A 144,179-nucleotide genomic window follows, 5' to 3' on the forward strand; every position below is an offset into this window, starting at 1 on the left:
CTAACATTGTGCCCATATTTTACACGCTTCTGGTCAATAAAGAAAAAAGTACATATTATGAGATGATGTTCAAAAAAATTAAGGAATCTGTGCCAGACTTGAAACCCTTGAAATTCACATTGGATTTTGAAATATCAACAATAGTCGCAATAACTAACGAATTTCCGAGTGCTAAAATCCATGGATGTTTCATTCACTTCCAAAGAGCCATTTATAAGAAGGCAAGATTTCACGGATTATTAGACCATGAGGAGACCACACAGCATGTAAAACTGTGTATCTGCTTAGCTTTTCTTCCTAAAGAAGAAATCGAAAACGGGTGGTCCTATATTATAACCGAATACTATAACTATCCCGAAATTGTGTCATTACTTAACTATTTTCAAAATCAATGGATCAGGAATGACTAAATACACATCTGGTGTGCATGGATGGGGAGAGCGACACCACACCACAAATTTCCTTGAAGGCTGTCATTTTAAGTTAAATAACTCCGTACGTAAAAACAACAATATAATAAATACATGTATTAAATGCGCTCCAAAAGAAACAAAAACATTCAAACTCTCCACAAATTAACAATCGCCTTCAGATTGCTCAAAGTTGAGATAGCTTTATTAGAGAATGTCAAATGGCGCTGCTGGATGGTCAATTGAATATTGTTACGTCATGCTCCCCAGCAACCCTGCTATAACATTTTTTTTTTGCGACAGCAAAGGAAATAATAACTAATGTAATTATTGTCGCATTAAACAGATTTGATAGAAATACGAGCGATGGTAAACTAGATGCGAAATAGCGAAACTTAGATTACTTGATGTATGTAAAGAAATTCAAAACTCAATCCCCAAAGAATTTGAAAGCTTCAAGAAACTCGTGGGCAGATTGCCCTTTTGGACAAGTCTTATGTTGCCATTTTTTAAAAACACCAATGATAGTGATAATAGCAGCAACGTGGAGAGTCATTTTAAGAACATCAAACAGTTGTTACTCAATACAAGAAGTGGATTATTGCGAGTAGACAGTTTTATTAGGATCCATACCGACTATATATCTTGAGAACTGAAGTCATCTCAATGCTCATATACAGATACTTTTCAGAAAAAAAAGTCTTCAAAAATCTTTGGCTGATGAAACGAAACAAAAATATCAAAATCAAAAAACAAAATAATATAGATAAATCCTTCAGGGATAATTCTGTATTCATAACTAGACCAAAGTATGAAGAAAACTGGCGTTACAAAAACAATGACGACAAATCAAAATCCCTATTTGAAACGACAAAACCTAAGGATAACCCTAAATATGTACATTTAATGCCAAATGGGAACAAGACATCAAAATTTTGTCTCTGATAAATATTTAATAACTAGCTGACCCGGCGAACTTCGTACCGCCTTAGCGTAGAGATTTTCTTAATATTTTTTTCCGTAAGAACCATCCTTGGACTTCCACAAACATTTAAAAAAAAGAATTATCGAAATCGGTTCAGCCGTTCACACGTGATGCCGTGACAACGCGAAACGGGTTTCATTTTTATATATATAGATAAATGTTATTTAGTCGTTTTGCGCTACAAAGTTCTTAACTTTGCTTGCCCAAAGTTCTGTGCATCGTTCACAAGTAAAGACAAAGCGTGTCTGTGTGTCTCTGTGATATAAATATGTAAATATGTCAAGCACAGCTGAGATATTTTGACTGCTGCTAAGGACGCCATAGCAGCTGTTGGACGACCACTTCAATCTTCGGTCGTTGCTAGGCGCCCACCATTGTGTGTCCAATGGGATGCTATATTTGCGAGTTCGCGCATGACGTGCTAGACTTTTGCTGTCACCTCTTTTTGATTAATTTTATGTCTTTATAAAATTGGTCTTGAATACGTAAAATGTCAATCAAAAAGGACCATTTTGATGGAGAGATATGACATAAAATTACAAAGATACAAGTTTTTGAAGCGTAGGTATAAAGGAAAACCGCGAAGTGGAAGAACATAATACATCCAATTGGATGTAATTTATTTAGATGAGACTTACATTAATGGTTCATGTTCTGTGAACAAGTGCTGGCAAAGCAAAGATATTGCAGGTCCATCTAAAATTATTTCACTTGGAGCGAGGTGGAAAAAATGGCTTTGTATCAATAAATTGTTGTCTGGTGTACAGGTCAACAAATGTATCTGCTGATTATCACCACGATATGATTAATGACAATTTTACAAAATGGGTGACAGAGAAGCTCATTCCAAAAGACAATGCTGGAAATTGGCGCATTTTTTTTTTCGCGCGGCCATCGACCAAACCTTGTTTTTTTTTTATTTCAAAATAGTGTAATAAAACAAACTTACTATGACATGTATACCTCTACAAGTTTGAAGATTTTACATATTAGATTTGCTTTTCGCGCGCAAATTTTGTAAGAAATTGCAACAAAATAGTGACATTGTATGTGTAAACAAACAATACCATCCATTATAGGCTCCAGTCATCAGTGTGGAGCAGAATCAGCGCAATAAAAAAAAGAGTGGGAGATCGTGCGGAGAGGTGTGTCTGCCTCTGCAACCCATGTGAACAACGCCTCAACGTGACCACGAACGCTCTGCCAAGAAAACGCGAAACCAAGAAGAAGAAGTAACCGTCAAGGGAATAATTTGGACGATGTAATTTAAAAAAAAATTAAAAATACATTTCCTTTCATTTTTTTATTATTGCAATAATTAAAGTTCTTCAAAATAATAGATTTTTTTTTACCTGGAATTTTCAAAAGTGCATTTCTCTCTGGGCCACCCTGTATTTCCACACGTTGAGATTTCAGGCTGAAATTTTCATTTTGTTAAAGCTATTTGGAAACGTGTCGGAAAATTAAGCATATCGCTTTACAGGGAAGGCTGCTAAATGTAAAGAAATGCCTAGCTATAGCTCACCTTCTGCAGCTTGAGCCCTTATCCTGGCAGTTCCCAGACATTCACTAGATCGTCGGTAAAGGATGCCAAGATTGCGTCTTCCGGTCAGATGTGATCAGCATTTTCTTCATCCTTGACTGCATCTCACTTAACAACAGATGCGAATGCGGTCAAATACCTGTCTTGTGCATAACAAAGCATTTTTATGCATAATAAAAAAAATGTATACAATATTTACTGATATCAGTGCGAGCTTTCTAGCACGTTCCAAGCATTTGAAATACGTGTTTAATTAAGTTACGTGAGACGTAACGTAGTCTACATTTCGCATCTGCCTACAAAACTAACAACATGGATTGGAAAATCCTATCCATGAAGCTGGTTTTCAGTGGGAACCACTGTTACTAGTCAATAGTATTTTATGGTCCTAAATACCTACAAATAGGACCTTTCAAAAATTTGAAATGAAAACTGATTTTTCGTGTCATACTCAATATTACCAAAATATTTACCGCAGACCTTAAAGTAAGGAAAAAAAATCTGGACACCGCGATGTAGAAAAGGACAGCGACATCTAACGGACTCCGACGGAAATGACTGCTACTGAAATAATTTGGTTTACCTATTGTAAAGGGACGCGTACCTACTACTAATACTGTCCTTGTTACTGATTCATTGTAAGTAAATCTAAATTTTTAAGTTTTTTGAAAATCCTGATCTCAATTTCCCCGGAAACTATACTTTCTCTGTCTTTTACACGGACACAATGTTACTCGATGAGTTTTGGGGCATTATTAAAACGTGACAAAGAAACGACTAGAACTTTATACACAACACATTCGGAATTTGCATCTCTGTGAACTTAAATAAAATAAAGTACTAGGTAATCATTTCATATTAAATTATAAATGCTAACTAGTAGACTAAGAGCTAGTGAACGCCAGACCTACGTTATTTTATAAAGGCTGAAAGTTTGTCAGCGCATGCTCCCAACAAAGCTAAGAACCATGGCCAAACATGAAGACTTGGGTCATGGTGGCTTTGGCAGACAGACGGTACTAAAGGTGTGTAAAATACCAACTTAATTACGTCAAAGTATAAAGGCTGATTTTTTGATATTTCCTTCAAAATGTTATTATTTTTTTTTTTTTTAAATAAATGACAATAGCCTTTATAAAATAACGTAGGTCTGGCGTTCACTAGCTCTTAGTCTATAGTGCATTGCCAAAAAAACATTCGACTTTCAAGCTAGCACTTGAGATGACAGCTGAACCTAAAACGTCATAAACACAGTTACATGCCGGTCACAGACATTATAAAACTCATCCAAGCCTATTTAATTTGTCTTCAATGACTTTGTTGTTTTTGCAGTACTAAACAAGTAAAAAAAGAAAACAATTAAAATCTACTATATCCTGGAAATTATCATGTTTTTCAAATACCATATGTGTACAAATATTATTATGTACACAAACAATATGTGTACAAATATGTTCAGAACACATTAAATATTTGGAAGCAGTGAATAATTGATCTATTCAGAGAAAATACTACTGTGTTTTATTGCTTTTAAAAACAATATAAAATATCTTGTTAAAAGATGGATATTTTCCTATGGTTTACCGGCAACCCAATATAATAATAAATGACCAATGGCAACACTATCTCAACTGCCAATGACATCGCCAATTTCAAGTTTCCCTCGCTTAACATGCGCAGTAAGCCATTCAAAGGCTTTCGCCAAAATGGCATGTGTCTGTCATATCAATATGACGTTTAAAATATTGATTAAAATTTTACATGCGTAAAAGATAGGTTCTTTTTAAACTAAATGATTTATGATTATATTTAGACGAGACCGTCATTTTCCTTGAAAGCCTTTTCAGGCATTCGCAATGATAGCTTATGATTGCCAATCTTCAACGATTGCGCAAATGCCACTTGTAAACAAACCTGTTTTAGATGCTACTCGAACAAAAATTGGCAAACTTTAACATTTTTCAAACGAATCTCTAAATCGAAAAATGGTCCTAGAAACCCCAAAGCTATTTTAAAAGACCTATCCCATGATACCCCACATGATGGGGTAGAAGATGAAAAAAAAACATCCCCACTTTTAATTAACATGTATGGGAGCAACCCTAAAAAAATTTTTTTGCCAAATTTTATTCTACCATTTTGTCGGCGTGATTATTATACATACCTTTACAAAATTACAGCTCTCAATGCCAATAGTTTAGTTTTCAAGCAAAACCTTGGACGGAAAGACAGACAGACAGACGGACATAGCGAAACTATAAGGGGTGTTGTCAGGATTACGGAACCCTAAAAATGATAGACTTACCTACATGCGATATTGCCCCCTTCACAGACACTTATAAACGAACGAATATTAGTCAACTGCATTCACGTTTAATAAAATTCATCCATAAACATACATGAGTTACTCAATGGAAATATCCACACCAAATCATGAACCCAATAATATTCTAATGTGACTGATGTATAATTTTAATATGAAGTCTATATGGAAACCTTACTTTTTCACTTCTGTCATCAAAACTACATTTAATTGAAGATAGATAAATGATTTTTTATTCAATTTAGGTAAGGAGAAACTATCTTTGATGAAAACTAATTTCCTTAGTAGGGTAAAGNTACCTATTATATGAAGCTATTAAATGCCAGCATCCATAACTTTGGTGATAGTTATGTCAAACAATCAAATGAAAGATTGTTGTTTGTTATGAAATCATTTTCTACCCTTTTCATTTTCCACTTCTATAATTCAGCACTGATTGAACAAAAATTTAAATTTACGAACAGACTTTATTGCATTTTGTTTGCTGACAAAACATTAAGCTGAAATCAGCTTAGTTTATCACATAATATTATGTTATAATAGTAGTTACTTGATAGAGGTGTATTAATTTCAATATTTTATAAGAGCTTGTATCAGAAAGCTCAATTAAAAATGTGACAATATTGCATTTCATATTATGAAATAGATGAATTGCTTGTTACAAGTAAATCACAAGTAAATCTATGCCTCTAGATGCAACTATAAAAACTATCTTCAAAGCTAAATAAATACAATATGTTCTTTGTATGAAATTCAATCATACAATTTCTTTTTTAGTGGTAGAATCTAGTAGTTCTTTATAAGGAAGACACATATTTTTTTTATTTTACATTATTACATTGTTCTTATTTTATTAAATATTTCAACGTGGTTTAGCTAGATCCTAATCTAAAACACTATGATATTAATTAATTTAATCCTTTACTGATTTAGGTAGGTACTTTAAACCTTGCCTTTTGTATTGTTTTGCTTCCACCATACCAAAGATTTCTTAATATTTATAGAAATAAACTGCAGAGCTTGAAATAATTACTATATCTCACTAATAATAGAAAACCAGTTAATTGTATCTTTCTAGGCTGGTTGGTTAGTGATAATTACAGTATAAAAGGGTTCATTGGTGACAAATATCCCAAATGCAGCTGCTGCTCAAAATAAGATTGAATGAAATCACAATCAAAGTGAAAAATGTTCAAAAGCTCTAGATAATTTTAAAGAAATTGGCTTAGAAAAACTACCAGTGTTTCAGTTTTCAGGCTGAAACATAATGAGCATACCAAAAAATGCCAGGCCATTGGAAAGCATCATTGGCTAACTGGAAAAGCTACCTAATTCTTAGGTACTAATTATAATGATTTGAACCAAGACTGTTCGCAAAGAACTTGTTTTTTAAAAGCTGTTTGTAATTTTGCGACAAATACACTAAAAATTGACTTTATTACTGACTGTGTTGTTATTTTTACCCTGAATTGATTGACTATTATTTTAAACTCATCTTTTGATTGCCAATATTATCATTCCAGTTGGTGATCACACTTCTTGTTAAAATATTTCAATTTTAACCTTTTATATTGACCTAGATTTTAGATTTTCAATAGTTTCTCTTATTCTAACCTTAAAGCTGTTAAATTTATTTTTAGTCACTTATTTCAAAAATTATTGCACTTCATGATCAAAACTTACACCAGGTATACAGGGTGTTTCTTGTAAGGTGTCAAGCCGAAGGCAGGTGATAGGTGAGGACTAGACCTATCGATTTCACCCCCATGTATGTTCTACGATTTTTCGTAGTTTAGAAGTTATCGTTAATTTTGTGATTTTTTCAAATTTCATGACCTAGTGGCTTAATTTTTTTATATCTTTTTTTTGGGTTGACTTTTCTCAGATTTCTTTTTTTTGACAGATTCCCAATTAGTTGGAGATATTTGAAAAAAATAATCACCTTCCTATCTTTGATGCAAGATACAAAATTTTTGCTAGAAACATAAAAAATATGCTTTTAGCAGAACATTCTAAAATTTTCAACTTTAGTGGAGCGATTACAGAAAATAATGGCCTATTAAGTGTATGTTTTTTTGTGTTATTATGAAAGTTCAGAAAACTGCGCAGTTTTTAAAATTATTTTAGACCTACGGAAATTCTTTTTTTTTCTCATACATTTCAATTGAAAATTTTAGAATGTTCTGCTAAAAGCATATTTTTTATGTTTCTAGCAAAAATTTTGTATCTTGCATCAAAGAGAGGAAGGTGATTATTTTTTTCAAATATCTCCAACTAATTGGGAATCTGTCAAAAAAAAGAAATCTGAGAAAAGTCAACCCAAAAAAAAGATATAAAAAAATTAAGCCACTAGGTCATGAAATTTGAAAAAATCACAAAATTAACGATAACTTCTAAACTACGAAAAATCGTAGAACATACATGGGGGTGAAATCGATAGGTCTAGTCCTCACCTATCACCTGCCTTCGGCTTGACACCTTACAAGAAACACCCTGTATAACGGGTAATTATTTAGCTTAAAATCATGTTTAATTGTTGAAATATCCACAAAATAAATAAAAGGAACGATTATGGGAAAATCGCCTTCATTTGACAGCTAATCGCCTTCAGATGACAGCTAATTGCTATTGAATAGCTTTCCTCTCATGTAATACAACACTGTAAAGCACTCGATTCTATCATATATTACTGAAGATATTAATAAACACTGTTTTCCAAAAGGGGAAAACCGGAATTTACAATTAAAATACTTTGTAGCATAAATAATTATTTTTAGTGTTTTAACATTAAAATAAGAGAATTGACCACTAAAAACCTGTGCTGAGAAACGAAACGCAAATTTTGACATTTCCAGTAATACCCTCTTTCAAAGTGTTCCCTAAACTTAAGGGCATTTCAGTCTTTAGTGTAACAAAACTTCATTACTTACATTCATCATCATCATCATCATTTCAGCCATAGGACGTCCACTGCTGAACATAGGCCTCCCCCAATGCTTTCCATGTTGATCGATTACTTACATTAATAATATCATAAGTCGTGTGACAGTGATAACAATGCATAAAAGACTGTTGTTATGGATTTTTATTAATTCTTATTAGTGTTTATTTGGTATTTTTTACAAATAAAATATCAAATTCATTATTTTTGCATAATATTCATAATTGAATCTTTAGATTAACATAGTATATAATTCCACTCGTACTTTTATTGGCATGACTTTTGTTAATACTATGTGAGCCTTTATGGGGTGAATCTCCCTCAAACGCAATAGGGAAATGGGATAAAAATATCTGTGAACATTACCTGGGTCTAGTTTGACCTAGTGAACCTAGTATTGATTTTATCTCCAGTTAGCGCTTGCGCGATGTTAGTCTTTAAGTTTGAACCCTGGGATTGATTCTGGATGAGTCTCATTTACCTGGGAGGAGCCGGCTAACCGAGACGTGTCCTGGGAAGTCTAGATAGAGTCCGGGTCTAAGTTTTTTTTTCAAAATGAGCTCATCAAGCTCAAGTGATTCCGATAGTAGTGAGAAGAGCGAGGAACGAGATTTGTCGCGACTTTTGGTGATAGAACCGTTGTATGGGGGCGGCCACAAGAAGATGATCGATAGTTTGCTGAAAAGTAAGTTCTATTTTCAATACTAACTCTGCTGCCTTCTCCCACTGGCTCCAGAATCACTACCAGCTTTTCTTCGTCCCGTTGAAGCCGAAAACGACAAAACCTAAGGTAGGTGACCACACCCACTAACTTTTGTAGCTGGATGGTCCCTGGAGAAGAATATTCGACCAACGCAGAACCAAACGAGGATAATGCGGTGTGGGTGCATCTGCATTTTTTGGTGAAAATCTTATTTTGAATGTATTTTTTAAATGTTTTAATAAAATCGCTAGGATTTGAGTGGTGGTGTAGGGCATATTATTTCATGCACCATGGGCTATGCACCAATCGATTGATCGGGTACTCAAAATGGCGGCTTGCGTGGGGAGGAAGGGCTTGCGCGATCGATTAGATTCGGACATGCGCGAACTGACCGATGCGATGCCATCTTTGTCCACTATTTATTAATAAAGGCTTGAATAACTATAATCAATTAAACATTATAAACAGATTTCTTTGCTTACTTATTTGAATAAATTTGTATTTTTGGGTAAATTACGCAATTGGATTAAATATTTAAAACGGAGATGCGCGCACAGTACATTGGTTTGATTAAAAGATGCGCAAACTGAGTGACGCCATCTTGTTTAAACTAGGTATATTAGCTACAAATAAATATTGCATTAATACAAATTATAACAATTTTATAGAATCTGGCAAATAGAATGTGGCTAATAAAATGTACACCCTTGATGCGCGCCCAGTTTTAACAACCAGCGCATTTTAACAAATTAAACGACGCCGCCATCTTCATTAAAAAAAATCAAGAGACTGAGAAAAGCTAACTCATAAGGAATTCAGACATTCACTATGCATTTTGCTTAAAATTTCGCCACCTTTTACAAAAATTTTACTAGATTGTGAAGTATCCCTGGTACTCAGTATAATTTTGCAGTATCTAAAACTATGGCCGCCATCTTAGGATGAGCATAAACCAATCGATCGTATTGAGTTGAGAGGGCTGAAGATGCAGCGCGTCAACATCATCAAAATGACATGCGCAGTGTGATTGTGGCACTAGCTCTAAGACGCCATTTTGCGAAAGTTGGTTAGTTTTGACAAATTAATGATAGTATCTCGTTGATTTAACATTGCCATAATATGAAAATTTTACAGATTTTTTTTTAAAATGATATTTCCTACTGTATAGGAAATTTGTTTGATGTTTAAAGTTATTTTGTTTAGTTATTTTAAATTTTAACAAAAACAAGGCAGCCATCTTTGACAAAAGATTATTTGCACATGCGCGAATCAGTTGGCGCATTCGCGCATGGTCAGCTATTTTGATTAACAAGTAACCATTTTTTGATGGAAAATATATTTGTGCCTGTGTTTTCTCAGGTTTTTGTGCAAAATTATTACACTGAATTAGTATTAGCTCATAAAATATTGCAAATACGATGCCACTCCCTGTCTCGCCGGACATGCGCAGTGAGTAATGCATTCAAATGACGTACGTCAAATTGATATCTGTCATGTCTTTGACGTTTAAATATTGACTGAAGTTACACATGCGCACAAGAATAAGTCTGTAAATGACATGCGCGAAGTGATTTTCACATATCGCGGCGCCATTTTCCTCGAAGCCGCATCGGGCAAGCGCTAAGGTTAATGATGGCCGTCAGTCTTCAATATCTTAGGTAGGTAATTGGTTATCACAAGAATATTGTAAGTTAGCGATTTCAATACTTGGTATGCCTTTAAACAATGCCAGGGATGAACTTTGTCCAAAAAAAAATGATAATTTTGACAGCTCCCATTACGGGTGAAGAAAAGTTTAACCGTTTGTGAACCCATTCAACTTTATCGTTTGTCAGTCTTTAAACTTGTAATCGAGATGTTTGGTTTTAAAGTTATTTCGTCTATTATTTCTAGTAATTTTCTTTACAAATAAAGTGATTTGATTTGATTTGATTTGATTTAAATATTTACAATTATGGCATACAAGACGGCCATGTTTGACAAAAGCATATTGGCACATGCGTAAACCAGTTTGCGCCATCGCGCATGCTCAGCCATTTCGATTAATAAGTCACCATTGAATGCATTCTGATGCAAGTCTTTGCGATTTCTTGTGAAGTTTATAAAGAAAAGAATACCTGATTATTTTTATATAGTAGATTAATATTTACCATGAACGTATTGCAATCACGACACCATTTTCTCTGTCTCGCCAGACATGCGCAGTGAGTAATGCATTCAAATGACATGCGTTAGACTTTGACGTTTGCAATATTGCTTAAAGTTGCACATGCGCACAACAAAGGGTCTATGAATGACATGCGCGAAGTTATTTTCACATACCGCGGCGCCATTTTTCTCGAAGCCGTATCGGGCAAGCGCTAAGGATAATGACGACCGTCAGTCACCTTCAATATCTAAGGTTTACACAAGAATATTCCAGATTTGTGATGCCGACACTATTTATGCCTTTGAAGAAAATGCCAGGGATTTACTTTGTTCAAAATAGACGTCAATTATTTTAACCCATCAGGGGGCGATGCGAAGTTTAACCGCTTGTAAACCTATTCAATTTTATTGATTGTCAGTCTTATAACCTGGATTTGAGATGTGTTTAACAAAAGCATATTGGCACATGCGCAAACTAGTTTGCGCCATCGCGCATGCTCAGCTATTTCGAAGTCACCATTGAATTCATTTTGATGAAGAAAGTCTTTGTTCCTATGTGTTATCTCAGGTTTTTGTGCAAGAAATAGTACACTTGAATTAGTATTTACCATTAACGCATAAAATATTCCAAATACGACGCCATTTTCTCTGTTTCGTCAGACATGCGCAGTGAGTAAAGTATTCAAATGACGTACGTCAGATTGACATCTGTCACGACTTTGACGTTTGCAACGTTGATTAGGGTTGCACATGCGCACAAGAATGGGTCTGTGAATGACATGCGCGAAGTGATTTTCATATACCGCGGCGCCATTTTCTTCGAAGTTGCATCGGGCCAGCGCAAAGGCTAATGAGGGTCACCAATCACTCAGTTACTTTTTATCTTAGGTAATTGATTAACACAATAATAGGATAAGAAAGAACCTTTGAGGAAAATTAACTTTGTCCAAATACGAGTAGGATGATAATTTTGACAGCTCCGATTAGGAGGCTAAATTCATTATTATAGTTCCAAAATATTGGACTGTCCTATCGATGACATTGACAGTGGGGCGCCACCGTCAATACCGGATCGCTGGTTCCGATTTTTGCCATGTTGGAAACCTTATAGTTGAACGATGGTAGCGCCCCCCTGTCATTGAGTTTGGTGGGACAGTTCAGCGTGGGTCATCTATAACTGAGTACAATATACTTAGTTATTTCGATTTATAATACAAAAACACAGATATCAGTTCGTTTCGCAATCACAAAGAGCAGAACTGTAGGTATGTAGTTGTCATATGTCATATTAAAAACTTTTGAAAATTATTCCATCGTAACGATGTTTCAAAACTTAGTAATATTACTAAAAGTCAGTTGTATGGTAAAAAGAAATAGTAATACACAATGAGCTTTCACAATTTACTATATCAAGTTTACCGTTAATACACCTACGATTATATTTGCACTTTGATAGGAGAACATTCGTAATGGAAAGTATACTTGCGCAGCTGTACACCATGTATAGGTGACACTGATATTTACAGAAACCGCGGGGACCGACCGTGAGCAGTGTCAGAATGACTGGTGTGGCGGGTAAAATCGGCGGAATCACAACCCTATAGGTTTTACCCGATTTTGTCTTACAGTCAAACTGGATCAAGGGGACCCGAGGTGCGACTGTAGTAGCTAGTATACCAGCAGCACCCAGAAATCTTGCACATCCACCTTTGACAAACAATCCAATCAAAGCAAAGCTAACCCTCAGCTTGTATAGCCTCATCCCATCACTGATGATACTTGCATATATTAACATAATGTGTTAAACTAGAGCTTTCAGGCTTATTACTTTTAATTATCATTAAATTATATTTCATCTCAGATATCACCTATCAAAAACGTATTTATCACTTCAAACGATAAGACAATTGAAAGTACAACGATATAAAATAAATAAATAAATATCCTTTTAAATATGATTGAAATTGTGTGACAAATGCATCACACGTCATGTGCAATTAAAGCTCAATTGGACAAGGAAGATGGGTGGAGTCAGATAGGTGGATTTAACAAGATTAAAATAAAAATAAAACTCTACTATTCTTGTTTTTTTAATCCTACATAAGACCTTGAGAAAGTAATTTTGATTCCTAAGGACCAACAAGTGAAAAACAAATTCAAAACCACATTTACCAAGTTTTACTCCAGCTGCAGAACAAATTCAATCAGAAAGTAGCCGGAGCCACAAAAAAACGACGATGAGTATTTCGACTCTTTGAGAAAACTTTAGAGAAGAACGCAGACACGCAGACGTATAAACAATTCAATATGGATTAAAGTATCTAGAATCGTATGGTCACAATTAAATATTGCAATAGAATTGCATACAAGTGGATGTGTATTATTTCCGGTAACTGTGCAATTAGCTATGCCAAGCAATCTAGTAATGCCAACCGCGAATTTTCTATTAACAATTATTATATTGTTGTATTTTATGACAACAAAAATACCACAAATTTAGCTTTTCGCATTCATTGTTTTTACACAAATAATACAAGATGTAACAGACAGGTTGGTAAACGTAGAACAGTGGACTCAGACCATATCTTTTATTTAAAGCCAGAATTTTACTCCTAGACACTTTGTAGTATAATATCTCACCGTAATATTTTAGTATAATAACATATTCATTATATTTATCAACAAACCCATTAAACAAGCACCAAGCAAAACGATACAATAAACACTCGGCTCACAAAGTAAAATAATGAATAAATTTGGGAACCTGTCCCTTACACCTTGTACAATATACACGATCACAAACGCAAGAATTTCCTAACATTTACATGAATGATAGCAAACGTGCAGTGAAGGCTTTAAAAATCATATTTAAGTTCAAATGCTTTGCTTTAAATTAAAAATCAAATACATTACTTGAGGTTGGCTAGGCTAACATGGGTGTAAATAATATTATGGGGAAGTAAGTAGTTCGACTCTGATGGAATTTAAATAAAAAAAATACTCTAGCTTTGCTCAAGTTTTTACTCGTAGCTTAACGAAATTGTGTACCTACTCGAGTGTCGCTTTATCAGAATTAATATAATTATAAAACTTTTGCTTCTTGCCCCATTCTGTCTTGTACATTTTATCTCGTATCTCGTCTTCATCAGCAATTCTTACACGTTCACATTACCTTCATTAAAATAACTATTATTTTCAAATCCGATTTTAATATAGGTTGTTATTGAATAATTCGAACTCGATATGCTCCCGCAACATAATGTTAATCAAACTTTACTTTATTAAGAGATATAATATTTACTATATTCCGTAATTTTCTATCCAATAAATGCCAATTACAATTTTTATGCTCGCTTTGCTTGCGTTTTTATTAATCAATTGTTTTTATTGTCTAAAGTATGCCGCAAAGTTGAAAGAAAGGTTTATAGATCAACTCTCGCTGGCGTGGCTCAGAGGCGTCCCAAATGGATTAACGGGGTTCAACTCAATTATAAATACGCCATTGAAGGTACTTGAGTAACAATCATTTGCCAACAGCTTCATCATAAAGTATAAGCTGCAGACAAAAGATAGTTATTCTACTTTAATAAAGCTATAGCTACGCTATGCCAGTCACCAAAACAAAATAAATTACTACTGAAAAAGAGATTGACAATAAGAATATTATTACAATATAATAATATTTTGGTGGCATTTGAAACGTTTTAAAAACGTTGCTTTCGCTTTTGCATTCACTCTTGCCATGATTACCGAGATATAGGAAATTATATTTTTTCTTTCAGTTGGACCTAAAAAACGATATACTTTAATTACGATGCCGCCAACTAAATGGGAGTGGCGTTCAAGGTGCTCCGCTATGTATTTGGCGGAGATAATACCTCGAGATCATAGTTACGAAATTCTGTTCTGCTCGTCAGTGTTGCCACTAGCAGAACTTATCGGGATTAGGCCAGATCTGGCGCATTTGTTTAAGATTGTATATTTTCATGAAAATCATCTTGAACTAACTTTGTACCCTTACGAAGATCTCAACTATCACCTAGGTCATAGCGAGATTATGACATGGTAAGAAATTAAATACCAAGATAAAAATAACATTTATTTTGATAGAAATTGGTAAAGTATCGTAAGTTTATATTTGTTTTATTTCAGTCTGGCAGCGGATCAGGTTTTATTCAACTCTAATTATCATGCAGAGTCATTCATTGCTGCGATCAGCAAACATATGGCGAAACAGCCAGACTTTACGGTATCTAATTTGGAAAAAAAGATCCGGAATAAAAGCCAGGTGGTGCACTTCCCATTGGATCTACATACAATTGAATTGTGTACAGGCAGTGCGAAGAAACGAAGGAAGCCCACTCTATGTATTATTTGGCCCCACCGCTGGGAGTTGGACAGGAATCCCTTGATGTTCTTCAGAATCATCAAACGCATGGATGATGAAGGCTATGATTTCAGGGTTGGTGCATAGTATTGTGAATGTCGTTGCAGTTTCATAGTGTGTACCTACTTCTTTTTTAACATTTCTAATTTTCAGGTTATCATGCTGCCTTCATCGTACATGGTTGACCCACAATATCCCTTGCAGCTCCAGCTAATGGATGACATACCCAAATCCCGTTTGCTGGTCCTGGACGACATTGAAAGCAGTGACAGAGCTTACTACGCATCGCTCAAATGCGGTGATGTTATTTTGTCGACAGCGAAACACGAATTCTTTGCGCATCAGATGTAAGTATAACTATTTGTATTTGTTGTACATATCCTTTTAGCTAAGATCATAATGAAGTAGCCGTTAACCAATAGAAACTTTATAGATAGACTGACATTGATGTTTTTTTTTCAGCATGGAAGGAATGTATTGCAATCTGATCCCCGTCATTCCACGTCTCCCTGTATATCAGGAGCTGTTCAACGATATCAAGGACGTATATGATAATGAAAATCAACTGTACGAGATCCTAGTCGACCTTTGCGACAAAAAGAGAGCAGGCATTCTTGATGCTGATCCTAATTACAAGCGAAACACCTATCGTTTTGAGAGCTGCAGATGGTTCCAATCCTTAATGTCAGTCCTCAAATGTAAACTGATATAAGTTTACAGAAGACTTTTAATTCACGGTAAGTGTGAAGAATGTTCCGCTACATTAAAATTGGATTTAATTTTGAATGTTATGATTTTTAAACTAAAAAATTATTTTCAGATCGTCACGTCCTCTCACCATTCTTGGATCAACACAACTTACGTATGGAGCAGTTCCCCTCCTCGCGCTGGCTACATCTCAAGAATGCCGAAATGATCACTGGCTGACTTGGGATCATAATAATCAATATAGGTACCTTAACCATGATTCAATAGAAGCTGATAACTATGTAAACAAACATTATTACACACAATTACACCATAATCATACACATTATTTAACACGGTTATGAAATCAACTTAGAAATACTTAAAAAGGGTACTAAATAGGTATCTAGTTGAATCAGCTCCGTGATCTTTACGCACAATAAATTGGACTATCTAGCTAGGTATCGACAATAATTTAACTTTCCGATTAAAGAATGCTTTATTTTTCGCACCATTAGGGACCGCCAGTACATAGACCACAAATACGGCAATATTAATCAGTCATATTTGTTTACATGATTATTGGCGTCTATTGAATCGGACTATACATTTCAAAATGATGTATCAATAACTGTGCCAACAGCGAAGTATTTTGAATTGTAAGTAATAGATATTACGACTTTACTTTCACAGATGCGAACTTTTTACACCATGCCAATAGAATTTGAGAAATTGTCAATATCTGAAATATGATTGAAATGTATTACGAGTGTAAAATATGAATTGACGTTGTATTATTATGTAGTGAAACTCAATTTTATAAATAAAAAATAGGAACAGCATTGAAACCTGCTGATGACATAGGTCGGCTTATTTTGTAAAGTTTGCAAACTCTATTGGTGTGGATCATTTAACTTTTGATCATTATGCAACGCGAACGCTCAAAAGTTATTTTTTTTTTAATAAATATAAATCTAATCTATATCGTCGGGCGGACTCATCCACAATCATTATTTACTACCCCGCGGGGTACCGGGTAGTAGAATAGTACCCCCCCTTTCTCTTCTCGTGGGTGTCGTAAGAGGCGACTAAGAGACAATCATATCAGGGAATGGGCAGCAGCGTCCCCTGATTAACATCTACGTATACAACATCTATACGACTGCGACCACCAACCGTCTGTCACGGGAGGTGAGACTGCATAAGGCTGCAGTGGTGAGATCGAACACGTGAACACGCAATGTTCAGCAAAAGAGTTTTTGGTCGGGTTCTAACAGCTGAGTGGTTTGATAATAACACGAAAGGTTCGGCAGCTTCATAAGATATTCTATCTCCATTACCAAACAGAAACCTTATGGTTTACTAATGCTTCGAACTATATTCTGCTAAGAAACACAGGAACTGTGATGTTTAATTTTACATGGCTTGATTAGATACACACATCAGGATCTGTAATATTTAATTTAAATTGATAAGATCACGGAAAGACTGAAGAGAAATTTCGAAATTGAAGAAAGAATGTTTGTTGGAGGTGGAGTATGAAAGGAATATTTTGCAGACTTAAATCTGAAATAAATAATACATCATTATTACCGATCACAAATTTTATCGTAAAGCAATAATTTGGACTATATTCACTATGCAACACCTTTACTTGAACAGGCATTGCTTTTCGAAAGAGTTTTTGGTCGAGTTCCAACGTGATACAGATTTAAATTAACATCTGTGAGAAATTGATAAAATCGTGTAAAACCTAGACAAGATTAAACATTTTGGGAAAGTAAGTAAAATAAAGATTTCGGGTTGACTGGGTGAATAATGAATAGATGCAGAACACAATCTTACAGCTTAAAATCAGAATTTGGATTGGGATAACTGAGACTCGCTGAACATAGTGTTATCCGTGTTCGATTCCATCCAGGAATAGTCAGAAGAACACGACTATTAAACTTATGTTTAACTTTGTATCCTAACTTACTTTCATAGGTTTTTTTAATAAGTTTTTATAAGTATTACTTTGTATTTGATTACCAAAGCATGCACTAGCTTGCTGTGGTATAATTTTATCACTTCATTGACAATTCTTAAATTCAATTTTATCATTTCTACAGAAGCAATATGCTTCTCATTCCACTCTTGAGTGTCATATGGAAATTTCTATGTCTATTTTAACCGTGCAATAAATATCTATAGAATAAGATAAGATAATATTATAACAAAGAAATGCTGCGCTGATAACAACCCAAAATTTAATACTCTACAAAATCTGAAGTTGGATCAAGAATAATTGCCAGATACTTTGAAATGCAATATCACCGCAGCATTTCTTAAAATTACATTGGTGTCTATGCTATACCCTTGTTGGAACGATTCCGCAACTACGGGAATTTTGATTCATAACAACTTTGGTCTTGACAGTTGACGGAATTTCTGGTCGATTGGTAAAGAATTTATTATGGAAAATACGGGTTATTTAACGACGGTTAGTCGAGTTGAGGAAGCTTCTACACGGCGATGTTTGAAACGTCTGTTAGACACGGAAATACAGGGGTCCTATGGTCGTGTCTCGATGAAATTTTGGATCGGCGTAATCTTTTTTGAATTAAGAGTACATAGCAATGGACCTAGGTTGATCATCCGATGAGGCAGCTCTAAGCATTATTAGATTAAGATCTCTTCGACTTTGTTTCTCGTGCAATATACCAGCACCCTAACTTTCCTACACCTATTATTCCTTCTTTATCTTTACCTTCTTTCCTCATCACCTCATTCCTCAAACTTTATCCTACAATTCTAATTTAAACTCTTGTCTCTTATTACCTTAAATTAGGTTTCGGTGACAAAGTCCTTTCTTAAATTCCTGTTTCGTAATTTATGCATTTCTTGTTATTGTGTTTCGTCTTTTAGTCGTTTTTGATAAAATTCTGATTCTTTATATTACACTTACTAATTTCAATTTGCAATTAATATTCCATTTCTGCGATAAGACAATTTCCATATCTGATCTTAAGAAAAAACTGATAACTTCATCCCTTAGACTCGGGTCAAAAAACATTTCAAACTCTTCTCTTGAAGTTCTGACTAAAAAAGTAAACTTTCTACAACATCGCATTTGAAAAACTTATCTCTTTCACGAACTTACTTAAATCTTCATCTGAATTGTTATCTGTTAGTCGCGATTATTTTACCACGACGAAACCTATTACTATCATTCATACCAAAGTCCTTCCCTTTTAGTCCTCATTTACTTCTCAAGTACTTATTACTTCAATTGTTCCACTTAAGTAAAATAAGTCGTGGTGATTGATACAAAACTCCTTTTTTAATCGAATCCTCTTTAGTGATTTATAAAGTGAAATTCCTCTTCATAAAAATCAAATTAACTTACACCTCTTTGTAAAAAAAAATGTATTTTCCAGTTATTTAAGTCTAAAGGCCTAATCTCAGTAATGTCCCTTTAATAATCTCTCACAAAATTCACCATTAAAAAACACATTCCCACAATTCAACTTACGTATTTCTATAAGTATAGTCCTAATTAATAGCTCTACTCTCTAATAAAAATCACCTCAATTTCACCTACTTTTCTTCAAGTTCAGTTTCAAATTAATGTCTTTTAAGGGCAAACCATAACGAAACCTATTCTTACAAATCTGAACTAAACGTCTTAACCTAAACTTAATTAAGTAAAATTACTTCACGACTTCGTCTCTAATTTTTTAAGTCTAAACCCCTCCATATCTTACTTGACATTATTAAAGATACACTTTTTCCTACTATAGTACTTCAAATCTGTATCTTCCTCCTTGACTATCTAATTTCCCCTCAACCCTTTACCCTCATCATCTCGATTAATTAAGGTAAATTATTGTCTAGTATGTAAGTCTGAATGCCTTATCACTGAGTCGCAATTAATAAAGGAAATTTACGCGACGGAATAAATAACTTATTTAGTAAATGTTATAAAAACAAATAAAATCCAAAAAAAACTTAAAAAACATACCAAATGTAAAAAAAATCCAAAAATAATGTTAAAAAAAATCCAAGAAAAGCAAAAAAACATACTATGTGTAATGTAAAAAAAAACAACAAAAAACGAAAAAAATAAAAATAAAAAACAAAAAAATACATCTTAGAAGCCATAATCGTATAGTTTGTATTTTCACATGACACTCATCATAATGTATTAATCCAAAAGTTAAATTTACTTTTATTATTGTTTAAAAATTCTAATTAGTTGAGATCCGTCTAAATCAGGATGGAAGCTTGACACCCCGCGGGGTACCGGGTAGTAGAATAGTACCCCCCTTTCTCTTCTCGTGGGTGTCGTAAGAGGCGACTAAGAGACATTTTTGTCAGGGGATGGGCAGCAGCGTTCCCTGACTAACATCCATGTGTAACATCTCACCAACGAATCGTCTACAATTTGGGAAACAATATATCTACAACTTGGGATACGAAACGTCTAGAACTTAGGAAAAAAAATGTCTACAACTTGGGCAACAAATAGTCTACAACTTGGGAAACAAATAGTCTACAACTTGGGAAAAGAAACGTCTACAACTTGGGAAACGAAACGTCCAAAATTTGTGAAGTGAAATGTCTACAACTTGGAAAACGAAACGTCTATAACTTGGAAAACGAAAAGTCTACAACTTGGAAAACGAAACGTCTACAACTTGGAAAACGAAACGTCTACAACTTGGAAAACGAAACGTCTACAACTTGGGAAACGAAACGTCTAAAATTTGGGAAGTGAAATGTCTACAACTTGGGATACGAAACGTATAGAAGTTGGGATACGAAACGTCTAGAAATTATGAAAAGAAATGTCTACAACTTGGGAAACAAATAGTCTACAACTTGGGATACGAAACGTCTACAGCTTGGGAAACGAATAGTTTACAACTTGGGAAACAAAACGTCTACAACTTGGGAAACGAAACGTCTAAAATTTGTGAAGTGAAATGTCTACAACTTGGGAAACGAAACGTCTAAAACTTAGGAAACGAAACGTAGAGATGGAAAACGAAACGTCTATAACTTGGAAAAAGAAACGTCTAAAACTTGGGAAACGAAACGTCTACAACTTGGGATTACGAAACTGATTACCAGAGGGCGTATGTAAAAGAATTTAGCCTACTCTTAAATCTCATAATTCGAACTTATCCACTAATCAGAAACTTTATCGTTAAACAAAGCTTAGAACTTTACCTTAACTTAAAAAAAACAACAGCTTATGAACAGGAATTGTCTAGCGAAAGCGTTTCTGGTTGAGCTCTACGAGATTTAACTTGTGATTAGTGATATTAATGCTGATCAGTTATAACATCTAGCTAGATAAAACAGAGAGGGGATTTGGGTGTTTAAATTTAATTATTATCGAAATTGAGTAAAGGAAGCGGAAAATACATTTCAGGGACAAATCCAGGTCGATTGAGAAAACATTAAGTATTACAAAACGGTCTGTAATTTTGGGGTATTGGTAACATCACAGAACGGATTTGATAAAATGCAGGAATTTACGAGTTTAAAATTGAAAGTATCAGTCAGCAGTAACAGAAAAGCAAAACAGTCGATTTGGAGAAGAATGAGGTGGACTTTGCACTCATTTGACAAAACTCAGAACTTTTTAAACTAAAAAATACCAGCATAATTTAGTTCCGGCATGACGAGAAGAGCTAAGGATATGTCAATTTTGGGGGTTTTAGATTGATAACATCACTCGAACGGCTTTGAGTAATGCAGGATATTTGCGAGTTTAAAATTGATACTATCAAGTGACAGTGATGGAAACGACAAATTTAATATCATATTGGGAACCAATAGACGGTTTCAACGGAACGGACAGAACATTGCCAGTTAAACTTGTTTACTATTGGAAGTGAATAAGGGGAAATGAAAATCTTTTAGAAAAAAAAAGGAGTGAATAAGGGGAAGGAGAGGAGATCTTTTAGGAAAAATATCGGGAGTGAATAAAGGAAAGTGGAGATCTTTTAGGAAAAAATATCGCGAGTGAATAAGGGAAGGGAAGATCATTTAGGAAAATGGATCGGAAGTGAATAAGGGAAGTGGAGATTTTTTAGGAAAAAATATCGGAAGTGAATAAGGGAAGAGGAGGTTTTTTAGTAAGAAAATATCGGGAGTGTGTAAGAGGAAGTGGAGATCTTTCAGGAAAAACATCGGGAGTGAATAGGGGGAAGAGGAGATCTTTTAGGAAAAAAATATCGAGAGTGAATAAGGGAAAGGGGTACATTTTAGGAAAAAATATCGGGAGTGGATAGGAGGAAGACGAGAAGTAGGAAAAAATATGGGTCGAATTTGTAAAAAGGTTGGCGAGTTTCATTATTGGGTCTTAGAAAAATGACGTTTTGACAGTCTTGCAGTTAATAACCTGATTTGTCAAACACTAAACCGTCCCAGCGATGACATTGTCAGGAGGGCATTTCTATCAATATTATTAGATCCGATTTTTGCCACGTTGGACACTTGATGCTAAGTGAGATGCATTTCGCATAACATCTCTGCTCTCAACTCTTGCCTTCGACTATTATTATTGGACAGTGAAAATAAATCGGATCCAAGAAAGATAATATCTGGATTTTCACAGTCAATCGCACTTGATGTTATGTGAAATGCAGTCTGGGATGGTATATGTCTACCCTTTCGCCTTCGACTATTTATTATAGGACAGTGAAAATATATCGGATCCAAGAAAGATAAGATCTGGATTATCACAATCAATCGCATTTGATGTTATGTGAGATGCATCTCATAACAGACGTCTTGTCGGAAAGCTTGTGATAGTCTATGCTATCAATACGTTGATAGAAATCTCCTGTTTTGAAAAAGCAATGTAACAGTTTGAAAACATAAGTCTCACGTTCTTTGATAATTCTCTAGTTTGGACAAACGAGACGCATATTCTCTCTAATCTCTAACAACCGAACCCATTATACGTTGAACATGCTTGTGTTGCGTATTCGTGTGATGAGTCCGCCTATTAAGAAAACGACGATTATTATCTTTTCTTTCAATTGTTTTCTAGGTATTTTTACTTTAGTATTTAAGTATTTTATTCCGCCTAACTCACGTACCTAATATAATTTTATTGATACATCTGTGTATGTTAATTTCAAATAAAACATTAATTTTATCACTTTAGTAGAAGCGGCAAAATTTTATTACACGTCGACTGTAATTAAATGTTGCCGTTTCATACATTTTGTGTCTGTATTGATGTTATTTATGTTTTTAACGTATGGTTATGTTAAGCTAGATATAAGATAAATATACATATTCTTTCAAGTAATGTTGCGCTGATAACAATCTAAAATTTGATAGCTCTACGGACATTTAAAGATTTAATTCACGACAATTGGCATAACAAGTTCTATGAACAAAATCACCGCAGCATTGCTTAAATACATTGGTGTCTATGCTATACCCATACTTGCTACTGTTTCGCAAGTATGGGGTTTTGAATACATATTGGAACTTGGAAGTCTGGAAGGTTGTTTGAAAGAGTTTTGGTCGGGCATATTTAAAATCCGGTTAGTCGAGGAAGCTCCTAAAGGGCGATGTTTGAAAAGACTGTTAGACACGGAAATACAGGGGTCCTATGTCCGTGTCTTGTTGAAATTTTGGGTCTGAGTATCTTTTTAGTATAAGGTAATAAGTAACAGTAATGGACCTAAGTTAAACATCCGGGGAATAAGACAAACGGGACAGCTGCATGAGCAGCATTATTTATATTAAGATAAGTTGGTGTCTTTTTTCTCTCGTGCGTTATATCAGCACGCTATCTGGATGTCTAGGCCTATAACTCCACCTGTTCTTTAGTCGCGACTATGAAGTAACTTCCGCGACGACACATTTGTAATAGTTAAGGTAATTTATACTACATTTACTGTGACTCTGGCACACTTCTACTTGTATACTGGATGTAATAAAAAAATGAAAAATGTAAAAAAAAATCTATAAAATAAATAAAATCTGTCTTAAATACGCACGTTTTTTTATTTTCACATGACACACTCAGACGTATCTACCCAGAAGAAGACCAAACTTGTACTGTATTTTGTGGACATAAACCTCGCCGGGGTTCAGCACTGAATTCGGGAAGTTTTTCTGAAAATAATAATTTTACATTATTTAAATATAACTTGACTTCTTCCTTCATTAACACTAGTACAACTTAGGTCAGATAAATCTTTAGATTAGAGCGATTACGCTCTGCATCCCTATCCAAATTCGAAAATATCGTTTTAATGTAGTGGTCGGTCAGTCATCAACCACGGTCAGTTATTTGCAAGACTTACTTATTTTTACGGATTCGGATTGGATGCAGTCCGGCGTCGCCCTTAACGAATGTTTCTCGGGCTATCGTTTTAGCGCTCACCAGTTAGCGCCACTGTGGAGTAAGGTCCTGTCACTTGCTAGTAGCGAAGGCAGTGGCGCCAACGCTAAAGTGGTTGTGAGCGCTAAAGTGGTAGGAGGACTATCGTATTTGCACACATCAAGATGGCGCCACTGTAGAGTAAGGTCCTGTCAATCGCCAGGGGTGCCAACTGTTAAGTATAAAAACGATAGCCCTCATTGTATAGTTATGGTATTCTTTAAAGTTTAAAGGACCGTAATTGAGCTGTTTTATTTTTCATACAACGATTAACATGATTTACATAACGAGAACGATATTTATTCATGCTCCTCTCTGTCTCTGTGTATGTGTAATATAATAAACTAAGTAAGTACAATGAACTAAGTAAGGGTGGTTTTACACTCACGCTTACGCAAGCTGACCAACCAGCTGTGCGGGCCACGAGCTTTGCGGCTCTTGGATCGTTACATAGTTATGTAACCGCTTGTAGTGGCCAGCGACGCTGACCAACTGCCAACTGCGCGGGCGTAAGCGTGACTATATAAAACCACACTAAGTACAATGAAAGTTCACTAGGAAAAAGTTGCTGTATGATCGTGTAATTCTCCAAGAGCTACATAAATGGCTGTTGAACATTAAATTTAAACTTACGTGGTTGATCGCGTCAGGGAAGTTTTGCGGCATCAAGCAGAACAGGCCGTGTTTCTTGTACAAGGTCCCCGCCTTGCCAATTAGTGGCACGTACCCGAAGCTCGCCTTGCCCTGGAAATAAAGCAGAAGACTTGATTAATTTTACGTTGTAACACAAGTAGGCATTAGGGGAGGCTGGCCCTGACATGCCAAGTCCGATAGATACGTGGTGCAATGAGGGTTTTCGCGATTGAAAAATCCGCCAGATGCCAAAACGTAGACGCGAGGTCCAAATGCTGCATGATTGGTTATTTTTGACATGACATTGACAGATATGTCAAAATCCACCAATCACGCAGCATTTGGACTTCGCGTCTACGTATTGCCATCTGGCAAATTTTTCAATCGCAAAAACCCTCATTAGTATAGCTCATGAAGTCATGAGTGAACTATCAACTTCATCTTCGAATCGGTTGCCCAACATCCTGGGGTGGCACTAGACCATTCTGGATTGGGCGCGGGTTAAGAAATGCCTTTCCTGTGATGCTGATTTCAGCACGCGTGCGGTGCTAGCCTCTCTAATCTGTGACATGTACGAAATAATTAATGCGGACAGGCCATATCAGATCCGCACGCGTGCGCCAAAATCCGCATCACAGGAAAAAGGCACCAACTACGGATCTAATAACTGGTCCCAACAGGAATACTATAATAGAATTAGGCTTGATTCGACCAAACTTTATCCGAGAATAACTTCTGGTATAACTGACACATTGACAGTTTCAGTATGGGAAATATGTCAAAACTGACTGAATTTATTCTGATATTATTATTTACTCTTGTTTGGTCGAACACGCCCTAACGCCAGACCTACGTCATTTTATAAAAGGTGAAAGTTTGTCAGCGTATGCTCCCAATGAATGTTGTTGGTGCATCATGAAGTTTGGGTCATCGTGGCTTTGACAGCTTGTCTGACTGATGAGGAAACTACTTATTAATTATTGCCCAAATATTATGTATAAAAATCAGCTGGTATGGTATAATGTAAGCCTCACTTTTACGTTATACTGTAAAAGCTGATTTTTATGTTTAATATTTGGGCAATGTTGAAAAGTTGGAATCATCCAGATAGTTTTGACAGTTCCAACTCCTTGCCAGACAATTTTTTAGAGTTGCTGCCAAAGCCACGATGAACCAAACTTCATGATGCACCAACATTCTTACCTTTATTGGGAGCATACGCTGATAAACTTTATAGCTCTTAGTTTATAAGGTCATCAAGTCACCTCGCTTCCCTCTTCAGTCGCTTCCTCTCCTCTTGCACTCGACTCCTCACTGTCCGACTCGCTCTCGTCTTCACCCTTGCCTTCCTCTTCCTGCTCCTCACCCTCAGCCTAAGAGCATTAAAAAAAAAACTTAAATCATTATAATCATGGCTTACTACTGCTCGTACACTCTTTCAAGCTATGAAAGCCACTGTGGTCAAATGGCATAAGATAAGAAAAAAAAGGAGACTTAACTCGGAGTTTATTTATTTATTTAATGAGCAACATAATAAGCTTACAGAAGAAGAGTTACTGAGTACGGTTCACATTCAGGTAGGACACATTGTGATAAATCATTTTATCATATACCCTGGTAACTTTGAATTTCAGGGAAAATAAAATAATGCTTTTGTGTAAATCTTTCTAAACTATCTGAATTTACAGGAATTCAAAGTTACCTGAATTTCAAGCCAGAAACGGTAAACAATTAATGCATTAATTGAAAGTTACCCACCCATGTTGACTGTAACCTAGACGTAGACTGTATTTATTTAGGGTGGATTCGACCAAACAACAGTAAATAATAATCCCAGAATAAATTGTCAGTTATTCGTCATTTTGACATATTTCCAAACTGAAAGTGTCAATGTGCCAGATATACCAGGGTTATTCTCGGATAAAAGTTTGGTCGAATCGGGCCTTAGTAGAGTATTAATCCAAATATTAATGAGAGTATTAATCCAAATATTAATGAGAGTATTAATCCAAATATTAATGAGAGTATTAATCCAAATATTAATGATTACATCTGAGTCTAGGTACTAACCTCAACGATCTTATCAGGGTCGGGGAGGAGGTTCCCGGTGTAGAACTGCATACCAGGCTGATTGCTGTATACTTCTAGCACGCGCCCGGTGCCGGGGTGAAGAGCTCTGGAAAGAAAGCATATTGAAATTTCGGAATAATTCAGAATAACGTATTCTGTATTAACTGAAATTTATAAAAACAACTAGGTGTCCGTGAAATTTTGTCTGTCACAGAAAAACTTTATCGCGCGCGTCCCTGTTTCAAAAATCAGGATAAAAACTATCCTATGTCCTTTCCCGGGACTCAAACTATCTCTATGCCAAATTTCATCAAAATCGGTTCCGTGGTTTAGGCGTGAAAGCAAGACAGACAGACAGAGTTACTTTCGCATTTATAATATTAGTATAGATAGCTCCACCAGAGTACTTAACTCAGTCACTGCCAAAGCAGAGCATTCGTAATGAATGAGCTTATATTATGTATAACTCAGCTGCAGTATGTCTTGATACTTAAGCTATACTTAAAGCTTCTAGTCCCTTTAAAGAACTTTTGAATATGTACTACTACGTACTGAAAACCAGCGCTGTCTAGGGCAGGTAGTCCTTGGCGGCACACGCTGAGCCACCTCCATTTGCTTTTTCTTTTAGCATAATAATATAAGTTATTTTAAGCTTATAATGTAATTTTGTTTCTTGTAATTCCTTTTATGTGTAAAAATTTATTTATTTATTTTACTAACAAATATTCTTCAAACTTAATATCATTATCTTACCTTGCTTGGAAAGTCAAGTCCTGTTCAGTGCCTTGCGTTATACAGAAATTGACATCGTAACCCCCCAAAGGTATCTTGGGGATCATAGCTCGTAGTACTCTTGGTATCCTGAAGTCATAGGCACTACCGCCAACCACTTTCTTTTCTCCTGAAAGAAAAGTATTTATTTTTAAAACAGTAGATTACTAAAATGAATCTGTCTTAATTTAAATACGAGTAAAATATTTTCAGGCTAAAACAATATTACCAAATCATTTCTTAAATCAACTAAAAGCTTAAGTGAGTAAGTAAAAGCAAAGGAATCATTTATAACTCTAGTAGGTTTTGTACAGATTCCTTAATAATATTTTTAAAATATTACCTGTGACAAGGCCCTCATCGTCCGTCGCTGTATATTTGTCAGCGTTTATTGTGAATATGTGATCGTACATCGTCTCGCACCCGGCATGCTGATGGGATGTAAAAATAATACATATTTATCAAAATAATACATTATGGATCGTGTTGTTCTGGAACACGTCAAACTGAGTTATTGAGACCGAATTGAATAACTAAACATTATGTGACCGAATATAATCAAAATGGCCAATTGCGTCATGGGTACATATACTACTGTAAGAATATTAACTTTCAAAGTGAAGTAAATTACTCCATACTTCCCGAACCTAATGGTCTTAACTTGAATAGTCAATCTTCTATTAATTTAATGAATCTGCAGATAAAACATGTATAGGAATATTAAAACGTATAAAACCACTTACATGACCAGCAAGATTGAAGTACGGGGTGTTGCTCAAGTTGATGATAGTCGGCTCGCTGGTGGTGCACCGCATTTCGATCTTGATGGTGTTGTCGCAGCTGACTTCAAAGGTGACCTGTGCCATCACAGTGCCAGGGTAACCTTCGTGGAACCGCTCTGATACATGGCTCATGATCACCTTATTGCCATTCACGTATGAACGCCAGTTTGCCTGAAAATGTAAGTACAAGTAGAAAAATCCGACAGAGGAAGAAGTTATAGTTATAGAGGAATGACAGAAAATAAAACTGAGATAATTTCTTACTGATAAATAGACTAATGAGTAATACAGATAATATATCCAATAAGAACTTTCACAGAAGAAAAGAACTAGGTACCACACTATTTTTAAGATTAATAAAATATATTTTATGATTTAAAAATGCATTTTTCTTACCTTGTCAAATCCCACGTATCCACCGTTATAGTGGTGGTGACCCTTGTTCGTGGAGAGCATGTACATCCTACCCGAGGGTCTGACCACCATTATAGCTTCCCTGATGTAGTTCGCGTACCGGCCGATGGTGGCGCCAAAGTACGGGTTCCTGGGCTGGAAGTAATCTGAACACAAGTTTAAAGGTAAGTCAACGAGTATAAATGAAATAAAACGTTGAAAACATTTGCTTATTGCAGAAATCAAACTCGCTGTTATTGTCATTTCGATACGAATGCGAAGTAATGAAACCAAAATACACTCACACTACTACGATAAAAAAAATACTAATGAATGAACTTATGAGGTAAAATCTAGGAATCTATGGAAATCTAGGACTTGTTCTACAAGCCTTCAACACTCTAAGCCAAATCTGTCACAAATTTTACAAATCTCTTGAATAATAATTTATTATGTAGTACCTACCTATAATATAAAGCAAAAAAAGGTTAAAAATTTACCTTCCAAAGTATCAAAACCAGCAATAACATCATCGGGCACTCCTTTCCTGTCCGGAACTTGTATAGATGTAATAGTTGCACCATACGTAATCACCTAATATTAGGAAACCTTTGCCATTATACGGAATAAAAAATGTATTGTTACCATACAATATAACCATATACAAATTTTATATTTTAGGATAATCATCATCATCAACACCCCTTTACAGTCCACTGCTGGACTATGAGCCTTCTCCACTATAGTGGAGGTTTTGCCATTATCCCCACGCTTGGATAATATTGTTATAAAATTCACTACCCTGAACTAATTTAGCATTACAATCCAGTTTTGGAAACAAAATTAGATTAGATATGTTATAATACCTGCACAGTCATCCTATTTTTCGTTTTCCATGTATACCTCCTGACTATGTCAATATTTGTGCTAGAACCGCAAGGGCTTTTTTGTTCAGCCTCTGGCATTGCAATTTCCTTTATGGACTTGCTCGACTTATCAAAAATGTTGGACGCCCGACTTTTGGTAGTCTGTATCGACTTGGGCATGAACCCAAAACCGTCGACTATTAACTCTACGTCAGGAATCTTGGGAGGCTCTGGCTCAGGCTCTGGCTTCTTCTCAGAACTCACATCCCCACTACCCTTCTCATCTTCTTCGTCAGCCATTATCACTAAGAATTTAGAACCGAGGTCGAAAAGGTATTATTTTTGAACCAAAATTTTATAAATTACCTATTACCTACAAAAATTTATTTTGCCGAAATTTTGTTACGTGTCATGATTTTTGTTTTAATGACTGATTGATTGTGTCATGGAAACGCTTAATCTAAATGGCTTCTGTTTTAGTTTTCTAACCAGTATTAAATAGACCAAAAAGGTTATGTGCATCAATTTGAAAGAATTTTATTGTTTGTTAAACCACAGAATAATAATATGGTTATACATTCATAAAGTACCGACCACAGGTACCATACATAATAGGTACCGACATTAAGATAATAAGATACAGTCTTGATGAAAACGAATCCACGACTACCTATTAAATGAAATGTTTCTTTCTGTGAAGAGATTTATTGGTCGCGGGATTCACACAAACAAAGCAACCAAAAGATAATAAATCACACATAAATCACACACTAGTACGAGGCATACCCTGTACTTTCTATACATAACTCATTAAAGTATTTTGATCTACTTTCTGAGGCAGAATTACCATTGCAATTTGGTATTATGTAAATTAATATCTTCTTGACCTCCTTATCTCAAACAGAATCCAAAGATACTTTATTTAGAAGCTTTAAAAACGAGGCCTACAAAGGTTGTACATTTTTAAAGGTAACATAATTGCCTATCAAATAAAAATTGAACTGCCATTTGTTTTTGAATATTTTATTGTTTTTAGGCTTTATTTCTAGAATTACGGCATCGCATTGTTAGTATTCTTACTTTTCGGCAATATAATTAAAATAAATATTAAAAAGTATCTACCGAACAAAATACGGTGATGCAGCACACTCACGACGACTCACGACACTTTGAACAGAGATTTTGTACATTGACATAATTTAAACCCAAAACACTTTCATAGTTTGCTTGTCAAGCTCCAATGTATCAGTCTTCCATTTTTCGTGTTCGGATAAAATGTCTGGCATTTCCTCCATGTAGCCTACTTCTTTGCAGGGCGACGGTGGTATGATACTTATAATCGGTATCCCAATCTCCTGAAACGAGTTCATCGAAGAGAACCCACTCTCGTCTTCGATGAAATTAGATACGTGACTGTATTCATTTCTTTTGTCATTACAGCCTCTAAGTATTTTACCGTTGGTTAGTTCCGCAACATTTTTTACAGACAAAGGACCCTGCCGTTCTTTTTCGTTCAATTCAACACCGGCAAAGTCGTTTTCCAAACCGCAGGTGAGTGGTGACGGCGACACAATAAAGTCATTCATGGAGTGATCTTTAACTTCCATGAATTTGTTGATTATGCTGTCGTATACATCTTTGTCGTCACAGACCGTGTTAAGAATGAAAGCATTAGTAGAGTTCTCCTCGACAAGACTCAAAGAAGTGTTGAGCTCATTAACCTTCGCTTCTCCCTTCTCGATACTATCTGCAAACTTGTTCCCATCGTCGAGATTGCCGTTACATGAACACGCGAGATCAGGTAATTTTGTGCTGAGCACTGTATTGGCAAGAGTTATCAGTCTAGACATTTCTTCGGATATTTTATTTGACGACTCGTTCTCGGATATAAGTGAAAGTTTCGACTGATTCCTGAAATTACAATCAGATATGATTTGGATTTTCATAATACTCGTAAACTAATACAATAATTACCCTATTACTTACCAAACGCCCGAGGCATCTCTGAAACCATTAACATTGCTAATGGATTTGCTGATCTTTCTTGTGCTTATTTTTTTGGTTGGGGTCAGATATTCGAGATTTTTGTTCACGTGGAGAACCGATCTTGAGCGAGGCAAGTCAGCAACATTGAAGGACTTGGGAATCCTAGTCGACATCGACTCTTTCCTTGTACTTTCGTTCTTCTGATGATCGATATGATCTCTGACTCTATTTAAGAACGTCACAATCTGCTTAAGTAATGCTATGTGCATCTGCCTGTTTGCTTCAGTCTGAAAATAAGCCATAAATTGGAAGTGACAGAGACTACACAATATTGCAGGAGCGTGTGCGTACTTAAAATGTAAATGTTTACAATTCGCAAAGAATTCGCAACGCATTTTCGCAGAGCAAACAATACTCGTAATAAACTACTAGATACATAGAAGTTAAGTATATTGGTGCACCAATAAACAATAGATAATAAGTTTCGCATGCGCATAAAGACAAGCTGTTATTTAATTTGGTTAGCTACTTAATTAAGAAGCTATAATTCTTTGTTTATACTCGTAATTGAAAATAAGAGCTTTGTCTAAATGTCTATAATTACCTGTGCCAGCTGCCACCTCAGAGTTTCTACCTCCATGTTCAAGGCGGTGACTTCGGTGCATCGCATGTTGGTCTTCAGCGTCGGTTTGTCCGGAGGTTTAGCAGCTTCACCGTTCTGCTCCACAACACTCTTCGAAAGTTGAGAATATGGCTCAATTCTTTCTGAAACCTGGAAATAAAGAGTCAACCATAAGAAACTATGCCACCTTTAGATATCATTATATATCAATTCAAGCGGAAGTTGAAAGGTGAATCACGCGATGAAACAAAATTTCACTAAAATTACTTTGCGTCTATCTAAATAGGCTGAGCGTGAGATTTTTTGTTTGTTCGTTCTATACAATTCATCCAACAAAAAGCACCTCAGGTTAGGTAAAATAAAAAGATGCGCATATTTTACTTCGGTGAGATTTCGATCTGTACCAAGAATTAGTCGTGTTTGCGAGTTGTTTAGCATAACATCCATTTTAGACCTACATCCTATCTATAGAATTGATAATGTTACCAACACTTTCATATATTTCATAAATGTTACCAATACTCAATAATGCCAACCAAATAACATACCTATTAAAAATATGAATTGATCTTACCAAGTAGTATTTTTTAAGTGATCGCTTTATTTATTTAAAGTAGACTATCGTGCATTTTATTTGCGTGCAGGTGTTTCTATTCTTAGTTTTTGCTCAGCGAGCGGGACTATGCCTCCCACGCTTTTTCTACCAGCGCCACTCGGCCTCAAATCAAACAATGTAAATTGAGCTCGCGGTCACCCAGATTCAAAAATGTCAATCAAGTACTTGTAGGTAGTACTTGTATTGCAAGTCTATTAATTCACATATTGTATTTATCAATGTTATTTTAAAGTAACTTTTAGTTTTCAAAGCAATAATAGTTAATTTTCGCTTAAATTACATACTACTTGTATACTTGTTGTGCTTACCCTTAAGTGACATATATATCAGAAATGTTATGTTCATAAATGTTAATCATAAGAGTATAATATATATGTTGTTGGTATGCCATATAAATAAATAAATAAATGCTGCAATAATTGTTAATTAGGTATCATTAATTTTTGTAGTTGTGCTGTTTAACAACTTTATAAATTCGCGCCCGAGTTATCAAAATTAGTTAATACAGAGTAGAAAACATTAATTATTATCGTGACTGTAACTTACAAGTGTAATAAAAAAAACTTAAGATAACTTTAACTTCTTGACGTTTGTAATCTAAACCTAAAAATCTTGAGCAGCCGGCAAACACGTAACTGATAAAAAAAGTCGTTCAAGTGTGTTTTTTTCCAAGAAATCATTGAAATATCATTAGGTCGGATAAGTGAGCACTAGGTAACGCAGTAAGTACTTTACCTAACTAATACCTATTACGGAAGGTCATGGACGTCTGGTGACACATTGTAATGACCATTCTCATTATTATTTATTAGGAAGATAAAACATTTAAGAAACAAGTTAGTGTCTATTACTTAACAAAGGCATGTACAGTTCACAATACATTAGCTAGCCACAAAACGCCGAATTTGTGCCTGAACTACACTACTTACTCAAGTAACTGCATTAAAGTTTAAAATTCATTGAGGATTGTTGGTCATTTTGGAATAGGCATATGCAATATGCTGGCGATTGTACTATGTCCGGTCTGTTCTCCGTATTATCAGTATTATGATCACTTACGTGTATGAAACCAAAAGATTGTATTGTATCGCGTAGCCTAGAACTAACCCATTCTAGAATTTGCAAGTCTTCGTAATTTTGATTCGAATTTAGTTTAAACACTGAAATCGAGTGTTAAGTTTGAGGTTGAAAAGTTTTTACTTTAAAATACGAACGAATATAAGTCACAACAAAATTATATGCAAAACCACTTTGATAACATTGATGTTATCGTTTGAAACCCACATCACCCAAGCATTGCTTGGATCAAAGATATACAAACTGTACAATTAGTCAAGTAACCAAAACGCTCGTATCATTCCTATTGTTTACACAATCTTTTACGAAGTGCAAACAAAAGAACGAAAAACCGAAAAATTTCACAACAATCTCGACGAACCGGGTGTTGCCAAACACACAGATAAACAACTGGCTGAGGACAACAAAACGCAAAAACAGCTAGCTCACATGAAATGTGAGTCACTAAATAATTGCAGGAAAATCTAACTACAGTGGGCTCGATTCTGAGATCCTCATTATCTCAATAACTAAAGGTGAAACTCTTCTGTAGAAAGTTAAAAATGATTTTATGTTCTCTGAAACAATATTATGTTCCATTAGCTACACGTTCGTTCCGATAATAAATTCACTTGTAAGATTTCATTACGCAGGTCGTAAACGATAGGCAGAAACGAGAGAGAACGCAAATATCTCTGAAACATAACAGGTACCTAAACGGGTCAATTTAAAAAAATATATCTGCACAAGTTTAATTTCACTGGCAGTTCTTGTGTGTAGGCGTTGATTTTAGCAGTGTGTGGGCAGACTGTTCTAACTGCACTGCTCCCTGGACCGTGGTCAATTGATCACATAACTGATGCACGGTTGCATGAACTGCCGTTCCCAACGATTTAATTTGGAGTATGCTATTCATGACACTCATTGTCCATGCTTCGGAATCTATGTGTATCATGGTGACCCATTGGACCACCATGTTCTAACCTATTGCTACTATTGTTTGACAGGCTATAATTTTACAGAGATCCGGAATTCTCTGTTTGCGTATGTTAATTGAAGCTATTAAACTAGAGGTTAGAACAATGTGGGAAGCATCAAAATACCTAAAGTAGTAAATGTAAAAATAGTAATACCCGTAATTTTATACCTTTTAACCTACGGGTTTATCATTTCGTTCATCTCAAATACGTAGAAGTTTAGTTTACTTTTCTCAAGTGAAAATTATACCATCCTAAAGATTATCACCGCCAGGCTGCGGGCAACATAGGACCAAAAGGAAATCCTTGGAGAAGCCTTAGTAAGTCCAGTGGTGGAGGTGTTTCAGTTGAAAATGAGGTTCAAATGAAATCAATATTCTTTATTTCTTCATGTTGATTGTCAATCATTGTAATCTACTCAATAATGCCGACGTCAGCTTCGCTAGAATTGACGTTGGTCACATTCATATTGGCGTGTTATATTAAATGGTAATTAATATTATTACCTACAATTTCGAAGATTGGAGTCTGAAAAGTTGTACTAACCTAAAATCTTTGTAAAGTTTTCTTCTCAAAAAGTCAAAAGGGTTTTCCAGCTTATCTAGGTAGCCAATCGATTTCTTCTGGTCGTTTCTCATCCTAGATAGTTGTTCATCATAGACAACATGTTCCAGCCAGTATCAGGCGTCACGTTACAGGGCGGGTGCTGGGTTGCGGGCTCGGGTGTCGGTAACCGAGTCCGATCAAGGCCGAACGCGCTACTGCTCTCGTTTTACAATTTCTACCGACCACACTTACGTGGGCTTAGCAGATGGTCACGCGTCTGCGAATGTGAGGGGATTTCATAGTATTTTAATGCAGCCTCTTTTATGGAGAGTTTAAAATGCTCGTTTTCACCATCAAACCCTAATTTTAAAGTAACCCCTATAAAAACAAAATACCTGTTATGTGTTACCATAGGGGTCACTTAAAAATTAGGGATTGATGGTGAAAACGGGCATTAGTCTTTTAAAGGTGGGACTGGTCGAAACTCGTGCAAAAACCGTTAGTCAGGGCAATGCACAAGAGTGATTTTAAAATTTTGAATGGTTTATTCAAGCGAACTCTGATTTGGCCGTTTTTAGGGTAAAACTAAACAGAAATATGAGCTATTAGTTAGCTTTAAGCTTATTTCAGCAACAGTTCTTTTTCTGCCTGCCCATGGTTAGATCGTCGTCATAATTTCCTACATTTAGTTGTTAAGCTAAATAAAAAGCGTTCTCAGATCTCCAAACTAGGCCACCAAACTCGTCGACGCAGCCAATCCAGTAAGTAGATCAAACGCGCAATTACAACAATAACAACAAAACGTTAATATTATGTAAAGGTGAGTCACCGTAGGGTCGGCAAGTGGTGAGGCAAGCGGCGCGAGCGGCGACGCGTGACGCGCGCATCCGGCGGGCCCTCGGAAGCGGACCCCACCCCTGCGCTGGCGCCGACAAGTGCACGATTCTTTTGTCTTTTAACACGCCATGTTTTACCTATTGCTGATACCACGAAATGCTTTTATAATGCAGTAGCCCGATCTGTTATGTGTTGGCCCCAGAAATACTTAAATGCAAACGGCAACTAAAACAAATATGTTATTGATACAGCTCGTAGCCCTAATATCCGTTAAGTATGTCCCAGTGTCTAATGCTACAGTGACGGCAATAAAAAATTAATTAATTGATTCTGTTAATTTGGAACGAACTGTGCCCATAAAGCCGCATAAATGACCTAGCTATGACCAATTTTCAAATTATCGAATAACAGGGGATTGTTGTACTAGTTCTAATTAACTCAAGTCTAGCGACGAGTAGGTAACTCATGTCAAATCACACAAATAGTAATGCAACAAATTCGTATGAGAATTAGAATTCGAATGCTCCAAAAATATGTCTCCGAGCTGTAATTCTGCAATCATCATCATCACGACGTAATTATGACGAATCGGACATCGTCAGAGTAGGTCATCTCCATTCACAGTCGGAACATTTTTCTTAATTTTATGATGATCTCTACCGCACATGATTTCCTGCTTCGTAAATGCAATCCAGTATTGAGCAAAAAGGTACGCAGAACTTGCTTATTGACCTATTTATTGAAAACCTATACTTTAAAAGTCCGAGACTATTCCACAAAGAGAGGTTGATATCCAAATACTAATGACGGGACATACAACAAACATACACCATTTCGGATGCCGCTCACACTCGCACCTGCGCTCCAGTGTGCGCTTACATAACATAAAGCCCCTGCGCGCACGCGTTGTGATTCAACAACATTTTGTAAACAATACACAGGAACCAGATCTATAACAATTTAGAATGCCAACAATGTCTAGTTTGTTTAGTAGTTGAGCTAAAGCCGTAGCTTGGAAAGTTTACATCCTATTCTTATTAAATCTGTAACAAGCAACAACATTTTTACTATCCAGTGAATTATGGGCCATGTTCTTACAGAAATATTTTACAACTGAGGGAATTTTGCTTCATCTGTATCAAATGTCGAAGCAAAGCACATTAGGCAACTTATGGGAATTACAATCCTCACCGTTTGATGGTAAACTAAACACAGCAGATCTTTTCATAGCTTTTCATTGGTGGTCAAGCTTTAGCTGGAGGAGTTAACTGGATTAAGCAATTACAAATTAAGTTGCTACTAATATTTCATTAAATTCTGGCTGTTCTAGACTTGTGGCAGTGGGAACGAAAAGAGAGTATTGCCGTAGATCGTGTAAAATATGTCTTTCCTTTGAAATAACTGTCACATTTGGACGTTGGCATCGACTTGTCAACGATGTCGTGACTGTGCCGTGTCAGCCGGGCACAAGCACTATGCCGGTCACGTGCGAGCGTGCCCACGCGGCTGTCTACCGCCACGGATCCGGTGTTATGTGATCCTGACCATTATCGACTAAATATAAATCGACTCATTAACAACAATAGAAAATACGATACATTTTCTGATCTAGTAGATGCAAATGCAAAATTCTAATGCAATGAATCATTTTTCAACACGATGATTGCGAATGCACGCTTGCACATTGAAATCCAATAACACGATTTAACTATCTAAAAAATATACCTTATTGAAAGACTAATCCGAAAACAACATTTAAATTGAATATTATTTGCCTTGAATTTAATAAACTTAGGTAAGTTGAAATCTACTGTGATAATCTCAATTGCAAGCAGCAGTTCAACAATAATATCAATAACTCAAAGTGAATTAGTAAGAGCGAAATATGGAACAGAGGAAATGCTTACTTACGCATTCATCGCATTGCAAAACAATTTGTCATAAATCAAAAACAATTATTTTTAAAATAATGGCCGCATCAAAAAAGTATAAACAGAAACAGCGAGCATGTAGATAAAAACGTAAGAAAAACTAAACGGCAAAATAACTGACGGTCTATTTGAGTGCAAAGTAAATTAAAATACATATTCAATCTGAGTTTTCTACGTTAAAATTAATTACTCCTACAAATATTAGAGATTTCAACATCATTGGCTGCTTACATAAGTTACAATTTAGAATAGTTAATGAATGAAATTATTAATTTAGGTAATTGTAAATTCTGTTTTTTGTAAATAAAATTTAAATCCACGGTAATTGTAACATTGTTTTCTCTACTAACACGAAAACAAACATACTAATTATTTTACTTTTATATTTTGTGCAATAAATAAAGTTTTAAATAAATGAACAAAATGTGTAATTCAACCAAGTTATTAATTCTCACGTTCAAATTAATGACAAAAATTAAATCTAACACCAATATGCTAGAGAGTCCAACTGAATAGCCTCAAATATGTGTAGCGGATATGCAATGTGCGAGTTTCATTGCAGTGACGAAATAATGATGGTCGCCATTCTATACATCCGCACTTTCTCGTCGAACTTCTTGCAGAAATATTTTGCATACTCGACAATATTCGAGTGACGTGATTTGCGCCGAGACAGAATCTTAGGAATTACTTACACGTGTAAGAGTAAGCAACGCTGTTCTAAACAGTTCCGTAGATATCGAACTTGTGATGAATTTTATTTTAGTTCGAATACCTACATAAAATTGGAAATAATCATCAGATGTTTAGCGTAGAGATGCTGTTCGGTAAAACGAGTATACCTACTTGATGTAGTCCAGTCAATACCTAAAACATTAGTAGATGGAAATCCGTGGAACACAATTTCTGACTTCGGGGCTTCATTTGGACTAGTTAGGAGGTGAACATAGCAAAAGCCCTTGAGCCGGTGGGGAGATGGGGGTTTAAAGGTTTCATTTTTCGGTTTTTCGTACATCAGTACTCCATTGCATCGAAATTGATATCAGTCAGACCTCAAGTTTTCATCACCAAAATATCTTTCCCTTTATTTTTCCTATGCCCGGCCATTTTGGCCATGCGGATTTCTCGTTATGCCGCAAAACTCTAAGCGTACGTAACTCATTAAAATCTGTCACGACAACAATCGTGATTGCGGTGCGCGGGCGCAGGCGTAACTAATCGTTGCGGTACGTACGCGTCGTTACGATGCCAGTACGATGTCTTGGACGCACCGTACTTATATCTACGTGCTATAAATTTTTTTAATGAGGTAAATCAATACTCTCAATCACATTGATAGTGCAGGCAAAAGTGAAATCAAGCTATGCTTTTGTTTACAAATTAATCAATTAATCAAGTAGGTAATGTGAAGAGGTAAGATCTATGACTTTTTTGTAGATTTATGCGTGTATATTTTAGAATTGTATACTTTGGTATCATTTAATTATTTTTTTCGACAGGTCGCTGTTCTTGTTCTACCGGTTTAACATGATGAGGTACGGAAATTATTATTCCATTGCTACCGAGATGGTAACTAGCACATAGCAGTCAATCTCTTTGTGATCAGTTCACACGGGAACTGTATGCACTAGCAGTGTATGCAGTTGCCCTCGGTCTTCTGTTATAACGGACAAATTTACAATAGCTAAGACAACGGGTTCCGTCATCGCAGTTTTTGCCAGCCCGTCCCGTATTGTTTCCTTGTTGTTTCAGTCTTGCTTAAAAGTCGATGTCGAATCGTTAGATGGCAAAGAAATTTACTGTTATGAAACCATTTTGTTTGAACTCATTACACTTCTAAAAAGTGGGAAAATCCTGGTGAAATAATTGAGATGTCATATTATTATCATAGACGTCTATGGAACAACGGATCCAACTGCCTACCTAACTTGTCATTGACCGAATCTTCTAACTTCGAATTGTTGTAATTGTGATGATTTTTAGTATACTTATTATGACCATTGATGATGAGCACATAGCCATTCAACAGATTTTGTTTTGTAAAAACATTCATTTTATAAACGAATAAATAAAATGATCTCTCGTTATTAACTGAAAATTGCATCTTTTAAAAATCAGCACGAAAGTATAGTCTGTTGTATTTAAAGTACCTACCTACTTGAGAAGCGATATCAGCATTCCTCAATCGTGATGATCCGTTATTATTATTACTTTAACAGTCAGTTATCTGGCTCAGTAAATATCTTTTTGAATCATCAAATCTTATCTTATGTAGCTATCAATTGACAGTCATTTCTTGTATCATGTGAATGCAATGATTTACAGACAGACATCTGGTAATACCGATGGCTGGTTTTCTTAGATCTTCATTGATCATTAACAATGTTTCCATTATCTCCTGTCATTGAATCGCCGTGTATATGCTTCTTGTTACTTGCGATCTAACCATTAACTAAATGCTAAAATAATAAACTCTAGTAAAACCTAGCAGCAGGCTCATCAAAACTATGGGAGACTATATGTGGCGCCGTGACGTTTTTGTCAATAACTTATCCTAGGAACATTAAAAAACTACATCCGTGCAATTAATTTATGATTGAAAGCTATAGACCTGTATCAAGTAATACAGAAGATACGAAACAAATAGACTTAAGCTATCACGTTGCTTGAACACAATGCTTTGCTGAACTTAGGTATGCGGAAGATGGTAGAAATCTCCTGAAAATTATTAGAGACGCCGAGATTGGAGAAGTCGTTTTAGTGATTTAGCACCCTCTACCCGATGGTAAGGACACTTTCTGTTGATTAGGGGTTTGATTTGTGTGTGTGAACAAGCATAGACGCCGATATGTTTTTAACATTTTATAAGAAACAAAAAAGTACATTAAAATAAATAAGTAGAACCATCGAAATACACTTCACACGAGTGTGTAGTGTAGTAAACAAGGTGAACCTTGGGAATGAATTTATTGGACAACCTGTATGTTCCTTTGACGTTGATATCACTTTATATCTTTGATGATACAAGCCTATTATAGACTTATTATAACGATATAACCACACTGCACATGGCTTTTAAATTATCATTGAAATAAAATCGTAACAAGTGTTGCAACTGCTATCAATCCACGAATTGTCGCTTCTTTGATAACGAAGTCCATAGGTCATTGGCTAGAGGGAGTTAAAATGGCCATTGCCTAGATTCGAATAGCTCTATCGTCAGAGCTCTTCGAATTTCATGTCGTCCTGGTACTTTTTAGGCATTCCCACCTGTTGCGGACTACTCATCATGCGCAGTTGTGACCAAACCACGTGGCAACTAGAGTGGAAGGGGTGAAAAATGGTATGAGTAATTCGGTTCATATCCGATCTATAGCTGGCAAATCTGTAGTCATAATTAATCAAACAAACAGTAATATAACGATATAACCACACTGCGCATTAGTGCACATTGCTTTTAAATTATCATTGAAATAAAATACCTAGTTGCAAGTGTTGCAACCGCTATCAATCCACGAATTGTTGCATCTTTGATAACGAAGTCCATAGGTCAGTGGCTAGAGCAGTGGCTCTTAACAGGTGGTCCGCGGACCACTGGTGGTCCCTGGAGGCATTCCAAGTGGTCCACGATGTGCACTTGCACACCTTTAACTGATTTAACCACAACCACTTTTAACTGATTTTGCAGTCAAACTGGTTTTGACCGATTATGAGGTGGTCCCTGACAAGACAGAAATTTGGTAAAATGGTCCCTCATGACTTAAAGGTTAAGAACCACTGGGCTAGAGGGAGTTAAAATAGCACTGGGCGCAGGAGGAACCGCCACCTCCTGCATATGCCCCTCCCTGTGCCTCGGGTCGCGGACGCGGGGGCGTCCGCTTCCCACTAAGAGGCACGATGGTGTGTAATGCGTTCTACGCATCATCGGGACAAGCCGGAGGATACCCTCCTTCGGCGCTGGAGGCAGGGGCATTATGCCCTCTCCAGATCGGGTGAGACCGTGTGTCGGTCTAGTCAGTGAAGGGCCGTGGATGTGTGCTGATGGCGCTGACCCGTGGCCCCGAACTCATGGCTCCCGAGAACGCCGCTGGTTTTTAGTGGGTATGCCCCAATCGGGGGGAGTCCCACATAACCTACTGCCGGTAGGTATGCGCAAAGCATTTTCCAGCGAAAAAAAAAAAGGCCATTGCCTAGATTTGAAGAGCTCTATCGTCAGAGCTCTTCGAATTTCATGTCGTCCTGGTACTTTTTAGGCATTCCCACCTGTTGCGGACTACTCATCATGCGCAGTTGTGACCAAACCACGTGGCAACTAGAGTGGAAGGGGTGAAAAATGGTATGAGTAGTTCGATTCTAATCCGATCAACAGCTGGCAAATCTGTTGTCATAATTTATCAAATAATCAGTAATACCACAGAATAATAATAAGTATACATCATACAAAACGACTGAAACGATAACCTCTAAAATCTCGGTAAGCTTCAATACACTACAACAACAGACCTTGGGGTTTATTGGGAAAAATACGATCGTAAAAGCTATACTACCCCACACGAAATAGTCATTTGGTGAAAAAGACCAATGGGGATGTTGCCTGGGTCAAAAAGCAAGAGTTTTAATTAGTCCGTCAGTTAACTTATCAAAAAATACTTTACACGTATTTTTCACTTTTTCAAACTAATGAAAATTTATAGAGATATAGCGCCCCAAAGTTCATAAGAAGAGGCCCGTGACGTCACCGCTTGCTTTAAAATGCCGCACGTTGTGACGTCATGCGCAACTTCAACGCACCATAACTATGTAATTATTTGTTAGATTGACAAATAAAATTATATGTGTCCAATATTTTTTGATATTAAACATTACGGACTAAAAAAAATTTTTTAGGCAACTAGCCTATTGTTCCGCGGGCCCCTTCGGCATGTACCTAGGTAGGAAGTAATTTTCAAGGAAACTGTCGAGTTAAAATGCTACTTACTCAAAATATACTGTCCCATAGATACCGGTAAACAGATTACACCCTCCGCTCCCGTTGCCTAGCAATGACCAATCAGAAAACGATAAACAGACGCTGCATGGTTAGACTCAATGCGCATGTCCGAAAACTGGTGGAAAATGCCCAAAATTACCAGGACCACATGAAACCGAGGAGTTCTTTTGTTTACGCAATAGCACCCTCTAGCGGGTGGTTAAGAAACTTCCTTGTAAATCAAAGCATCTATTTCAAAACCAATGAGTTCCATTAGGGCCAGTATACATTTATAGAAGTTAATCGACACATTTTGTATGTCTTTATTATCTATTATTTATTATTCAACATTCGTTTCATAAGTTATGTCGTTTAATGCTACTCTTTTTTATAAACGGTATAGTTTTAATTCTATGAAATTAGAATTTAATAATCCTTGCATCTTGAAATGATTACCTAATTTGACTGTTTTAAGCTTATTCAAAATCACACGAGTGAGTTCTTGAACAATGAAGTTTACAAGCTTTTCACTAGTGTGTTACTAAACCACGTGGAGTAACTTGATTGTCACATTTAGCGTTTTCTGATTGACTGATACTGATAGCTCACTACGGCTCACTATCACAACCTAAGTACAAAACCATAGTTACCGGTTGACGTCATGACGCTCATTCGCGTTGCCACCTATTGACCAATCAGGGATCGACAAAAAGTAAAGACACGTGGTTTGGATACAATTGCGCATGTGCAAACTGCGAGAGGTGGTGGAAAATGCCCAAAAAGTACCAGGACCGCATGGAACTAGAAGAGCTCTTTTGGCGATTTGCAACCGCCCTCTAGCTGAAAGTTAGGGAACTAAATTGTTAATCATCAGTTTGTGTTCCATGTTCCATGCATGACACACACACAGTACCGCGATGGTTTTAAGCGAGGGTATTGATCGACGCCGCATATGCTGCCGCACAGTGAATCAAAGCTGGTACATGAGAAGCATAGAGGATTATTATTCTTTGTTCATTTATTTTTCAATAAAGGATGACATACTAATCAATTATGTAAACCCTGGTCTTCCTAATATAAATAAATAAATAAATAAATACCCAAATTACACAGCCAGCTTTTAAAACATAGTCTAAAAAAGCTGCTTATACCACTTAAACTCGCAGACGCGGTTGGACCGTCAATGATTCCATGCCAAAGTGCTCCAGGATAAAGTAAAAAAATAAGATTTTAAACTTTTGCGTTCCACTTCAAATTAAAATAGCAAGACTCCACACTGCAGCACTGGTGACAATTTAAAACCGTATCCCTCCGGTATCTTTCTACTTTAAAATAAAAAAAAGTAAAACTTCTGTAAAAAATGGGGTTTAAGTATTTCCAGTATTCATGAATCAATATTAAACACTCTCTTATTTAGAAAAAATAAAAGCATCAAACCATCTCCTTTAACACGTTGAGTGCGAAACCAGGTCTATAGACCTTGTGTACGTCTCGCTTACCGTGCGGCTAAGAAAATTATAGTCTTCCTTGTCGTGCGAAAGGCATAACTTCAATTGGGTCCGGTGTAGGAAAGTGATGAATATATATCTATGATGTATTCTTAAAATAGAATCCAATGATGTATCTACCTTAATACCAGGTTTTTAGACCTGGTACCGCACGGAAGTAATAAAATGTCTTCACAATGCGAAACCGGGTCGAAGCACCTTGTACTCTGCGCACCTGGTACCGCACCCCACGCTAGCTTCGTGCAGCCAGTGTTGCCTCGCATTCGTAAGAAACGCACATGTCGACATGGCGTCAAGAGAAACAAACAAAATAAATAATATGTTTTCTTTAAATATAGCTTATTTAAGTATTTATGCACGTATGTCTTATTTGTATAATATTTAGACTAAATTATTAAAACATCCTTGTTTGTTACTTTTTTAAATTTTTATTAAAACTTAATTTAAACTATCGATATTTGTATTTCACATCCCTAGAATACCCACCAGACTTCCCTACTTCAGTGCGGCACAGGGTGCATAAGCCTTGTATTTTGAATATAGCTATAATTTTTATACTAAACAAGTTATTCACGAACGCCTTCAGGTGTATGTCAATAAATGCATTATTATTAATATTCAAAGAAAAAAAACACAATATCTATTAACATGAAGCCAAAAATAAAATTAATATATCTTAAATATTACAAGGTCTTTAAGCCTTGTGCCGCCACAATGTAAGTTTTAATACCAGGTTTACTGACCTTGTACCGAAGGAATGGAAAGTATTAGAAAGTTACTGCCGCAGCAAAGGTGTTAAGTTTCATCAACTCAAAGCCTTTCCATCATCTGGCTGGTTCTATGGTGTATTACTCTTTAATTTTCAATTATCCTAGCTAAAGAAAATAACCAATATTTTGGTGATTTTTTTGCCTTTTGTGAATTATGAAATTTTGTTGATTTTTTGGCCAATTGTTATTTTCATTGGCTAAGATATAGAAATTGAAAATTAAAAAGTAATACACCATAGAATTAGCCAGATGATGGAACCTATAAAAGACACGTATGGCTAAGCTTTGAGTTAATGAAAGCTGTTTCAACCCTCTGTGCGGCGATCTGATTCCACCCTTTCCCCTGCCTCCCCCCGCCCTGCCACTCACAAATCAATAAACGCCTCACGTCAAGTTATGGATACTGATGACGTAGCGCTCCCTTAGCTCGACATCGACCAATCAGAAACCACCTCGCAAAAGGATTAAGTTGCCGCCACGTGGTTTGGACGCTACTGCGCATGTTCAGCCCGCAACAAGTGGTGGGAAATGCCTAAAAAGTACCAGGACCGCATGATATATGAGGAGCTCTTTCGTGGCTATTTTAACTCCCTCTGTTCGATTGCCAGTAGACTTAACTGTTCATTAAAGCACCATCCGTGAGTAAAAGCAGGTAAAAGCAGTTGCAAGTGTATGCTTTTGCACAGTAATCTAAAGCAGAGTGCTATATCAGTTATAATCAAACATGAATTATAAATGAAATAACGAACTTTATTTAAGTAGTAAATTGATGATTTCTTCCAAGATTTGGATCAAAATGATGTCTTTATTGCAGTATCAGCCTAGTAAGCAGCGCCATCGATACCAGTTAAGTGGTATCGAATTGTTCTAACCTGAACTTAAGCCGGGTTCTCACGATTTGATTTTAAGTAGTTTTGTATCATAAAATATAACTTTGTTGTATGATAAGTAAAAACTTGCTTCTGAATGGGAAATATTCCAGAATTATTTCTGAAAAAACTTCTGACTGAATAATCGATCAACTATTGCAAGAACCCGTAGGTACTTTTCATATTCGAAACAATAAATTCTGTTCTTTGAGGTAAAAATTCATGTACTTTTATCGGCATCCATGGCCCTGTGACTCATGGCCCGGATCCTGATACTTACAAGTAAACATGTGTTTCTAAGGTTACACATAGTGATGTACCGAATCGATAATATTTATCGAAATTGGTAAGCCTCGATCAAAACTTGATTTTAGACTAGTCACATGTAGGTTTCAAGCTTCAACCGTTTCATAATTTGAATTATTTCCAGAGCAAATATAAAATAATTCAAAGAATTGCTGCCCTGCCCATTAGGTTTGATATTTGTTTTTGCGTTTGTTCACTTGGGCTCTCAGTGACATAATAACATCGACATATTCGCTTGTACGAGTAGGTAGAACACAAAGAAGAACTACTATACAAAATCGATACCGCATGCGTCCTCGCAGCATTAACCGAGACCATCGGAGTGGAACCGCTTAATATGTATCTACAAAGCTCCTAAAGGACAAGTGCTGTCGGCCTTACCACAGCGAGCTCAGCGAAACGAGAAGTAGGGGAAACGCACATCCTGTCGTAAATTAATGGATACATACATCCAATGGCAAAAACGTGGAGTGAGTCGATCGTGCATGAGAAGGCCTATTCTGGTGCTACACGCAATTTTAAAGTGGTGCGTGAATTTAACGATCCCTAAGTAAAAGGAATAAGTACGAGAGATCGAATCAGAAATGAGGAAATCCGTAAACGAACTAAAGTCGCTGATATAGCCCGACGGATTAGCAAGCTGAAGTGGCAATAGGCAGGGCACATAGTACGCAGAACTGACGGCCGATGGGGCAGCAAGGTTCTGGAATGGAGGCCGCGTACCGGAAAGCGCAGCGTGGGACGTCCACCTACAAGGTGAACCGACGACATCGTATATGTAGCAGGGAAGCGCTGGACGCAGGCCGCTACCAATATATCAACGTGGAAAGCATTGGGGGAGGGCTATGTTCAGCAGTGGACGTCCTATGGCTGAAATGATGATGATGATGATGATGATGACATAAACTATGGGTCTACTCCGCAACCTAATTTCCGGACTTTGGGCTCAAATTTGCTTGCTATGCAGTCGCAGCTTGAAGCTGTCGGATACTAGCTGCTTCAATCTGTCCGTGTATGGCGGGCCTAAGATCAAAAGACATTGTTCATAGAAAAACGTCATTCTTTATTTCGAAAGACAGACAAGATACACAGACTACAGACTCTATGGATCCCCACAAAGCCTTACTCCACACTTTAATGACCCTAGTAGTTAATCGTTAAAAACCCAAAACAATAAAAATATGGTCATAAAAGGTACTAAGCTAGAGTAACCACAGTGAACCGTTTTTCTGACTAATCTAGAAAAATAAATCAATACCACTGAAAATGAATCGATTTTAAGATTATAAACTTTCGTGGATCCAACTGAGAACAACTCGCGTATGTCGCGTTTGAGACAATTCATTCTTAAATAAGGTATTTTATAGGTACCATAGTGTGAATATATTCATAAGCAGTTGTGAATCACCCATACTCTGCCAAGTGACTGGTTTATATGGTAATTGAGAAGCAAAACATCGCGTTTCAATCGCAGTGCTTGCACTATGCAAACTGATTAAGTGTAGCTATTATGAAACCAGCCTCCGGCAAAATATAATAAGCATAATCATGAATTAATTTGCACCATTCAACCATTTCAAAAACCCTTTTTTATGATAAATTAATCTGTTTCTAATTAAATTCTTAGGCGTCTATCCGGAAAGTTTTAAGATTGAGTTACCTACGTTACTGAAAGTATAATGCAAATACAGTGTAAACTCTCTATAACGTCACTCGTCACAATTTCTTGACTTTGTTGGTTTGCCTTATTATCTATCCGCTCTACCATGTCACTCTTTATAACAACTACTCTCTATATGTCAAAATATGCTCAGTCCCTTGAGCGTCGTTATGAAGAGTTTACACTGTAGTTTAATACATTTTAGATTAAAACAGAGCATCCATTTACAAATGTTACATTGAAAAACCCTAATTACCCTAAAATGTTAGTATTGTCTGGATCTGGAATAGCTTATCTCATGAACTGAGACAATTTCTTCAAATACTTATTTTAAGTAGGTTACTTTCCAAATAATAAAATGAAAGGAGTGTAATCGAAAAAATATCACCAAATGCCTATGCGTCCAGTATTGCATGCATTCTAAAGTTTAACTGCACCTTTTGCTAAGGCTTTGTTGTTGTCTATGGTCCATTGCGCGCGCGCAGATCACTTTCCGGTTGGCGATCTAATAATTGTTACGCTTTAAATATTTTTCATTCATAAACTTTTTGGTCAGACTCGGCCGGCAGTCTGATATGACACGAATAGAGATGTGCCTTAGTCGGCAACTCTGAAATATTTCTAGTAATATTAGCGCAATGGTCCCGTTTAACGAGAAAATACAATAAATTGTATCAAAGCTTTTAATTATGGGACTAACTTTTTCGTTATTTTATAAAGTAACTTAGTTTAATATTTTAGCTTTTTTTTACAATGTCTGTAACTGGTTGTTACATACACTATTTTTTTAACTTACAATTTTTTTTTTTAATTCTACAGTACCTTATTATATTGCATAAACAAACCAATAACACTATCTATCACTTTACAATATTGAAAGTCGGTATCGCATCGCATCAGAGTATAAAACTACTTTAATTGTATATTCGTACCTACTTAACAATGTGAAATAATGTTTAACTGATGTGCTAACGCCTATTGATTTTATCTACTACATAACTTAAGACCAGTTGCAGAAAATGACCATTTAAGTAAATAATAAAATACAATAATTGAAGAACCATGCCGGTCGATAAACAAAAATACCTAACAGCTGACAATGCAAACTGCAGTAAGTTTCAATACTTTTGCACGTAATCTCACATGTTTTGCAATCTTCGTTTTGAGCATAGAGTAGGTATTTCAGTCAAGTGTCTGACATTTGAATTTTAACAAGACCTAGTTTGGCATATCTTACAATAACTTTACATAATACTGAAACTGATAAGTATTGACAGTGAACTGTTTGTGTTCATGCAAATTTTCAAACCACACATTGGCTAGAAAAAAACATTATTACGATCTTATTCAGGGTGTGTAACTCTGAGTGAGACAAGTAAAACTGGAGCAGCACACTTAGGCTGGGTTGCACCATCTTACTTTAACTATAATAAACGTCAAAAGTCTGTCAATCTTCATACAAAATACACCGTTACGGTTAAAGTAAGGTCTGGCAGGGAGAGCCCCACATAACCCACCGGAACCCCCGGACCGGTGGGTATGCATTTCAATACATTTTCCTGCTCAATCATATAGTACAAAAAGAACCAAGGTTCAATGTCATCATAACATAATATAAACTGGATAGAAATAATATTGTGAACACCTTATTTCCTTACATAAGGTATAAGGTGTTTTAATCCCACCGGAGGAAAATGACATTGAGCTCATGTCCTACCTATTCATATCTGGGGTCACGGCTTTGTTAAAATAATCTGTTTATGAATTTCTATTCGTTAGGTTGTACCATAGTTCAAACTCTGCTAATTTAGAGGCTAGGTAATTGGTGTGATAGTCGAAAAAAATATTTACAGAACCAACCGGTAAGGTTAAGTACGTACAGTAGTTCGCTGACGTAATGTGGCCAATGACCTTGATCGGCGGAGTATGAAATTAAAATCTGCACTAAAACGTCGTTTCACACGCACTGATCTTAAGTGCTAGTCAGTAATTTGAATCACGAAAGAGCCATAATTGTATACCTGCCTAATAAATCATAGTTACCGGGGTTTCTGATCGCTATCAAACATCATCGCGACTGGAAAAGCATTTGACCTGGTACGCGGTGATGTGATATTTTAATTACTACGAGTAGATGACTAAGCCCATAATCTATACTAATATCATAAAGAGGTAAAGTTTGTGTTTGTATATTTGTTAAATTGTAAGGGGTAATCTCGGGATCTACTGAACCGATTTTAAAAATTCTTTCACCAATAGAAAGCCACATTATTGCTGAGTGTTATAGATTATATGTATAAAATAACGAAAAATTCCACACTGGCGAAGCCGCGGGCGGAAAGCTAGTCTGTAATAAGAAGATAGGCTTTTGGAAACAAAGTCAGAGTTGACATCCCTTTTAGTTTTTTAGTGCTCTTTGAATCGTTCACTCAACTTGGAGTCCTAGGTCAATTTTAGATTGTTTTTGTCGATGAATGTGGTAAATAGAAATCTTTTTTGTAACTAAAGGCAACGCAGCCGTAACAGTGTTTTAATGTATTGATAAAGAATAAAGTACTATTTGTACAATCTCTAGGTATTCAATGATAATTAAAACGTTTCATAATAGCACTAACTAGCCTCTGCGCTCGTCAATTCATTGTAAATTTGGTCCGAATGTACCAGACCATGACATTTCGAAAAGGGTGAAAATAGCTAACGGTCATGACACTGAGTAAGACTGTAACGGTGTTACCGGATAATTAATTGTATTATCAACAAACAATGGATGCACTCGCGTGTGGGATGGTGGAAACGAGAGCAGGCGCAGTGATGTTCCTTGTAAATCGAGTACACGTTCGATTAACGTGTGTCTTGTAGTAAGGTCACATCAAAAAAGGTGCAGTTCTAGAACACAAAGGAACTGCAATACAAGCATTGAACAATTAGACCATTCGTAACGGAATACACCACTTTTTGTGATGAGAACTACCAAAGACATTTCGGGGACCACCAGGGATATAATTAAGATCATCAGGATAAATGTTACAAAAAAATGAACCCACACTCAATCTAAGTGGACCTTTTACCAATATCGTAAGGTCTTCTTTGAGAGGTTACAAAAATATCTTGCCGTTAACAATTTATTAATAAACTTTGGTACTTGTAAATTTATAACCACATAAGACATTTTCGATTCAAATTTTTAATTCATAAAAGTCATTTTTAAGATCATTTGAGTACTTCTTAAAGTTTTAAACTTCTGAAACAGACACCTAAAAACAACTTTCATTCTCTTTATTTACAAAATTAGTAGTTTCTTAAATTATAGTCGATTCGAGTAGTTACTCAGCAAATTTCATCGATCCTTATCAATTCGACGTGTCGCACATCACTAAGCATGCCTGACACGTCACGCTACACCTTTAACATGTCTATGCATTGATAGACCTAGCGGTCGAAGCCGGGTTCAATGCATGTGTTGTTTTATGTTCTTAGTCTAAAGACTCTATACAGGGTGGAAACGATAAGTGATCTCACCCGATTATTTCTAAACTATACAAGATATCGAAAAACTGGTTACTGATCCTGAAAGTGCTTCACGAGCTCTTTCAAACGATGCTAATAATAGGTTTCAGAATAATCTGTAACTATCCGAAAATTCAATGTTTCCAGCTTCCATACATTTGGTAAAGTTACATAATTTTAAAAACTACAGAAGATATCGAAAAACTGGTTACTGTTCCTAAAAGTGCTTCACGAGCTCTTTCCAACGGTATCAATATCAAGTTGCAGAATAAACTGGATCTATCCTAAAATTCAATGTTTCCGTCTTCCGTACATTTTGTACTATCACAGTCATTGCACTCATCTCTTGATAATTTTATAGCAAGTAAAACCTAAAAGTAATGTATTTCACAAATAATTTTAAATAAGATGCAAGTTACAAGTTTATTTAACGGACTTTTTAAGTTTATTATTTAACAAAAAATAAATTACACTTCTAATATTGTGTCATCGCAATACATTTAGTATGGAAGCTGGAAACATTGAATTTTGGGATAGTTCCAGTTTATTCTGTAACCTATTATTGGAACCGTTTGTGAAGCACTTTCAGAATCTGTAACCAGTTTTTCGATATCTTGTATAGTTTAGAAATAATCGAGTGAGATCACTTATCGTTTCCACCCTGTAGACGTGAAGTTTTTTTCGTGCGAAAATGAACTGTTTCATTATGCAGCATCGAGTATGATACTATCTAGAAACAGTAAAATGGAGTATTTATTTTTGTAATGAGACAATGATCATGTTGCTAATTAAGGCTGAAAGAATTGCGTTTGACAACTCACTGCTTCTGAACTATATCATAAAGAAAACCGAATTATGTCCTCCATCCTCCATCCTAAACCTGATTAAAAGTAGAAAGAATGAGTGCCAGCAAATTTTATCTATTTGTGTGCTTTGCGTCAAAATGAAGGTGATGGTGCGCAATACATAATAAAATCGCAATATTTTTTATATTCAGATTTACCCGAAAAAATATTTATTTAATTCACATGGTGGTAGGTAGGTACACTATTCAAAACTGGATAATAGTACGCGGTCTTAAATGCCGATCAAAGTATCGGTACTACCTTGGATTGTCACGGGGACACGAAGAAGTGGCCTTACTGAGGCTGTCTTTCAAGGGCGTATTGATTTTCGCGAACTCGCAATGGGGTAGCAGGGTCAAGGGCCCGGTATCGGTTGTCGCCGATTTCTCTACCTTTGTATCAACTCCACGATTCGCTACGGATATCACCGGTCTTTTTACTTTTTTGTTAATTCCCCAGATATGAATAGCGTTGTGTTAGAACAAGCAACTTTTTGAACGTGCTCTAATAGGTATTTCTCCTTTTTTATATTCTGTTATTTCAGTTTTAATTAAGTTAATTGTTAATAAATTTGTTTCATATAAAAACCGTTTGATCGCAATGAAAACTTTGTTTTATTAAACTCGCGGGTCAAAATCGTCCAATTAAGCACAAAATGGGTAAAATAAATACCAACAAACACTACATTTGTTGTAACTTTACTAATTAATTAATTGAGGCGTTGACACTGCCACTCTAATTTAATTCAATTAATAGTTACAATCCACGCCACGCAATAAAGTATGACTAACTGGATACACATCATATGCAAGTAATATGAATATTTTATATCAAACTACCCTCCTTCTGGCGCAATCGTGTAAATTTTAACCTACTTACTTGGCCGCCACTTTGACACAATTTATTGAACAAAAATCCAGGAGGCCATGCAATAAATTAACCTAACAACTAGTATATTCGCGTATAACTTAATTCGTAAGCTATTCGATGTCAAAGTAAGTCGGCCTTTTTGACTTGCAAAATGGATGTTAACAGCCGACAACATCGATATAAACCAAATCGACAGTGCAGTCAGGTAGTTAATAATTACATCAATCATCGAGCACGATTTTCACAGTTTCTGGCTCAGTAGAACGGTATGAATATCTCTTGTATCATTCGCAACGAAGAAATTACGCCTACTTTTGCATCGCTTTGATAAACAAGACTATGAATAGTTACTACCTACTGTGGTAGTGTGATGGGGTATAATATTGGTCCATTATTAATATTTGCTCAGGCTACTTTCTGTGGGAAATGATAGCTTACAATTAATTTGGTCAATTCAATTCTCCAAAGCTTTTTAATGACTTTTTCAGCAAAATTCAAGAGGAAAGCTTAAATTGGGTTTGAAAACGAACGACATACCTACAGCTACATGACGTACTTATTAAAAACTGCATGCTCACTATTCGTGCAAGTTTCCATGAATGGTAGATGCACTTTGAACAGTATCAAGGGAGCCAAATTAATAAGATCAGCCATGTTGCCTATTTGGGATTCTCGACCCGGCTTGAAAGCACTTATTATGTCAAGAGCGACAGCCAGGCATGGCTTGGTTACTACTTACATACGAGTAACTGTAGATAGTATCGATAATGTAAATAATATAACCCAATACTATTTATTGTAATTATACAACCGCACTATTAGCTACAATCAATAGACTAATACAAGCTATGAGATAGGAAGTCGGAATTTGTATTTTATCAAATTTAGGACACCATTTGCATAAAAATAATGTTAAATATACACTTACTAATCGTCATTGTCGCTTACTAGTTTTGCAAGAATTACTGGTCTGATAATATGCAAGTATTTCTATTAAACGTTACCAATTTAGTCCTATGATTTGGAAAAAAAGGGCTGCGACCTTATGTTATCACAAAAAGCTGGAACTCTATGCCTTTTTATGCTAAATTAGCGACCCGCCCCGGCTTCGCACGGGTATACATACATATAAGTAAGTATTTTAACAAAATTATTCACTCTTTGACGTTAGGAACACACATAGGTACATTGCTTAGACAACTAATATGAACTTTATTAAACAGCAATAAATTTCAAATTGACTCTACATTTTAGTCAGAAAACGTTTGTATGGTTTTTCTTGGGCTGTTTTTAAGGTTTTCCTGGAAATTATTCGATTTTTTCTCGCCGTAAAAACCATCCTTGGACTTCAACGGATATTTAAAAAAAGAATTGGTAAAATTGGTCCAGGCGTTGTTGAGTTATGCGATTCATTTTTATATTATAGATTAATTTTTATAAGAAATGCACTCTTCAATTACCGTTAGTAATAGTGCCCTTGTTTATTTAATGTTCGTTAATGGAATAAATAGACATAATAATTATAGAATTGCCAGTAAATATCTTAATAATAGTGCTTGGCGTTAGAAGACAGTTAATTGTAACGCAAAGGTCGGTATCAACGCTCGCATCTACCCTACAACCTGCAAACCTGCTAGCTCTACTCTCAGGGCTGGCAAATAGTAAAGAAGTAACAGTTGTATTTCTGCATAAAATTTACGGTAAATACGATTCACAAGCGTAGTAACGCTATGTTTATAAAAAGTGAGTATAACTGGTATAATATGACCATTATTAAAATAATTACCAACAGTTCTTACTTAAGTGTTCACGAATTCTAAGGCTGAGTTGCACCAACTTACTTTGAACGTAACTTTAACAATAACCTGTGCTTTTTGTATGGCGTTTTACATATTTTTGACGTTTGTCAAAGTTAAAGTAAGTTAATGCAACCCAGCCTAAGACAATAATTTTAATGTGCGTACCTATTTACTCGTATTTATGACTTTAAAAGTAGCTTTGACTCGCGTAGAAACTTAAAAATTTAGCTATTATTTGAAAAATAATGTCATATAGTGTTCAGGGAAGTATGTACCGGTGTTATTTACAAAATCACGTGCCTTTTGACAAACTATAAAGGCCTTCCATGCTGAAGCGAAATACACGTGCGGATGACCGCGTGCGGATCTGTTTTGTGGAAAAACCTGCTTTTTGTGTGATGAAAAATACTTACAGTAATGTTTTACATAAAGGTAGTATAGGAAAGCGCTGGATGCAGGCCGCTGCCAACCGGTCATTATGAAAACCATTGGGGGAGACCTGTTCAGCAGTGGACATCCTATGGCTGAAATGATGACGATGATGAATGTTTTACCTTACTAATATTATTAGATAAGATGTGGACGTGTTTCCACAGAGGGCAGCCCTGCGTGCAACCCTCGTGAACTCGGCGACATTTCACTCCCGGACCTTACATAACCTGTTATTAAACTGGGAAAGTTTTTGCGCTGTTTCCTGCAATTTAGCAAATATAAACTCTAAAACTCGAAGCAAATATGTGGAAATTGCACCACAATTAATAGCACCTAATGACGCCGATCGTTGACATCGTGCTGTAACGGAATGATTACGACGCCATTCGAGATACAAATTGACGAATAGTACAAGCAGGAAATAGGTAAGTGTGGAAAAATTACTGACGTTATTTTGTCTGAACGTTAAAGATAATACATAATACTTACCTAAAAATGTTAAGTGTTCAGTTGTTCAATGCTAGTAAATGAATGTTTCAGTAACTCTAACAAAATAATGATAAATGAAAGACAGATTAAAATTTATTTTCAGCATCTCGTATATTATATTATGCATTTATATAAAACTAGCTGACCCGGCGAACTTTGTTCCGCCTTAATGGCAATAAATAAGCAGACTTTTTAATGGCAATAAAAAGTATCCTATGTCCTTCTCCTGGCTCTAAACTACCTCCCTGACAATTTTCAGCTAAATCGGTTCAGCCATTCTTGAGTTATAAGTGGAGTAACTAACACGACTTTCTTTTATATATATAGATATTACGAACGCCCGTTTACATAAGATTTCATGATGTAAGTTACATACACATAATTTATTTTCTACATTATTATAAACAACTCAGTTAGCCCATTATGTAGCTCATTACAGCTGCAAAAACTGCACATGTCGGAAAAATCAAAGAAAAAATCACCGTTCCTAAATACTTTTCTTTCTTTTTGATTGTTTTTGAAGGAAATAATTTAGATTCACAAAATAATTCATCAGTGGTTTTATTTAAATTTCGAGCCTTTGCAAGCATTAAGCATGTCTCATACGGATTCACAGTTCTATGAACATGGCGTGGTTAGTATGACGTCAGCCTTGGCTTACATAAAGAAATTAAAAGTTACAATAACGAATCCAAAGAAATGAAGGTACAAAATACAATACTGAATGGAGTTTATTGCCTTGTCCGCAGTGATAAGGCTTCGAATCAGCATGTTTGTCACGTTCACCGGCCAAACATTGCGGCATTCGTATTCGTTTGAACTGTGTATCTTCTTTATTGTTTCGACATTGCTTTACAGTCAAAACATATTTATACCTACGTATTTGTATACTCGTATTACCTACTACGCTGTTAAGCTCAAGAGGGGTACTATTTGATTTTAATGGCTTTCACGCCTCTCTGATTTGCTAATGGTTACGTCAGAAGACGGAGAAGAATCGAAGAACTGCTCTTAAAACAATATTTATGGATCTGATCTAATACTTAAATCACCTTTAGTTGTGTCAAACGAAACATAAATAAAAGATAGGATAATATTTACATTATGACAATGTAGAGTTTACTAATTCAGATGATGCTTGCTTAAAAGCTTTAGTTATAAAAAGTGTTCACTTCGTTGCATATAGGTAGCATAAACCTTGCACTAATTTGAGATGTATCCTTTGTTCTATAGTAACGATCAATATCAGCCCAAACTACCGATCAATACAAGTAAATCGTATTTATATAATGTTAATCAATCATAATTGGGCAAAAAATATAGCCTTGATTTGATCTTCCCCGTTTATAAATTAGGAGTCTGCTATGTAGGTACCTACATGCAAATGTTGCTGTGAAAACCAGTTCTGACTGTGTCATAATAGATACCTATGTTTATAAAAAAAATAAAATATCTGCATTACAACATATAACTACTACATAATTACACACACATACTGGTAAATAAACCTAAGTTGTTAAACAAAATTAAAACCTACTCTTAAAAGTGCTCTAAAAAGTAGAGATATAAAACTTGGTCATTTATAAACCAAGATTAATACATATTTTTGGAGTGGGTCAAAGTGGACTTGGATGGAATCCTGTAAAGAAGTTTTTAATGTTTATAAATGATGGACTTGTGAACTTAATTAAAACCCTCTTTCTTTTTGAAGTCGGTTAAAATGGAAAATCTTCCGCGTTAGAAACCAACCGTCAGTGTAATGAGTGTGGCAGTAATAATCGATGATATATCTCTTGTTTCTCACACTGTAATGGCGCCAAGGAGATAGGCCGGGAACAATATAGCGTTATCATCCTTTCATATCAGCGCAGGTGCACAATGGGCGCTGGTGCCATTTCCGCGGCAACCTGCCCGACCATTGTAACCCAGCCAGTGGTGCTAGACGAGGTCGCGCCAGAGGTGGTCAATCAGTAACGAATTTTCTTACTTCATTCTATTGTTCATTTATATTCCAGGCGTTCATGTAGTTCACATGATTCATCATTTCTTTTCTCTTTTCATTCATTTATGGCAAAAACTGATTCGTGGCCATTTTCGCGGAAATCTTTTTTCTATCGTGTAGTAATGTATCCGACGACTAGCCCCACTTTTAATTTGGCCCACGGTCGGACGACTAAAGAAAAATTTTGATTCCCACCTTAGGCAATTCGATTTTTTCAAGTTTATTTATAAGAAAAGCTTCTAGTTCTACAGAGCTTTATGAGTTTCATTGTAACATAATATTGTAACATATCTGCACTGGATTGTCTGCCTACAGCCACTACTGCCGGATGGTGTCGAGGCAAGGGGCATAAGTCGTCCATGATGCATTGTTTCTTGTTCTCTTTTGAGGTTCATTTCCTTTCGACCAATTTCCTTTCGACCGAACGAAATTTATGTTAGCGCTAAGAGTAGGCGTACACCGTTGATATTTCGTCGGCCGATAGTTTAGTCGGGCAGTTGATCAGTATGGGCATGTATGGGAGTGCGCACACTACGCTGATTCGATTTGGCCGATTCTTCATACAAATTAAAATCGGGCACAACTATCGGCCAACTAAAAATCAACGGTGTGCGCCTACTCTAATGGCCTGTTCATTGATAGCCTAAACTGTAAGTAATATCAATGATCCTCAAGATGATCCTTCGTATATTCAGAAACAAACTGTTGTCCACCCGAGACAATAATTACGGGCCCCGTGACACGCGAAAGCCATGCCCTTAGCTGTTCTTTTCGTATTTCATTGTTATTCGCGTCTGTTCCCAAGAGCTAAATTATTGGTTTTTATGCTGTGCGAATGTAGATAATGAAATGAAACAACAGTTTTCGAGTTTGATGAGGAAAGTTTAGGTAGAGCCTTAGAGCTTCCCATAAATGACCTTACTTCTTTTCTCAAAATGTATGAAAGATAAGGTATTCATTATTAGATATCCTTTGTGTGTAGAATATAAGTATTTTCATCCTTGTGGTACAGGATACAAGTCTTGGCATCTGTCTAGATTTATTTATTGATCATCCGCCTGAATTGCTTCCTGTGTTACACAAATTAGAGTGCAAAGTATATGAATATGTTTGTATGGTTGTTGAGCCTTTGTTTGCAACACGCCGCCTGTTGCAAATCTCCATTGACTATGCTCTGTCTACCCTGCAATCTAATACGCAATAGAAAATCAGCGGTTTCGAGCATAGTTATACACACGTTACCACGTTCTTGTTTCATATGTTCGGTTGTTTTTGCAAAGTCCTGTAATGAGTTTTATGACAATTTTTATGTAGGTACCTAGGTACCTAGTCAATATTGATAGTTTTGCCTAAAAGGTTTGTAAATAAGTTATACCTATAAATCTAAAGTCGCAGTAACATTAAAATTATGTTGATAAGAACTCAAAGCAAACGCAAATAGCTTGGGTAGTTATAGAAAAATATAGAAAATAAACTGGTGGTCTTTTATAAAATGTTAGTCTTCCTTTTGCCTATCAGCTCTTAGATGGGCAAGTAGATCGTATTATTTTATTTTTTGCTTAGTTCTTACAGGTTTCAAACAGACCTATCGCATCAAAATAGAACAATTTGTAAACAAAAGGCATCATAGGTGAATGTTGACTAAATTACGGAATAGGAATTAACTAATTATGCTACAGTGGCAATCACGAACGCTACGGAAGGGGCACGCGATAATTAAACTATTTTTTGTATAAATATTATGTGTTATTGTGAAAAAGTTTACGAGGAAAAGTTAAATTAATAACGCAAAACAGTAATAAAGTAGTGCCTTTATGGCCAAGCACACCACCAGTTGTAATTTCAGCATATTATCTGATTATAAGTAATGGTGGATAGATATATTTTTTCTATTTGTCCTAGGTTGTGTGCCACGATATAATCTTATCGACATTAGACGACAAATGTATGGAATTCTTGTCTAAAATCCATGTAATATCGACTAGCTGCCTTTTGTCTTCAGCTGTTACATGTGGCTCATAGAAAACCTGCTGATACTTGTTCTGCCAAAAAAATATCATAATAGAAATTCTAATAGACGAGTGATTAATTAATATAAAATTGTTCTTATGTTTTTGCTGATAGAAATTATAATCGTTAGAAATTCTGTTGTGTCAGGTCACACCGTTTTTTGTTTCTATTCTATAGCTTCATTAAACCAATTTTATATGGTAGAAACTATCGACTTTCTGTTTTAATTAATTTTACCAAATAATTAAGCCATTTGCGCCATTATGTTTATGCCATCGAGATAATAACATAATCAAGGGTAATTGACATGAGTCGCTTAGCAACTTTTTGCTAGTTAATAATCCGCGACATAACCAATTTAAAAGAGTATGCTGAGAGCTGAAAAAGAAGGTACATGAAAGGCTCTTTGCCTTTTTTGTTCGTAAAGGAATAAAAAAATGTGCATTTTTTCTCTATTTGATAAAAACATTATAATGCGGAGTTTGGACATTGCAGGCTCGTACAAAACTGGTTGTAATGTTATCTGTAAGAACCCAGAAGATAGATGAGGACGTAGAAGAATTATTTTACACGTTTTTCGTAGAAATAGGAGCCGATATAATTGACAAAGATAGCTAAAAAATAAGACACAAATTATGTAGTATACAGGGAAATTGGGATACTCAACGTAGTCTATTAACCCTTTCAAGGAATATGTGGTGTATCCCTGTCACCCTGTATATTATATGCTCACAATTTATTAAACTGTAATTGACGTAATTTCATGCAATTTAATGATTAATAAGAAAAAGTGTCATAGTTGCTGTTCCTGCGTCCAGTAATTGCTCGATGAATTGCTACAGACATTTTTTTTGTCCCTTAATGAAAAATGAGTTATGTTGTTCTTTGTCTCTATAAAAGCTTAAATCCACCTCAAAGCCCCAAAGGAACAGTTAAAAGGGGGTCTCAGGATTCAATGCCAAGAAGGTCTTCGCCTATTTACGAGTGTTACCGTTAAACATGAGTATAGATATTAATACATTAGTAATGAGGTCAAAAATGATTCTGTGAAAAAAAAATACCATGTCAGAATCTTCGCAAACATAAACTCAAACACTAGGCTCACCCCACATCTCACGGTTGAAGAAATTTCATGTATAATTTTATTGTATAACGTGCTTTCAAGCAGCCATTTACCCACACAATTGTACAGCCCGAGGCGCGGTAGAGCACGCTCTATCGCCGAAGGTGGTTTGAATATTTTGATTCGCGTATAGCAAAGTTTAAAATACGTAATTCATATAGGGATGGCGATCTGATATCAAATGAAGAATCGATTATTCGCGACAAAAATACTATTTTTCAATCGATTTTTACCAAATGATCAATCACGTTATTGGATTCTGGCACTCAGTAATATGTATAATAGTGATTCGTTTTTTTTGTTGATAATGGCATAACAGTAACAACAAAAAAATCCTTTGTCTTGATGAAATAAAATTGATGGAGGATTGTTTCTTTCTTCATAATATTAAAAGCTGATAAAGAAAGCAATGGCTCAAATGGTTAAAATAATACATACTTTGGAACTTTATATTGTAAAAGTCAATTTTTAGAATTGCCGTTTTAGAACGATTCGCCATCCCTAATTCGTATTCAGCAAAGCTCAGGTTATGCCTGCTGACCACTATAATTGCCTTGCAAATTAACTGTCTGTCTAGGGAAGGTTTCTGCGAAAACTCAGCGGTCAGTAAAACTTACATAACGAGTACGTTAGGCTTAAACTTCATTTCCATAATCACGTAAAACAGTTTTTTGCACGTTTTAAAACAATAGGACATGAGTATTGTCTGAATAAACAATGGCTGGCTAAACTGTTCACATGTATCATTTAAATCTGCGTATGCGATTGAAAGGGAGAAATCTTTTTTTTTTCGAAGATGCTACAGTAGCTTTATCGCAGACCGTTGTACCGGTTATCCTTGACCGAATAACTTTTGTATCGCCATTTAAGTACTAACCCTTGGTTAAAAAAGTTCTCAGGGTATGAAAAAATCATTCCAGACTGTAGCCAGCTGTTCCCATCCTTTTATATTAAATGCAAGACGATTTGATACTATTTCATGGGATTCTTTTTTACTGTCGTTCTTACCGCTGAAAGTCTTGTTTGGCTAGAATATACAGCTTCACCGTCGTTCAAAGCTTTGGTTTTGAACTTAGTAAGAATTGTGGAAAACCTTTGGGGAGGCCTTTGTCCAGCAGTGGACGTCATTTGGCTGAAAAGAACGAACGAACGAAAAATAAATAGAGACTTTTGTTATTCTGTCATGTTAAGATGAGAAAGATTATTATTATTGTCGATCAATCTTTAGTAAACTTTTGAACATAACTTCACTACATGCCAACCTCTAAGGCTGAGTTGCACCGTCTTACTTTAACCGCAATTTTAACAATAAACGGTGCTTTTAATATGGAGTTTGACAGATTTTTGATGTTTGTTACAGTCAAAGTAAGATGGTGCAACTCAGCCTGAGAATCATGACTAACCAGGATCACAACCGTAAAATACAGGGTGTCACAAAACCTTACAACTATCGATAGGCTTCCTCAAGATCTCTATAATATCAACATTTTGACCTTAGTAAAAATATCACAGATTTAATTATTTTCTGAAAATTGCCATCTGTGATTATTTTTTCTCATGAAATTCAACAAACTAGTTTCAAAGTATAAAAAAATGAAAAAGAAGAAAAGGAAAAAATTCGTAATCTCGCATCGCAATCACAGGTGTCAATTTTCTAAAGATACAAAAAAAAACTTAAAAGCCTCGAAAACCGTGATATGTTTACCTGGTCATAATTTTATATTAGATAGACTACACTGAGGGTTATCGATAGTTACAAGGTTATCCATTGTTTTTGGGACACCCTGTATAATCTGACCTTGGAACGAAATTATGTTTGAACCTGCAACAGAATTATCGTTGCGTGATATAGAAAACGATGAGTTCTAAAACAACATATCTTATTAAGTGATTATAATATTTGGAGACTCTGAGGAGTTTGTTTTAATGTTCTGAAATGAAGTTTAGATTTTTAACCACTATCACAGTTTGAAGACGATCTGTGAACGTTCCTGCGGGTGTCCCTTAATGCAATGAGTGTATCAATGATAACACCTAGTGAAAATTGAGAACATGATTGCCAGATAAGTAATCTGCCAACGGAGAATGAACTATTATTATACTATTATACCAAAAAGAAAACGAAAAAATAAAAGATAAAATGGCTAGTTTTGTAGGTAATTTAGAACATTCTTGATTAAAAAACAAAATTCATTGTACTTACCTACTTACCTACATTTATTCCAAATTGAACTTGTCGTAATTTTACTTGTGTAGTGACAATAACAAAGTAATAAATTCAATTAAAACATAGATGCTATTTTCAATCAAGATTACCTAAATGTTTTAACATTGTTTGCAATTACAAATATCTTCTAACGCAATTTAGAAAGACACTTTCATTTCAAGTAGTTTAGTTTGTTACGATAACAGCGTTTGTGCAGTTATTATTTAATTAAGGCCAAATCCGAAGCCACGCATTAACACTGACAAAATAACACATGACTCTGAGATATGGTTATTGTTACCATTAATTATTATACCGCTACTGCAATTCGGATGACCAATGAGGAGCACTTTCACTGAGAATGTTTACCATAAATTACATGTAGGGTACTTACACAAAAACTCAAATGACACGGTCCGGTCTTTTACTATCACTACTGGTCACACGAAAAAAGTATCTAACAACAAAAAAGGAAGACAAAATACTTACGTTGTCGTTTGAATTAGATTTATCTGGTCGTAGCTTTAAAGCGGTGTCCGTTCTTGGAGTGGCCACAGGAGACTTGGTGGTGTATCGATTGGACAGCCTCCTGGCGAAGTTGCTCTTGAAGTCCTCGATCCTCATGATGGACTCCACCGGCCTACTGAACTCCTCCTCCAAGGCACCGGGCGTCGCGTCATGTGATTGCATGAACATTGTAATTTTAGTGTCGTAACATAATTCATCATAAAAAGCACAAGTTCATTGATGAAGTTCGATTTTTGAAACGTAACGTATCAAAGCGCCCGCGCCGGTGCGCGATGCGACCGTTACGGCTCGAGCGACTAATCGGACTGGCCCACCTGCGCCGTGAGTGCCCTGACAGCTGTCTGACAGACTGTGCTAGCTGTCTTGTTTGATCGATAACTGCAAACTAAAATACTTTACTGTAATAATATACTTCATTTCTTAAATCCTGCATACAAATATTTTAATTTTAATCAACAACTAAATTCTGCAATGAAACATGCAAAATAAATTAAAAACTTCCAAGTTGTTATGCGCCAGCGCCATCTGTCGTCGTGCCTAGTAAACCAGATTAGAAAGGCTTTTATTAAAAAGCAACATGGATCTATGCCATCGACTTATTGCTGTAAATCGCAAGACTCTACATCGAGTTCGTTATAGCACTTAAAACCTGTGACTAAACAAAGATGGCTCTCATTGATATTTCTAAAGGATATATAAATATTATTTTCTAGACGAGTCATCGTTTTCTTCTTTCAGGAATAAAAAGTAAATAAGTAAACACTTTTTTGTTCTTATGAACTTCTTTTTAATGTTACATGTCACCTGATACCTGTCATTTTGAAGTTTGTGCCATCCGTGAGAAAAATGTAAACGACTAAATTTGGAGTAAAAACACAACAAATTGCAAAGTTTAAAAAAATATTAACCCTAAAATGTACACTGACGGGAATATTCAACTTTTGGTAGGAACAATATTCAAATGAAATGGACAACAATCAATCAGGTAAGTGAGTTATTTGGCTTCTAAGTTTGGCTTCATCTATTCTGCAATCCAATTATCCAATACTAAATTATTGCAAGAAATAAAGTTACTCATTATCTAACCTCTATTTATAATTCTTTTGTAACTTGCTCAGTTTCTTCTCTTTACAGAAACATACTCATTGAGTATGCCTCCTCCGCTTATTTTGACGGCAAAAGCACTGAGATTTCTTAAAAGAATTGTTTATTGATAAAGTGGTAAGTAACAAGTAGCGGTAGATCTTAAAATATTCTGCTCATAACAATTTACCTTAGAGTCAAGATTTGCGTGATTTTGAGGGAGATATAATGGTCTTCTGAGTAGACCAGTGAAGACAAAAGTGAATTCGAACCACCTTTCCACCTAGCTGTGAAGGTTCGGCCAAAAAACGCGTGCAGTCGGCGTGCACGATGGTGTCTGATTGCGACAAATACCAGATTCTTATTTGGACCAAATTATCGAAGCATAAAATATCATGATCATGCACCCAAGAGTAAAACTTATGTTTCAGCTCTCAACATGGCTCCACCGGAGTTCCCGCCAAAGTCCTCGCTTTGCAACCAATTCGACTTGGTGGAAATCGTATTCATCTGCGTGGCCTTCACCTTCCTGCTCATCCTCCTCACGCAGGCCTGTCGCATCATCGCTTCCGGCTTCGTGGACGTCACATTGTAACATAAAAGTTCCTAAGGATGACACTTTGTGCAAGTAAGGAGTCAAAGAAGTAATTTATTTGCTGCAAAAGGCTTTTAAAAAGCTTTTACACGTCCCTTTATTGCTTTAAGGCTTTTAAGAAGCTTTTACACGTCCCCTTATTGCTTTAACTCTACCACTGCACTGCTTCGGGACGATAAATGGGCCCAAGTGTTAAAAAGACAATTTTGATCTATGTAAATTACTTGCTACTCTATTTATTTAGGATCTACCACATAAACGGTCTCTAGTAGGTAGGGTAAACCAGAGAGTGATTGCCCACTGGTAGTGATTGCCCGCTTTAAGAATAATATTGTCAGGTGCTGACTTTGAATCACTCTAGGTAGATTTGAATTTACTAAGTAGATGGCTCCGAGATCAATGTACAGTAGTATGTAAAATTTACAATAGGAAACACTAAAAAAAAAAGTTATGGCGGATTTTGTCAAGACGGGTCAAAATGTTACTCAAACCGGTAAAGACTTTAACACTTGAACTGATATCAAAGAAGATAAAAAAATAAATACATATAAAATTCAAATTTTTGCGTCATCTATGTTTTGAAGTAGATGATTCTGTCTCTACCGATTCTGACTCATCAACATCAGCTCAAAAAATATTTGATAATATAGTTAATAAGGCCAAACGCAATTTATTTTGAAATTTTGAAGACTGTACTGCTAGAATTTAAGTTTAATGTTTTGTTTTGTTTATTTAAAGCCTATTTTGTCATTTTAAAATTGAATATTTTGTTTTAAGATACTGGGCAATTACTGTGCTTTGATGTGGGCAATTAGTGTAAGTAATGGGCAATGACTGTACTTTTTGGAGGATTTTAAATTTATTTCAATATTTTCTAAGTTACGTAAGTTTTAACTAAAATCTGTTAATATTCTGTTTAACAGTTTATTGAGTTATAAGAAAAAAGTCATAGATGGTCGATAAATTAAAATACTTTGTTTAATTTTTCATCTCAATGTGTTTGAAATCCTTAAGTGGGCAATAGCTATACGGTTTACCCTATCTATCTCTTACAACGGGCATGATGGATAACTGAATCTTAAAAGGTAGTGGAGAGGTGCAGGACGGTTTTTGGTAGGTCAAAATGTACGTCAGGAATTGAGATGTACTTCAGACATGTATGTCGAGTCAGCTTACATTACGTCACATGGACCTGCACCGGTTCACTACTGCAGGAATCGATTCAGTTATGCGCTATGGCTGTAGTAAAAAATAGAGTTCTTAAGATATTTTTTGAGGACACATTGAATATTAGATAGAGAGTAGCGACATGGTAGAGTCGCAAGCAAATTAGAATTCACTTACAATTTTTTATCGAAAAATTAATTGTAATGATAGCATGCTGCATGCATAATTGCATAATGTAATAGTAATTATAGTTTTTGAATTGCGCAGGTCTCTTGTTCCCACCAGATGTACTCCAAGACGCTCATCGACCTGATCATAGCATTTCGCTCCGTATGCTGTAGAATGACAAAATCTAAGGATGACATTGTTGTATACAGGTAAGATAAGTTCCATTTTAGCTATCGTGTAAGTTATTTATTGAGATTTCAATCATACATACCTCAACTCGCTTTGAAAGTTATGTGTAATTATTTAATTTATTTTATTGGTTACATTCTTCAATCACGCTATTGCTCTTTCACATACGTATTAAGCATATAGACTGAGCTATAACAGACATAGACCATTAACCTATATTACCACAGTCCTCTAGAGCAGCGGTTCCCGAATGGTGGTCCACGGTACCCTCGGGTTCCATGGAAAGGCCGCGAGGGTTCCGTAAAAAATATCCCACGTTTCGTGACCGACGTTATTCGCTCGCACCGACTTGTTTACGCACAAGGGAGGGGCAGGGCGTGCGGGCTGAGTAGTACGGGGGTTCCGCTAGGAAAAGTATAATCAATAGGGTTCCTTGGCAAAAAAAAATTGGGAAACCCTGCTCTAGAGTGAGGTTATGAGAACACTATTCCTAGAGAATATACCAAATATGACAGCAAAGTACTCGCGGACTGAGACGCAATGAATTGCTAATTATGTCTAATTGCTGTCTGCATGTAGGGGTGAAAGTATCTCTTATCTACCATCAATGCGCTCTGAATAGCACGATAGCACGTAGACCTGTTCTCGCATGGAAGTCACCTACTTAACACATCGTCTACTACATCTGGCTTCATCTGAAAATCCCTTTTAGATATTTTTTGGCGCCGATATCTCAAATGATAAGATGGATGAGATAAGTAATGTTCGACATTCCTTAAAATATGTTACATTTATTATTACGGTCGTTTTTAACTGAATTCGGTTAGATTTAAAATGTAAGTGTTGATCGACAAAAAATTTAAAATGTGGAAGAAACGGCTAATAGATTTGTAGGTTATTCAATCAATGAATCAACACTTAATTGATTAAATTAGGCAGATCGTTAAGCTGAAGTAGCAGCCAGATTTTATTGATCAATAGACAAAAAGTATAAATCTCAGAATACAGAACAAACCAGAAGGAGTGTTCGATAACATTTCTACGCGGCAACTTGTGTCCAAAATACTTCCCCTCCCGCGCCCCTCTACCCCCTTTAGTGTTACTAGCGCCGTGTGACACCCCCATTTTCGGGGTAAAATTATGTAATTTTTTAATGAGATGTTAAACAAGTAAAAAATAAGTAAGTGAAATAAGTACACACGGCCACAGTATTAACTATCCTGTTCCGTTTTTGCTCTCGCTCTCATCAAATGGTGATTCTTTGCGATAGAACGAGACGACATGACTGGCCATAGGCATAGATAGTACCTACCTACCTATGAATTTAATTTTTACTCCGAAGTAACTAAGTGTAGATGATTATTTATTTCTATTAAATAGTGTAATATACTACATGTAGGTATAATATGTTATTTAAAAGTCAATTACAAAATTCGAATATAAATTTTAGAATGCCAAGTAAAACAAAAAAGAAACTTAAGGTTCTTTATTATGTAAACATATCGACAACAAAACATTTGTTTACGGCGCAGTAGTGCTTTTAGTTTAACTTTTCTTGGAGTCAAAAACAGAATCCAAATCAATAACATCACCAATACTTGAATTTGATTGCGAGGCAACTCTGGCTGTGTATCCTGAAAGAAAATCAGAGTAAGTATGTAAGCAATAATTAATTACTTAAAATTATTATTAAATATACAAATATTGCTGCTGCTGGTCTGTTGATACCAATGCCTTACTTTTGAATAAATGGGAAAGTATGAAATTCACGATAGTAATTTATTATCTCCTCATTATTTAGGGAGTAATATTATAAATTAATTCAAATATTAAAATCAAATCAAAATCAAAAATATTTATTCAGTTTAGACCACAAGTGGCACTTATAATTTAATTAATCAGGTTGTCATATTGTCATGGATGAAAATACACTAAAAACTAATTAAAACAAAAAGGATGGGGAAAATATTCCATTATTCTGTGGTAACGCTAACAAAATTAACGCGTGAATTTTTTATAGACAAATGTAATTCAATATAAAAAAGTAGGGTAAAATATTCCGTAGACTTGTGGCAACACTTACAAAATACAACCGTGATTTTTTTTGAAAATTATTATTTAATTAAGGGCTGATTTTTCAATCGTCAGATATTTTTTAACTGAAGAATAACATTGTCATTTTGACATATTTCCCGTACTAAAACTGTCAATGTGCCAAACTTATTCTTCAGTTAAAAGTTATCCGACGATTGAAAAATCAGCCCTAAAATGAATTGGAAATGTGCTACTTACGGATAAAACATGTTCCCATGCACTTTCTTCGTAATTCCAGTAGCATTCCTACATGTTGGAACGGCACAAGACGGCATAATTTAATTTTAAAGTGTCAATCTGACGGATATGTAAACAATGCGCGCGCCGGCCATTGACTAATTGCTCTAAAGTCAAAGTAGTGCGTTTTGGAGTACTTTATATGAATACACATTTACGCCCGTTGACGGTTTCTGGTTTGTTCCGTATTCTGAGGTATAAATGTAGAAACAAGAAAAGATTGTTAACATCAAGCGATATAACGGATAATTTGATCTTCAAAAGATATCATTAAAATATGATTGATTTATGGTATTTTGGAGTTGGGTACAATGTCCCTGAATGATCGAGGACTACTTTTCTTTTTCAGTAGATGATTTCTACGGAAAAAATTAATATTTTAAGGAATCTATTCAGTTTCGAAAACGCTCTTGTCCATAGTGGTGAAGAAATCCACATTTTGGACATTAACCGTTTACACAATACAACCAACGAGGTGAACTCTAAATTACGTGTCGTTGCGGCACTTGTTGTTGTTGTTGTGGACACAAACAACTGCATTTTCACTGGCACTTTTACCTGTGATTGAGTATAATACAGCGGACCAGTTGCGCCCTTTTTGATACAGCCAAAAATAGACGTAAACGCGTATACAGATTGGTCTTCGTTGAATTTTATTGTGTCTAGGCATAGTAAGTACAGAAAAGTTATTCTCAATTGTTCTGTTTCTATTCATTAAAAACAATAATATATCTACTGGTAGGGCAAGGTAATCCTTTGTATCTATCCTACTAATATTAGAAAATGCGAAAGTTTGTGTGGAATGTCTGGCTGTCTGGATGTTTGTTACTCTATCACGCAAAAACTACTGAACGGATTTTGATGAAACTTTACAGTATTATTGTTTATAACCCAAATTAACATATAGGCTATAATTTATGACGATCTGTGACAAACTAAATTTTACGCGGTAATAATCATGGCCGACCTCTATGCCTGGCAAGGTCTTGGCTATCCAAGATTTTGCCAATAGAAGTGAGAGGAGTTCCACTTTCTAAGGGCAGATCCAACGAACAGTTAAATGTTTTGAATCGCAAGAAAATACCATACTCCTAATGAGACGTCATGAAATTCTTAAAGACACAAAATTTCCATATTTTCATACCTTAATGTACTTCAATATGCAGTGGCCCTTACACTACGTAACATTGTAAAATGAGGTAATATAACAATTAGTTGAATACTATTGCAAAAAGAACTCAATAGAGGTTTGAGTCAGCAATTTCTTAACCGCGTATCGCAACGTTGGTAATATTATGTACTGGTTTCGTTATGTGAGTGGGATATTCTTATGTAACGGAGGTGTTTGCGTTTGGGCACCTTGACCTTAAGCTGTAAACTAAGCAGTAATAAATTGGAGAGATATGTATTCAGATCACTTTTTAACAGAGTATATTACGACAATAACGTCTAATTTGGTACGTTGTAGTCACCTTATTGATAATGTAGAGCTAAAATACGAACGTCACTTTTACCCGGTCAACACCTTCATTGCATGGTTACAATGTTTTATATCGACACCATACAATATCTTAAGCACAAAAATTGATTGTTTTAGACGTCCACGCTCATTTATGGGTAAAGTAATTTATGTTCACGGATGTTCTAACGAAGAATGTTCAAGAAGCAAATTAGATTTTCACTAACAATGGATTCGGATTCGCTAAGTCCGTTTTACTTTGCAATGCGCCGACTGCATGTATAGACGCTGATGTTTTAGAAATATTTGTTTATTGCTTAATTCCAATACTTCATGATCCTACTTGTTTAGACCGAGACAGTTTTTATTTATTATAGGTTTAATATACCTACGCAATAAATCTCATAAAGGTAGCAAATGTTACATAGGTGTTCATAATTCAATTAAAAGAACACTCCATTCCAGACCCTTAAGCACATGGAATTATTATAATGTGCGAGAAAATCGAGGTACCCAAGAACAAGTTTAGGCCTGTTTTAAATAAGTTTAGATATTATGTGTGTCAGTGGCTGATATTATTGCATGGGGTCAAGATTAGTGGTCAGTTACATAACGATTGCTAAATATAAAACCGAGTTTTGAGCGTTCATGTTGCCGTGCACAACACTAATCGTCTGCGTGAACAATCTCATGTTTTGTTTAGCAATGTCCCGGCATACGAAATGGCGGGTAGATACAAAATGACATTGGGAAATGTAGCATCTATAAGACTTTGCTACAAATCATTCATTCACGACGTTTTGAAGATTATTTACGACTATCACAAGTTATTGAATTATGAACAAATCAAAATATACTTTAATGTGATTGGAAATGTATCAATTTAGAATAAACAACGCCTGGATTTTACTAACATGAATACCTGCGTTTAGCAAAAAAGGAACTCCCCTGTTCTTCTTTGCCTGGCCTTTTCCCATACAGGAACTAACTCCCTATCCTTTTTAATTTATTTAAAACGCATTTTTTTTGCAATGTAAAGGGCTCATAACTTCTTAGAAGAGTCCATGACAGTTATTCTGTAACTTACGATATAGTATTCTACTCACAAACATTAATTACAGGGCAAGGAGGTTATCGTGGCCAATCTTGTTCAGTCGTTTGAAGAAAATCCCTTCCAAAGAAGCCGAGGAGCTGACAAAAGCTATTCTGTATGAATCTTTGATATTTTTACCTAGAAGCTTAGTAGAAACCTGTTAGATGATACAAAATTATAGAAAAAATGTTGATCCGTAAGTTACAGACTGACTATCATGGACAATTTTATTTTTGACATTATGAAATAGAACCTAAAGCTCTAACATCCCTGCAGACTCAAACTTCTTAGCCTTCACTAGCTGGGTTCAATTATTAGCAGTCAAGTTGTAGATCCTGGTTACACAGGAATTGTTGTGGGACCGAGAAGAGTTGAGTTGAGTTCCGAGTATTCGTAATTATTCCTTTAATGGGAGTAAATTATTTTTTTTTGTTTTAAGACCTTAGGACTTCCCGCAGACTGCAGTTAGTCGGCCGATAGTTTGGTCGGCTCATAATTTGCGTGCGTGCAAATCGGTGTATTGTGCGTAGTTTTATACATATTCATACTGATCTGATCAATAACCCGACCACGCTATCGCCGACAAAAGTCGATAGGCTACTGGGTATATCTAACACTAGCTTTCTGCCCGCGGCTTCGCGCGCGTTGACCCCTGAAACCTATGTTTTTCCAAAATAAAATTTATCCTATGTTACTCGTAGATAATGTAGCTTTTGAATGGTGAAAGAATTTTTAAAAACGATCCAGTAGTTTTTGAGCCTATATTACAACCAAACAAACACAAAGTTTTCCTCTTTATAATATTAGTACGACAATGGAATGAAAATATGTCATTTTCAATCATCACCACAGTTTGTCTCTGTTGTTCCCAGTTGTGACACGGATGATCCGGCGGAGGGGTGCTGCACGTCATGGACCTGCGGCCAGGACTTCTGCTTCGGCGACGTCATGTGCATCGCCGTGGGGTTCATGCTCATGCTGGTTATCGCGGCGCAGGCGTACAAGATCGTCATGGATGCCCGCCGCCCGAGTAGGCAGCGGTGCTAGCGGTCAGTCGTCACTGCTGTTTACATCATCATCTTCAGTCATTTATGCCCGTTTTCACCACCAATCCCTAATTTTTAGTGACCCCTATGAAAACTAAATTCTTATTATATGTTACCATAGGGGACACTTAAAAATTAGGGACTGATGGTGAAAACGGGCAGTAGTCTACTATGTAAGAACACGGCCATCCAACATCCACCTTTTGTAAACATTATGGAAGCAATAAACTATTGAGTATTGAGTATTGAGTATGGCAGTCCACTACTAGATTTAATATTGCAAGTACCTCAGACTCGGATCTCTAAAGATTGGAACCTCGGTCACGGATCTTCAAGATTTAAAAAATCACAGCATTTTAACTCTGGATCAAAATCCATGCCGTAGTCACGCATTTTTAAATTGGAGAGAGGGCACTTCCAATCGGTTCAAGTCACCTGTTGTCGCTTGACTTTATGAAGCATGATTCAGACTGCGCTGGCTACTGGTAACACGATGTCAAAGCTCTGAAAGCTCAGGAACTTCTGTAGTCATCAGTAACTGTGGACACATTCTTATTTCTGTTTTAATGCCAGGATATTCTTAAAATTTTCTCTAAACCATGTCTGGCTAGGTCCAATTGACGTGTTCTTGATTTAATACATTATAAATAGGTACCTGAACAATGAATCGCATAGCGATGCAAAGTGATGTCAAAGTTTCTATTATAAAAATGATGACTGTGACAATAGTAATATCATTTACTTGGGGTTTTTGCGCGTTGAGATCTCTTGTAAGGCCAGCAGCACACGTTGGTCCCAATGCCAACGTGAGGTGCCAAAGTCCCACATAAAATGACATTTATTACTATTTTTCATGTCATTCATCGTAATGTTGAGGCCAGCGTGTGTAGCCGACCTAAGCAGAGTGGAATAATTGATGTTTGAATGGCTCCGTGATTTCTGTTTCAGAATGACAGCGGAATCTCTCCACACTATGAAAACTGACACTGGGAGTCTATTCCATGAACGATACCTCATCGTTCTGATGGCGATCACCCTGGCTTTTATAGCTATGGAAAATGACACAATGAATTATTTATCGTATTATAATTGAAAATAAAAATTAATCTCTGTAATTATTATTTTTTATTTGGTTGTTTGTGTTTTTTGAAGATATCTCGTGATAATTTTACCACGGCTCCAAGTTTAAGGTGTCCTTGATATTTTTGTTTGGGAATAATTTACTAAACTCATTCTGGTTGCATCATTCGCACAACAGATGCTGCATGAATTTTGGATGTCTATTTGCATGTAAAATTCAACTAAATTTTATCATTTCTGTTATTTAAAAGATTCTAGGGTACCTATGGCTATGGAGAGTTAGATATCGTCAATTTCATAAACTTTTTTGGTCTTTTTAACCGGTAGGTAGTAGTGGTAGTAGTCACTAAGATTTTATGAAACAACATAATTTATTACATCATTTACTTTCACCTAAAATTCGTATTTACCTACATAACAAGAAACTAGTAGGTACGATTAAAAATACTATTAGGTATTTTTATTACCCAACTGCGCCAGAAGGAGGGTTATGTTTTGATTAGGTATTTTGTAAAAAGCTTGCGGTTAAAATTTTCATTTGGGACGTGTCCCAAACCCAAATGTATAAGTACCCTGAAAACAAACAATTTGAATTCAGATTACGGAACCCTGCACGCAAGAATATTCGCGAGCTCATCATGAATATTGATCATCTCCAAACTTTTTGCGTTGGAAGCTCCAAAAGTGAATGCCCTCTGCCACGGGTAACCTTGGCCCGCTCAGAGAATGCCTTTCTTGCCGGCTATGACGCTTGCCCAACCGGCACCCACACGTGAGGCGCAGACAATCAGAATGGAGTTACAAAAGCTTAGTTTTGACATTCAGAAACAGACGAATTTCTTCTTGATCTACACTAATATTATAAAGAGGAAAACTTTGTTTGTAATATTATAAAGAGGAAAACTTTGTTTGTTTGTTTGTTTGTTTGTTTGGTTGTAATGAATAGTCATCAATAAGCTGGTAGATTTCAGTTTGATTCAAAGTCTTAAAATATGGTTTTAAAATTTTGACTGACGATTAGATGAATTATAAAAGATTTTTTGTAACGTAAAATTTATGTCTCATATATTTGGACATAAAGCACCACAAATGATTTCATAATGCATTATTAACATACACTCTCTATTTCAGACTCTTTAATTAATTTTCTTTTGAAACAAAACGTCTTTCTTGAAGGTATTTAAATCTATCTCTGTATTAAAACTGCATCAAAATTGATCAAATTACTTCTAAGTAGTTCATACCTAACGGCAAATAAAAACATTATTTCGTTAATTAAGCTATTCTTGTGACCCTTTATTCGCATAATATCAGATTCTCAAAATATCAGATTATCAAAATAGCAGATTCTCAATATAGCCAAAGTACAATCAAGACAACATTTATTTTTTAAATCAAATTTATTTTTAAATATGAGACAAACACTTATTGAAAACAAAAAAGATCACCATAGATTTAAAATTATATCCAGCGGCAATCATATAGTTCCAAAATACTGAACTGTCCTATCCATGACATTGACAGTGGGGCGCCACCGTCAATACCGGATCGCTGATTCCGATTTTTGCCATGTTGGAAACCATATAGTTGAACGATGGTAGCGCCCCCCTGTCATTGAGTTTGGTGGGACAGTTCAGCTTGGGTCATCTATACAAGTTTGCCCATTTGACCCTAAAGCTATGTATTCACTAGGCAACATTTGTTGATAAACTGTTTATGACTTGTGTGAAACAAGTTTACCATAAACACAGGTTTCTGAAACTTGACCGTCCACACTTGCTCTCCACTCATAGCGGGGAGTACGGCAACATGTATCATAAACAATGTTTCATCACCTATGTTTATGGACTGTTTATAAACTGTTTACAGAGATGATGAAACATTATGAAACATTTTTTATGAACAGTTTTCCGCCAAACACCCTGTATTCTGTGCATAAATTAGCATTCTTCATATTTATTTAAAGTAGATATCATGTTCATTTCGGCTTGACCTCTACTTTCTGGACACCCTGCATAGGTAATACAAATATATTTTTCACGTTGAATGTCCAATTTCGGTTATATTGAGATTCTGCTATTTTGATAATCTAATATTTTAAGAATCTGATATTTTGAGAATCTGATATTATGCGAATAAAGGCTTGTGACATTCCTACAACACTACACATACATAAATGTCCTACATAACATTAATTATTGTTTTTGGACTCTCATCTCATGTTATACATACCTCTTTTCCGACCTCCTGCATTAATTATGTTAAATTTTATTGTTTTTGAATTTAGAGAATCTCCATTATGTTGGTCTTGGTTGGTATTTATGAATGGAAGAAGCTCGTTTGCGCTTGGTGTCGGTATGTTTAATTCATTTTGTTTGAGGTTTTACTATGACAGAAATTTAATAAAATTTGAAAAAATATGTGTATTTGGTTGATACATTTTGTCAGTAAGATGTTTAATTATTTTAACTCTGGCTATAATAACAATTGCCATGTCTCTAGCGCTTTAATTATATCGTTTAATAACAAACAACGCGAATAAATTGTAAACGTCATTACTAACTCTATTATGACAATCATATTATGTAGAATAATTAAGAGCGTTTACGCCGTTTGGCGCAAAAACAGTACTTTTTCAACTCGTTACAATCATTAACCAGTAATACTACAAATATGTTATAGGCATAAATAGTTAGACAATTTCGTCGTCTAAATAGTTAATTGAGAAAATATTGCGATTAGTTTAGCATTTAAGAATTCTATCCAGATAAGTCCACACAGGTTTTGTAAATTTCCACTTTAGCGTCAGTTTACAAGCTGAAATTTGATAAAGATGACTAGCGTTTCAAATAGTTCCCTGCGTCAGAGTGATGTGTGCCGCAGCGATGCAAAAAGCAAAGAGCTCAGTATAAACACTACCCTCAAAAGGGCAGAACACTGATTTTCAGCTTTTGCTAGAGAACGCATGAAGCGTACAGGTACGGAATGAACCCGCTCGCTTTCGGAAACAATATTATTATCTACATTAGTATAAAATATATGATGAGACAAATAATCTTATGGTATAGTGTGCTTACTTTCTGTGAAAGTGTTCTTTCACAGAAAGAAGCAATGGAAAGGGGGAGCGAGAGGCCTCAGCCGACACTCCGGTTATCCGCTGCCGACACCCTTTGCGCAAGAGGACAGCTTATGGTCTCCAACTGTCCCTTCCTAACAGGCCTCGGTCGCTAGACATGGAGGTGTCTGGTGGCGGCTAAGGACGAATGCTACAGGCAACAGCCAATGGCGATGTCCCGCGTTCCCTCATATCACTTATATGGATCATGGCAGAAACAGTCAGGTTTTTAGTGGGTGTAGGGGCTACCCACCTTCTGGTAGGAAGAACCCCAAATAACCCAATAGCTGCCCCTGCAGCTGGTGGGTATGAAATGTTGTGCATTTTCCGGAATAGTAAACAGGAAAAGTTTGTTTTGAATAGAACCGATTTGAAAAAATCTCTCACAATAAAAATTCAAAAAATTTTCTGCTGAACATAGGCTATATAAAATATTCTCAAAATAGTAAAAAACCTTTGATAATTTACTATTTGATAAATAATTTACGTATTTATTATTGATTAGGACTAATGTATACCATTATTTATAATTATGGAGTCGGTGTTGGAAGATTTGAAGATTTTATAGTTTCCTTGAGCTGTCACTTGACAGCCTGGCATACTTTTACGATGGTGGATCAAAGTATTTTGATTTGACTATAGAGCGTGAGAACACGCACACAGTCATAATTATTTTAGTGTGAATAAAACTAGCATCGAAATTACCTAAACTTGACATGCCACGCTAGACGTAAACGCTCTTAAGATTGGCAATACTTAATTTCTTCATTCCGAATAAAATAATGGTCAGATTGTTCTATGCAATATTAACAAAACAACCTGAGATAAACACAAGACACAAATAATTTGATTAAATCAATCAATAAATTTAATAATTTGATTTATAACTCCAGATTATAATTATTATAATCTGGAGTTATAAATCAAACATTAAATTTAAATACAGCCAACTAAGGTAGACACATAGGAGGTAAGGTTTAAAAATGGTTTATGATGCGTCATCGCCAATGTGGGTCAGCTGCGCGAGCGCCGTGACATAATAATAATCGTGAAGTAATCGAGTTATCCCTTTCTCTCTCTTTCTGTCTTATAAGAAAAATGTATTCCCTTTTCACGTATATGTATAACATAAATTAATTTTGACATGTCTTAAATCCAAAAAGTAATTCTAAAACATTCTAACCCATCTCGGTTTAGGTAGCTGAAAATATCTAAATTTAAAGCTACGGATAAGTAGAGTCATCATTATTCATTGCCTCGTTGTGAACACCACAGTTTTTAGTCCCAAGTGTTCCTAATTAAGGTAATTTTAGCTGATGAAGGTCACAATTGGAAAGTGGGCCATGTGGAAATTGGTGATTTAACGCAAAACGTTAATCTCATGTGAACATTTCAAAAGGTCTTGTTTCTCACTGCACTGCACTCATAACTAAATAATTATTTACAAAAAACATTGTTATTTACTGTTGCTACGTCTGTTTGACCTGAATCTCTTCGACAGTATGTTGACAATTATTATTGTAATTGCTTATTAATATGACTGTTGCATAACACTCCGTCATATGCATCTACGAGGGCGGCACTGAAAATTTCGGGAATCAAGGAAGTGAAACAACATTACTATTTAAAAATGTATTTATTGCTTTTTAAAGTATTCTCCGCGAAATTTGACACATTTTTCCATACACGAAACCAATTATTGAAGCAACCATTCCATTCGGAAGTTTGGGTCTCCAAAATGGCCGTTTTGTAGGCGTCCACAGCTTCTTCAGGTGATGAAAATCTCTGACCACGCAATTTATTCTTTACTTTAGGGAAAGTATAGAAATCATTAGGGCTTTGGTCGGGGCTGTACGGCGGATGGTCTAATAATTCTATGTTTTCTTGCTCTAAAAACTCTTTTGTTCTGTGCGCGGTGTAAGAACTCGCATTGTCGTGATGGAGGATGATGCGGCGGTTGCAGTTCTCTTTACGGAGTTCAGAAACGACTTGTGGCAAAGAAATGCTAGCATACCATTCTGCATTAACCGTTCTTTGTCCCCCAAGAGGAATAGTCGCAACATGGCCGGTTTTGGAGACAAACGTGGCCACCATTTTTTTTGCAACACTCCGTGAACGAACAATTTTTGTTGGCTTTAACTCATTTTCGAACACCCAAACAAGTAACGCGAGCCGCTTTTTGCTCTTCACAGAGCGAATGCGGCATCCATCGGGAAAACAACTTTTTTACACCTAATTGTTCATGCAAGATTATTTGTATTTGACTCATGCCAATGTCTAAAGTTGCCTGAATTTCGCGGTATGTCACATGTCGATCTTCTTCAATCAGCTTACGCACAGCATCAACGTTTTATTGGGTGACTGCAGTTTTTGGACGACCTTGACGGGGACCATCACTGAGCTTGACACGTCCACGTTGAAATTCAGCAAACCAGCGATAAATTGTGGTTATGGATGGGGCTTCATTACCAAATGCAGAAATCATCCGGTCAACACACGGTTTTTGTGTTAAACCACTCCGAAAGTCATAATAAATCATCGCTCTTGAATTTTCTCGAGTCAATTCCATTTTCTCAGCGACTAAACAAGTTTCACAAGACCTTGTGATAAGACCGAGAATCTTTTTTTAAATAAATAAATGGTATTCGATGCTTAAAACCAAGGAGTTTGCAATTAAAAATATTTTAATATGATAGGAACAGTGGAAATATTCCATTCCCGATACTTTTAGTGCAGCCCTCGTACTTATGCATTCTGCAGTATACATGCTGAAACTATTATAATAAGTCATACTTAATTACTAATTAATTATTTACCTTGGGGGAGGCCATTGTCCAGCAGTGGACGTCTTTCGGCTGAAACGAACGAAGGACGAAGTAATTAACGATGCACTAAGAAATACAAAACACATGATCTCGACGCAAGAAAAGCAGTTAAGTAAACAAAAAATCAACACGAAACTAGCGCCCGTATTCACAAACATTACTATGAGGTCTCACAGAGCGCGTGGAAGACAGGGTGACACATGAACCCATCACAAAGCTCTATTCAATGCTGTGCGTTTTTATATTTATATTTATTTATTCAGAAACTCAACAGCTGTTTTAAATATTCATGTTAGTTTGATGAGCAATTAAATAGTTTCATAGCTTCATAAATAAGTTCTTACATTATTACATTTAACAGTACCTCTAGTAGGAAAAACTTTCGAGTTCGTTTCGTTGCGTATTCAAAGTGTCATCGAAAAATTTTGTATGAAAAATTAAACAGCGCCCCCTATATTATAGCCGCCCTAGGGGGCGCTGTTTAATTTTTCATACAAAATTTTTCGATGACACTTTGAATACGCAACGAAACGAACTCGAAAGTTTTTCCTACTAGAGGTACAGGTAATGAGTAATGAGTACCATGCGTTCGATTTGCTGCTTCGTTTAAGCAAGCATCGTTTGTGAATACGGACGTAAGTCTAAACTTTGAGAAATAAGCATTGAATGAACCTGTGATAACACTTGAGTAATTAATTGCATTACTTTGTAAATAATTATAGTGTTGACGTGTGCATAAAAATACTATCTCTTACAACGTTGAGGAGTACTTATTATTATTCTGTGGTTGAGGCGCGACGTAACGTTTAATTGGACTCTACATAGCTATCAAGATCATACTATTGCGCAGATCATTTTAGTAACATGATGTGCTATTATACTCATACTACAATACTACACACCAAAGCAAATAATTATAAAGTAAGACATACGAGTATACCGTAACTTCCGATTCCTATGCTAAAAGCTCTTTTAAGATTATAAGATTCTGACTGACGAAACAATGATAACTCCAAATGTGATAGGACACCTGAATATTATGTTTTAATTTCTTATGCCCGTTTTCACCATGAATCCCTAACTTTCAAGTGACCCCTTTGAAAACAAAATTCCTGTTATGTTTTACTATAGGGGTCACATAAAAATTAGGGATTGATGGTGAAAACGGGCATTAGAGGAACAAAATTATTAAATTATTATGAACTAAGTAAGGAAGGAAAGCTCTCCCTTACATGAAGAAATACATCACCCAATAGTTGTGAAGGAGCTTTCATTTAAAATATTTAATTGGATGAAACCTATGATAATTTAATTTTTTTTTTTTTTTAGGTGAACGGGGTAGGATATAATAAATATTCTTTACACAGCAATATTCACGAATGAGTAACTGTACAATTTGAAAAATGCAACGTTATACGACTTAACGATCTTGGCACACAAACACAATTCATGAATTTTAATGTCTCGTAATATTTAACTATAGAGTACAGCAATACTTGCGGTTTTTCTTCCATTGAATAACTTTACGTTCGTACGGCAATAACCGTATTTACGTATACGTGATTTTCGTCAATTTCGGCCCAAACAGTGTGATTAAGGTCATCTACCTTAATCATTTGTACTATTATGAAGCGTTATGTAACGCCTGAAACACATAAACAAACCAGGGGTGTGGAACATTCTGCGGTTTTCTTAATAATTTAAAAAATATGAAATTCCGTTGATTGCTTTTTTGTTTCTGAAGGAGAATGTTTTAAAACAATTGGGATCGATGTTGTTATAATACATACGTACTTTTATCTACAGGCTATTTCATTATATTTCATACCAGAAATACAGATACAGAACCAGAGTTCTATACTTTTTATATGAATCTGTAAAAGGTAGACGATTACCTATTATCTTATTGCAATTTGATTGCCAAACTATAAAATGAGAGTAATTTGAAAATTCCTTGGATTTTTCTACATTAATCATTTCTTGAAATTTCATGTGAACCAAATAAGTTTTCCATCAAACCCAAACCGCAAATGTTGGCGACTCCTTCGCCTTCGCTAAAAAGCATAGCGTGTCCGAAAGAGTAAAGGTACTGTGTAGTGGCGATTACCTCAGTGGGCAGCAAAAGAAGGACCGCCAGTGGCACAGTGAGCAGTGTGGTTTGGTGCTTCGCGAAAGATACCCGCCAGTGATTGTTGTGACTGAACAGTTGAGATTTGGCGGCAATTTTTGACAAGTGAGTATTTTTTTTTATTTCGTTTTAGGCAAAGGAATAAAGTTTTAAATGGTCAGTTCTGCGTTTTAGGCAAAGGCAAATTGTGGTTAGTTAGGAAAATATTGTGCTTTGCGATGCAAATGTTTAAGCTGATCTTTCAGTAAAATCTCATTTAAGTAATTAACTTTTAATGTAACTTTTTATTGGATTGAAAGTTTGTTCATGCTTTTTGTAATAAATTAATGTTATTAATGCTGAATGTTACATTCAAACACAAAAAATATGCTGATAATTTTAAATTACGTTTACCTATGCAAAACTTCCAAATTGTTCATATCTACCTACTTCTGAATTTCAATTTCTTTACAATATTTAATTAATTAAACCACTAATTTGTAATTTAATTGGCTTTTCAAGACGAAATCAAACAATCCTAAGTGCTTTACAATTGATCCCATTAGCTAATTAGCACAGTAACGAGAAATTAATTGCAATCAAAATCTTTTTAAATTTAATTAATTCAGTTACACTCAGATCTTATTGCCAAGTTACAAATCATGCAAATGATGTAAGAAACGAGACATTTTTATTACGTCTCAGATTACGTTTCATTGCTACAAAACAACCACTTTTCTGTTTAACCGCAATTGGCACATCTAGTTTCTTTAAAAAGAAAAAATAATGGTCGAATCGAATAAATACAATATACATATTTCTAGGTCTTTATTAGAATTTTTTATTGCTATTTAATTAGCTATTATAATCCAACTTGACGAAGAAGTAGAGCAAAAAAATAAGATTTTGTGAGTTCAAAACTTCAAACGGATCATATCTTTACCGCATTTTATGAAATTCCTTCAGAAAATGTAGTAAGCTGTATCTGTACGAAATTAAGAAACTTCTGCGGTCTACGGATTGATATTTGGTACCTACTTAACTAAAAAAAAACAGTCCAAATAAAAACAATTAAAGGTACTGCATAATTTATAATTGATGTTCGTTGTTCTTTCCAATATGCATCTGACTGTACATTATTTAATCTTAGACACATTTTTACACCGGCATTAAGTAACTTGAGTAACACTTCACACGAACCGCGCGCGCCTGCGCTCTAATTGAGTTGCCCAAGCGCATAGATGGGGCACAATTATTTTTCATTATCTCGATTATGCAGACCACAACCGTGAGCTGAAATAATTTCTGGGCTGGAACACCAACATAGTACCTACATACCTACATAATAATAGACGAAGAGCTAGTGAACGCCAGACAGTTTTGACAGTTCCAACTCCTTGCCAGACAGTTTTTTTAGGGTAGCTCCCAAAGCCACGATGACCCAAACTTCATAATTCACCTACATTATATCCTATAATTATTGGGAGCATATTTTATGCTGACAAACTTTCAGCTTTTATAAAATGACGTAGGTCTGGCGTTCACTAGCTCTTAGTTTATAATGTAGAGATAGAGAATTTTAGACCTTAATCATACTATTCGTTACGGGCTATCTGAGTCACCTCACTTTTTCGTGTAGTTTTTGAGTAAACTTGAAACATCAGTAAAACAAAGTTTGACTGTGCTTTATTTAATGAGAAGTTTAGTAACTTGAATAATATTTATTTCGACTTAAACACTTACGCAGATATTCACAAACGATACTTGCTTAAGTGAAGCAGCAAATCGAACGCACAGCGTTTAATAGAGCTCTGTGATTGGTTCTTGTGTCACTCTGTGCGTCCACGCGCACTGTGAGACCTTATAGTAATGTTTGTAAATACGGGCGTTAGATAGTTTTGTAGCTATAAATCAATCATGTAGACCCTAACCTACAGTGTAATAATTCACTAAAAAGTGTAGGGTGTTAACTACCTCTACTTATAAAAAGTCTTATCAAAAAGGCATACACTCAGAAACTTAGAAATGGTTCCGTATGATCTTTGCGTGCTTTTCACATAATTATGTTATGATCTTGTGAGAACGAAGGTCAGTAACAAAGCAAAAACAATAGGTTTACCTACATGCCACATCAAATAATGCGTGAGAACTACTTAAAACTAACACCGCGAAGCAATGCGATGTATTTAAAATAATAGAGAGATATAAACATTCTTGGCAAATATTATAACTAGCAGTCACAACATTTCATGTTTCTAAAGAGCTTCTTAAATTGTTTCATAATAATTAACACAATGACCTGCATTAGTTGGAGTACGAGTACCTACCTATTTATGAAGAGAGATTACTCGTAGATTAGAAGTAGGTTATAGCATTATAGCAAACCATTTCAACATTTCTTAGTAATATAGTAGCAATCAGGATCCAGGCCACACTCATGATGACATTAATCTAATTTCATATTACAATCTGCCGTAAGATTATTAACTTGCGACACGGCTGCGCACACGCACCTATAGGGTTACCAATAACGCAATCGCCACATATTGGACACGCGTTTGTTCCATTGAGCCCTGAAGGTTACTTCGAAACTTAAACCTTTTCAGTATCACTTTCAGAACTACTACATAAACTTAGATTCATGAAATAATCATCTGATATGAACCCAAAAGATGTAGAAAACCTACAAGTTCTTGAGTGAAGCACGTCTTATTTTATGCTCATGATAGTCGAAAATAGATTTTAACTTGTAGCTTAAAAAATGAAATTATCAATTACGAGTAATATAGTGACCTATTATTGAGACTTGTCATATAGGTAACATTTACTTATTTATTGAAAATCATAGTGAAATAAATGAATCACTTTTACTATAACTAGAGCTTCTTTGATGTTACTGAGATCTGACCGTTAAAATTCATCCTATGCTTATAGTTTTTGACGTAGTTTCCGAATACGGAGCAACAAACAGTAACCGGAATGTAACAAAAGATATGATGTATGTTACACGCTGCTTCTGTCCGCGACATCGTTACAACAGAACCTTTGGGCCGAACTTGTTAGTTAGGAAACTGCCTCTGTGACATCATTAACCGAACTGTTTCTTAATGATGACGGATGAGATCGTAATCTTTTTACCTAAAGGTCGATGTATCTGACTGATGTAATAATCTTCTTCCTAACTTATTCTACTTTCTGGCATTAAAAATAGAGACCTTGATAATTAGTAGAATTACCTTTTTTTACGGGGAAAAAATGCGTTGAATCGCATACCTACCCTGCGGGGACAGGGTAGGTTATGTGGGGCTCACCAAGTCTGAAGGACGAGCCATATCCACTAAAAAGACCCCGGTGCTCCGTCGCCATAAGTGGGGGGAGGAAACTGTGGGTTTCCGGACAAAGTCTTCTCCACCACAGCCCCTCCCGGCGATTGCCCGCCTACATGGCGGGCCCTACAAGCCCCCAGGACGGGGGGTGACAGGAGCAGCTGGGAGCACACAGCTGTTCCGAATCCGATTGATGACGATTCCGACGATGGTGGTGACCTGTGCAATGCAGGCGGGGGCGCCCCCACGCCCCCGGCCCGCTGGCTATCACTGAGGAGAGGAAACTGGAGGTGACCTATTCTTAGGTGTAATGACTTAAGACAGTCTTAAGTTTATAGAAATGGATCATAGCACATGCGAAAATCAGGAGAGGTTTTTGCTTACCGGTCAATGTGAAAAATCATTGAGCCTTTATCCAGCAGTGGACATCATTTGGCTAAAACGAACGAAAGAACTGCTCGATATGTGGGGTACACTCATCTTCACCATTTTAGACTGGTAACGATTTGTCCCATTAATTCTGATGCTTTGGCCATATTCTTTTAATATGCTAAATATCTACTGAACTAACTACTTACGAAAGACTGTTAACCTATTCTGAAAACGTCGCCCTACCTCTCCTCGCTTTGACACTATCTCAGAATCTATGATTACGTGATGAGAGATGGAAAATATCGTCATCTTATTAGTATTTTATACCCATGGACAAATGGCCGGCCCTTAAGCAATGAATAGGGTTGACCCACCCAGACTCATAATTTCAATTTCAATAGTGAACGTAACATGTAAATTGTTATGTAACTGTAATGCCACGTTGAGTGCATTTTATAGGTCGCTGTGAGCCTTTTGCAATTTACATTGTGAAGCTCGGGTTAATAGTAAGACGAGAGCAATAATTATTATAATGAAAGTGGTAGAGTCAATCAAAATTTAACAAAAAATAGACATGACTCTATCAACTTTAATAATGACTCGACGATACCCATGTAAGTAAATAGCAGTTAAACAGAGTCTGAAATGCCATTAAATATTGCGTTCGTTAGTTACCCAATAAAATAAAGTTTGTACATATCTATTATATAAAAGAAAGTCGTGTTAGTTACTCCACTTATAACTCAAGAACGGCTGAACTGATTTAGCTGAAAATTGTCAGGGAGGTAGTTTAGAGCCAGGAAAAGGACATAGGATACTTTTTATCCCGTTATTTATTGCCATTAAGGCGGAACAAAGTTCGCCGGGTCAGCTAGTCAAATATAAAAAGAACGCAACACTCAACACAATAAAATCGTAACAGATGGAATAAAAATCTACATAGATAAGCAGTCTTACATAAATTAAGCAAACGGTTTACTCTGCATACAATGCCATTACAAAAAGCACAAGAACAGTTCGTTTATTGTAATACCCGAATGTTGTCTTACATAACACATCAAAAATCATATCATTGCCCAACCAGTTGCCTCACTAGTTGCCGGACTGCTCGATTGGGTATCGCTATAGTTGCACTGCGCCCAAGCCCAATCTCGTGAGAGAAAAGGTCAGGCAATTTGCAATTTGAAACAGCGGAGCGATTACCGTTGATTGAGTTGGAAAAGACGCGTGCGCAATGAATATGAGGCTAGTTTTAGTTTCAGAATTTTCCTAGCATGACTCAGTGTATGTAAATTGAATAACGCAAAAATTCTAGCTTCGCGTATAATTGGAGATGTTTGAACTTATGAAGTCTAGTTACGGGTATTCTAGATACTCGTGTATTTTACTAATAGTCTTTGATAGCTAGCTTATAGACTTTACGAGTAATTAATTACTTCTGCGACGATGATTCTTAAAATTACCCATTTTAAATAGCATTTAGTGATTTGTAAGATTTTTTATAAAGCAAGTTATTTTTCGAACTTTGTTCTAGGACCATTATAAAGCATTTAACAATTATGTAGACAATACTTCGAGATAGTGCTCAAAGGCATACGCAACACGTCGCCTTGTAGAAGATGCAAACTCAATATTTTGTAAGTGCATTGTGTAACGAGGATGTCAGGGAGGACGCGTCTGTTTGCGCCCATGACACGCAGAAAATTACAAAGTATTGTTATGAAGCAAATAATATTGTTCCTTTAGAGGTTGTTCGTACAAGTTATTTATATTTATGTCACACTTGTAGAGCTGGAATGGATCTGAACGTTTAATATATTGTAGCACACATTTCAAAGATGCTGAAACAAAAAAAAAACGGACTATAGAATTTACACATTTTTGGAACTCAAATTACAACATCATTTTCTTTGATAAACTTTACAAACATTTGTAATACACAAGAGGCATCATGTTCCTGTAGGTACCTGGACATTCAACACATGTAATCCTCATCATAACGCATCAAATTTACATGGATATGTTACAGTTAAAACCCGTTTTCTCTGGTGAAAACTAGTTTTTCCTAAAGGCCTTTGTTAAAACTTGGAGCGAGATCAAACGCGAAGCTCAAGACCAAACGCGATGGAGGACTGTTGTGGACGCCCTCTGCCCCATCTAGGGGACATAGGACCTTAACTCAATACGAGGAGTATTGTAGTTTTAACAAAGACACCAGAAACATCCAATACAAACAAATCTCTTTCTTTACAGATCCACGACAATGTCTCGACGTCTAACCAAACGATACCTGACCGCTGCCGACGAGTACAAATGCCCGCTGTCCGAAGACACGCAGGCGATCGCCTCGGACCAGCTTCGGGAGACCCACAACTCCAGATCCCAAGCGCTTACAGCCTTGAGGAGCTGGATGGAGCAGAACCCCAAGTTCATGGCTGTGAGGATGGGTAAGATTTATTTTAAGTTCTATGATCTTCTTATTCGTTTCGCTCTTGGCACAGCTGTCGTGGTCACGTTGAGGCGTTCACGTCGGTTGTAGAGGCGGATACAGCTTTCCGCCCGCCATCTCTGTGATATCATTATGGTAGTCCTATATTTGTGGTCACAGTTATTATATTAGATGATACCAGACCAGATACGCAGACACATTATTGGTAGTACTGACTCATGTATCAGACCAGTTACTTTAAATGCTCAGTACCCAGAGAAATAGGTATATTCATTGGTGGTACCAAAAGTAGTAATAGTACTTATTATTATTCTGTGGTAGTACTCCCAAAGAGTAAGTAGGATTTAAAAGAAACTCTCTTTTTGCAGCAGGCTTGAATCAGTTCGAAAAACAGAATATCTTATGAGTACATCTTGGAGTAAATACTAATGAAGTAATCATTAACACTTACTATTTCGTCCATCAAATTCCAGATTCAAGTTTCCTCCTCCGTTTCCTCCGAGCGAAGAAATTCAGTGTGCCGATGGCTCAAGAGGCCATTGAGAGGTACATCCTGCTGCGCCAGTCCTGGGGCATCGCCTTCAACCAGCTCGACTACAAACTGCCAGTCATGATGGAGCTTATCGACCTGGGGTGAGTTTGCTGGAACAGTTCTTGAGTCGGGAATATTCGCATGGCTTAGACAAAAGTGTAGGCCAAACCCTCTGTTTTCTTATGGTAAAATAAATAGTCGTCCTCCTACAGTGGAGACTAAAGGATTAATAACAATGACAAAAGTTATAAAGTCTTGGACCCGAAATGGCAGAAATAACTTTGAAGTGTCTCAGGATTTAAAATACGAGTACAGAAGTCGTGGCAGACAGATACTAAAATGTTCTTTCTTCTAAAAATAGTTAACATTCTTAAAACCGTCCTGTAAATTTCATTAAACTAAGGTTCGTAAATTTTTCGGTAAATTCCTTGCTGAAAGTAATCAAATGACTTTTACCACTTAACTAATATATTATCCATTGCAGGTACATTTTTGTCAGTCCCTTCAAGGACGCCGGCGGTCGTCGTGTTGTCATATACAGGCCTGGTAGATATGCCTTACTTCCCCGGTTTTACCTGTAGCGTTCATGCTTACATCCATTTATACAAATATGTATTTAAACTTTATGTATCTTATTCCGAGGTATGTATTTTTATGTATTCGTAACTTACCGAATAATCTTGATAGCTCCGAAAAACTCTTGACTTTCTTGCAAGACAGAGAGTTAACTTTCTCAATTTAACACCACAGTAAATTCACGCAAGTTTGGGATAACCAAGTAAGTTACTTATATTTTTAAATAAAATTAGCATAAGTGTATTTATTTGTCAAAATATTTATAAGTATAAAATCTATATGTCATAAATATATATGGAAGCATTCATCCAAACCGTCATCAGGACTGACGTCATCATTGCTAACAAAGGGATTGTAAGTATTGTCCATTAAATAATTTAATCTCCACTTCACAGCACATTCAGTCCATATTACCGACACCCATTTCGCTACACCAAATCTTTCTAGAAGAGTACCTGACTAACAGCACTTTCTTGAAACAAACTCACTAAGCTTGTATTAACATTGCCTACTCTTTGCCCGTGATATTAAGTATTTTATAGGCAAAGGAGACAATAACTCTATGCATAAGTAAATTATATTTACCTACTAAAATACCAATCCGAGCTGCCGTTTGTCCAACTAAGTATGTTACAAGAATTCTACTAGACGGAATCTTCATTAAACCCACAAAGTTAACTGCAATTAACTTATGCATAAAAAAACAAATGCAATGAAGAATACTCCTCTGTAAACTTGAAAATTATCGTTGTGATAATACCAAATTCATGGCAATACCACTTTTCCATCTTTTCTGCACTAAACATGTTGACCACGTCATGCATCGCCGGTGGTCCTTCTGTTTAGTTCTACTGGAAGCATCACAGATAAGCCCATTTGAAATCAAATCACCCGTAGAAATTATGGTAGGACCACTGCAAAATATATTTCCGTAGTTCTATCATGAAGACTGAGCAGTAGGACCACGGGCAACACACTATTGCTAGAGAAAAGACTGACTGTTTCTCCCTCTAGGCGTTTTCGACCCTTACAAATACACGAACCAAGACATGTGCCGGGTGATGGGCATCTGTTACGAGACGCTGCTCGAGGACGAGGAATCGCAGGTGCGCGGGCTGGTCCACTACGCGGACGGCAGCGGCGTCAGCTTCCCACACCTCACGTTGTTCACGCCCAAGGAGGCTGTCAGGATCGTGAAGAATGGAGAGGTATATGAAGACGCATATTTATAACCCCTATTCGTTCTTTTCAGCTTTTCCTCCTATGACTCAATCTCAACCTTCGTAATCTTAAATCAACCACTTCCTAAGCCTTCTAATGAAAACCTCATATCTCCCCAACCACAAAAGCAACCATCTGACATAGCTCTGACTGTGAGCAAGCCGATATTTTCCTCTCAAAAATCTGAGAAGGAACTTCGGGGGTCTCCCCCTGGTTCCAGCAGTGGACGCTGGACAAAGGTGGATGGATCCCCATGGATTCCCACAAGAACCGGACTACCAGCACTGTCTTTTGATACAGACTTAATTCCTGCGATCCGTATAATGAAAAGAAATACCCTTGCTATTGTTTCTTCTATTTTGAGGGCTAAATCGCAACGGGCCTTACGAAGCTCGGAATCGTCGTACTTATTTGATACTGAGAGTGATAGAAACGGTTGGAGTTATTTATAGCAAGGCATTAAATCTGGGGACCTCCAGCCGGGTCCATGAAGGTGTTTGGCTGGATTATCAAGCCTAAAAAGTAGAGTCCAATCTTTTGATCCAGTTTCAGTAGGATGTATTTTGAAATACCCGGACACAGAAATGTTATAAACGTACGAGATATTTATATAATTTAGTCAACATCACATCTTACTGCAATTTTCACACCTATGCAACAAGTGCCACATGTTGCACGGCCACATTTTGAAACTTACTGATTACATCAATTATTATTTTTTAGCGTACCCTCCCAATGAGACATAAAGAGATCTACGGCGTGAACGTACACCCGACAGTCAAGTTCGCGCTCGACTTCGGCATGGCGCTCATCTCAGACAAAATCCGCAAGCGCGTTCGTCTGTACAGCTCCCCTGCTGACGTGGAGATCGACAAGAAACTGTTGCCACAGGAGTACGGCGGTGTTATGCCTATGAAGGAGATGATCGGTTAGTAGTCCAAAGTACTTATTCAAAACTGTACTACCAGCTCAGCTTGACTATTTACCAATATCCAATGAATGCAATGAACTATCTGAAGTGAATCTTTCATAAGAGATGATTTTTAATCACATGGCTGATAAATTCACCACCTTAACTTGCTAGAGAGACAGTGAGTTTTAATTTAATAACTATTTGGGATCCTCAGATGTAGCTTGCTCACTCTACTGATATGTGAGTGAGAGGTCTTGTTTACTGAGTATTAGTGCTCCAATAAAAGCCTGTAAGTAATACCTGATCATTTAATTTCCGTATTCAGCAAAATCTAACCTACACCATCTTTCCAGAACTGTGGAAGGAGGAGCTAGCCAGCAAACGCGACACGCTGCTTCTGAACGACAAAATGGCGGTCCGCCTTGAAATGTACAGCGAAGCGGCGCGAGAGGGCGCCATTTCCGCGCTGCGCGCCGGCGCCAACACGTGCGCGGGCGCAGACGCGGTCGGCGACGCCATGCGCGGCCTCACCGGCAACTTTAGGAAGCTAGAAGTCGATTGAGACCCACCAGACTGTTGTTGTTAACTCTAGATATAACTGATGGAAAGCCCGACCAGAATGTATAGCACCAAGAATATGCGCCACAAAATATTGCATTGTTATTTGAAACAAATAAGGTCACTCACCAAGACTCTTCTGGTCATGTTTTCATGAACTGAGCCTGTAGACGCTAATTTTAAAATTAATTATTAAGCTTAAATTAGGAATTATTGTACAAATTAATGGTTAAAATAAAAACATGACATGTTTATTGTGTTATTTATTAAAAATCCACCAACTACCTAATTGGTAGAAATCATTACACTCTTTCACGTCGTCACTCGGGAAAGTCATCATTATACAAAATGCAACGTTGAAAACTCGCATACACAAACCAAATTTTTGGCAATCTAGTAAATAAGGCCTACTCTAAACAGTCGATTTATCCGTAACAATGGTTATTGAGCGAAACATTTATGAAAAAATAACTGTTTCTCCGTTACCAACTGTTTAAATGACATTTGTAGTAATATTTGGCGTACGTTACATTAGGTTTTGCTGTGCGTTAGCTTTTACACTGATGGCACGGCACAAAGGAAGATTTGTTGGCACATACAAAACTATATTACAATACTTAAACAACTGTCGCGTGGATTCATTGAACACACATTGTTTGGCACATATGACACGATCACGTCGGCGTACTCGTACCCCATACTCAAACACAGAATGGGGCAAGACAAATGAGCTCATCTAAACATACAAATGTTAATAATTAGGATATTTTAAACTTTCGGCCAACGTAATAAGTACTTACGACACTATACAAAATCTGATAAATCCACTAAAAATAGCAATCTGTCATTATAAACTGCGATGGTTTGTAATTGTATAACAGCAAGTAAACAGAATATCAACGAATGAACTAATCTATCGAGTGTAAATACAATAATATTTAACATCATAGCGCATTTAGTTGATAAATGAACAGTCGTTGGCTTCCATAACATTCGGTGAAATTGTAACTTATTCGCTTACATTATAAATCTTACATACACTTACACACATTGCTGTGTGGTAGTCATTTTAATTTTTTTGTGTATCAAAATCAAGTGTGTATGTAGGCTGCACATGTTTTACAGGAGCCGATATTGTATTTTAGAGTTTTTGAGCCGATATTGTATTTTGCATTTTATCCATATTTTTATGGTTTCGTGATATTTAGAGGAAATATCACTTCGAAATTACTCATAATTATTGAAATTGTCGAAAACATTATTATCATCAAGATTGTACAAAAGAGCGACGTAATACCGAAAACCAAATGCTATAGAGCCATAACGAAATTTTCCTATAAATGCTATGGAATATAATCTAACTACGAAACTTTACAAATCTGTAAGTACTAAACTAGGCACTTTACATAGCTTAGGAAACCAGCGGCCAACCAACGGCCCAATTCCGAGTACAAAGATAGATAAGTATTCCATTTTGGGATCATTCACAACCGCAGTTTCGGATATTACAATACAGAGTGCTGTAAAGAAATACTTAAACCGACAAAGTAAATTTATATTGGATATCTTTTGATTCCTGTTTTGTTGAGTTGTAAAATCAACCTTTTCGATTGGTATAGTCTACCTACACTATATCAAATATTTTATAATACTCTTTGTCTCAAGATAAAAATTCAATGTAATATTGGATACAAACAAAAAAGATGTTGATGCGTCGTGCGAGTTCCATTGGTCTCAAATTTTAACAAACATTAAATCATATCGTAGAGACGCCCATTTTTAGCAATTGAGCCGGAATGATCCCATACATAACTGAATACCATGCTTTGTATGCGAGTACGCACAGTCGTACAGTTACCTCCCCTTTGCTACAGTTCACGTTACAGTAAAAGAACTTTCAAATGGTAAAACTGTAAGGCCCAGAACAGACGGTGAAACGCAACTGCAACGAAACTGCAACTGCTAGTTACTTTTGAGTTGCATCTAAGTTTCTGCCATAGCGTCCGTTGAGAGACCACACATGACGCGACCAGTTTGAAACTTTTAGTTTCAGTTTCATTCATCAGAATCATCACAAAGTTGCAGTTTCGTTGCAGTTGCGTTTCTCCGTCTGTTCTGGGCCTAAGGCTAGTACATGACGCTGGAAACGCACCGGGCGAGACCGCATGTTTGTTTTGTATACGAATGAAAACCGCGTCTGCGCCCCACTAGCTCCGGACCGAAACCGCGTATTCAATTTTGATGCTGATTTAATATGACATTAGCGCGAATGGACGTTAGCGCGAAAAGACATGAGCGCGAAAGACATTTGCGCGAGTGTCCTGATACGCGATGCGGCGGCAGCGCGCAGGTGCGATATTCATTCGTATACACAAAAATGCGGTTCAGCGCCGGTGCGGCTCCGGCGTCATTTACTTGAAGGCTTACGATTGGCTCAGAAAATCAGTTTATTTATTTATTTATACTTCAATGCCAAAAATATTAACATTAGGCGAACTTAATGCCATAAGGCATTCTCATCCAGTTTCATGCTATCAAAACTTTAGATTTTGATATTCAAGTTAAACAATTAGTCACACTTATAAATACTTTAAATACTCGTCTAACTTTTGTTTGTCATGGACTATGGAAAACAGTTATGGGAAGTAACTATCCAGCTATTATACATTGCATTCTAGTCGTTCTTAGCATGGCACATATAACACCAACAAGAAATAATGGACGCTAACTTAAAAATTAGTTACAATTAAGTACTCAACTAAGTAGGTTTTAATATAACTTATTCTAAAATTACGCATAACATCATTTAAAATTATATTAGAGTTAAAAATAACATTATTAACTAAATTATTTAAATCCTCAATAATACTTGGTTTAGGTACCTTAAACTGATACATTTTGTTATAAATTTAGTAGGTAGGTCAATATAATTATTCTATATGAAATAACCAACAAATAAGTGAAACATGGGTACATAAAGATGCTTATTTACTAGTGTTCTGAATATAACGCGATGTTAGAACATATAGTTAATTAGCAATTATTAATAAACTCTATGATTGTATAATACTCATTATCTATTAGTAAAAAAGAATATCTATTTCAAAATAACTCAATAAGAGCTACTTACTTCTTCTATGCAGTCTAGTATGTTGCAGAGATGTCTTTAACATAATTTAAATGCATTATGTTGAGCTCAATCCTGACTTTTTTAAAATCTTATAAACGTTACATACGCGAACCTATTAAGAGCGTTTACGCCGTTTGGCGCAAAAACAGTACTTTTTCAACTCGTTACAATCATTAACCAGTAATATTACAAATATGTTATAGGCATAAATAGTTAGGCAATTTCGTCGTCTAAATAGTTAATTGAGAAAATATTGCGATTAGTTTAGTATTTAAGAATTCTATCAAGATAAGTCCACACAGGTTTTGTAAATTTCCACTTTAGCGTCAGTTTACAAGCTGAAATTTTTATAAAAATACTGTGAAAACGATTTAACAAACATTTATATCCTATAGCATAGATCCTTGGGCAAATAGTTATCTCAGAAAATTTTTAGATTTAAGCATTTTACAATAAGAAATCACAAATTAAAAGAACGTGAAATACCCAAAAATCTAAGTGATTTTTTCACCAATATTCTTCCTTTATTCAACANCGGCGTATAGATAATACCTCAAGGGTGGTCCCATTTAAATTTAATAATAGAAAAAACAACCCCCTAGGGTGGAAAATTGGGGATGAAATTTTTTTTACGCAATATCTCCGCCGATTATAAATCAATTTGAACGATTATTTTTTTGTTGAATAGGTATTATCAAAAGGGTGGTTTCATGCGAATTTGAAGAAAATATTTCACCCCCAAGGGTGGAAAATTGGGGATGAACTTTTTATACGCAATATTTTTAATTTTTAGTTTTTTTTTGTGTTCACGCATTTGAAGTCGGTTTTATTTTTTTAAAAAGTTAATATTTTATTGAACATGAATTCATTTGACTGTCGTTTGATTTTTTTTTTCATTAATGTTGTGATACCAATTTAATATATTAGCTGCTATACATTTACTTACTTATAAAATGAATACCTGTTCAAAATGAGCATGAGATTATTATTATAAGAATATAAGATTGTAAGGGACCTCTCCCGGAGAAAATGGATGATCTTCGTTTTTGAATTAAAATAGTCTAAAATAAATATGTTTTTTTTCTTCATCACCACTAACACGTCACCACTTGTTGGACAACATTAACTATAACTTGTTGCACAAAACGATGCGGCAAAAGTTTTTCATTCTTACAGCGGCACGTGGCGCCCTCTGGTGAACTCCAACTATTTGTTTTGCGCGTATTTTTGTTTGACAACTCTTAAGACTTGCAACTTTACTTGTGAGTAGTGCTAACTACTAACATGCCCAGTATCGAAGTGAGCATGTCTGTTTGTTCAGACTAAGAGTTAGCGAGTGTGAGGTGGGAATTTTAAACAAATGTTTATGTTGAGTAAGCTCTAGATGTATTGATCACATTTTGAAAAATCTTTCTAGTATAAACATATTCCATACTAAAGTTCGTTTCAGCCAAATGACGTCCACTGCTGGACAAAGGCTTCCCCTAAGGCTTTCCATAATGAGCGGTCCTGCACTGCCCGCATACATGCTCCTCCCGCGACCTTTTCCAGATCGTCGGTCCACCTAGTAGGAGTAACTAATACTTTCTCCGTGTAAAACACCGCGCTGAAAGTACATATTCTTTAATTGTTAAAGACAATGAAAGCTGAAGAGTCTCTAAACCGATAAATGTAGAGTCTTTAGACAGTTCATTGTTCCGAGCTTATGGTACCCTGAAGTAAATCTTAGAAGGAAAACTACTTGAGACAAAATTGATAAATGAAACTGCACAAAATGCATTAAGTATTGTTTCACGATAAAAGCTTAAAACCCTATTGAATTTAATAAAGCTTATTTTCCGCTTATTACCTCCTTAGAATGAATAGAGTAGTTCTAAAAACTCTACCTAAAGGCTTATTTTAAAAAGATACTGTATCCACATTCGGGCCTATGCAAAAATATACTTCAAAAGACTTCAATCACTACCCGATCGCGTTCAAATTTCGAACGTACAACGCTCGCGGACCGCACAAATCGTACGAGAAAATCGTCACCTAACCCTCGCTGACTTTTACAATTTGTATCATCGAAAAAGCCGACCGTCAACGCGGGCGGTCGCGCGCTCCCGCCGGCCGATTTGGCGTGAAAAAGTTACGTACCGACCGCGTAAACATTGCCACGTGGCGAAGCGACCACGGACAGTGTTGGCTTTGGTCGGGCGGCGCGCTTGCAAATTTCCACTGTCCTTTTTAAAGGTTTATTTATTTTTAGGTTACACCTTTTGCTGATCGTGCGGTAGCTGAAGTTAGTGTGAATTGGTAATCGAATACAGTTCATGACAGATGAATTGACTGAAAATTCAGAGATGTATTTAACATTGTTTGATGTGATCCAGTCCTTGAATGTTGATACCATTTAACGGATTATAGGGAAAACTCAATTGAATTATTCATTTAGGTATTTTTAATCTTTTTTAATTAAATCTTTTCATTAAGTAAGCACAACAGTATCTACTATTTGCTAGATGTGTCTCAAACACGTCCTCTCCAGTTTGTTCATGAGAACATATCAAAAGCTATTGAAATTATTGTCGAGTCAACGTCCAATCAATACTGCAGTCGGGAGCTACGCACGTCGTGGACATTGCAAACGCGCGCGTGGTGCGTACACTAACAGGTGCCGGGTTGAAATCGCACTATTTTTACGGCCCGTAGTGATGCGTCGCGTCACACCTGTTGTGTGCGGTCAGTGTTTGCCGAAATTTCAGCGTCCTTTTTTTGGCTAGAAAAAAATACGTTTCAAACGTATGCTCGGATTTGGAATGTGAACGTGTCAAATCGCTCGCTCTAGGGCTCATGTAATGCGAGATGTCTTTAGAAAATATTTTATTGCAGGCACTTTTCACTTGAATGTAACATTCCATTCAGATAATATGAAGGAAAGGAAGGATTGGAGGAACGACGATAGCTTACAGCGTACATACTTGAAAAATTTCAATATTAATATTTCTGTAGCATAAAGCTTTGAGAATTCACCTAGTATGTGAAACATTTATTTTATTTAATCGACGTATCAGATTTCATCTTTATGTCACATTCATTTGGAATGTGAACGTGTCAAATCGCTCGCTCTAGGGCTCATGTAATGCGAGATGTCTTTAGAAAATATTTTATTGCAGGCACTTTTTACTTGAATGTAACATTCCATTCAGATAATATGAAGGAAAGGAAGGATTGGAGGAACGACGATAGCTTACAGCGTACATACTTGAAAAATTTCAATATTAATATTTCTGTAGCATAAAGCTTTGAGAATTCACCTAGTATGTGAAACATTTATTTTATTTAATCGACGTATCAGATTTCATCTTTATGTCACATATCTACTAGCAGCACAACTAAAACGGTCGGCCGTTTGGTGTAGTGGTTCGAAACGGACTACTATTCCGGAGGTAGCGGGTTCGATTCCCGCACAGTACAAACATTTGTGTGCATGAACATATTTGTTTGTATTGGACTGGGTGTTTTCTATGTATAATAAGTATGTATTTATAAAAAAAAAAGTATTTAAGTATGTTTATATCCGTTGTCTAGTACCCATAGTACAAGCTTTGCTTAGTTTGGGACTAGAAGCGCAGTGTAAAATGTCTAAGGATATTTATATTATTTATTATAAAACAACTATTTTCTATTTAGGTAACGCTCCAATGAAATTATTATGTCTTTCCGTAGCGACAAAGCAATCAACTCGATCAAATCTCAATAAAAGTATCGTCAGTAATTAGTAAATAAATCGTCGGGCTGTGATTACGAAGCATAGGCAAAGGGAAATGTCCACCGCCAGTAAAAAACAGTTAAAAAGTTGATGAAAACGAACTCAATAGGTAGATCAAAATTCAAAACGTGAAATATGTACGAATCATTCCTCTTTGAAAATGTGGGGTTTGGGGATGCGGATTGGATTGAAAATGAAACTAAAGCAAATTTTCTACAACCATAAAAGTGCAGCAAATATAAAAAGAGACAGTCGCCCTGAGCGACGGACTGTTGATACAGAACCGTCAAAGCTGGGCAAATATGAAGCTTCGAATTTCATCAATATGAGTTAAAAAGTAAACATGGATATTTTTACCTAAACGCACAGCAAAGTAATATGGTGCGCGGATTATTTATTTTGCTACATATCCATGGGGACAGTAAACGTCGATTGTGTGCTAAACTAGGCTGTTTCCGAACAATAGGTAGAAAGGGGCGTGTCTGTGTACGGACCGACCACGATTCATAAAGTTATTTCGAAAAAGATTGAATAGAGTCATAAAAATGCGCACGCACATACCGTCGCACGATACGACGAGTGTGTCCTGATATTAGCACCTCGAAGCATTTGACGAATGCCACTGAACCGGTCAGGCGCTCGCTATACCTAAATCATAAATGCCGTGCGGTTAAGTATGTTACTCGAACTGTGGGTGAACTCGATCTGGTTTCGATTTGTGTGAGGGTACTTGAGCGAACGCCCTTCAGATAGCTGCCTGTAGACTTCAAAATGGACTTGAAACCAGACAATTGCAACAAGAGGTTAGATGAAATGTTCACCTGATAAGACATACGAGTAGCTCAATGCAGTATTAAACAAAAATTGGAACTTGAATTAAAATAATAGCCCTTTTTTTAGGTATCCTNACATCGTTAAAGAATTTCGAAAAATTGACAGAAACGTAATTTCTTCCATACAAAAAATATGTATATATTTTTTTTTACTACGAAATAGACGTCGTAGGATTGTAATATTTTTTTGCCTTATTAGTTATCATAGCAGTAACCATCAAAAAAATTTTCGTGCCTCTAGCATCAATGTCCATGTTTTATTAAATCGGGACCACTGTGCGCCGGCCGATTTGGCGTGAAAAAGTTACGTACCGACCGCGTAAACATTGCCACGTGTCGAAGCGACCACGGACAGTGTTGGCTTTGGTCGGGCGGCGCACTTGCAAATTTCCACTGTCCTTTTTTAAAGGTTTCTTTATTTTTAGGTTACACCTTTTGCTGATATTGCGGTAGCTGAAGTTAGTGTGAATTGGTAATCGAATACAGTTCATAACAGATGAATTAACTGAAAATTCAGAGATGTATTTAACATTGTTAGATGTGATGTTTTTATTAACAGGGAACTATATTTTAATTATTCATTTAAATTGAGCTTTCGCTACTACAATAAAACTATTGTAGTAGCTTTAATAATTAAATCTTTTCATTAGGTAAGCACAACAGAATCTACTATTTATGAGATGTATCTCAAACACGTCCTCTCCAGTTTGTTCATGAAGACATATCAAAAGCTATTGAAATTATTGTCGAGTCAACGTCCAATCAATACTGCAGTCCGGAGCTACGCACGTCGTGGACATTGCAAACGCGCGCGTGGTGCGTACACTAACAGGTGCCGGGTTGAAATCGCACTATTTTTACGGCCCGTAGTGATGCGTCGCGTCACACCTGTTGTGTGCGGTCAGTGTTTGCCGAAATTTCAGCGTCCTTTTTTCGGCTAGAAAAAAATACGTTTCAAACGTATGCTCGGATTTGGAATGTGAACGTGTCAAATCACTCGCTTTAGGGCTCATGTAATGAGAGATGTCTTTAGAAAATATTTTATTGCAGGCACATTTCATTTCACTTGAATGTAACATTCCATTCAGATAATATGAAGGAAGGGAAGGATTGGAGGAACGACGATAGCTTACAGCGTACATACTTGAAAATTTTCAATATTAATATTTCTGTAGCATAAAGCTTTGAGAATTCACCTAGTATGTGAATCATTTATTTTATTTAATCGACGTATTAGATTTCATCTTTATATCACATATCTACTAGCAGCACAACTAACAACTATTTAGGTATCGCTCCAATGAAATTATTTTGTCTTTCCGTAGCGACAGAGAAATCAACTCGATCAAATCTCAATAAAAGTTAATAAATCGTCGGGCTGTGATTACGAAGCATAGCCAAAAGGAAATGTCCACCGCGAATAAAAAACAGTTAAAAAATTGATGAAAACGAACTCAATAGGTAGGTCAAAATTCAAAACGTGAAATATGTACGAAATCATTCCTCTTTGAAAATGTGGGGTTTGGGGATGCGGATTGGATTGAAAATGAAACTAAAGCAAATTTTCTACAACCATAAAAGTGCAGCAAACATAAAAAGAGACAGTCGCCCTGAGCGACAGACTGTTGATACAGAACCGTCAAAGCTGGGCAAATATGAAGCTTCGAATTTCATCAATATGAGTTAAAAAGTAAACATGGATATTTTTACCGAAACGCACAGCAAAGTAATATGGTGCGCGGATTATTTATTTTGCCACATATCCATGGGGACAGTAAACGTCGATTGTGTGCTAAACTAGGCTGTTTCCGAACAATAGGTAGAAAGGGGCGTGTCTGTGTACGGACCGACCACGATTCATAAAGTTATTTCGAAAAAGATTGAATAGAGTCATAAAAATGCGCACGCACATACCGTCGCGCGATACGACGAGTGTGTCCTGATATTAGCACCTCGAAGCATTTGACGAATGCCACTGAACCGGTCAGGCGCACGCTATACCTAAATCATAAATGCCGTGCGGTTAAGTATGTTACTCGAACTGTGGGTGAATTCAATCTGGTTTCGATTTGTGTGAGGGTACTTGAGCGAACGCCCTTCAGATAGCTGCCTGTAGACTTCAAAATGGACTTGAAACCAGACAATTGCAACAAGAGGATATCATGAAATGTTAACCTGATAAGACAGCTCAATTCAATATTGAACAAAACTTGGAACTTGAATTAAAATAATAGCCCTTTTTTACATAAATGCCAGCGTTGTTACAATCTATCACATTTGACTCTATATTGTCGTCTAAATATATTGGAACGTTATAGTTGAGTTGCAAGAGCAGCGCGCGCGCAGTCTAAAAACAAACGAAAATCGCGCGTGGAAAAGTACGATGAGCGAATACACAGAGGCGCCACGTTCTTCGCCAGGTTATCACAGGTCACGCGGAGCAAAAAGTAATATCTCCCATGCCTAGGCCGTTCACCTGCCTACAATGTATACAGATGTTCTCCACCATCTGCCCGGGTAAAAACGCCTATCAACACTAGGAGCGTGCTATTACGGGGATCGTGTAATGCAACCCTTAACTCTTATAACCCTTCTAATTAATACACGTGTATTTCTATGACAGTTGGTAATAAATGCGATACGCGGGGTGTTAACGAACTATTTTTACTGTTTGATAGTGTTTTAACGGAATGTATTTTACGAGGCGAAAATAAATAACGGTTCGTATACTTCAACGGTTTACTATTTTTCCAACCCATAAGTTACTTCAATTTATTTTTTTAAAGCAACTGAAATCACACTTTTAATTTAAGTGAAATTTTCTTCAACTTTTTTCTGCCGAACACGTCACATCACTAGATCCGAAATGCGTTTGATAGCTGTGATAGCACATGATCCGGCAGCGGCAATTACCAGTTTTTACGCACCCACATTTGGCCGAATGATACGATGCAGGCCGAACTGAACCCTATTGGTTTATGTACAGTCGGCGGCGACCGATTCCTATTCACTATTATCTTTTTTTACTGATTTATTTAAAGTTTGATGTGGTGCACTCACACCACCGATAATGATGTTAATTGTGAAATGCATATTATTATAATTTTCAAAATTAAGTTTTTCATAACTGAGCTTTGGTTTCTGAAGTTAAGTTGGCACCCACTTGATTATAAAATTGCAAATACCTACCACAAGGTAATATTGTATAAATATGTTTAAAGAAACATAAACGAATAAACTCTCTTCTCTACATAATTTACTCTAATTAAAAGATATAGCAAATGTTTTTTCTATCGCTGTAATCTAAATAACAAAAAGGTAGTATAAAGGCTCCAGTACTTTATCCAACAAAATTTGTAAGTTCAAAAATCTTATTACGTTTATTAAAATTTTGAACTTCACTTGTTTCTAGATATCCATCGTCACCATTTAAAACATCATAATAGCAGTACCCTAAAAGCTTTTAAACCACTTGTTCGGCAATACTCAAAAACAATTTATGCAGCCGACTGTACCCTGTGGTTTTTGCTACAATCTTTCCGCCGCTAATTAGCCAACAAGCTCGCAGTTTAGTGTTAAATTTGGTGAACAAATTTTTCTGATTCAGATTTGCGGATTAACATTTTGCTGATTCTGTACTCGCACGTTATACACTGTGCGGAGAGTTTGTGGGTAGATCAACGAAAATGAGGGTTTTTGACAATTTTTGGATTTGATTTCATTTATTGGATTTAATTTTATGATGCCCGCGATTTCGTAGGAGTGAAAATATTTTGAATATTTTTTTCCGTTTTCGCAATTTTTCATATATGCTACTATAGATTGTAGCGTTATAGTACATAACCTATAGCTTTTTTCTTCAATAGGGGCTATCCAACACAAAAAGCACTTTTCAAATTGGATTTAGAAATAGTTGGTGAAAGTAGCGCATTCAACTAAACAAAAAACGTTAATTTTAACAAATTGAGACAAATAAATTTTATAAATAATATAGAATACACAGGAGAAATGAATATAAGAAAAATTCTATCACTGTGATGACTTTCGATCACTTCTTATCCCTTTCTTTATTTAAAAGCACGCGCATTTTTTTTTTGCAAATTGTCCTGCGGCCTGCGCAAACGCACAGCGGCCTCTATGAACGGCGCGTGACGTCATATATGCTTCCTCACTCTAATTATAGAGGGCGCTTCCTACGTCACGACCCACGAGCCACTCTTCCGTGACGTATGCGATCATAAGTCGGGTAACGACCAATAGATGTCTACATAATCAAAAATGTCAGTGAAAATACAGGGTGAAATTGCAAAGTGTTGCCAAATTTTTTTGATAAGCTCTATAGAACAATATTACAATATAACTTAATCGTAATTATTTTGAATCGTTGTATTTTTCAAGAAAAATATAGAAAGTCTAATTCGTGGGTGCCTATCGTAAGTTTTAAAGGCTAAGGCTTCTTTTCGCGCACCATAAAATTGTCTATTAAGCGATGCGTATTTTTCTATGAACGAAGTAAATTATCCACGTAAGTCAATTTTGAAACCGCACGCACCGGATAACAATAATAAAATATAAAAAAATGTTGTTTTCTTTACGTAAATCAATTACCTTACTGATCCTAAGTCGCTCCTAAAAATTTGGCAACACTTTGCGATTTCACCCTGTATAACAAGCGGCTTCGCACGCGCAGTTTTCGGTATGAAAGAATAGAGACAAGTGAATTGAGGTTTTTAGTAAGAGCATGCGTGCTCAAACTAAATCTTAATTCACAAACGGGGGTTAGTAACTTTTTTATTTCTCACCAAATATAGAAAAATATAATATTTAATTCCAGCATAATATATCCCCATAATTAATCAGTAACCTTCAAACTTTCCAATTTTCTTTTTTCAATTTTACGAAGAAACGGTTAACACTTTTACTGTGATGCTTTCATTTTAAAATGTATAAAATGAAAGCATCACAGTAAAAGTGTTATATTACTATTTCATTTGCATAATAATACATTAGTCTATTCTACTCCACTCTACCACCTACTCTAACTAAAAAAGAATACTATTATTTTATGGCGTCAAACTTGCCTTTTATATCGTAAATGTTACTACGTTGTATAAGTACACAACTTTATGTCTATGTTAAGTTAAAAATATTAATTTCTTTCATAAAAATTAATTGCGAGCTGTATCATGATAGGATTAAAAATTGCATGTAACTAAGAACTATTTTTTGAGATCTACTTGTAAACTGTATCCACCTTTAATGCAAAAAAATGCTAAAGTCTACACTTCTACTAATTTATAATAATAAAAATACTCGTATTCCACTACGTTAAGGGTGACGATGGCGAATTTACCGTATAAATACGTATTATAACCATTGAAGTAATATTACTGTACGTAGTACATTATAGCTCAATGAATATAACAAGCAAAACGCTCTACAATATTGCTCTGTAGGCGATGACGAAGGGCGACTTGAACCCAGACAGCGCGGCCGCCGCGACGTAGTGGTAACGCTGAGGGCGCATAGATGGCGCGCTCTGTACACTAGCTCGCGATTTCATTTGATTTTTTCCATTTAAATAAGACCTAACCGTAATATTCAATTGTTACGCATTGGGTTAAAGGGTGAAGGAAAACTTCATCTTAAATTTTTGAAGACGCGCTCACATAGTATCCTCCATACGATACTATGTAAGTGCGTTAAGAAACTTTAATGAAGTATGCACGTTCTATGAGCATGTATGAAGCGATATAATTTTATCGTGGATGACTTTAATGTTGTTGCAAGCCATACATTTCAATTTCAAATGATAAATAATTGTCATCTAAAATCAATAAAATATCGCGATAGGATTTTATCTAGCTCAAAGAAGTCTGATTCTGATTCTGACTTTTTCACGATTTTGTCTAAAAACCGTTTTATTGGTTCGTTAGTTTGAAGCAAATATTTGCATATCGCGACCGAAAGTAGGCAATTATTTAAGCTCTTAATGAACTTGAAGTGTAATGTTAGGCAATTGCTATTATACGTAAGGGCCTTTACAGACTTGCCTTAGCGTCAGCAATTAGCAACTTCAGACTCACATTCAGATTGAATCTTAAGTTAAATGTGATTGGTTGGAATTTTAATATTTTCAATAAAAACATGAATCCTATTCTTGGGTTTTATTAGGTTTTATATCGTGATACTGTATTAATTTTAAACGAGAAATGGCTTAGGTTTGTTACAAATCTATACTAATATTATAAAGAGATAAAGTTTGTATATTTGTTAAATTGTAAGGGGTATCTCGGGATCCACTGAACCGATTTTAAAAATACTTTCACCAATAGAAACCACATTATTGCTGAGGGTCATAGGTTATACAAAAAAACCGAAAAATTCCACGCGGGCGAAGCCGCGGGCGGGAAGCTAGTCAATAATATTCTTAGTAAGATTTTATCGTGATGCACATTCTAGATCTACAGGACCTTCTTAATCTGAATCTGGCTTTTGGTAGGGTGTATGTTAACTCAAGGCTGCAAGTCGTTTCTGTATCCCTCTACGGTCTAGGGTCTACTCACCGCTGGGACATGAGCATTTGAGAAACGATACTACTATTTGGTTTATGCGATATCGTATGCGAATTTGGTGTCTAATGCTCCCAAATTGTCCATTACCGAAGCACTCGCAAAACCGCTAATAGCCAACACTCAAGGTGGCCCGACGGCGCCTGATACGGCCCTAAATGATTTAATTTGGCGTCTAACCATCTTGCACAATGTGCCCTATTACTGATCCATTGTGCGATCATGTAATCGTCCTTAAACTAAACAATGTCAATGAATATAGATCATAGAGCAATCTAGTCACGTCCTGAATTATTATTGGAACAATCAAACAATAATAGCGATTTTAATTGGTTATTGGAAAGCCAAAGCATATTTGGTTTAGTTCACTTAGTTTCAAGTAATCTAGAGCGAAGTATAAAATAACATCAATCGCAAATTGGTATTTAAAATACCTCTAAGGCCCAGAACAGACGGTGAAACGCAACTGCAACGAAACTGCAACTGTTAGTTACTTTTGAGTTGCATCTAAGTTTCTGCCGTTGAGAGACCACACATGACGCGACCAGTTTGAAACTTTCAGTTTCAGTTTCATTCATCAGAATCATCAGAAAGTTACAGTTTCGTTGCAGTTGCGTTTCACCGTCTGTTCTGGGCCTAAGTTATATTTAAAACAAGTCTCAAATGCAATCCATTATAGCATATTATTGGTTTCAAACTTGACTAAATAATTGATCTTGGGACGGCTTGATGACACGACTCTATGCTTTTCACCTAGGTACCGAATGATCACAACATTTTGTTATCTTCTATTAATCAGCATAAGATAATTGGCGAATTATAATATTTATTGACGAAGACGATCCCGATTTTAATGAAATCAAGTGTGTAAGTGCTCCTGATGACTTTCATTGCCTTGACAATAAAATTATGCTACGTTAACCTCTAAATCTGTAAACCTTTGAAAAAGAGGCTGACAATAGTGTCTTAGTTTCTTGCGCTGCTTCTTTTCAGCACTGGCCCATTTATTGTCCTGAAGCAGTGGTAGGGTTAATACTGGGACGTGTAAAAGTGCTTTTTTAAAGCCTACTTACAGAAATAAATGAGTTTTACTGAGTTTTTTACTGAGTTTTAAACTTAGATGGCTCGTTCCCTTAACCTATCACGTAAGTATGCACCAGTTGGTCATTGTAGGCAAATTGCTGGCAACCACGGAATATCTTTTCTCAGGTTACAAGTTCTGTTGTGAAATGTAATAGGTAAATGGATAAGTACACTCGACATCAAATAAATCGACCCTCCCGCGACAAGCACTTTCAAACGTATGCATCCCCACTTCCCACCAATATTGGCACCATTTAAAAGCCTAGTTCTAAACTTCATTTCATTCTAGTTAACTCCACTGCCTCTAGTTAGTACATTACATACTAGTTTTTGCCCACAGCTTCGCCCGCGTCAATTTAGCGTGTCGATCGTTATAAATTTATTGTTTATCTGATGTATAAACAATAATGATGTAAAATTTAATCAAAAGTGTTTGCTTGAAAGAGTAACAAACATACATCCACAGACTTTGGCATTTATTTACGATTTTTGAATCCATCAGTCAAAAAGGCAGACGTTCCATAAAGCCTTCAATTTATACCGGAATATTACAAACCAGATCACCACACGGAATAAAGTACGCGTCAATCCAGAACGAGGAGTTAATTAACGAGAAAAGTACCGAAATTGATGGGGATCAAATTAAAATGTAGACTGACTGGTGCCAGTGTCACAGGCGACACACGTACTGAGCACTACTGACACTGACATTGAAGACGTTGGGGTGTTTTCCATTTGCACCTATAATTGGCAGCATATAGCAGGTGTCATTATTGCTGAACTTTCTGTATCTTGTTTGTTATGTTAACAATACATTGTTTTATATGACGTCCATTTCAAGTAAGAAGAAGACCTTTGCAATGCCATCACATAATTAATAATATAATTTACCTCGTCGTCTGTTCATAATAATAATCGAATTAACGCCTAACGCGTAGAATGCTTTTAATCATTTAGTTCTAGACTATCTTTCCGCCCGCGGCTTCGCCCGCGTGGAATTTTGTCTGTCACAGAAAAACTTTATCACGCGCGTCCCTGTTTCAAAAACCGGGATAAAAACTATCCTATGTCCTTTCCCGGGACTCAAACTATCTCTATGCCAAATTTTATCAAAATCGGTTCAGTGGTTTTGGCGTGAAAGAGAGACAGACAGAGTTAGTTTCGCATTTATAATATTAAGTATAGTTCTGTCAATGCCTACGTCATGCGTCCACAGATGCAGATGCGGGCTCGTCACTAGCCGATGTACCTTGAACTAATCGATTACCCAAACACAGATTGTACTTAGGCCGTCCCTACGCGGCGTCATTTCAAAAATAATCGATCGCCTCCCCTCGCCAACGCCGAGCGGGGACCATCATCCTCATCGACTAAATTTTTATTATGCATATTTTTTAATTTTATTTTTTGTTTCGCCCCCACCGTGCATGCCTGCGTTGAATCAATAGCGCCGTGGTAACTCTCGGTGGGGGATTTGACGTCTCAGTGTTGTGGAAACCACGACTTAGGCTACAACATTGTTACGGGCCAATGGTGAAGCGATTCTAAAATAATTGTTAGCACTCGCTAACGACAACCGACCATTCGGTTGTCGTTAAGAAGACTAAAATCTATATCTATACTATAATATTATAAATGGGAAAGTAACTCTGTCTGTCTGTCTTGCTTTCACGCCTAAACCACTGAACCGATTTTGATGAAATTTGGCATAGAGATAGTTTACCTACGTCCCGGGAAAGGACATAGGATAGTTATTATCAGCTAGCGCACGATAAAGTTTTTCTGCGACAGACAAAATTCCACGCGGGCGAAGCCGCGGGCGGAAAGCTAGTATAATAATATGTTTACTTATCAGGGCAAATCCTTGTTTGTTAATGAAAGGCTTGCATTGTTTTCTGTTAATTTTTTTTTCACGCCGAGATTAATGAACACCAACAGAAGCCGTTAAGTCAATAAGAAAAATGGGACGCGGCGCATTTGGGGTAGTATCTCGTTTTGGCATAAAAAATGCAGCCATTGCGGTGCTAATGTCCTCGTGGACACACAGCCTAAGTGTGCCCGTCTAATGGAACCTGCTGGCCGAATGTCACAACTTCAAAGCTCACCTAATGGCTGGTTTACACTTTTTCACATAGAAATGTGGAGGCACACTGTGAGATTCGTGCTGAAATTTTCTGATGTAGAAACAGCTTTATTTGGACTTTCTTTATGATGTGCACGGATTAATTTTGTGCGTAGACTTTTTTGAAAAGCTGTTTCACGTCACGTCAACCCAACATATTATCGAAATTATTTTCACCCACCCTCGAGTGGCCTGCGTCTTCTACACCTTCTCATTTAACCGTTACTGCCACTCCAGTAGGTACGCTTCTCATTATGAGTGATAGAAATAGATAGATTTGAAATTATGGAAAGTACAGGCAGTGATCTGTCACTCACTGAAAATCATAAACTTCAGCTAAAGCTACTACTGTCAGGTACCACATTGACCAAGATCCTGTAATGCACCGCTCGGAACAGCTATCTGTCAAGCAGACTAGTTTCAGAGATTGCCTCTTAGAAACGAATAAATATGCCCTATTTCAAAAAGAATCATTTATGAAAAGAACCATATAAAAGTGTTGCCATCTCCCTAACAAATCTGCACGCTGCCGGATGAGTGTATCCCCATAATTCCCCATATTAATTTATTCCAGCGCGCAGTTACAAGCTCGCCTTTGTAATAATCTCATTTGCGCAGGACAATGACGAATGCACAGAAAAATGCGTCGCTTACTCGTCTCTAATTTAATCAACCGTGGATGACTGTAGGTAAGCAACAATATTATCTTTACTAGCTTTTGCCCGCGGCTTCACCCGCGTGAAATTTAGTGTGTCACAATATATCGTCATAAATTACAGCCTATAAGTAAAACAATAATACTGTAAAGTTTCATCAAAATCCGGTAGTTTTTGCGTGAAAGAGTAACAAACATGTTAACATCCAGACATCCATACAAACTTTCGCATTTGAAATATTAGTAGGATGTTGGAAGCAGAGGTTCCCAACTTGAGGTCTGCTATCATAACAAAGGAAGAGGTTACGCAGAAGAAAGTTAGGTTAGATTAGGTTATAATACTTAAAAGAGTTTGTAATACTAGAGATAAGCACAGATTTTTAAGGCGTACGTAGGAGAAGACAAGGGTTTCTGTAAAGAATAAAGTTCATGCCTGTAGGACCCATCATTAATACAGTTTGGGAAGTGCAACTCTAAAGCAAACCGGGTAGACCAGACGTTCCTTTTGTCTTTCGAATGCTCCATTCTGCACTGTTGGTCGGATCCAAGAAATAGCGTTGCTAACTCGAATAGCGTTAAACGTTTGAATATTAGTGTCATTTTAACTTCATTCCATTGTAATGGTTTACTGTGTTATTGGAACGACCATTTCAATATTGTCTTCTGAGAGTTAGCCACTCTTCTCTTCAAATCGGAATTTTTCCGTATCATTTTCTTGTAATTAATTAATTGCAATATGTAGACATAAATGAGACACTATTTTAGTAAATAAGATCTTATTTAAGCTGTTTGCGATGCATATTCCCTGCATTGGCAACGAATTCCAAAACTTGAAAGACAAAACTTATAATTATTATGAAACAGTCTGGATAAGGAAACAGAAGTTTTAGTTGACGAATAACGTAGCACATGTCGTGCCAGAAAAATCTAAAACGCGCGTCATTAACAGCATTCATTCTATTACTAAGTTCTTAGCGACAAAATGTTTGATTAGGTAAAGCGTGTAATCAGGAGCGTGGGCCAGTTCCGCCACCTCGAACGTAATGGCGCTCAATGGACGCATCCTCCCGCGGTCACGACAGACCACTTGCTCGCCCCAAGGACTCGTGTGGCGCCAGATAATTTGAGATTTTTAAGGCAGCCTTTCAAACTAAGCGACCAGACGCAGCGTCTTTAGCTTTGGTCTTAAAGGTAGCCTTTCGAAGCGAGTTAGTGACGCAGCGTTGGTGGCACAAGACCAAAGCTAAAGACGCTGCGTCTGTGACGCTTAGTTCGAAAGGCTACCTTTAACCTTTTCAGCGCCACGTCAAATACAAAAGCCATCACTCTGACGCCACGCTTGATAAATCATGATATCAATATAATCATTGTATTCATTAATATTCAGTTTACATAATACTCAATTAGCCTATTACTGACATCATTTTTAAGGCGGATTAATCCGTCGTTGGCGGTCAACCTGATGTACGCATGTATCGTTATTGGCGTTGAAAAGGTTACCACGCCAATTGATAAACACCGTGGTAGCTTGTTTTATGTCAACTAAAAAACTGATGAAAATAGTATTTACTAGCTGGCCCGGCGAACTTCGTACCACCTATGTTCATTAGAAATAATCTAGGATTTTAATAGTGAAAGAATTTTTCAAGTTGGTCCCGTAGTTTCGGAGCCTATTCAACATAAACAAACAATCAAGTCTTTCCTTTTTATAACATTAGTGTAGGTTAAATTAAACCTCATAAAAGTTGCTGAAAGGCACTGGATGCAAACCGCTGCCATTGCTGCCAACCAACCAATCTGAAAATCATCGGGCCTATGTTCAGCTGTAGATGTCCTGTGGTAGAAATGATGATGATTGAATTGAATTAAATTAATTTTTCCTAAGCACAAACAACACTGTGGGTGTATTTATAATAATGCTGAATGATTTTGAACTGTTTGTAACGGTATATTCAAAAGTTATACAACGGTATATTCAAAAGTTATACAACATTATTTAGTAAATTGATTTCATACTCTTGAACTTTTACAATCAGTCGATATTAAACATAGTTTACTCATAAACCGGGAAACAAAATGTCAAAGCGCTCATAATCTCATAACTTACGTGTAGCAAATCACTGCTGCATAAAAAATTCAATGGTCGGCGATACACATTATTTTCTCTAATTCCATATAACTCAGGGATGCCGCTAACTCGAGGCCACAGACTGTTCTATTACAATAGACTCCGAATATAGTTGTCCTAAACGATTTGTTTACATCCTGCAAACGATCTTTAAATTACCGATCTTCGTCCGTCGATAGAAGGAAGAGATTAACCCTCAATATTATTATCAAAATTGGAGCAAATTACCTAAACTAAAATAATCCTAATCGACTGATTTCTATCCTGCCAATAAACTATTCACCTGTGATTAGTATATACTGTCAATTGATCTAGATAAAGATCATATGCGATGCTAGTTATTTATGGCTGATTACCTCTATAGACTCTCCTGACTAGCACACTAGGTGAAGATCACTAGCTAGTGAAGATGTTCAGAAGTTTAGTGGCAAAAATGATCCTGTATTTCCCAATTTCATTTGCAGGGTTAGAGTTCACGTGAAATATTGTAATAATTATTGTGATTGATGGGCATGTTTTTATTATCTTTACATCTTGGGATAACAATTAATTTCTTACAGAGGAAATAATGTCGCTACCCTTTTCATTTGTCTACCACTAAGAATTATAGACAGTGCGGTTTCTACTACCCCACCATAACTGAATTATAAGAACTAGCGATTACCGGCAATTTTATCACAATAACTGTCATTTGTAGTGCACCAATGAGAATACTATTAATACATCGTACGAGTCCTGCACAATTAGTCGTGATTATAGTATAATACCAAATTGCCAATCATGGGCCTTGTGACTTTCAATCATGTCGCTGTATTGTTAAAAATAGCCTTTAATACGATAATAAAATTAGAGGGGTTTCATCGCGTTTTGTTTCATTACCTATGCAAAGCTTTTAGAAAGATTTTAAATATAACAAACCGGTTTTACCGGTTAAGTTTGCATTCAAACTGATATCGAACTTTTATTTTAACGCCATTGGTTACATACAGTCAGTTTCAAATATACTCAAAATCAAATAAACCGCACCTTCCGCGACTCGAACTTTAAAGATTTTCTTCTGACACAATCATGGTGCCCAACAATATTGGTGTTATTTGAAAGCCCAATAAATAAACTTAAAGAAAAACACACTTAATTTTTTTATAAAAAATTAATTTAATTTAATTATTAGGTAGGGTAAACCAGAGAGTGATTGCCCACTGGTAGTGATTGCCCGCTTTAAGAATAATATTGTCAGGTGCTGACTTTGAATCACTCTAGTTAGATTTGAATTTACTAAGTAGATGGCTCCGTGATCAATGTACAGTAGATTTAAAATTTACAATAGGAAACACTAAAAAAAAACAGTTATGGCGGATTTTGTCAAGACGGGTGAAAATGTTACTCAAACAGGTAAAGACTTTAACAATTTTACTAAGGAATTACTTGCTTAGAGGTTAAATTTTTTTTCCAAGTTATTTAATATTCAACTAATGGTGTATAGTCATGATGAAATTATAAGTGTTTTCTTCATTATCAATGAAAATAACTGATAAAATTTGATTTCTAACGGTCATTTTAACGGTGGTTAATCACTGCACGTAAATCTGTATATTTTTAGTTATTGCCCACCATCATTTCAGTTATTGCCATATGTTAATGTATAGTTATTGCCCAGTGCAATTATTATTAGAGTGTTGCCACCATGCAGTAGCAGTGTTTAAGTTGCTCTTTGCTAGACTTGTTTTGCAATTTCCAGGCATAAATATAGCTCAAGAAATATTTGATAATATTTATGTTAATAAGGCCAAACGCAATTTATTTTGAAATTTTGAAGACTGTACTACTAGAATTTAAGTTTAATGTTTTGTTTTGTTTATTTAAAGCCTATTTTGTCATTTTAAAATTGATTATTTTGTTTTAAGATACTGGGCAATTACTGTGCTTTGATGTGGGCAATTAGTGTAAGTAATGGGCAATGACTGTACTTTTTGGAGGATTTTAAATTTATTTCAATATTTTCTAAGTTACGTAAGTTTTAACTAAAAACTGTTAATATTCTGTTTAACAGTTTATTGAGTTATAAGAAAAAAGTCATAAATGGTCGATAATTAAAATACTTTCTTTAATTTTTCATCTCAATGTGTTTGAAATCTTTAAGTGGGCAATAGCTATACGGTTTACCCTACCATAAATGTGACTTGAAAAAGGCCTCACTTGGGGCTCACCTCTGGGACTAATTAGACCAATTTGTGTAGTTATAAAACCAAATAATGATCTTACGTGTCCTTTTTAACAGATTGATAGCGATTAATCCCAATTTAACAGTTTTATAGCTATAAAAGTTGGCTCAAGCGTAACTACCTATTTTTTGAAGAAGTGACTCTGGATCTAAAAACACATTTTCGGGGCAAAAACCTTTCCTTTAATGAAATAAAGGTTAGAACTAGGCTTTCAAATGGAACCAATGTTGGTGGGAAGTGGGGATGCATACGTCTGAAAAGTGCTTGTTACGGGAGATGCGATTTATTTGATGCCGAGTGTAGTCCGTGAAACCCAGTTGCCAAAAATATCGCAACACGTCTTTGTAACAATTATTGGAATAAGGTTGTGTTGGCAACTTTTTGGCCACTGGGTGTCACGAATATTTGACGCTGACTGTACAATCGAATCAAAGTGAAACTAATTTATCAGAAAAATTGTTCTTGAACTTTGAGAGTTTTTATTATGATTGACCATGGTCATCTTTCTTGTTCGTCGACTCTTTCTCCCCAATCAAACCCGATTGAAGTCAGCCGTTATTTGTTGTTTAATTCAAATTATTGAGAATGCAAATAAGTTGAGTTGCATCAATGGCTTTCTTCACTGATGAGCCTCAATAGCCTCGTCGCAATGTAGGTGTTTTTTTCTGTCTGAGTGCCTTACAATGTATATTAACAATTGAATCAAGTGTGTGTCGAAGGTTGTCCCGTTTTAAAGATGACACCATCTTTTGTTTATGCACAGCGCATCCAGAGCGAAGGAGAATGGGCGAAATGAACCACGAGCGATAATTTTGATACAATTAATTAATTTGATTGCCATTTCATATAATTAATTGTCATATCATTGCAATTAGTGGTTATTTATAGACCAATTTGGTAGGTAGGTATTATTTGTTCATGACAGTTTTGCTAATTAATTGTGTTACTATCACACCTACAGACGAAATTTCATAGTTACTTATAAATCAAAATTCAAAATTATCTATGTTTTTTTTTATGTGACAGGAGGCAAACAAGCAGACGGATCACCTGATGGTAAGTGATTACCGTCACCCATAGACACCTGCAGACCCAGTTCGTTTAGACTAATTAAATTAGTACTTACAAATCGTCAAATGCTCTTATGGAGCCTATACATCTCTCATTCTTTTTTGTTCTACTAGCGCTCCGAGACAAACATTCGGCAAGTGCTGAGACGAGAGCGCCGCAACAAACTCAATCACCACTGTCTGCCTCTACCTATAACAATAGCTTATAATTTTCTTACAATCAATAAATCACGAATACACGCTTCACACTACTCCCCAGCTTGCAGAACCGTCGCAGAATTGCAATATTCAAATGAGGATGTAAAAAAACCATTAACCCAGTTTCTGCCACCCCGCCAATCGATGGAGCCAACCCTCCATACCATATGTGGTCGTGCGCGTCGAGCTACCGACTTGCGCGGGCACATTGCGCAGAGCGACATTTTGCGCCTGAAAATGTGCAAAATATGCGGCACTATTGTAAAGTTTGCAAGGGTTCAAGTTGAAAATTTTAAATATTCGGCCAAAATTATAACAACTTCTGTTGGATGCAAAATATTCGGTTGCTTTACAAGGGTTAAATCCTTAATTGTTTACTCATTAATTATAGCTTTTAATGTTTAAGGCTGAGTTGCACCACCTTATTTTAACCGTGACTAGTCTATAACGATAACCTGTGTTTTTTTGTATGGAGTTTGACAGACTTTTGACGTTTGTTAAAGTTTTAGTTGTTTTAGTTTTTGGATTAGGTACTTTATCGGAGAAAGTTATGAACCAGAAATCTTCTTTTTTGGTATTAGACTGTGCATATTATTATGTTAAAGATACAGTCACGTTTGTATAAATAGTGTTTATGTCAAATAATATAAATAGCTTAGGACGATACTTATTTATGTAACGGATTATTTCATTACCATAACGGATAAAACCTGATTATCAATCTAAACGGATGCTTAGAGAAAGTAAAGCTTAGTTTAGCCTATGTTATTATTTAACAGAAGAAAATTAAATCATAAACGCGTCATACTAACTAATAATCTAACACACATTATTCATACACACACACACACACACACACACATACACTCACACATACACACACACACACACGTTCGTTCGTTATTCTTACTACCATGTTGTATTTTATAATTATAATTAAATAATAATACAATTTCTATCCTATTGTTAGTAGATTTTCTGAAACCAAAGTTATGTTATGTTATTACTACTATTTTAACTAGATTTATATAAACTAGGTTAAATATATTTAACACATTAAAAGCCTATAACTAGTTTTAACACGTCCGTCCTATCAGACCGATGTCAATACAAAGGTAATTGTTTGAATTGGCCGCTGCGATACAAGCTTGCTAGCTTAGTGCAGAGACCGCCAGAATAAATTGTACATGTGACATCTTTGAGAAATAAATACTTTTTTACTTTTACTTTTTACTTTTACTTTACTTTAGTTCAGCGCGTGTCGCCAGTTTCTCAGATGTGCATTTACACGCGTTACATCTCGAGCGTATCAATTGTTTCGTGATTGGCTCTTGTTCGTAGACAGTATTGTGTAGAGGTTTACGCACTGCACCAAGTTTACTACATTTGGTCACACGTTGTGAACTTTGAACGTGTTAAGTAGTTTTGGATTGTTTACAATGTACAAATGTGTCGATCTCGTAGAAATTTTATTCTACGTTCGATAGATGGAGCTGTGCCCGATTACCACGCGGTATTTTCAATTTAATTTCAGACTGGATTCTTACACTGAGTGAACGATTGATATGATGTCGTACACATACAAAGAGGAAGACATAGCTAGATCTTTAAAAATAAAAAGGATCAAAAATTTCACACAAGCCTTTTTGCATTAAATGAAAGTGTGAATTCATTTTATTCAAAGGACCTCCAAATAATTTAGGCATTGGCATTCGGTTAACATGTTCTGCCATTCCCTTCGCATGTAATTGAAGGATGTGTATGATTAAAAAGAACATTAACCTATTTTCGTGACACCCCGCCTGATCGATATGGCCCCCTCTAAGGCCCCCTCCGATCAGCTGTGCTCGTGCGAGCTGACAAGCTACGAGGCCTGCACAAACTTGCTGCGCACAGAAAACAACTGCATGCAGGAAGATTTACGCCCGTACTCGCAAACGACGCTTGCTTAAGTGTAGCAGAAAATCGAACGCACTGCGTTGAATAGAACTCTGTGTTCGTGTGTCACCCTGTGCGTCCACGCGCACTGTGAGACCTCATAGTAATGTTACTTTACTACTGACTTTTTAAAGCTCAATTAGTTTGGTGAGGATTGAGTCGAAAAGTATAGAATAAGTACTGAAATAAGCTAAACGTCAAAAGTCTGTCAAAGTCTATAAAAACAGCGGTTAAAGCTATAATTACGGTTAAAGTTAAGGTGATGCAACATAGCCTAAGTAAATTTTCATTATTACACGTCCTGATATTACGATGCGATGAACTTGTACTTAACTGTGTCACTATTTTCCAAGAAACATGCCTACATTTAACTAATCATGCTTACGATTTTGAATCTTATCACGCTCATTTTAAGTCCAAACTATTTCTAATTTCTAAAGATATTTCGAATGATTTCGTTGAACAATAATACTCGTAATAGCACTAATAACTAAATTAACCAATAATTTTGAAGAGGACTTCTTAGTTTTGATTGATCAACAAAACTTTCAAACTTGTAGCATAAATGGAATTACAAAATTTTTTAGTTATGTCATCCACCCCGGTATTAAATGTTTTCGATAGCGCACATTCAAATGTGCCTCCCCCAAGTATTACAAGTTTTATTATGCATGCGAGATTAGTTGTTTTATAACTGGTCGATAATAATTATGGGTGCGAACGAACAATGGGGTGTGGGGGCGGTTGGCAGGGTTGCCGCTTGATGTGGCTCTGTGGCGCGCGCGCAACGCGGCGCGTTCAGACAGAGTAAATACAAATGAGTAGGTCATCTTCATAGAAACGCACCGAGCGCGGTTTGCCGCATTCGCCGCAACACCATCCACGCTAAATTTTGTCAGTGTGTGCGTGCGCGGCCGCATACGTATTGGCGCGCTCACATACAAACCGCGATCGGTGCGTTTCTATGATGATGACCTACTCATTTGTATTTACTCTGTCTGAACGCGCCGCGTTGCGCGCGCGCCACAGAGCCACATCAAGCGGCAACCCATTTGTATTTACTCTGGTTCAGAGTTCCGACTGACAGTCAACCCTTTCTGTGCAGTTGTAGTAAATGCATGTATGTATGCTCTACTTAGGTGTTATTTAAGGAAATTATATAATTTAAAAAAAATTAGCAGAATTGCAGGTCAATCGTCTAGAATCTAAATCATGTTTTGTTTTGTAACTCTATCACCAATTCGTTTCAGCCGAATGATGTTCACTGCTGGACAAAGGCCTCCCCCAAGGATTTCCACAAAGACCAGTCCTGTGCTGCTCGCTATCACCAATTAGCTAAGCTCAAATAATTCTAAATTGTTTGAAATCTGGGGACTTGGGCGACAATAATTGTCAATTGAATTCGTAGGTCTAACTTAGGTACTAATTAAATTAGTAATGACAAAATATTATTACGCAACCAGAATGATTTTTTCTTTTAAAAATCTACGGCTTTGAGACGACACTCGTGATTAGATTAGATTATTAGAAAAAAAAAAAAGATTAAAAAAAAAAATAAGTCTGTCTTTTATTTGAAACTAGCTGACCCGACGAACTCTGTTCCGCCTTAAAGGCAATAAATAAGCCACCGCAATGTTTCCTTATTTGCTCACCGTTTAGACCTACCCTGGACTACGACAAACATTTTAAAACCAAAATCAGCTCAATCGGCCCAGCCGTTCTCGAGTTTTAATCAGACTAACGAACAGCAATTCATTTTTATTTATATAGATAGATATCAAAGACTAGAGTGATTGTACGTCATGTCTGCTACATAATTAACTTATTGATACAATTAGTTAAATTACAAACCAATGCAGCAATGTTGCCAGACAGACACAATAACAAAACACGGTGAAACAATTAAATTTCGGGAACGTTCAATTGTCCGAATAAACATACACATCAAAAGTGTTACCATACATGCATTACACTAATTGGCCCCGTTAGTTTTGCCTAATTAATTTTATTTAGCAAGAAATTAATCGATGCGATGATAGTCATCAACGCGGGGTAGCTACGTGTACGGTTCCAAAACACTTAGCGGATTGGAAACAAGTGGTACAATATAGGGTGTAATAGTTAATAGTTTTAAAGGCAAAGTAAGTGTGTAGAGCTTTTTAGAGTTCCATAGTCCTGCTCCTGACAAGGAACCCTTATAGATTTTTAACTTTCGGTTTTCATAGTTTTTTTAACTTTCTAGGGTTTTAATTTACAAGTGTCTTTTAGCATAGGTACTATTTAAAGCTTACCAGTGTAACATATATTTTTCTGAATGTATCATACAATATTAATAAGAAACAAATACTCTTATAATCTTCGTTGACGAACGAAAACATAAATTTACCAAACATTAGCTTTCTTTTTCGACAAATGAATTTGGAATGGCGATTAAAATTCGCGGTTAAGCTTCAACCAAATTTTACGCCCTATATTTTCCCCAATTACATTAATTAGCACAACTAATTGTGTAGGGCCCTAGCGTTGTCTGTGCGTTGTCGGTTCATTTGGCGAGCTAATCAAATTGCTGCTGCTGATCTGTTACCATGGTCCTGCGAGCCGGATATCTGACCATACCAGCTTAACACGCTCTCTGAAGCACCAAACCTCATATTAATCTCTGGTGATTCGAGCCTACATACTATGTGTGACCACACTGGAAGTTTCTTCATCTTTATTACCTACCGTATTACATAATATAGGCCTGCGTAGACAAGATACTTTTGTCTATACAGGGCACTACTTTACGATAGTACTACGGTACGAGGTACTCGCATTCCTCTGTGTGCGTTATTCGATACAGCTTATAAGTAAGGGATCCATATTGATGGACAAAAAGTACACCGTGGATAGTCCCTTGTCTGCGTAGGCCTTTAGGATCATTCACTACCCCTACATTAAAATAAAATCAAGATTTTTACTATTTAGATGTATTATTGACATTTTGCAAATTTGTGTCCATAATAACACTCAATCAGTGTAAATCTGAATCTCTAGAGTAATCGACATCATGATGTACAAATCCTATTTGATTTCATCATTGCCGTGCTTAATCTAGGTCAAAATGTGATACTAAATTCAGATTTTAGAGGTAACATTTATAGAAATATAACATTGACAGCGACTGAATACTGAGTATGTGGCAGTTGAGAGAGACAATTGGTGAATTAGACAAGCCCCTGAAATGCTATGGGTGTTACTGTTAGATAAACGTTGTTAACTAGCTGTAAACTGTAAACCACTGGATTGCCCTTTTCACGATAATAGATGCTCGACCTGTTTGCAGCTCTATTTTTAAACAACTGAGCTGCAGGTAAATTGATGTTATTTATCAAACAGGCACTCTCACTGTTCTTCTTGTAAAATCGATTGGTTAACCCTAAAACGCGGGGTCTAACAAAAACAGCCGTCCCCTAGCAAGTGTTACCGCCATTATACTAATTCTATACCTTTATTCGTTCGAGTGTCTTATTAGGGAGTTGGAACGCGAAAAAATTAGCTTCAAAATTCTGTGTTTATTACCTCTATAGAAGGTATTGCGGCAATGCTTTGCCAACTCATACAGGCGCCGAGAGCACAAGTTTCACACTTTGTGCGTAAGTCGAGTTACGTCATAGTGCTCCAACCACTGCATTAATTTAATGAGAGACGCTTTTCACCGCGCCCGGAGTGAACACATTGCATTAAAATGAAATTAACATTGAAATGCCATAATTAACGTACTAAGAACATCTTCGAGGTGAGAGCCTCACCTTCTATGTCGGTATTGGCACTTGGGGAGTTCAAAAATGTTAGGGGACTTCGAGAGGTTTCAGCTTAGAGAAGAGGGAGAGATAAAGAAAGGAAGAAAAGGAAATGTCTGCATTTGGTACAAAACTTAACCGTTTTCATTGTGCATAAAAACAAGAAAATAATTTAAAATGTGGTTGCACGTTTGTTTGATCTAAGCTAACTTTTCAAAGTTCCAAAATGGATACCAAATTGTTTGTGTTATAAATTTTAACTACGAAGGTATGTCTAACGTCTACATATCAATTCTTTAGGCATCAAGACTAAGCGACATCAAATGCAAACTTTCCAAATAAATACCGCGTTTACAAAGAAAACTTTGACGTCAAAGAAAACTAACCCCCCGTCTGCACTCCTGATTGAGATACTTGTGTAATACATTATCCGGCGGCGTCGACAATGTAGTTCAAATTATCGCGACACAAAGGGCCTGATGGCGACACGCGACGCAAAACATTTTTACCGCCCCATTAAACGGAAAACCTCGTGTTTCGCATCGCCCAAAGCTTTGCGGGTCTCAATGATCCACTAACGCAGCCGGCAAGAATTAAAAGACAATTCACACCATGCCGAGGTGCGAACAAAATACTTTCGCCCCACAAAGTGATGCACCTATTCGTAGTTATTAAAAGATATGCAATACCAGTGCACGTATAAAAACGCAGACAGGGCGTATAAAATAAAAGCCACGGCACACGTACAAAATGAAAGAGGTAATTGCCGCTGCGTTCACAAAAAGCTGGGAGCTGTAAAGAAGCTGTTAGCGGTAAGTCGTGTATTCTGAAAGGAGGTTTTAACATATAGCTGTTTATATTTATTCGGCTGGAGCCCGGGGTACCGCACAATGCCCACTTAGCTCGGAGGGCTTGCGGCCGAACAAACTTGTGTTTAGTAACTTTTTAGAGGTGCGCTAATAAATAGTGTTCGGGCGAGCGCGTGTGCGTGCGTTTTTGATAATAATCGAAGTGCGTTTGGAGGAAGTTTATCGAAACTAGGTTTGGCGTAATTATTGTAAATGATTTAAATAACTACTTATTTTGGACTACAGTATTTCTGGGTTAAAACAGCTAGATAATTGTCATAATGTGAATAGATTAAGCTTTTAGTAGATTATTTATTAGACGCATGGTAAACTATTTAACATCATAGTGGATATAGAACTGGGCCATAAAATAAATTAATTTAACTTAGTTGCAGTAAGTAGTATTTTTTTCATTATTAATAATAGTACTTTATTACTTTTTAAGGAGTCCAAATCCACCGGAATCCTTTTTATTACTTTGAGGTCCGAAACGAGCCCTATCAATAACCCTATTACTGCGATGCGATCGTTAAGGGACAACCTGAATATAATTATTACGTCTTGGCGGTTCACTACCGTGCCCCCAGATGGTATACATACCTGTGTGACTAACTGCGGAACTTTAAGACTTAGGAAAGTAGCAATACGAATATAAATGAGTGGACTTAGCAGATTTTACGTTTGAGCCGTTAGCACGAAGACACAGCGCGAATCAGTTTCAACAGTGCTGTTTATGGAAACACTTGGTAAATTCAAAATTGTGTTTATTGACACAATAGAACACACGTGAAAAGAATTACAAACAATTTTAGGGTGGAGCTTATAGACTCCAACGTAATAAAACGTCTAATAAAATTCAATTTTTTAATTGAAATTTGAGAGATACTGTATTTGACTTTCTATCAACGTAAGATAAGTGAACTCGAAAGGAATTTAGACAATTAGGCTTCAAAGTATTTTTTCCGACATAGTCGTTTGCAACTTTCCTAAAGTCTATTGGCGCAGACATACTCACCTCGGACGTTATCTGAGCATCGATCGGCGAACTTACCTGTAAACAAAGAAACGAACGATAAGTATAAAACGACAATAAATTAAAGTACAACGACTGTATAATGCAATATAATATTTCGTAGCATAATTCACCGTCTGGACGCGAAGAATGGCTTGCCAGAGATGGGGCGGTCCATGTAATTAGACCAATTTAAATCTTAATTAATATTAATTGTACGAAGTCGGAACGAATCTGCCGTATAGAGACAGTCGCAGGAAAAAGTCATATTGGACACGTTACGTTTATTTAATTAGGGACGGTAAAATTTTTGAGACATTTTTCCCTCTTTTTGCCGCTGTGATAATGTGTTCCAAAAAGTATTTACTTCAATCTGCCTTTGCAACTTTGTGAACAATTTACATATCATGATCTTATCCTAAACTAAGAGAATGCAAACAGTTTGCTTAATACAAAAGCTTTTCTTCCGACAGCAATCAACACCAAGCTAAAACTAACAAACGTTTTCTCAAGATTTATAAGAAAAAATAAAGAAAATTGTCATGACTTTCATACGACTTAAGCCCGCAACAACTGACTTTGTAGAGGGGAAGTTTTGATTAATCGTCCTTCCACAAAAGCAAATTAAAAGAACAATATTATAACACAAAGAACAGAACAATAATGCAATAAATCGACCGCCGTTCGTTTAACTAAAGTGCAAAAAAGGAAGTTCACGAACGCTACGTAGGTATATGCAGTTTCCAGATTTGCAAACCGAAAAAATCTACGATTCGAGATTGATCGCCGAAATGCCGATGTTTGTTTTGCATCTCACCCCTAAACATAGCTCTTTATTTTGCGTTTCATTCTTGTTTCACAGCCTGATATTCGTCGGGAGCTTTCCCCTCCACACTTTTTTACCCGACTGTACGGTAAAATAAATATATGCCTTTATTCTTAGTCTATTGTGCTGTCTCAATGCGATGCCCTGTTCTTTCTTAATCCGGATGTTAACATTTATTATTCTATTAAATTATATCTCCACTTAAAAGGTTGTGTCATCATTTTTGTAGTAATAAAACTGTAACTACTCGTGTTTGGAATTTTTGATGGGTTAGGTGGGTCGTGGCAAGTTATAGTGTGTCAATTTTGACGTTAAATTGTGGAGCTTGCCGCTGTGTTACTGGATCGGGTGTCGAATACCCCGCTTTATGTTGTCATGCTGCCTGTCTGTTGTGATTAGCTTGTTGGTGTCATTTCGAAGTTTGTATTTAGTTTGAGAAGCGTTGGCATAAATGCAGGTTATTTACATTGTTAATATACAAACAAAAAGGCTTAACTTAATAAAGAGTAGCATTATCCTGCCTCATTATGAATCTCATGAATGTACCTCTACTTAATGCACTAACTTATTGCACTCAGGTAATCAATTCACAAATAAATAATAATGGATGCTAGTGTTAATACGTCAAGCCAGTCAATATTTTGTTGATGTCAGGCACGTTTAGAATAAAACGCGTAATGACACCTGCTATCTACAAATAAACATACACCCTCGCTTAGCCGGTATCTCATTACTTAGCGAAATAAATACAAGTTGAGAGATATTTTATTTTATAACGCTATAAATATTAATGAGACAATCCCGCATAATGTGAAATGTTTTTGTATGAAGCTTTATATTTTTCATGGCTACTTTGTAGAATAATGTTTAAATTAGCCGGCAGATGGCAGCTCCATCTATCGTGTGATGGTGGTACTAAAGCACGATCGATTAAGATGGAGAGGCCGCGATATGCGCGCGGAGCCTATGTTTAAATATAATAACTTTTAATTAATTTTTACATAACCGAGCTAGTTGCAGAAACAGTGTAGGTTATATGGTCTTGTTTCTATAAGATGTTCGATTAAAAATTGTAATGGGGGCCCTTAAGATGTAACTATGCTATTTTAAGGCGAAAAATATTGTTGTGCCGAGGTAAAAAGTCGGGCAAACTTACAAAACCAAGGTTTGATTTTCTGTGGCTTTAATATTAAGTCAAATGATTAAAATTACCGAGGCATTTCAGTCTCTCTTTCAAACTTAGCCATACAAATCCATAGTTTTCTCGAGTCTAAAATAATGTTTTGCCACTTGTAACTTTGTAACTTCCGGGCAGGGGTCGGCCCATTTTATGGGCGCGTAAAGTAATAATTAGCGTGGCACTCACGCGGCGTTCGCGCACGACAGTACCTCTAGCACGAAAAACTTCTGTATTCGAATCGCTTGTGTATTCTACCTTCTCATTATATTATTCGTCTTACAATCGCTTGTGTATTCAACCTTCTCGCTACAACATTGACGGTGAAACAATATTCGATACTCAGCCCTCGAATTCTGCGATAACGTGACGATCTCGATTGTCAAAATTAGTATCGTGCTATTTTGTCATACAAAGTTCTCTTTACGTCACGTACACTATTCGATCTTAATACGAAGACAAAATTAAATGCAACAATCGTTTGTGCTGTTTTTAAGTTCTTGTAAAGACCGTAAGTAAGGGCGCTGTTTAAGTTTTCATACTAATCTTTCAATGGCGATACGAAATTCGCAAACGATTCGAAGACGAAAGTTTTACGTGCTAGAGGTACAGTTCTCGTATTTGTTTTAACGCGGCGGCCATTACTGTCACCTGCGATTATGTTGCAATCTTTATTTTTAAAATTGGCGACAATTTTAATGTCAGCCGTTTAAAGTGCAGTAATAAGTATGATGTTTGCTCTTTTACAGGTTGTTGTCATTTTTTGTTTAGCACTACAGCGTTACCAGTGAATGTAGATTTTTTAGTGTGTGCTCTATTTGAAACTAGAGTATGATACTTATTACTATAAGGTCAAAATAATATACTTAATTCCAAAGTTGCCACAAGATATTGTTAAACTGACTCATTATTGTGTTTTTTTTAATCTGCTCGGGCGGCCACCCATCATTTCGAATGCTCGCCCAAAGATGCCTATCTTTCACACGATCTGTTCTGTCATCATCCTATCGGAAAGGCCATGCATTTGCATCACGGTACAATGAACTTTATCTATCTATGAACAAACACGTTTTTCTTACAAATTTTGTAGCCGGTCACCCATCATCTTCCTGACCTCGCCGAAAGTTGCTTAACTTTCGTGATCAGTCTTCACTAAGACGCGCCATCAGGCCAAGAGTACCCCTGTCACCGTCGCATAAATACTATCTATATAACAGCGCCGTTTGTATCTTTTCACCGTATCTCTAGAATCTATCTCTATCTTATATCAACTAATCATGTCTTTTTTCCAAAATATGAAGCTAGCGGTCACCCATCATCTTCCTGACCTCGCCGAAAGTTGCCTAACTTTGGTGATCAGTCTGAACTAAGACGCGCTATCAGGCCAAGAGCGCCCCTATCGCCGTCGCATAAATACCATCTAGAGTACAGCGCCGTTTGTATCTTTTCACCGCATCTCTTAAAATCTATCTATCCCTATCGTATATGAACTAATTGTCTTTTTTCCAAAATTTTAAGCTAGCGGTCACCCATCATCTTCTTGACCTCGCCGAAAGTTGCTTAACTTTCGAGATCAGTCTGAACTAAGACGTGCCATCAGGCCAAGAGCACCCCTATCGCCGTCGCATAAATACCATCTACATTACAGCGCCGTTTCTCTCTTTTCACCGTATCTCTTAGAATCTATCTATCCCTATCTTATATGAACTAGGTAATATTTTTTTTTCCAAAATTTTAAGCTAGCGGTCACCCATCAACTTCCTGACCTCGCCGAAAGTTGCTTAACTTTCGTGATCAATCTGAACTAAGACGCGCCATCAAGCCAAGAGTACCCCTATCGCCGTCGCATAAATACCATCTACATTACAGCGCCGTTTCTCTCATTTCACCGCTCATTGCCCCGTATCGAACGCGTGCCAGCGCCGCGGTCTCTCACATTTAACTGCAACATTTTATTCTTGACTACTTTTTGTAATTATTATAATTAATGCATTCTCCGGTGTGTGCTGTGTGAATTGAGTCGAGGAGGGCTCGGGCACAGTGTTGATGCGATTGTGATGCTATAATATTCTTTTTGCAATGAATAAAAAATAACTTATTTAAGTAAACGCGAGGATTTTGATCCAGCATTAATATAAACTTTATGATATGCAAGTTCGTAGTTAGAAAAATCCTCGTATGTTTTATCCATAGCACGGAAGTCGTCATAAAATTAAATGGGTATATTTTCTCGAATTCACATAAAGGCCGTAAGACTAAGGCATCTTTCACTCTACCACACATTCACACTCTTGCGTGAGAATATTTTACAGTTCGAAAACTGTCATAACTGTTGGATGAATATTTAGTTTTTTTTTGTTGGGAAAGGAACTAGTGCCCTTCAAGACTTGTGTTCAAAGTCATGAGTGATTGAACTTTTAGAACTTCATCATCATCAACGTCATTCCAGCTACTGAAGTCCAATGCCTAACAAAGGCCTCCCCAATGATTTTCAGATTGGCCGATTGGTAGCAGCCTGCATCCAGCGCCTTTCTGCTAACTTTATGAGGTCGTCCGTCCACCTTGTAGGTGGACGTCATACGCTGCGCTTTTGGTACTTTTGAACTTAAAGTATGGCTTTTGTAAATATTTGCTATGATGACTCACGCCCGTTTTCACAAACGATGCTGAAGTAGCCAGCGTTGAATAGAGCTCTGTGATTGGTTCGTATGTCACCCTGTGCGTCCACTGTGAGATCTCATAGTAATGTTTGTGAATACGGGCGTTATTCTATGTGCTATATTATTAGCTTCGCTTTGACTACACATCAGTGCTAAAACCGTGCAACAACGCTCGCGCCGGTTTGTTATAAAGTTAGCAGCATACTATGCCATTCAGCTACATTGTCTCGCCCTACCCGCGGTGCGCCGTTATCTTCGCAAAAAGGCGACATATGTCGACGACATGATGCATTTAATTTTTCCATAGGGATGCGATTTTTCACTATGAATACTTGTTGTAATTACGCGTCCGTGGGAACAAATGATCATGACGGTTCTTTATTGTGTCGGTTTCTTTACACGTCTTATTTGTTTATGACTACTCACACATTCACAACCCAAAAGATGATTTTGAAAAATACAAATCGAAAAACATTCGAAGATCTGTTATTGATATCACGAGTTCTCTATAAAACGAAAGGGTTCATGTATAATGTTTTTGAATATTACTACTTTTGATGTATAACCTATTGAAAATTAGTTATGGTATTTAGCTGCCATGAGAACTGCATAAGTATAAATATTACTTGTTACATACATCCACGGTAAATACTTGACAAGTTTCAAAAAAATCTATATCGACAATAAGTGGATCCTTTCGAATCGGTCTTCATGCGCTGCGCCTTTCCATTCAAATGTGATCTCTAAGTGTTCACTGAAAGGTGCATTATCAAACGTTAATTCCGTCCAGGTGCATTAAAGTACAAGACAAATAAACGAAGTGATGTAAATTAAGAATAATAACATTGTACGGGGAGATAGGAGGTCAGCTGTATATTGTGACGGCCCGCTGTAAGCTTGGGTGGTTTTGGGAATTATTTTAGTAAGGTACATTTATATTGAATTGATATTGGAACACTCTTAGGGCTACATATTTCCAAATATCGTTTTCTCCACCACTCCTGTAAAGTTAGAATTAACAATTTAGTTGCCAGTGAACGAAAGTGAGTCCGGGATCTTAAATTATGAAATTTCTTACTTGAAATTATGATTTTTATGGTATAAGGGTCAAGCTGTAGATCCTGGCTACACAGGAGTTGCAGTGGTGGGAACGAGAGGTGGGAATAGTCCCGTTACTATAGTAAGGTGGCACAACACTAATAAAGATTTAATCGATTCCTAATGCGACCCTTGAATAACTCGACCTGAACTGAAATAGTTTTAACTCTAAAATATTTAAACTATTGACGTTCCCTAAGCAATTTGTGCAACTCGTAACTTTAGTTAAAATGCAGCGCTAATTATTAGTTTCATTGTTCATAAACTGCGACTTGCAAGCGGAAGCCTGCGCCGGCGCCCGCGCTCGCGCGACTAATCGCGACCGCTGTGTGTGACACGCCGACTAATTGCTGACCGTTGCGACTTACTTCTTTACTTTCGGTTAGGCAGGTCACTTCAGGATGATGTTCTAATTTTGAAGCCACGATAATAATGTTATATTTTCTTTATAATATAATATCTTTTGGATACAACAATTTCACACAGCGCCATCTAGCCCCAACGGTAGCCAAACGGTGAAGGATGCTGGAACGCTGGTTGATTGAACGCGGGTTCGAAACCCACCGCCGCTCGACTATTGTGGTGAGCCCACTCGTAACACAAGCATAAATATATTTAGCTTAGTACGAGGGGTTAACCGGACTATTAGTAATTTATTGCAAAAAATACTATCCTTTAAAGAAATATCTAAGGAACCTAGATGCGTATTTATACGTTTTTATTATGAAAATCTGGGAGGAGTGGGACAAAACAGCGATTTTTGCACACTGGTGGTTTTGGTTGCCATAGGTTCAATTCAGAAAACGAACATATTTCTTTATTGACTGACACAAAGAATGCTAGTTAGGACCTAGAAAACATCAAGAGACAAGCAAAAGTTAAATTGGATTTCTTTCGCCGTCTTATCCGTGCAAAAGAAAACCAATTTAACGGTACATTTTAATAAATAATGTTGGTGTAATCATGAAAATGAAAACAAATTGATCCCCCTCGATTCGCAGCTTGCAATTATCTAAAGTCGATTGAACAAATTCGAGATATAATTTAAATAGAATCGTAGAAATCGTCTCGGAGCAGGCCAGCAAGGCAATTACTTATTTACCACGCCTTCTACACTGTCTTAGTAATTACAAATACTCAACTGCAAATTGCGGGCACGAGTCTTAACATTTCCACTAAGTACTTACAAAGAAATATAATATACGGTATAAGTTTCTCTATAAAACTGGAACTGCCCATCCTTTGCAAGACTGTAGGCGTTTGCTATTTGCCAAGCTAAACACCCCGAGGCTCTATAAATAAAACATAAAACATTGCATTTAATATTTAAAGATGGACTTAGTTCAAGAAACTTCGAGGAAGACGTCAGTAGAAGAATTCTTGTCTGGGAAACTCGACTCATCTTTATGTTGCTGATGCCTTAATTCAAACACAAAGTCTTCAACAAGTACAAGTTCGTCAAGACATAAGTGCCAAGCTTAGATGTGTTGTGGACATTCACCATACGATGAGGACATCAAATAAAATATGCTCAATGAGTTATGGAAAAAGCTTTGTTCAGAATTGGATTTTTAGTAATTTTCTTATCTTATTTTTGCAATTTTCATCATCTTAATCACCTGATGATTTGATATCCACTGGCATATACCAGAGGCAAATGTAAGATTTGGCTTACATTCCCCACGCTGGCCAGATAGGTTGGGAAAACCTTACGTTCATATAATAAGTGTACGGTTGTCAAATTGTATGAAAACGTCACGTGACGTTAAGTCACGCGCAGTCTCGCCGACCGTTTACTGAAGTTTAATAACAGAACACTTTATTTGATTATATCTCGGCCTTTATTTTATCATAAAAACTTAATGCAAGCTAAAGAAATCACGAACAAAGAAAGCCACGGGTTAAGTATAGTCGAATATAATTACTTCGAATGAATCGCCCGCATAATGAAAACTTAGTTTCTGCGAACGGTTCAGTTGAAATAATTGCTTTAATGCTCTTTTTTCTTAATTCTTCCAAGCAAAAGCACCGAGGTGCATTCTGGTTAAATATTTAAAAAAGTTTAAAATATAAGGTTGATGGGGCTTGCATTTTGACGGGGGCACGGTAGAGATAGGAATAGGTTGATAACACATAGAGCTAGATAATCTATACTAATATAATAAATGCGAAAGTAACTCTGTCTGTCTGTCTATCGGTCGGTCTGTCTGTCTGTCTCTCTTTCACGCCTAAACCACTGAACTGATTTTGATGAAATTTGGCATAGAGATAGTTTGAGTCCCGGGAAAGAACATAGGATAGTTTTATCCCGGTTTTTGAAACAGGGACGCGTGCGATAAAGTTTTTCTGTGACAGACAAAATTCCAAGCGGGCGAAGCCGCGGGCGGAAAGCTAGTTAGTGTATAAAGCATAATAATACAGGCCATTATAGGCAGGGAACCGTGTGAATTGGTGTATCACCTCTCCAGTTCAATCGGTTATCTTCGAAAATCTCTAACTAGAAAGTACTGGCACTGTCTCCGAAAATTTAGAACTTATCCGTTGGGTACTAGGCAGTCATAATAAATCACGTACATTCATTTGAGTAACTTAATCAAATGCATGATGTGTTTGTAAAACAAAAACCAAAAAATATTTTACTAAAAAAGTGTAGGTACACCTACTTACTTTACTTAGATATATCGCTCTTCTACTAACAAAAGATTTAACCCCACCAAACGCCGAGTACATCGAATAATTTTAAACACAGTATAAACACCTGCTACAAATAAAAATAAAACATTAAAATCTTTTGAAAACATCACAAAAGAACACAATATAGTTTTCGAGTTATAAACATGGACAATCTGTCCTTATGGTACTATTATTAGAATAAGACCCTTATTACCAGAGCGATCTCGGTCCCAGTTCCATTAGTAGCGTAAAAAGAATAGCGGCCATTGCTGAGCAGTGTAAACGCAAAGTCGTCGCTGACAGCCACTTAAAAAATAAACTGTAATAAAAGTATTCCACGGAATGCAAAAAAAGAGATAGAATATTTCAATTTTAGCGCACGACAAGGAACGATACTAAAACATTTGAGGTCTCATATTTTGGACAAGATTATTCTGATATTTTTTTACAAAGACCACATTTTATAATCTGACTTTTGTCATAGATTATCCTAATCATTGTACACTAGCTTTCGGCCCGCGGCTTCGCACGAACCGATTTCCACGGTTTTGCATTCGTTGGAAAGGTCTCGGGCTCCGTGAGGTTTATAGCAAAGAAAATTCAGGAAAATTTAACAAACGAAATTCCACGCGGGCGAAACCGCGGGCGGAAAGCTAGTATTAGTATAGATATAGATGAGATGGAAAAAGTAACGATGATAGGTGCTTTTAAGATATGTGGAATTTTACTGATAGGTATAAACATGGAATTATATTATTTACTCTTATGTAGTTTGGTTGAAGTTCAAATTAATTATCTAAAAAAATGTTATTATTAAAATAAGGATGCCATCATGAATACCGCCATCTTCGCCAAGATTCGTCGACGCGTCTTATAAATAAAAATGTGAAAAATATCATAGAGCTTTGTCTACATTTTATTTATTGCACAATCGCTGTATAAAAACTAAAGCTTCTGGATTATAATTGATTTATTCTTGTGTTCGTCTCGAGCAATTTGACTGTCTCTTTAACTACATTATCTGTAAAGAATTATATCATAAGTTGTCATATTTATATGTATTTACACTAGTTAGTCACTTGCTGTTTGACCGTGACTTTGTTTGCTCAAATTAAAACTCTATATTAGTTATATTAGTACTTTTCAGAGCACTGACATACGTCCCGAATATAGCTTGCCCTACCATTAATTTTATAGACTTTTTTTCAATATCCATCCTTCTTGCCTACTTGTACAGAACTGATAAGCAGTTTGAAACGTGCAATGGTTACAGGAAAAAATCAAGACTGTTTATAATATTTGTACTGAAATATGAATAAAAATAAAACAACAGAAACACAGATCCCTCTTTTGACTAGACTTTGCTTGAAAAGCTCGCCTGTAGCTTTACGCAAAGAAAGCTCCGCTCACTTCCGGACGTAAGCCGTGGCGCTAGAAAAGCTGCGATGGATACAGTGCACTCGACAGCATATTAGGATATACATTTTGTTGTAACCTCACACCTCAGACCTCTTATTTTTCTTTACAAGAATTGTAGGAATGTAGGTACATCTATTGTATATTAAACTCAAAGGTTGACTGACTGACTGACATAGTGATCAACGCACAGCCCAAACCACTGGACGGCTCGGGCTGAAATTTGGCTTGCAGGTAGATGTTATGACGTAGGCATCCGTAAAGAAAGGATTTTACGAAACTCCACTCCTAAGGGGATAAAACGGGATCCACGCGTACGAAGTCGCGAGCGGCCGCTAGTCTATCTCGTATATAAAAACGATCACTGGCTGACTCGCTCACCACGAAATTTCAGAAACTACAAGTGCTAGGAGTCTCAAATTTTGCATGGGGGTTCGTTTTAGAACGTAGGTGCTCACTAAGACGGGATTTTGCAAAATTCAACCCTTAAGGAGATAAAAAGGGATGCACGCGTACGAAGTCGCGGGCGGCCGCTAGTATTGTATAAGAGTACAGAGGACGCACTTCAAAGTAAACACTGTGGGGTATTAAGCAGCTGTCGTAAGAGCGAATTTGCAACAAAAATGGGTAGTCTAATGTGCTGTCGGCTGTACAAGCAATGGAAGCGCACATATACGTTTTTTGTATTTAAATAATATGTACTTTAGGAAGCATTCCTAAAGACATATTATTTATTTTTAATTACAAAACTCTTTACTTTTAAATCCTCATTATACCTCTGAACCGCCTTCATTATATTTTCTGTAACGAATAACTTTGTAAGAATTTATTAACAATGTTCTCAAATATCGTTAAAATTATTTTGAAAAGTAATTCCAAAATATAACTTTCAGAGAAAATTTTGTTTTGCCAAGTTATTTGATCTCTTGGGAGGATGAATCCCGGACCGCTTGGTGTCTTGGAAGTCCACCCCACTGTCAAGTTATTAGCGAAGTCGTTTTAAACGACAGTTTTTGGAATTTATGGCTGTATTACAGCGGTGAATGAACACTTGTAGACACGTAGAGTTAGAGCTGAACTCTCTCGTGTTCGTGGGTTCGATTCTTAATGGGGTGTAGACATTTTAAAAACACTGTGTAATTACGTGTATTCCCAGTTTGGAATATTAAGATTGCCATAAGGCAAAAGAAAGAATATAGAAATATTTTCTTCTTTCTTTTTATTATAAACTAAGAATAATGTTTTCATGGTTGGTAGCACGTTCGTCGTTCAGTCGTCGGCCCAAGTCTGACACCAAGATTGTGTGTGACCTCAGTTTTCGCATGCACATGAAAAATTAAAAAAGATTTATTCGATACTGCAGGTCAACTTTTTAGTAAGCACATAATTAAACGAAAATTGTGCTCATTATTCAGAACTTCATAATAAAAAAACGCGTTTTAATTTAAAAACTGTTTGGTCATTTTGTATTTTAAACGCTACGTCATTATAAAAACAGTTAACGCGTTCTTGTTTGTAAAAATTCGCGCGATGTATTTTGAGACAATGCCAATTTTTTCTACAGTGTGCCGACGCCCTAACGCTACATTGTTCCGGGAAGGTCACAGCTATTAATAAATGAAATAAAATGTAATTATAATTATTTGCCCGCATACGTGCGCGTGTGGACGTGGTAGGGGAACAATTACATATACTTTAATTATGATACACAGCGGGCGACGACCCGGCCTAAAGGGACCGCTCCATGCAAGACTTTGTGGCAAAGCACGAGTCAATGGAAAACATTACGTTCTTTTTTAATTCTCACCTAGCTATGGAATAACTACGTAAGTCTTTTGAAGCACGAAATTCTGGACCGGAAGAGACCTAGAGTCGATTTTTAAATTCGCACACGGACCGAGTGAAGTGAATTCCATTGAAAATTCCGTTTAGGTATGTTCTATTTGTTTTTATGCCATTAGACAGTGACAAATAACTATGAATTGTACATTCGTCAGTTTTCAAGACTAGAATATGAACTTGATAGTTGATATAGTCGTACCTACTTAGCGTATTTGAAAACACTCAAATAGAAATGCTTTTGACCTAAAAGTAATAAAAGTGGTAATAAATAGTGTGATATTTAATAACATTATCAGTTTGAATCACCAGTCGATAATCTCTATATCTCTACATTCTATAAGGATGGTTTCGAAAAAACAATCAAAAGAGAATCAATAATACGTTATATGACTAAATCTCGCTGCAAGCACGAAGCAACAAAATATTACACCGCGTTCCAAGTTCGAACCCAAAGTTAATATTGAAATCGATACCTCTTAACAATTAAGTAGAAAGCTAGATTTAATCCACGAAAGGCATTTCATGATACAACCCTAGTTTTAAAGTTGCAAGCCGCTGAAATATGCAACGCGCTAGATATTTGATGCACTGCCACTGTACAGGGCAAACTTTTACCCATGTGAATAAATGATGAGAGAGCCATAACATAAGTTGCTGTACAGTTTTGAGGCGGTATTAATGGGGAATTTACGAGTGAAGTCGATTGAGATTTGTTCAAGTTTATTGTAGAAGTTATGCTGGCGTTGCGTAGGCGCGATTCAAAGGGGTTGCTACGTAAAAAGTGTCCGATATATTCGTTTCTCGCAAGTCAGTTTCAAGATAACAACCACATATTTCTATTGCTCAGTGATGTTCCATAAGATGTTCACTGATTTTAAACCTTACAAGTAGTTGAAGTTCAAATCTATTGGAAAGTTCTAGCACTACTACAGCCTACAGGTGTTTTAACTGATGACAAGGACTTTTTCAAAACAACACAACCTGTGTTTGATGTATTCAAAAACATTATTGTCATTGCCCAAAGATCGTAGCCATAGTTTTCTATTTATATTGATGTTACTAACAATCTGTCACTGATAAAAATTATTAATTAATTTCGTACCTATGCGACTGAGCTCTCATAATTACCTTAAAGGCGTGAGTCGTCAAAGCTCAGACACATAAAAACCTAGATTTAAGTCTGGTTTAGTCTTTCTAGGTCAGCCGCACGCGTCATGCGATTCTATACGTGAATTAGCCTAGAGCCTGCGCCCAAAGGCGTAAAGAAATGACGTTTTTAAAGCCTTTGAGATACTCCTTGTGGAACTATCAAAGAGTAATTTATAAACACCTGGGTCGTAAAGTGAAATGTATAAATGTGTCGACTAAGATGCAGTCTGCCATCACGTTAGGCTTAGTGTTCACTAGAATGTGCTCAAACACGCACCTAGCCCCTAAACATGTAGATTTTCGTCACAACAAGTCACGTGACAATTGTGGTACAAATGTTGGCCGATATATCGAGTATATCGGTCGAAATTGTCGGACGTCGTACCTGACATTGCCCAGCGACACTATCACAAGACATTAATCCCATATAACGAGACCTACTCGTAAGACTATCAGAGACTACACCAGTATCCCTGCACCTTAATATCAGGTCGTCCGTCCACAGAGCAGGTGTTCATAATCGTAATTTCAATATTATAAGCAAACACACTAAAAGCGATCCCGAACGAATGAACAATTTTACAATCAGAATTCCTGAACTTTAAATAACACTGTGCACATTTAATTAAGTAGATTAATCGAAACAACTTCGATCTTCAATAAGAATTGGCTGAATTTATTATTTAACGCGATAATTCTTGTGCTGAAAACGCGATAATTTATTAAAAAGGTAAATAGAGGTAATAAAGTTGAATAAAATACGCGGAATCAGTAAGTTCGGCGTCGAGGAGGCGAGAATGGCTGTTAAATTGATTGGATTCGTGGAAATCAGAATGGGATGGCATTCTATGAGGCTTTGCAAATATGCTTTATCACCTACAATTTACAGTTCAAACTATTTTGCCATGAAAAGGGGGGATTAAAGCATATCCTCAGGCCAGTACTAGTACAGTCGGCGTCAAATAGTTCGTGGCACCCAAAGTAGTCAATAAGTTTGCAACACGTTGTGTTGACAATTTTTTGGCCCCTTTGGGTGTCACGAACTACTTATTTGACGGTGTGACCAGCTTTGTATCGCAAAAGACGTTTTAAGGCTGGGTTGCACCATCTCACTAACATTGACAAACGTCAAAAATTTATCAAAACCCATACAAAAATCACCAGTTATCGTTATAGGTAGGGTCAAAGTTAGGGTGCAACTCAGCCTTATTCCACCATGCTTAAGGGGGGTAGTTACCCTCGACACTTGTTAGAACTGAAGCTACTGAATAAAAATCAATGGTCACTATCGTAATTAAAATAAATACGGGCATAGAGTTCACGCGATACGCGACTTTAACTCAATTGGCAAAGAATTAAATTGGCTGATTGAGAGGATTCGATATGAATTATAAGTTGTGATCTGTGCGAGTACCCTTGACATTGCATTGATTCCATTTGACCTGTGAATGCGTTTTATTCGTGCATCTATCATTAATTTATTAACTACCTTTGAGCTATTACATTACTTAGGGTGGATTCGACCAAACAAAAGTAAATATTAATCTCAGAATAAATTGTCAGTTTTGACATACTGAAACTGTCAATGTGTCAGTTTTACCAGGAGTTATTCTCGGATAAAAGTTTGGTCGAATCGAGCTTTATTTGAAATTGCAGAAACAGTGAAAGATGTATTTTAAGGCAAGAAAGATCAATAAATGGCTGACAAAAGAATGGACAAAGATCAAGACTCGATTACGCGGCAGAGAGAAATGTTTTTCAAACACAGGCCATAAGAGTTCCAATTTACATGATTCAGTATTTCGAATGACTATTCAAAGAAATGAATAGTGACATTCAATTATTTTTTCTAAATTCCTATCAAACCTATGTTTAGATTATTTCCCAGACTCTTGCCAATATGAAGATAGACTGGAATATAATTAATAAAGACAAAGGCTTTTAAGCTCGCTACTGAACTAGAACCGTGGTATGGAAATATTCGGCAAAAATAAATCCTTTTAGGCTTATTGAATATCAGTTAAAAATATTCGGCAACATAAACATTAATAGAGCCAACAAAATTGTGTACCTCGAATAAAATAAACGTTTTAACCTACATCTGTCACCGATGAAAATAATCCCATTCATCTTCACGTCGATCAGCTGTTCCCCGCCATTGTTATAACTCACGAACATTCTTACCAGCAAAAACTGATTTCCAGAGAGCAACACACTCTGCAACAGGCACAACTTTAATTAATCGCATTGTATGTACATACCCTCATATTAAATAGTTTCCTTACAGCAGACTGTAATAAATGACAATAGGAATTTATTCTCGACAACAGATCAAAACCGATTTTCAACTGTAACTCTTAAACTTAAGACTCTATCTCGAATGGAGACAAAGACGAAATTTGCGATCTTAATGATACGAGCTATCGGAGACGTATTCAAAAGTTCAAACCAAAGCCCTGACATACCAACAAAATTAAGTCTTCTTCCTCGAGATTTACGGTTTAAAATAATATGCACACGTTCAGGTGGTTACGTCTCATTGTTCTGGTACGCATGTTTGTTCCTAAGGACGTCCATTATAAATGTGATAAGACCACACTATAAGACTTTTACTAAAGTTTTAGAACGACGTTTTTAATTCAATTGTCAAATATTTGGCACATGCCAGCATGTAAAGACAATCAGACTTTGTTGAGTTGTGTGTGATACACTAATTTACTTTAGTTAATGTCCCATAAATTTTAGTTTCTAACTAATGGGCACTGAAAGTGAAAAATAGCAAGATTCTAATCATATCATTTGAAATAAAAGTAACTCCCTACCATCTGAAAAGTAAACTTAAAAAATGAATTGTAGAACAAGTGGCATTGTGTTAAATTCCAATTAAAAACTGTTTAGTATTTATTCATTTCAGCGTTGCCAGGTAATAAATAAACATTTCTATGAAAGTAGGTATACTATTCACTTTCAAACGTATCTTTACTTCTCTTGTCATTAATTTTCTAATCTTTTAATTAATTTACTCAGTTACAGCTGTTAGACACGGCAATTTTCAATAAACAACAAACATTATCAATGTTAATTGTATCATACAAATCATTGGGAGAAATATCTATCAATCACGAATACCTCATTAACACTATAAACATGTCATATTAAGATATATCATTGCTTGTGTACGACAATAAAACAACTAAATACAGTGTTGATGATGCTATAAAAACATCAACAAAAAATACAGACGTGTAATCGCTAACAAAAATTTGAGACGATCAGAAAGCACCCGTGTGGAACGTTCCGACTCCCACATAGCTCATTTGTTATAAGACACATTATCGAGCCTTTACCGCCAAATTATCGTAAGCGACACTTTTGTCAAAAAACCGTTTTTTATCGACACTAGTATTTTAAACCGTAACGGACCCATCCCTGTTGGTGTTTCCCGCCAAAAAAAAACCGTTACAAAGTTACAGCAAGTGCTAAAATTATCGTGAATACACATTTTTTCTAAAACTTAACGTAAGCGACACATGCATTTTATCGCAAGCGACCGCACTTGTTATCGCAAGCGACATTAGCGCTTCACTGTGGGCGTTTACTAATAAAAAAACCTGTTGTTTATATCAGCAAAAGTTCTGATGCAATTAGAGATTGCAATCGAATATTCGAATATTCGAATTTTTAATTTCAAATTAGTATTCGAATAGTAAATTAACATGTATTCGAATATTCGAATATTACAAAAAGGATGATAATGGACAAAACGAAGCTTGTCCAACGTCCATGTTTCGGTTAGAACTCGATTCTCGAGACTGTTGACTGTTGACAAGTATGTTTACCTCTGACAAACGATTCGGCTAGGAAGATCAAATTTCGAGAAAAAGGTAAAGCGCTGGATAATGGCCAGTGCCAACCGGTCATTGTGAAAGTCATTGGGGGAGGCCTATGTTCAGCAGTGGAAGTCCTATGGCTGAAATTATGATGATGATGAGAATTTTATAACTGTTTTAAGAACTTTATTGTTAAATAGTTAAAACATAGTTCTTAAAGCAATAAAACCAGCAATAAAACATTGATATTTTAAGTGCATTTTATTTTATAAAGTATTCGAATAATATTCGAATATCACTGAAAAATTTTTCGAATATTCGAAATAGAAAACAATTGAATATTTGCAATCTCTAGATGCAATAAGTGGTTGAATAAGTGGTGTTAATTGATTTGTACAAGAAGAAATTTCTCATGAATAAATAATTTTTGATTATTATGTGGATATTTCATTTAAAAACCTTTTAAAATGCCTATTTTTTTCAAAAATTTAATTTCTTGGACATAGCAATTTTGATAGGTAATGTTATCGTAAGCGCCCGAATCTCTATAGACTGTGACAGCAAAAATATTGTATGCGCCATAAATGGCATAAATACTCATTATTTTTGTTTTATTTTCAGTCACATATTTAAATCTCTAAAAATCATTAACGTATGTCATTTTTCTTGTTATTAGCACACTTCTGATTAAAAATATTTAAAAAAAACCTTCTCCTGTAAAATTTGGTTTTTGTCGGTTACGCTAAAATGGCGGTAAAGGCTCGTTATAATCACACATTGTGTCGGATAATAAATAGAAAAAGCGACAATAGAAATAACGAGACACAAATAGGCATCTAATAATGAAATTGTATTGCATATAAATATATGGTTGTTACGTATTTCTCGGTTCGCCGGACCATTTAATAGTACGTTGTTTATTATCGTCGCTTCCGCGTGTGGCGTCGACCCACTGTACTGACAGGGGCCTCTCAAAAACTCTGTGCTAACGTGCGACTCATTAGTAGAAAAGCTTGTAAAAATGGGAGAAATTGCAGGATTCCACATTCATTCACACGTAGTTTCAAGACTGCCGTAGATCATCTTAGTCTTTTTAATCATTTTTTTCCGTCCTACTATCATATCAGATCAGTTTTCATAGTTAGTAAATTATTTTAATATCCTAATCGCATTTATGTCGGGCTCTCATCACATGCCAGTGGTCATCCAATTTGAGAATTGAAAGTGCTCGTTTGACTTCTGATTCATAAACAATGTATGCCCGTGTTTGTCATATGGACTGATTAGTTACCATTTTAATAGTCTACTATAATTTCGTTGTTGTTTTTCAATGGCAAAGTTAAACAACTATACATAGATGACGTAATAGTTTTGTTCTATGTTCTTGTTTATTTTCTATCCAACAAAATAAAATAACGTTGTACAAGTCATTTTAACCCAAGATAATTAAATAAGTCCGAAGTAGGTAGATTTTTTACACGTTGCGTGTAACTAATATTACCTGCACGCGTTATTGGATTCTTAATAAATAAAATTATGACAAATCACTGACCGAAGACCTATTCTTCGGTCAATGATTCGTCATTTTTTATTGTGATAATAATACCTGCTGTAGTTGCAATGAAGTTATTATTGTCCCTTGTATTAACGCGAAATTACAACTTGTAGGATGATAACGATGGTGGTAGCCTAATGACGCCGAGGGGCTGTATCACTATATTCGATGATAATTGATAAATTGCAACCGCTTCATGCGACGTTAGCGAGAAACGTGAGCATAACCGGATATGGCATTCAGTAGTCTTACTGTCATTATGATCAGCCTGTCATCATCTAAGGCATTTTTAGCCAGTATCGGTATAAGCAACGACAAAGTGACGTCACTATTAAAGCTTGTACAAAATGGGGATTTGATGAGTCCGCTTTGTTTTAAATTTCATGTTGAGGGATCAGCTTCTGAAGAATTTAGAAAATCACCCACAGACTCTTGTTTTTCGATATCAGCCTGTACTTGGAGTTTCAAATGTCGTACTTTATGCAACTCACAAGGTGGCATGTCTTTGCGATCCACTCGATATATGAACATTGTGGTCATATTAATCAATCATTCCTGTTTCTGGGGAATTGGCAATTTTAATCCTCAAGTGCACCAAAACTGTCAACTTTTTGAAATAAGGGATAAAAAGCAAATATTTCGAATATTTCGTCGAAAATCGTCAGGATTTCTTGAACCAAGTAGCTTTACTGACTTACAGGTACTGTTGTGGCATAACGCACAGTAGTATTTATGCCGATTACCTTCGATAATCGTCAATTACCATTTGAAGTCTTCCTAGTACGATGTCATTTACCTATCGTTGGAAAATTACAGTTTTAATTGAGGGTGCTTTTACATGCGCATTGCGGCCAAAGAGCGCTAGAACCTAACGCGTTATCACATCGTTTTGTATGAAAATCGTGAGTAATGAAGTGTCCAACATTCATCCGAAACTTTTACGACACTAATATTCGTCGAAATAATCAAATTTGAAACTCCACAGTCGATAAAAATGCCCAAACAGTAGGCGCAAATAGGCATTGAATTCAACAAGACAGTCTTATAGTTATATGTAACTATTAGACGAAAGACTCAATGACTTCTATTTACTTACTCTTTGAACTAATATCACTGCTAAGTTTAGATGGTATACGTACCTGAAACAAAAAAATAAAATCATTAATACAACGTGAATAGAAACAACATAATTTAAGAAGTTTTTACAGATCTTCTGCTTGGTCTAAAAAAACTTTCATTAATTGAAAGCTACAAGTCTCTAAATTAAATATTTATACATTACTTACATCCTAAGGACTTGTTTATAATAAATACCATGGAGAAAAATCTACACCTAAGTCTATTCAAGGACATAGAGACGAGTAATATTATGGTACGGGAAAAAGCTGTATGGAATAATAAGCTTATTACCAGCTCCTAGCGGATAACACAAATAAAAAAAACAGCTAAATCCGGAACGTTTTTTATGATTTAACCCTAAAAAGTGATGCACCCATTATCGCATTCTCGGACGGCAAAAACTGGCCTTGCACTACACATATCAAACATTATATTTCACGCGCACTAAGAGCGTTGTTTTTTAATATATTACCATTAAGAGTACCACGTACGACGTGTTCTTTATACATTACTTACTATAGTTAAACATTTTGATGATGTTGTGTGGGTACCTATTTGAGTAATGTAATTGAACACCAAAAATCTTAAGTTACCGTTTATTGATTCTTCACTGATTTATTATTGTACTTTTGAAAACTTTATTAAGCATTTCAGTAGACGCTACAAAAAATATAATTTCCGTACACTGCTAGACGGATAGGATTCAACACTAAATGCAAAGATTGCTTTGAGATAGTAGTAACTTATTTAACTAAGGCTGTCTTACTTTATCGTCAAA

General features: G+C 36.3%; 5 protein-coding genes across 6 annotated transcripts; 3 read left to right on the forward strand and 2 right to left on the reverse strand.

Moving 5' to 3' along the window:
- Window positions 1–8,680: 8,680 nt before the first annotated feature.
- Window positions 8,681–24,069, forward strand: LOC114351804 (glycosyltransferase-like domain-containing protein 1-like). Its single transcript, XM_028303135.1, has 7 exons — window positions 8,681–8,887; window positions 14,451–14,561; window positions 14,836–15,118; window positions 15,206–15,515; window positions 15,594–15,787; window positions 15,903–16,177; window positions 16,261–24,069. The coding sequence occupies exons 1-6, from the start codon at window positions 8,758–8,760 to the stop codon at window positions 16,150–16,152; spliced, it is 1,278 nt and encodes a 425-aa protein (XP_028158936.1). The 5' UTR covers window positions 8,681–8,757; the 3' UTR covers window positions 16,153–16,177; window positions 16,261–24,069.
- A 58-nt stretch (window positions 24,070–24,127) lies between these two features.
- On the reverse strand, window positions 24,128–30,447 carry LOC114351803 (aldose 1-epimerase). 2 transcript variants are annotated; one of them, XM_028303133.1, is made up of 10 exons: window positions 30,041–30,447; window positions 29,675–29,768; window positions 29,178–29,341; window positions 28,743–28,952; window positions 28,343–28,430; window positions 27,982–28,129; window positions 27,229–27,334; window positions 26,424–26,531; window positions 25,159–25,269; window positions 24,128–24,257 (listed from the first exon to the last, which is right to left on the reverse strand). In XM_028303133.1, the coding sequence occupies exons 1-10, from the start codon at window positions 30,338–30,340 to the stop codon at window positions 24,165–24,167; spliced, it is 1,422 nt and encodes a 473-aa protein (XP_028158934.1). In that variant the 5' UTR covers window positions 30,341–30,447; the 3' UTR covers window positions 24,128–24,164. The 2 variants fall into 2 exon arrangements, with proteins under 2 accessions (XP_028158934.1, XP_028158935.1); XM_028303134.1 differs by lacking the exon at window positions 26,424–26,531.
- Window positions 30,448–30,577: 130 nt separating this feature from the next.
- Window positions 30,578–64,838, reverse strand: LOC114351827 (uncharacterized). Its single transcript, XM_028303163.1, has 4 exons — window positions 64,466–64,838; window positions 32,631–32,798; window positions 32,027–32,313; window positions 30,578–31,951 (listed from the first exon to the last, which is right to left on the reverse strand). The coding sequence occupies exons 1-4, from the start codon at window positions 64,670–64,672 to the stop codon at window positions 31,240–31,242; spliced, it is 1,374 nt and encodes a 457-aa protein (XP_028158964.1). The 5' UTR covers window positions 64,673–64,838; the 3' UTR covers window positions 30,578–31,239.
- A 496-nt stretch (window positions 64,839–65,334) lies between these two features.
- On the forward strand, window positions 65,335–74,694 carry LOC114351822 (uncharacterized). Its single transcript, XM_028303158.1, has 7 exons — window positions 65,335–65,489; window positions 65,639–65,725; window positions 66,019–66,215; window positions 67,617–67,726; window positions 72,618–72,704; window positions 73,462–73,638; window positions 74,584–74,694. Exons 4-6 carry the CDS (start codon window positions 67,635–67,637, stop codon window positions 73,634–73,636), a joined length of 354 nt encoding a protein of 117 aa, XP_028158959.1. The 5' UTR covers window positions 65,335–65,489; window positions 65,639–65,725; window positions 66,019–66,215; window positions 67,617–67,634; the 3' UTR covers window positions 73,637–73,638; window positions 74,584–74,694.
- An 8,065-nt stretch (window positions 74,695–82,759) lies between these two features.
- Window positions 82,760–92,933, forward strand: LOC114351818 (alpha-tocopherol transfer protein-like). Its single transcript, XM_028303152.1, has 7 exons — window positions 82,760–82,888; window positions 88,714–88,907; window positions 89,383–89,542; window positions 89,926–89,987; window positions 91,032–91,225; window positions 91,962–92,166; window positions 92,505–92,933. The coding sequence occupies exons 2-7, from the start codon at window positions 88,724–88,726 to the stop codon at window positions 92,711–92,713; spliced, it is 1,014 nt and encodes a 337-aa protein (XP_028158953.1). The 5' UTR covers window positions 82,760–82,888; window positions 88,714–88,723; the 3' UTR covers window positions 92,714–92,933.
- The last annotated feature ends 51,246 nt before the right edge of the window (window positions 92,934–144,179 follow it).

This window comes from Ostrinia furnacalis, unplaced genomic scaffold, assembly GCF_004193835.3.
Source record: "Ostrinia furnacalis isolate ACB-3 unplaced genomic scaffold, ASM419383v2 OfSCF1198, whole genome shotgun sequence".
In the NCBI taxonomy this organism is placed as follows: domain Eukaryota; kingdom Metazoa; phylum Arthropoda; class Insecta; order Lepidoptera; family Crambidae; genus Ostrinia; species Ostrinia furnacalis.

What these genes read in the sequence shown, in the direction of transcription:
- LOC114351803 (XM_028303133.1), bottom strand. Translation starts at nt 30,340, where the DNA reads ATGGCTGACGAAGAAGATGAGAAGGGTAGTGGGGATGTGAGTTCTGAG. An exon ending in AAAATAGGATGACTGTGCAG is followed by an intron (nt 29,769 to 30,040) that starts GTATTATAACAT and finishes TCCTAATATTAG; the next exon opens with GTGATTACGTATGGTGCAAC. An exon ending in TCCCTGACGCGATCAACCAC is followed by an intron (nt 24,258 to 25,158) that starts GTAAGTTTAAAT and finishes TATTATTTTCAG; the next exon opens with AAAAACTTCCCGAATTCAGT.
- LOC114351827 (XM_028303163.1), bottom strand. Translation starts at nt 64,672, where the DNA reads ATGTTCATGCAATCACATGACGCGACGCCCGGTGCCTTGGAGGAGGAG. An exon ending in TGAGGTGGCAGCTGGCACAG is followed by an intron (nt 32,314 to 32,630) that starts GTAATTATAGAC and finishes GCTTATTTTCAG; the next exon opens with ACTGAAGCAAACAGGCAGAT. An exon ending in AGAGATGCCTCGGGCGTTTG is followed by an intron (nt 31,952 to 32,026) that starts GTAAGTAATAGG and finishes TTGTAATTTCAG; the next exon opens with GAATCAGTCGAAACTTTCAC.
- LOC114351818 (XM_028303152.1), top strand. Translation starts at nt 88,724, where the DNA reads ATGTCTCGACGTCTAACCAAACGATACCTGACCGCTGCCGACGAGTAC. An exon ending in TGTTGTCATATACAGGCCTG is followed by an intron (nt 89,988 to 91,031) that starts GTAGATATGCCT and finishes TTCTCCCTCTAG; the next exon opens with GCGTTTTCGACCCTTACAAA. An exon ending in GCCTATGAAGGAGATGATCG is followed by an intron (nt 92,167 to 92,504) that starts GTTAGTAGTCCA and finishes CCATCTTTCCAG; the next exon opens with AACTGTGGAAGGAGGAGCTA.
- LOC114351822 (XM_028303158.1), top strand. Translation starts at nt 67,635, where the DNA reads ATGTACTCCAAGACGCTCATCGACCTGATCATAGCATTTCGCTCCGTA. An exon ending in GATGACATTGTTGTATACAG is followed by an intron (nt 67,727 to 72,617) that starts GTAAGATAAGTT and finishes CATTAATTACAG; the next exon opens with GGCAAGGAGGTTATCGTGGC. An exon ending in GAGCTGACAAAAGCTATTCT is followed by an intron (nt 72,705 to 73,461) that starts GTATGAATCTTT and finishes TGTTGTTCCCAG; the next exon opens with TTGTGACACGGATGATCCGG.
- LOC114351804 (XM_028303135.1), top strand. Translation starts at nt 8,758, where the DNA reads ATGAGCTCATCAAGCTCAAGTGATTCCGATAGTAGTGAGAAGAGCGAG. An exon ending in GATCGATAGTTTGCTGAAAA is followed by an intron (nt 8,888 to 14,450) that starts GTAAGTTCTATT and finishes TATTGTCTAAAG; the next exon opens with TATGCCGCAAAGTTGAAAGA. An exon ending in GAATTCTTTGCGCATCAGAT is followed by an intron (nt 15,788 to 15,902) that starts GTAAGTATAACT and finishes TTTTTTTTTCAG; the next exon opens with CATGGAAGGAATGTATTGCA.